The sequence below is a fragment of the Mus musculus genome, chromosome 1 (assembly GCF_000001635.26).
Source record: "Mus musculus strain C57BL/6J chromosome 1, GRCm38.p6 C57BL/6J".
Classification (NCBI taxonomy): Eukaryota; Metazoa; Chordata; class Mammalia; order Rodentia; family Muridae; genus Mus; species Mus musculus.
The window spans coordinates 40,804,831-40,949,009 of NC_000067.6; the positions used below are offsets into that span (position 1 = coordinate 40,804,831).

The following is a 144,179-nucleotide window of genomic DNA, read 5'->3' on the forward strand; positions in this document are numbered from 1 at the left end:
GGGCAGAAGTAAGCACACAGTTGTTTCTGTTGCGTCGTCTGCATGGATAGCGGGCATGGTTTATGTTTCAGGAAAATCAGATGCTAAAGGTGAAGAAAAAAAATAAGGAAATCCAGAAAACAATATATCGGAAACGTAAATTCAGCTGTGGGATAGTTATTTAGAACAAACTGGTTTGTGAGCTACCAGAAAACAGACTTTTATGTCCCTATCGGCGGCTAAATAACATTAATTTTTGTTCTTTAAGGAATTGTATTGCCATGGCTATAAGTGATATTAGACCTCATTTGATTTTGAATATCAAGTGATTTTTACATATCATTTGAATGTATGAGTTATACACCTAGGCCAAGCCTAGATTTCCTCTTCCCCTGAATGTCCACAAGTAATTAAGAGGTGAATTACAAATTCTATTGTTTTGGAAAGCTCTCTTGGCTCTGGGTAGTGGCAATTTACATTGTCCAGAGCCTCAAAAATTTCTCCTGACTGTCATGCTCATTTTAGCTAAGAGGGACCTGTCCAGACGCTCAAGCAGGAGGGCAGAACAGAGCCCACTATTTTCTTGCAGTTCCTTCTCCACTTGTATGGATTACCCAACAGCAACAACGATAATCCGAGCCCGCTCCTGCCTGGTTCGTCTCTTTATAGTCAGGGGAAGGTCAGCTATTTTTTGATCCCCATGGGAGCAAGCAACTCCTCAATCAGTATCTTAAAATAGCCTGCCATTCTCAGCTGCTGGCTTGGAGCCCCTCCAGGGAGAGCAAAGGGACAGGGTGGAAATGAGAAGCCACCACAGCTCCAGCGAGGACCTGCTCCCCAGACCTAGCCGAGTCGAGAGTGGCTTTCTTTCTTCACTTGTTGTTATTGAGCAGTTGACTCTTTACAGCTTGCTCCTTCATTTGGAAGGCAACCAGTCGATTGGAAAATGAGACTAAACGTTGCCGTTTTCTTTGGGGCTCTCTTCGGAGCTTTGGGGGTTTTGTTGTTTTTGGTAGCCTTTGGATCGGATTATTGGCTTCTCGCGACTGAAGTGGGCAGGTGTTCAGGTGAACAGAATGTGCGTTTCTTCTTCAAAATACCGATCGATGTTCTTAGTCTCAACGAGGGCAGCCTCGTGCATTGTCTTGAAGAATAGCAGTGGGGCGTCTGTGTCTTCCAGGAGAGTTTCATGGGGAGCTAGCGGCCATCACTGGGGACCACAGGAAATAAGGTGTAGCAGGATTGATACCACTCTCGGGGAATGACAGCGGGTCATTTCTTCTGTGCAGATAGAGAACATCACTTTTCACCATGAAGGCTTTTTCTGGAGGTGCTGGTTCAGTGGCGTTGTGGAGGAGAACAACTCCAACATCTGGAAGTTCTGGTACAGTAAGTGCAGTTGGCCTTGTTCCTCTCCCTTTGTCTCAGGCAAAGACAAACAGGTTCAAGTGGATCGTATTCCTAATGGTGCAGTGTCTAGCGCTGGTTCCATGGCATCGAAACGGTCATGAACAGGTTCCTTCTTTACAGGAGAAGTGACTCTAGGGATAATTTCTAACCTCACATAAAAGTAGGGTTCTGGATATTTAGAATAAAACTCGAGTACCTGCTGTTTTTCTACCCATATTTAAAATAAACAGCCTCTAATTTAAAAAAGCAGGTTTTTGTCTAGGGTAGTCTCTTTTCAAGTGTCTATTATTGGTATGTTTCAAATAAGTGATTTGGAACTTCATTTGGCTATAAACTGAAATTTCAAATACAAAAGCCCAGAAATAGAGGTATTATTTTATATTCATAGCTTAAGAGTTTTTCTTTTAATCTTTTTTTTTTTTATTTTTTGTAATGAAACTTAATTACTAGTGGTAACAGATGAAAGCTGCCTTAGTTGGGCTTCACCCAAGTTTGTAGGCAGTATCAAGAAGCGTCTTCCGTTTGATGTTTGTATTCCTATAGGGAAATGCAAAGTTCTGTTTTTGAAGTTCAGAAACCTGAAGATTAGGATGAAATCCTTGAACTGTACTTCTTCTGCCTTGTTTATCTTTGAAAAAAAAATTAGTTCACTGAAAATATCTAGTAGTCATTTTATTATCTTCAACAATCAACAAACTAGTTATTAGCCTAATAACTAGTTCAGATTATAGTCTCATTTTCAAACTCTCCTGTCCCCCTTGCTCTTCTTCTTTCACTGTAACTTGTCACCAGATTGCCCAAATCCCTAGCGACTTTTCATGCTTCTTACAGATTCTGCCATCTTAACCGCAGTCAGAATGCAGACTTCGGTTTTGAAACCTAGTGCACATGGAACAAATTTTAAGTTTCCCATAAAAGTTATTCCTCTGGTTTCCTCCAACACTGGAATTCTGTTTGGCTTCCCACTTTTTAGTGTTCCCTCATTTGTGTCTTCTCCCGTGACGTTCAGATGGATGAAGAGGAAACGTTCTGTTAGTCTGAGCTAGTCAAGGTCAACCCCAACTCTACTAGATTTCTAAAATGAATATTAGGAATATCTCCTGTGTCAGGCATCCTGTTGGTAGGGAGATGATGTAAAGATAGGTGTAGCATTGAATCCTTGCTCTCCAGCCCTGTGGGAATGTGTGTTTCTCCCACCGAATTTCAGTTGTTTGAGAAAAACCCTCATTTCGATTTCCGGGTGTTTTCAGCAGAGATGTCCTCCTCGGGCAGGGTTCTGAGCATGCCAATTTGGCCATCGTTTTGTTTTACTGTCTCCCTGGTTCTTGGGTCCCCTTCTGTTAGGTATACATCACCCCTGAGCCTTCAGTAATGGACACCGTTACTTTGCTCTTCTTCCTAGCCAATCAGCCACCATCCAAGAACTGCACACACGCTTACCTGTCCCCGTACCCCTTCATGAGGGGAGAGCACAACTCCACCTCCTACGACTCCGCAATTAGTAAGTATTCCTGACCTCCAGGTGCCTCCTGGGACCAGCTAGCTGAAAAGTTTTGACAATTAAAGATAATTTAACATCTGCAATTATAATGCCTCATCTGATATTAACCCGCTAAATGTAAAGCATTAATATTTTAACACATCATTTATAAGTTTAATTAGAATTCATCTTGATCGAAAGTCGGAGCTATTGTGGTTCACTCTTGATGCAAATAACTTAAAAATGTAGTTTTGAAATGGCAGATAGTGGTGTTTATCAGGAAGAGCTGCTTGCTTCCTGCGTATAGCTAAAGTACTGTAGTCTGCATCCTGCTTAATTTGTTCCTGTAATTGTTACCAATGAAATGTGATTATACTACCCTGTTCAGAAAAAGTGACGTAACCCTGTTTACTATATGGACTATCATTAGAATTGACTAGAAATAATTGAATTGACTAGCACATTTTTTAATTAGCTAAATGAAGGATTGATACAAACTATCATTACTTTACAGCGAGTCAAATGTATTATTCTGAAAAAAATTCCCAATTTGTATAATGGTTTGATTAAAATTGTACTAGCCAAAGTTCTAGAGAGTTGAACCAACTGAATAAATATCTTTTCCTTGCTATGCTGTACCATTTATGGAATAATAATAATAATAATAGTAAGAAGAAGTGTAGGCAAGGTTGCTAGAGGCATGTTGCTTTTCTGAGTTTTCATAGCTCACAACTAGATGAAACCGTAGGTGTGGAAGTTGGGACTGAAAGAGGAGAGATATATAAAAAGTGTCTATCATCCACATATCTATGACTATCATCTGTCTGCCTTTCTGTCTGTCTGTCTATCTATTGACTTTAAGGATTTGACCCGGTAATTGTGGACCTGGGATGTCTGAAGTCTGTTGAGGAAGCTGGCAGGGTGGGCACTCTTATCAAACCTTTAGTTTGTGTGGCAAAAGCCTTTCTTCCTCAGGAGACCTGTCTTTGCTCTTAAGGCCTTCAAGTTATTGAATGAGGCCCACTCACTTATGGAGAGTGATCTGCTAGACTCAAACCAAAGTCAGTGGTAATGAGATCTCAAAAATGAATCTTTCACAGGAACCTCCAACCTCCATGTGACCCAGACACCATAGTCTGACACGTAGCACTAACCATCTCAAAACTTAAGAGCTCTCCATGTGACTCATAGCTCAGCTATTTTTCTTTTTTCTGTCAAAAAAGGCGTACATTATGTTTTTGTGTTTATGAATGGCAATAACATCTGTCTTTGTAACAGTCCCTTGACATTCTATGGAATATGTATCTAGTCTGATGGGAAGAAAGATGACGATGAGATGCCCCAAGGCTGTGCTTGTCCAAAAGATGGCATGGCCTTGGACAATGGCCACAGTGTGTGTTCCTTCCCACTGAAAACTGGGAAGGCATCTCCTCTGTTTCTGCCTCACGCTCCTGTGTCCTGCAGGGCATAGACACTCTCACTGATAGCAGAAGGCATAGGTGAGCCAGGTAAGAGCATAAAAAGTTACTTTTGTTACGGGAGAGTCACAAAGCTATTCCTTCGCCATGATTCTTAGTTTTATATAATGAATTAAGAGGTAATGTGGGGGGGATGGACTTCGAGAACTCAGGGTCATTTCCTTAATATCTAAGATCATCGTTATCACTCATACGTGTGATTCTTCTGTGAGAGAAGTATCCTAGATGCCATCCATTCAAAAACTTTGTTCCTTAAGAGGATAGTGGAGAAGTCTGAAAACGAAGTGTTGTCCTCCATGCATAGTAATTATGTCGGGAATGGAGAGTAAATGCATGTTGTGGAAATCCTGCTGCAATTATACTTACAATTATTATGCAGCACTGTGGGTAATGATTGTGCCAGTAATTTGGATCCAGTAACAAAATTGTATCCAATTAAAAAAAAATTACCAAACTCTTGTTTAGTGTTCATATGCAACTCCACATTCACTTCAAACAGTTTTATTGAAAACAGAGTAAAAAGGACAAAGTTGAACAAAGGTGTATTCTAGAAGAGAATTAAGACGTGCATTTCATGTCATCTCATAATGATGAACAACGCTGTCCTTTGTTTCCCGACCAGCAGCCCACCTGACTTTTGTGTTTGTGTTTCCTCCTTGATGAGGCTCATAGTCCCCAGACCCCAAAGCTATTTTGTAGGCAATTCTACGTAGCTTCGTAATTACCAAGTATTATAGCCATTCTCACTAAATTGGAGGTATTATTTGTAAAGTGTGAAATATCATGGCCTAGAAAATTGTTAATAAGGAGTTTGCACTCACCTGAGTTTTAGGATGACTGTTGGTCAGTATTGACTTCTGTGTGAAATCGTAGCAGCCCACTTTCACACAGCTGGTTATTGGTAGACCTCACACAAAGACTCATGTCTCTGGCTTCTGTTTTACCATAACTTGCAACCTACACTGCTGAGTGCACTGTGAAGAGCAGTGAAGCTGAGTTTGGTCATACATGACTGTATTCAGGAGGCAGCTGGGGGGAACTCAGGGCTAGCCTGGACTACACAGACATTCCCCTTCTCAGAGACACAACAAGGAAGTCAAGAGAGCAGCGGTAAGCGTGTGTTTTTTACATTTTCATCACAGTGAAACCCACGTACACACTTGGTTCTGATTCGGTGTTTCCTTTAAATATGTTTAACTCTCAAAGAATCTGAAAAAAATCATCACTCTCAAATTTACGCAAGAGAATGGGTGTCCATGCCTAGTGAAAGGTGGCTTAATTCTCAGTTTCTGAAGTGAGCCCACTGGAGATCTGCATGCAGGGTTTAGATTTCTCTCCATGTTTCATGTTTACAGTCATTATAGTTCACTCGTTTGCATTGGAGGTGACAGACTGGACATAGGTGAATTGTTAATTCTCAAGATCACTCAACTCTGATTGAATCGATATTCTCCTGTATCTCCAATGTCTGCGGCATCCCTCCCCACCCCTGGGTGTTCTTATGCTTAAGATGATCACTTCCTTCAGCCTCTAGCCCCTCAGTCAGACTAGTCTTCTTTGATTTTGATTTTGATTCATATTGGTGGTTCTAGAAATCAGCGTGGTGCTTGATAACAAGGGAATACGGTTCTGTGGGGAATGGCTTCATATCGAACTTCCTGTCAGACTCTGGGGACAGCTCAGCGGTAGAGCATTTGCCTAACATGTGCAACACCAACAGATCAATCCGATGCTTTCAGTGATAAATCACTTTGATTAATTTTAAGTGAAAAAGAACCTTAAACTTCCAGGCTTAGTTTCCTGCTTTCTTGGTTGATGAGTGCTGGAGATGGGACTCAAGGCCTTGTATATGTGAAACTTCCTCCTCCTCCCTCTCCCTCCCTCCCTTCATCCTTCTCTTCTTTCCCTCCCTTCATCCCTTCCCTGTCCCCTCCCTCCCCCTCCTTTACCCCTCCCCTCCTTCCCCTCCCTCTTCCTCCCTCCTCTTCTTCTTCCCTCTCCCTCCCCCTCTGTCCCCCCTTCTTCTTCCCCCTCCCTCCTCCTCTGACCCCTCTCTCTTCTTCTCCTTTTCCCCTCCCTCCCCCTCCCCCTCCCTCAAACTCTCCTCTCTCCCCCTCCCTCCCCCTCCCTCTGCTTCCCCCTCCCTCCCTCCTCTTCTCCCTTCCCCTCCCTATCTTTCCCCCTCCCTCCAACTTCCTCCCCTCTCTCCCCTTCGCCCTGCCCCTCCCTCCCCTTCTCTCTTCCCCTCCCTTCTCCCTGTCTCCCCTTCTCCTTCCCTCTCTCCTTCCCCCATTCTCCTCCTTCTCTCCCCTTCTCCCTCTCTCCTTCCTTCCCTCTCTTTGTCTCTCCCTCCCTCCCTTTCTACCTTGGTAAGTTAAATATGCACATGGCTTGAACTTTGGATTCTACAATCTGTCCTCTCTGCCCAGGGCACGACTGTTGATCTCTCCTTAACCCTCTCTCATCCCAAGCACATCTATGTGCACAAAGAGTAGGCCAGTTTTTTCCTCTTTTAACAACATCCTTAACTCTGTCCTTGAAAACACACATTTTCCTGTTTACTTGTGTACTTACTTCTTTTACATATTTCTATGAACTCTGTCCTAAGCTCTGTGGAATGAGGGAGGGTCTTGTCTGTTTGGCTCAGGACTATACAGTATCCACGCATCACTATTCCATCAAGCACATGAATGATGGGGCCTAAGCCTCTTTGGATTCTTGTGGGCTTTGCCTCTTTACTAAGCATTGCTTTTTTTTTTTCCCCTTTATGCTTTTCAGTCTCCAGCACTTTTAGCAGTGAGCCATCCTCTGCCCCATCTTCATATATATTTATATATTGGATATTTTATATATTGGATATTTTTTGTCTCCTCTGCCCTCGTGTAAATGTCATCATAAGTGTTTGCTGGGAAACCAGCAGCAGAAAGACAGGAGAGATCCACTCTAAAGCGATGCTGTAGAATGCAAGTGCCAGAGAACAAAGAAGATGGGGGTTGCTGCCATGATGGCTCTGTGGAAGCCATGATGATGCTGTGTGGGAGCCGTGATGATGCTGTGATGATGCTGTGTGAGAGCTGTGATGATGCTATGTGAGAGCTGTAATGATGCTGTGATGATGCTGTGTGGGAGCCGTGATGATGCTGTGATGATGCTGTGTGGGAGCTGTGATGATGCTGTGTGGGAGATGTGATGATGCTGTGTGGGAGCTGTGGGAACCATGGGAGCCATGATGATGCTGTGTGGGAGCCAGGCTTCCCCTTTCCTTCACAAGTGGACATTCATCTGTCAATGCATGTTTTATTAACATCAGCCAACTGTGGGTTCCTGTTAGTCCTTATTCATGAAGCTGTTGCATGTTCCAAAGTTGAGGACATAGAACTTTGGGTTTTTCTAGCCACTCTAACAGATGAGGAGAAGAGAAGAAGGAAGGAAGTGAGAACTTGAGAGAGATGAGTGAAGAAATCCACCCCAGGGGCTGGCATCCTGCTAAAATGTCACCAAGGCAGAATAAGCATGCAAGAGAACACTGAGAAGGAGTAAGAAACATGACTAAGTTGTAGACCTCGGTCACCAAATGAAGGAAAGCTGGAGGACTCTAGGGTGACACGAGCAGAAGGTGGGATCCAGTTTGAACAGCACACTCAGAAATGCACTGTGTGCTTGCCCCCTGCCAGTATGCCTTTTGAGCATTATCTTTTTTTCTTTCTTGTCCTTTTTACATGCCTATATGCTATGTAGTCTTATGCATTGCATGTACTAGGATGTAAAAGTCCCCCCTGTTTTATGATAGTTTACATTCCTCCAGCTTTTTTCTAATGATTTCTCAAAATTTTTAACATTTGCCATTGCCTGTCGATGAACATCTTTATATATGTTTTTATAATTTGATGAATTATTATTTTTATATATTACACTATAATAATATATGTATACTATACTATTATACTATATCATATTATATATAATATGTAATGGTATTATATATAATGTGTATTTATATACTTGATTATAACTATGTATTACAATATATTTTAATGTTTATTTATTTATTTATTTTAAATTTAATTTTATTAGATATTTTCTTTATTTACATTTCAAATGCTATCCCGAAAGTTCCCTATATCCTCCCCTCGCCCTGCTCCCTTACCCACCCACTCCCACTTCTTGGCCCTGGCGTTCCTGTTCCCCTGTACTGGGGCATATAAAGTTTGCAAGACCAAGGGGCCTCTCTACCCAATGATGGCTGACTAGAACATCTTCTGAGACAGGTAGCTAGAGACACAAGTTCTGGGGGTACTGGTTAGTTCATATTGTTGTTCTACCCTACAGGGTTTCAAACCCTTTCAGCTCCTTGGGTTCTTTCTCTAGCTCCTCCATTGGGGGCCCTGTGTTCCATCCTATAGATGACTGTGAGCATCCACTTCTGTATTTGCCAGGCACTGGCATAACCTCACAAGAGACAGCTATATCAGGGTCCCTTCAGCAAAATCTTTCTGGTGTATGCAATAGTTTCTGGTTTTGGTGGCTGATTATGGGATGGATCTCCTGGTGGGGTAGTCTCTGGATAGTCCATCCTTTCGTCTTAGCTCCAAACTAACTTCTTTCATGGGTATTTTGTTCCCTATTCTACGAAGGAATGAAGTATCCACACGTTGGTCTTCCTTCTTCTTGATTTTCTTGTGTTTTACAAATTGTATCTTGGGTATTCTAAGTTTCTGGGCTAATATCCACTTATCAGTGAGTGCATATCTAGTGACTTCTTTTGTGATTGGGTTACCTCACTAAGGATGATATCCTCCAGATACATCCATTTGCCCAAGAATTTCATAAATTCATTGTTTTTAATAGCTGAGTAGTACTCCATTGTGTAAATGTACCACATTTTCTGCATCCATTCCTCTGTTGAGGGGCATCTGGGTTCTTTCCAGCTTCTGGCTATTATAAATAAGGCTGCTATGAACATAGTGGAGCATGTGTCCTTATTATCAGTTGGAACATCTTTTGGGTATATGCCCAGGAGAGGTATTGCTGGATCCTCTGGTAATACTATGTCTAATTTTCTGAGGAACCACCAGACTAATTTCCAAAGGGGTTGTAACAGCTTGCAATACCACCAACAATGGAGGAGTGTTTCTCTTTCTCCACATCCTCACCAGCATCTGCTGTCACCTGAATTTTTGATCTTAGCCATTCTGACTGGTGTGAGGTGGAATCATCAGGGAAATGCAAATCAAAACAACCTTAAGGTTAATATATATTTATTATATACATAAAATGTAAAATATATTATAAATATTATAATTTACATACTATAATTATATAATATTTATATGATATATTCTAATCTATTTATATTTATTATATATAAAACATATACTATTTATATTTTATATATTATGTATAGTTATATAGTACATACTATATAAAATATATACTTATCATGCGTATAATTATAATATTATAATATGTTGCTATAACTATAATTATTATTAATTAATTTGATCCTTATATAATGTTTTTCATAATTCGATTAATTCTTTAGGTTACAGTTCTAGCTATGTGAGTGGAGAATAAAATATAGCACTATATTACTTTGTCCTGACTGAGATGTTTGAGACCAGGTGCCTGCCTACTAGGTTTGAGCACCAAATGGTTCTCAAGTAAGAAAATGTAATTAGGGCAGAAGTGTGCGGATGAAGAGGAAGAGGACGTGGTTAGAAGTGGAAGATGAGGCAACAGTCTGGGATCGGATGGATTTATTTAGCTGGATCTGATCGTGGAACCAGCTTGAAAATAAGTAGCTTGAAGCCCCAAACCTGCTTCTAAGAAGCATCCGTCAACACAGCAGTCAGCCGTGAGAAAGGGCAGGGGTGAGTTTTGATATCACATGCAATCTTTCAGAAAACAATCACAGGAACAAAGGTGGTAGTGCGTCTGGTACAAATAGGGCAAGAAGCAAGGATAAAAGCAGGTGCAGCATAGTTGGGGACATAGTCACCAGCGGTACAGGGCTTTGTCAGGAGAGCCATCAGAGGGAGAGCAAAAAGACAAGGTCTCTAATGACAGACGCAGAATGAGAAGGACCAAGAAGCACAGGACGGAACTGGACCACGAGCTAATGATGCAGTTGCTCAAATGACCAGGACAGCCTCACCTCACCAAGGGCTCTGCTGTAGATGCCCAACAAGGGTGCTATTTCTGAATCCTTCCTCTACCCCCCAAACCGCCTGCCCTGCTGGTTCCCCCCTGGAACTCCAGACCTCTGCTCTACAGCACATTCTGGCTCATTGCTTATTCTTACATTGAACTTGAGGCTCCTTTTTCTGGCAGTGCCCTTCTCACCCGCCCTGGGGAACTCATTTCCTGTTCCTGCACATTTTATGGCCTCCGAATCGGCCTGAGAGCCAAGTCCGAGTCTTGGCATCCTTTCTTTTTCCTTCTCCTAAGGGACAGATTAAGAAGCCTTGTCCCTCATAAAGGGGCGGGGCCACCGAGTGCTGGGAATGGAACCCTCTCTGGGACAAGAAAGGTGAGAGCCACCCATGCAGTTAGCCAACACCGGGGCTTGGAATAGCCACCATAAGGGCTCAGCATGACGGAGGGGCGGGGCCTCACACAAACAACCACACAAACTCATCGGACTGTGCTGCAGGAAGCAAAACAGCATTTTGAAATGCATGTCCTGGCATTTGACTCTTTGATCTAGCAGGGGCCTGAATTCAGTTTGAGTGGGGTTAAAGCAAATGCTTCGAGAATGTAGGAGACACAGTAGCAAATCCTTGGTATCTAATCTCACCAGATAGCTCTCCCATTCTCCACTTGTAGATCAACTTTCAGGTTATTATATTTATTAATTTTTGCTTGTCAATGGATGCCGATTCTGGACATGGTTCTAAATTTAACAAATACTTCGAACACTTCAAATTTACCTAATTAGAAAAAGGGATACACTTCAAGATTGAATAGAAAATATATCTAGTCATTTTCCCCAAAATGCCGAGTACCTAGAACTTGGAAATATGGTAACATCAACTTGATTTTTGGCTATTCTTTCAAACATTTGGCCCCACACAGCTATGACTACAGACTCATCATATATTACACAGTGTCCACAGTCCCTGCTTAACAGCTGATGTTCTGTGTGAGAGCCCCCAACACAGGCTACAAGTGGTTTTGGTGTGAGTAGCGGCCCCACAACCCAACACCGAGCTCCTGAAGAAAGAACTGGCTCTGCGTACCTAGGACCCAGAACCAAAGTTGCAGTTAAAAGCTGCCCTTTGAGAGGAAGCTGTTTTGTATTATCTGAAATTTATTCACGAATTCTTTGGATTGGGAAGTGATTGCTTTCTGAAAATACGACCGCGCCATCATGCTCAGCAGTGTGGCCTGGATTTCTTTAGAGAGGACAGGTTCTTATCTCCCTGTCCGCAAAAACGCCTGCTGCTCAAAAGTGGAATCCCTTCCCCAGAGGAACAGCAGAGCAAGGCTTCTCATCTTGGCATCCTTTCATGATGGGCTGGCCGATCTTGTGCTGTGGAGAAGATCTGGTGCATTGCTAGATGGTCTACAAGAAGCCTAGCTTTCACCCAGTATCCCATTAGTGACCCTTCACTTGTGACTATTAAAAATTGTCTCTAGATATTGACAGGTATCCTGGGCAGTGGAAGTGGGGTTGGCACATACACACAAAATGTCCTCTAACAAGACCACTGGGGACTTTCAGACATCCATCCTAAACACTATCGCTCCAAACCATATACTTTTTAGAATCATATTTGTTCCTCAATATTGTGGGACTAGAACCATTGGTTCCAGGACCTATCACACAAACACCAATATCATGGTGGCTCAAGTCCTTTATAAAATTGTGTCTTATTTTTATTATGCAAAGACACTCTGTACATCATTCCATGTCCTTTAGATGACTTCTCAGTGAATAATTTTGTTTTAAGATTTATTTATTTATGTATATGAGTGCACTGTACCTGTGTTCAGATACACTGGAAGAGAGCATCAGATTCCATTACATATGTGAGCCACCATGTGGTTGCTGGGAATTGAACTCAGGGCCTCTGGAAGAGCAGTCAGTGCTCTTAACCACTGAGCCATCCCTCCATTCCTTATGTTACAGGTCTACCAGTAATAACTATGCCCTGTCATTTGGAAAGTATGATTAGAAGTGTGTTATGTCTACACTGGGCATTTGTAATTGTGTTCCTAGTCACAGGGAGCCCACCTAGGCCTCTTGTCTGTAAATATAATTGCTTTGGCTCCAAGTTTGGGGCCTTTGCTCTGAAGACAGTATCAAAGTATCAACTGGGACAATTTTTAAAAAAAATTACCAAGTGCCTGCAGTATACCTGACTTTACACTAGTCTGAATGTTTCAGGATAAGTCTAGAATTCTTGCCCTCATAGAACTATCACAGTATATCTAAGGCAACACACATACACACACATACACACACACACACACACACACACACACACACACACATACATAGACACAACACACATACACATACATAGACACACACACATACATAGACACAAACACACATACACATACATAGACACACACACACATACATACACACACACACACACACACACACACACACACACACAGAACAGAACTTTCCAGCATAATACTTTGATGGAAATAAAAGATTGTAGGGTGGTGTAAGTTCTAACAATATAAAAGGGAAGGCCAAGCTGGAATGAATTTTTCCAAGCAGCTGAAATGTCTCCATGGCACCAAGTGCCTCCTTTGGGGACCAGATTCAGGCTGCACAGAGAAGGTGTCATAGGGACTGGCACTCGGCCAGCCTCTGTGAGGAGTTACAAACCAACCTTCTAGCTCATGCTCAGCCTCTGCCCCAGCACTTGAACCAAGAGCACTCACAATGGCTTCTCCAAACCGGTTTGTAAAACGGGCATAAAAATAGAAGCCACTTCATCCAGCTGTGAGTAAAACTGATAGAGATAACAGCATAAGTATGCAACAGAATAGTTGCCATATTGTTATTCAATAAGTGTCAGCCACTCCTATGATGCTCCCTTCATTCAGAATAGGACATCGTCAGCTCATAACCATTCATCATGGCTTCTCCCTTGTGGAATGTTTCCTGTCCTGGATGCGTGTGTATGTGCATGTGTGCATACATGCATGCAGGCGGGTCCACATCAGAGTTTGGTACAGTTTTCACACAGAATAACTTTTTATCATTGTCACTATAAATACCACTCTGTTAGTAACATTACCATTTAATAGCAAGCCATGTGAATTGATCAAAATTTGGCATTCTTTATCTTTATTCTTAATTTGTTCAACACAGGTCTGATTACTACATGGTATTATGTGCCAGACATTATTTTTGTGCAGGTTCTGGTGGTCAGGGTTAGCTGGAGCAGGGTTGACCTGTTTTATTTAGAAGCTCCTCTTTGTGTTTTTGAGCTGTTGTGATGGTGGCTGGTTTCACATTGTCTAGTCATTTGATGGCCTTGTGGTGTCTCTATCATTACTGGATGGTGTCCTCAGTCCCTGTATTGTGTCTGGAGCTTACACATGTTATTTGTCAAGGCTTGAAGAAGTGCCCAGTGCCCCTGACCCCCCTCACTGGTGTTATCATGTCTCTGTCTATGTGAAAAGTTATTCTTCATTGCTGTTTTGAGGATACTTCTCTTTGCCTGGTGCAAGAGACAGAAACCTGATACATTTGTCACTGTTGTTACCATTTTACTGTGAATTTCTTTGGCTTTTTGTTGTTTGGGCTTTACTCTGGTCTGCACATTTATAGCTTTTGGTGATTCTTTTTTTCTTCAGTCTGATGCTATTTTTTCCTACATATGAGATACAGAAGACACACCCCCTCCATATTTGGTCATAATTTCACAGCATCTCTAGTATCTGTTCACGTTTGTCTGTCAATATCTTCTTCAGATAGGAGAATTTCCACTATTCCTTCAAACCCCACCGGCTCTCTCCTACCATCTCTTCATCTGGAAATATAACACAATTATTGCTTGTTTTTATTTCCCTTATTTCAGATAACTCAATTTTCATTTTAAAACGCATATTGTTCTTCAGTTTTTGTTTGTTTCTAATATTTTCAGATATGTTCCTGAAGCATTTTCATAGAAACTACTTCAAAGGGCTCATCAGATAAAAAGTCTTTGCACCTTGGCCTTGGCATCCGAGGACCCTGGTCTTTGTTGATGTCACAATTTCTCTGATCTTGGCATTACTGATGATGTTTAAATTGGAATTGAATTAGTGAATAGGCTACTATATAATCACGGATGTTGTTTAAAACTGTGATTTAAGTCAACTTTTCTTGACACTATTCTAGAGAGGGAAAGGGTGGGAGTAGCTTTATGTACATTCGATGGAGGTGGTTTCTAAGCTTCTCCTTCCATAACTGGTGACACTTGTGTGTCTATGCTCCTCGTTTTGATGACATATAATGAGGGCCTTTTAGGCCAAATTTTTTTCCAACCTACTTTAATAAGGGTTCAACCTCTCCTCTTGCCCACCATCCAGCAAAAGTAGTGGAAGAGAAAAGTTTTTAGGATATGGGGGTAGAGGACCTGTTTATCAATAGTTCTTTGAAGTCAAGCTTGACCTTTGTTGTCAGCAGCAAACACCAAATATGACTCAGCAGCTACAGACCAATCCTTTAGGTAGGCAGACACCAGGCATGAACCAGCAGCTTCAGTATAGTCCTCTCCGCAGATGGACAGCATGCACGAACCAGCAGCTGTAGTTCCATCCTGAAGAAACCTCAGGCTCTCAACCAGCCTGAGGCCACAGAAGCAGCAAGATGCCCTGGGAATCTCATGAACAGTTCTTTGGCAAGGTTTTCTCAATGGCAGTATTGCCACAAGTGCAGCTCAACGACACTATGTAAGGCAAACCAATATATGCATGTTGTTAGCAAAGAATAGCAAGGTAGAGCAAAACAAACCAATGTTTCTGCTCCCACTGTCTGTGGGGTCATATTTATACTCCTTCGTCACTGATCCTTTCATGTGTCTGCTGTAGCAAGACATCCCTTCACCTGTATCTGCTTAGGAAAACATTCTTTCACGTGTCTGCTTTAGCAAGACATCCTTTCACCTGTGTGCCCCAGCCGATCATCATTTGTCATAACTGACTTTCCAAACAAACCAGAAGTTTCCACTTAAGAGCCTTGGCTTACATATGCTTCCTCTGACTCTGGCCTGACTGGTTGAGGCCCCATTACAACTCACTCACGTGTAGCCTTCACTCAAAAGGTAGGGCTGGGGAGAAGTGCGCAGTAAGATGGTAAATGCCCTGACTCCCTGGTAGGCCTCCCATAACCCCATGCTGGTGGGAAAACTTCTGCTTTACCTCTGTCTCTGATGATTGGAAGTCCTAGTACACCACATGCTCTCCACTGTTATCATGGAGGATGGTCTCACTGCCACTCGAAGGTGATAAATGCCCAGATGGCTTGGATGTAGAGTGCATGAGCTGAGATGGCATCTCTGCCATGGTGTTCAGGGGAAGGGACTCTTGAACTTCTTTGCTTCTCCTTTAGCATTTGGTCAAAGTAGGAGGGCCGGTTTTGGACTAGCTGAATGGTTGCTTGTGTAGTCTTCTAAGCAGGGGATTTTAGTTTTCTTTTTAAGCTATCTGTGCACCTTCTTGATTCCAGTTCTGGGACATACAGGGCAACATGAACACCCTGGCTTTCACCACTGTGCTGTTTCTGAAGTCTCAAGGTCCCTAGCTTTGCCTGCTTTCTGCTATCCACCTTATGGGTATTTTAACCATTCATTATATGTGCTATCCAGGGTGTCTACTTGTGCTGGGAAGAGAGAATAGAAGCAAGTGTGTTTACCTCATCTTCCTGGAAGCATAAGTCCCCTTAGTCAGTTGTGCTGTGTAGGAACAGCTGGTAGGGTTTACTGATGTATTAGATGTAGGTGGTAACATAAGGAACACTGAGTAATAATTCTTTTTCACCCTTAGCAACTAGAAAAATGAAGCTGCAAATACTGGAGATTAGAAAGGCTGGGCAAGCTTTGCAAACATTTGAGCATGCTAAGTGAATATTATGTCAGCCCTGGGATTAGAGTCTCAGGTTGAAGGCAGGAAATGTACAGTTAGCCATCATTGTATGGCAGCGGTAGCTTTAAAGCTTTAAGACAAGAGGGAACTCTTTTCACAATGTGGGCAGATGGACAGGTCAGTGCAAGAACAGCCCTGGAGTGTTCTGCTAACACAGAGAGAAGAGCAGGGGCCAACCCAGGGAACTTCCAGTGGGAAGCTTAGAGCTTAGCACCAGGACAACAGAAAAGACTATTTAATAAAATGCTTCACTTCTTGTATTTCTTTATTTTTATTATTATTATTATTATTATTATTATCATTATTAGATATTTTCTTTATTTACATTTCAAATGTTATCCCCTTCCCTGGTTTCCCCTCTGAAAACCCCCTCCCCCTGCTCACTAACCCACTCGCTCCCACTTCCTGGCCCTGGCATTCCCCTACACTGGGGCATAGAACCTTCACAGGACCAAGGGCCTCTCCTCCCATTGATGACCAACTAGGCCATTCTTTGCTACATATGCAGCTAAAGCCATGAGTCCCACCATGTGTTTTCCTTGTTTGGTGGTTTAGTCCCAGGGAGCTCTGGGGTTACTGGTTAGTTCATATTGTTGTTCCTCCTATGGGGCTGCAAACACCTTGGGTCCTTTCTCTAGCTCCTTCATTGGGGATCCTGTGCTCTATCCAATGGATGGCTATGAGCATCCACTTCTGTGTTTGTCAGGTATTGGCAGAGCCTTTCAGGTTAAGCTCAACTAGACCAACTAGACTCTTAGGCCAGAGGCTCAATTCTGGGGGTTCCAATGAGTCAGGAAAAGCCACCTAGTTCCCAAAGGTCAGTTGAAAAGATGAAAAAAAAATTCTTCTCAGCACAGAAGAAAAGAAGTAGAATCATGACTGGAAGTCCATCCCTCTGGAAGACTAAGTAAACTCTACAGTGATGTCCTGAGTGTAGGGGTGGAGGATAGCTGGTGGTCTTGGTCAGGTGACAGTTTGATTGTGGTGCCGTGGTGGGTCAGGGAGTGGCTTGTCTTCGGTAAGAAAGTTGCTGCTACTTGGTGAAGAGTTTTGATTTGTCCATGGACATTTGCCCATCAGTTCTATTGTTGAATTTAAGTCACCACAGGACAGAGTGACAGAGCAAAGGGCCAGTGAGGAGGACAGGGTAGAGAGGGCTGGCCATCAGGGTTAAGGTGGTGATTGATCAGCAGGGAGGAGACGGCTGACCATTTGGTGATGAGTGATTAGTGGAGGAATCTGCTTGTTGTCCATGATCTGGAGCAGAATATCATAAGGCTGGCAATTGAAGTTCTGTTGACTATGATGTCCCTTCGAATCTTGAAAATAATTTATCCTCATCTTGATATCTGTGGCCTTGAAGAGAGAGGCTTATCGTCTTTAATGCTAGATTGAAGAGTCAGTGCTTTTCACAAAGAGCAGTGATTCTCATCCTTGCTAATGTTGAGACCCTTTAATACAGTCCCTCACGTTGTGGTGACCCCCCCCAACCATAAAATTATTTTGTTGCTATGTCATAATTGTAATGTTGCTGCTGTAATGTAAATATCTTATATATAGAATTGTAATGTAAATATTTGATATATAGGACATCTGATATGTGACCCACAAAGGAGTCAACACCCACAGGTTGAGATCCACTGCTCCGAGCTGAGCCTAAGTTCTTATTGTAGTTTCATAAATTATCATGAACATGAGCACTTTTGGAATTCCAGGGCCAACCTTAGGAATGTGGCCTTGTGAAATCAGCAATAATTGGAGTCCAAAATGTCGAAGTGATGCCATCTGACCTTCCTAGAGATTAGTTACGTACATCCTTTTTTGTCTCATCTGTTGTAGAAACCTACTACCACCATTAACGTATAATAAAAAGTTTACAACAGGATTTTTATTTTTTTAATTTTAAAACTAACTAATAGCACTATGAAGTGATTTAATTTCCTTTCTTATTACAAGTCTAAAGAGCAAAGGAAACTTGCATGAAAGAAACTAACATTACATGCGATGCTTATGTCTGGTGTGTTACATGAGAATCTTAGTTGGCCCAATGCAGCATTTGAAACAGCTACTTAGAAGCCAAAGAAATGAGATTTGGGTTTTTCCACCCAATGATACTGCCTCTATGCCCATTTCTTAAGTCATGATTACTCTTTCTGTAATATCAATACTAACAAGATCTCCTTCCAAAAGAAATAAGTGCTATCTCATTCTGCTCCACGAATCAGTGAAAGTGGCCTAAGAACATGGATTTAGCTTGCTGAACACTGTCTTCCTCCTTAGAAAGGGATTACCTGATCATTTGTAGCAATAGAACAAAGAAAGTAAAACAGGGCACTTACAAATAGATCGGTGGGACATCGGGTAATAAAGTAGAAAACAGGTTTCAGATACGGATATTGACATTTTTTTTGCTTTTGGACTTGTGAAAGCTAGTGATCTTCCAAGGGAACATATCAAAATAGTTTTACATAATTGTAGAGTGTTCGATAAAGAACCAGGTAATATAAAACTTCTAAGGATAACCTATGAAGTTTTTGGCTACCCATCTGCAATAGTCTTAACTCCCCACAGTCTGAAGTATCTGTAGAGATTTCAGTGTGGGTGTGGCTTCAAAGAAAAGCTAGGCACTTTTATTCTCTTTAATATTGTAATGGTATGGTGGTTTGAATATGCTTGGCCCAGGGAGTGGCACTATTTGGACATCTGGTCTTGTAGGAGTAGGTGTGGCCTTGTTGGAGGAAGTGTATCACTATGGATATGGGCTTTAAGACCCTTATCCTAGTTTCCTGGAAGCCAGTCTTCTTCTGTTTGCATTTGGAACTAGAGGTGATACTCTCAGCATCTCCTGCACCATACTTGCCTGGATGCTGCCATGTTCCTGCCTTGGTAATAATGGATTGAACCTCTGAACCTGTAAGCCAGACTCAATTAAATGCCACCCTTATAAGAGTTGCCTTGCTCATGGTATCTGTGCACAGCAGTAAAACCCTAACTAAGACAAATGGGAACCTTTGTGTTTGTTTTCCTCACAATAATTTAAGACAAAACATGCTGATCAATTTAGAAGAGTTGAACTTTCCTTCTTAGTTTAGGTAGAATGAATGAATGCCACCTTTTCGTTGCTGCATTTCTTCTCTTCAAGAGTTAGTTTGGGGCCCTGAGATAATAATGAAGCTGAGTGGTCAAGACAAGTATTTAAAAATGTGCTTGCCCCATCTAACATGGGGTTTCTTGTATTTTAAGCCTCCTGTCAGCCCATGGCCAATGCTCTGCTTACATCCATGGTCCTTTGCTTTAGTGTGGTTAATGTCACGTGGAGTGAGGTGTTTATGAAAGTGAACTGGTTAATTTGTTTCCAGAGCAACAACAGTTGTCCCACAATCAGGGGATGTTTGCTCTAACAGCTCCCTGTGTCCAGTAGCTAGGCAGGGATGTCTTCCAAAAATGTGTTGGCTCACAGAGTTAAGTGCATAAAGCAAGTTCCCCTACAAAAGCAGGGAGTAGCTATGGGAGCACAGGGGGTTTTCTCCTTATCAGCGAGCAGCTCGAAGGAGCTGCTTCTTTCCAGCAGGGATGTGGAAGTTCAGTATGCACAGGTCGTCACATATTGACAGTGTGTTTTCTGGAAGAGGACAGATCCCAGCCAGGTGCTTCTGATTGTACATTTCGGATGCTGGGACTCTATAGAGAAGAGCAGAGGTGACCTGTGAGGCTCATGAGAATAAACAGAAAGCCACGGTTGATGATTCTAAAGAGCACATGGCAATTAGTGCCAGGACAGTCCGTGGGGAAGAGGAGAATGAGCCAAAGCTGTGAGTTTCCACTGCATTCCTTAGGCTAAACCCCGGAGAGGGCAGATTCCTGCCAGGTGCTTCTGATTATAGCCTTTGAATGCTGACTTGAAGGTCCAGGCCCATGCCTCTTGCTTAGTGTGATGCTGTGAGTTCACTGTGGGGATCACAGGAAAGCCGTCCTTTGGCCCCGTGAAGGTTTGCTGACAGAGATAGACCAACGAGGTAGCAGAAGAAAAGACTTACAAATTGAGTTCGTGGATAAAGGGGAATGAGATCTGCAATTACTCACCAGCCAAGCATGATTCGGAACTTTCCGTATGCTTTTTATGAGGATGAGTAAGAATGGGGGGGGGGGTTCAGGTGAATTCTGGGGAAGGGGATCTGAATAAATGGTTTTTAGACAAATTCTGTGGGCTTGGAGAAACACCACGAATCTGGGCACAAAAGTTGGCTGAGCCTGCACAATAGGCACTGAATTACAAGTAATTGTCTTTAGGATGTCTCAAATACAAGACAACTTCCTGTGAAGAACTTCCATTCAAGTGCACTGACAGTACACTGGCCAATTTGTGGTTTCTTTTTTTGCGAAGAGCTTAGAGAAATGAAAATTCTGGGATGGAACCAGAAGAAAGAGTCTTGGTCCTTGGAGGCTCCCCACATTTGACAGACAAGGAGTTGTGTCTGGCGTTCCCTGCAGTGGCGTGTACTGCTTCTTTAGTGCCTTTAATGTAAAATTATCAACTTACCAAACAGTACACACTATGATGACAGACTGCAGACTTGCTAACTGCATATACACAACCTAAGAAAGATTGTCACAGAGTAAATGTGAGTGTCACAGATGCCCCAACTGTTTTGCTCATCCTCAGGAGTCACTTATCTTGCTTGTCCTTTCCGAAGACTCCCTCCTGGCACCCGTGACTCATGTCTGAACTCACCCAGTTCCTGCTTCTGCACTGGCTGAGCCTCTTTCAGGGACATGGGCTGATGGGCTCAAAACACGGGTCCTGGCAGGACACCCCCAGCAGGCGTGGGACTTTTCTGTGTGTGATTTTACTTTCGGAAACTCTGTGAATTTTCTTTTTAGCTTCAGTGCCTTGGGAACAGCTTCCAGCTCATTCACTTTCTCCACGAGACAATTCCATTTCCGTGAAGTATTGTCATGTTTCCAGGGATTTATCTCAAGATATTTAACCTCCAAGGGAATATCAAGTTCTATGAATAGCCATGGAGGTGTGAGATTTTCGCCTTTTTCCTATTAGTAGCCCTCATTCAAAACCAAATTATTTCCTTCATTGTTTTGACACCAATATATTATGCGGTTCTATAGCCAAGATTTAAAGAGTTAATCAGTGATATTTTTTATGAGTGATTTTTTAAAAGAGAACTTCTGGGGTAAAGCCATAAAACATGAGGGGCAGAACTGTTACTTAAAAACCGACTACCTCACAAGGAGCATAATTAAATATATCTTGTTTCCTCCCGGGTTCCTTCTCTAGCATCAAGCCTACCGTTGTCTTGCATCTTTATACTAAGTCACTGGCAGGTCCTGCTGTATTCCCCGATTCCATTTCCTCTTCCATGTTTGTGCTGTCTCAGGACTGACTGCCTTCCCTGTTTTCTTCCTGCTTGCTCCTCCTCTCAAAATCTCGTTTAGCAATAAACTTTAAGCAATGTGTTAAAATGGAGCCTGGGATCCTTCCTATATTCTGTATAAAGTACCATCAATCCGTTGTCCTCACAGACTGTCACGTTTCTCTACGTTTTACGCATTTTTGATTTGACAGTGCAACACTAGCAATTGATTACCTTCCACAGCACCTGACATGAGGCAGAATTTCAATTTGGTATCTGCAAGAATGGTGTTCAATTTACTTGTTGATCACCTTTTTTTGTTGTTGTGTATCTTATGATGCACATAGAGAGAAATGGCAAGGCAAATCAACACTGTAATTCTTAAACAATTTTCTCCTTGGTAGGATGGTAGAAATATCTCGAGTTACATTTGAAGAAGGCTCTGTATTTATAATAATGTTCCATAATGAAAGGCCTCAATATTTTGAAGAGATATGGTTTTCAGGATGTGAGGGATTTGCAGAATCAAGTCATGTGAAACAGAAAAATAAAGATGCCAAGTACGCAGAGTAGAATCCTTGCCAGATCCCAGGACACTCAGAATAGAATTCTTGCTAGTGAGATTTTGCTCATGATTTCCTGTGATCTTCTCTGCTCAACAATTTTGGGCAAGGAGATTACAATTTTGTATTTTAAAATGTGTGAATAAAACAGTTTCATAAACATTGCCTTTTGTGGCTTGCTGTTAAAGCCAGTGGAACTTCCTTTCAGATGTCAATAAGATTTTTCTGTTTCATGAAGAGGACATCAGTGGGCAGGGAACTTGGCTGCCTTAGGTGTTCAGAGTGGGGCCGGAGTCCAGGCAGGAGATCCTAGAAACGCCCATACTCTTGCTTCATAGGTATGCATACCTGTGTGAGGAGACCAGGAAACTCAGGGATGGAAGACACAGCTCCGGGGAACCCAGGTGTTAGAATAGCCAGCTTCTGTTTGACTGGCTCTTCAGCTCTCCCTTCACAGGAGACTGTTTTTTCCAAATGCAGATTCAGCCACTGAGGCCAAGAGGTCTAGACAGTAAATTTATTTCCTTTTTTAACTAATTAGCCTCACTTTGTTCCCATGAGCGCTCCATAGCCCATTAATCTTGAGACTCCAATGAAGATTAACTGGAGGGTTAATGACCACACACTCATCCATATTTTATTGAGCATCTATTTCATGTCAAGCAAGTTTCCACTCAAGTCAGAAAGACTAGTGAGTCTTAGTCTGCCCCAGAGGGAGTTTATGTTCCAGGGGTGAGAGTGGCTGTACACACAGAGAGACTGCAGTAGAAAGTATTCATTCTGGAGTCTGGCATGGGTCAAGAACATGAGTCCTTGGGTCAGGTGTTGTGCTTCAAGATTATAGCACCGGAAAATAGGTAACATTACTGTCACAAATTAAGGAAGGAAACTGGGGCTTGGAGAAGCCAAGAAACAGGCCTAAGGTCATATGACTGATGGCAGGCATCTATCTCATCATCTGTCTATCGTCAAATAGGCATTCCATCTCTCATGTCTGTCTCCTTTACTACTTGGCCTATCCATCAGCTTTGTGGACAGGCAAGGACATAACTTGCTATGAGCCTTCAAAGAGAGAAGGGTGGTGATCAGGTCCTAGACAGCAAGCAGTGCCTTCTGTTGGACTGCTGTCATAAACACTTCGGTGTGGGTGGCTTAAGAACAGGGGTTTGTTTGCTACTGTTGAGGAGGGAGGGAGTCAGGGTGAGGTGGGGCTGGGTTCTAGAGAGGACCTCTGTTGCCTGTCTTCTTATACCTTTCTTGCTTGGCAGAGAGGGACCAGCTCTGTTTTCCTCATCTTATGAAGTCACTAATTCCACTGTAGGACTCCAACCTTATGACCACAACCAAACTCATTTTCTTCCCCCAAAGCCTCTGACTTGCCAGTGATCTCACACTAGGTCTGAGATTGACTTTCCCATGATCTCTCACTGGGTCTGAGGTTGGACCATTAGCATCTGGATGCGGGGCAGGAAAGAGAGGAACATCATAAGGAGGAAGGCTGATTAGAAGGAGCTTTGCGAAGCCCTTGAACCCTGATGAGAATACGAATGCTTCTTTCAGCTGAAGGGTAAGCCCAGGTCACTCATGTGCTCTCTTGGATCATCGAACATCACAGGACTCTGTACACACTGTCTCCTTCACTCCCCGGGACAACAACCTTCTGGATGCTGCTGTTATCAAGATTTACTGTACTGTCTCAGATATCCTTGACTTACAGAGATGTGTCCTGGTGAAACATGGTGTGTTGAAAATGCTTGCTGTTCTATTTCAGAAACATGGCCAGCTGTAGATCCTGGTTGAGTTCCTTCTGTGATGACAGACTCTAATGGAACCTGTACCTGGCTCATGCTGCAGACTATCAGGAGAGATGATTCAGGCCACTAGCCTAGGGAAAGATCAGGTCAGATTACCAGATCTACTGACTGTAGACCTGGTTAAAGTGGGGAACTTTCAAGTGGGACCATTGTATATCGGTGACCAGACATAGTCCTATAACCACAGCTACTTCCATTACCACCTCCAGCACTGCAAACCCCTCTGTCTCAGAGTTGAAGAAGGCTCCATTTCCACCTCCAGTCTCCCGACGAGGCATTAATGGGATCATAGGCATGAATGCAGTTACGCCTGAATACTCTCCTCTCTTCTGGAAGAAGCACAGGCTTCCACAACCCAGAGTGAAGGCAGGGGTGAGGGAGGGAGCCCTCTCTCTCCTGCCCAACATGCTTCCTCCTTGACACCGTGGCTAGTTTTACAGCAGGGAGATTAATAGTCACGGAGTCTCTCACTGCGCCTTTGGCCCTGTTGATGGTGGTAAGTGGCTGCCTGAGCTGGGTCAGGCCACAGATGTGGACACATTGTACAGACTGTCCTCCTGCCTTGGGGCAGACGGTACAGTATTTTTAGTTCTGTTTGTCACTGCCAAGATGAGCAGCTCAAGGACATGAGGTATTACTGCCCTACATGACAAGCATCTCTGCCTCAGGCTGCAGCAACATACACAGGAGGAACTTGTTTGTGCTGGAGGGAGGCCGAGCTGTGGCTTTGCTTTAGCCTCCTTGGCAGCAGGTGAAGCTCTTATCTTAAAGTTGTACTAGACATGTTTTATTGAATGAACTAGCTCTGTGTCCATCTGTGTCTCCCGCGCATGCACACACACACACACAAAGGCATATGTGTATATATTCCCACATGCATACACACACATACATACACACAGAGGCACACACACACACACATACACAGAGGTACATGTGTATATATTCACACATAAACACAGAGGCATGTGTGTATAGACTCCCACATGCACACACACACACGCACATACACACACACACACACACACACACACACACAGGCACACACACACACAGAGACACGTGTGTATATATTCCCACATGCACACACACACACAGGCATACATACACACAGAGGCATGTGTGTATATATTCCCACATGCACACACACACGCACACACACACGCACACACACACACACACACACACACACACACACACACACACAGAGGCACATGTGTATAGACTCCCACATACACAATACCGCTGCACAGAATTCATTGTCCAGGTTGTTTAATGATCTTCCCTGTTTGTTCCTCAGAATTTCTTATCCAATGTTTCTCAGGCTTCCTTCTTATGCCAGTTTGGAATGTATTTCTTTGCTTCTACTCAAGGCATGGGCACCTCAGTGTCCGTTGAGATTTGAGGATGCAGCTCCTGTTGCTGTTTGTGGTATTGTACATGTTAGGATCACCAGACATAATGAACAGCCTTCCATCTTGCTGCACTCTTGTTAATGAGCTAGATGCTCTCTAATAAGGTGGTGACTCTCTTTCTCTGTGAGGAACAGTGGAGCGATCTGGAAATGAAAGCTAAAGACAAAGATGATGCAAAAAAGGAGAGCATACAGAAACAAATATGAGATGCTGCATAGAGCATCAGGTGCATTCAGGGTTGACGATTTCTAATCCATGTCTTCTAGAATAAAACTACTAAGTAAACATGTAGTGAAAGCAATTGCAATGTTAAAACCTTATTTTGCTCAGGAAAACCCCAGATGAACTATGTCTCTAGCACATCTTTAGACTCTCCCCTGACCCTCCTGCATCACAACGCCTGTCCAAAGGGCACTGGTATGCCGAACCACCTCTTCACTTGTATGTATACCTCAAAGATTAGAGACTGATACAGGTTTAGATGTGATTGTAGGCATACACACACCAAGCATCTGGAAGCAATATAACAGGTGTGTTAGAACTGATAAGCTGGCTCCATTATTTGCCCAGGACAAATATGTTAGTTAGTGTCCACCATGTTATTGGCAAGAGCATCTTACTACAAGGTATAATAAATAATTATAACCACAGCATGATAGTTAAAGATTTAAGTTTATGCAGCCACTCCTCCCAAATGTTCCTACTGTATGTCAAGGCTTAGGGAAAATGTTAAGGCCTAGGTAATTGTTACCTGGTTAACCTGCCGTTAGTAGCAAACTTTCTCATGCCCAAGTTGATTACATAGTCTGTTATGCTCTGTGCCCTTGCAAACCAATCACGATAGAAGTCAGTGGAACTGTGTTTTATAGTTACCCACAGTAAGCTTGGACCTGGATCAGCTTCCCAGCAGTACTTCCTGCACAGGTGAATGAGCTTTTATGGTATTTGCTTTTATAAACTGCCCCTGGAATGGACCCCAGCTGCACAAATACAAGAAATTACTTGGAATCAGACTTCCATTTTGAGTAGTGGTCAAGTAAAGTTTTAGTTCCCAAGACCTTCCTGGGGAACTGATATCCTACTCGGCAGAAAGAGGCATGTTCGTGGGTAACTGGCATCCCGGTTAAGACATGAATGTGACAAGGCAAGTCCCCTGCCACAGTTGAATACCTCAACCAATAGGAGGAGGGTAAGTCTACAGCAAACACATGTTCCTAAGGAAATCCCTTGTCCTTAAATACTGATTGGTGGAATAACTTGGCACAGATATTTGTATATTTCAGGCTTGAAAAGTCTTGTAGGACCTCAGGGTTACAGTTTAGTTCCTGAATACAGATGGTAGACCTGGTTGACCAGTCCTGGGGTGCAATAAGCTATCACTGTCTGACTGAGATTTGTGTTCATGTGATTTGTGAGAAAATCCTTGGACCTCCAACAGCGCATCCTCTCTTTGAACATATGTAGACAATACTTCTTCATATGCTACCAAAGTAGTCATGAGAATTATACCATTATTGTATTAGTGAGGGTTCTCTAGAGTCACAGAACCTATAGGTAGTCTCAATATAGTAAGGGGATTGTTGATGACTTACAGTCTGTAGTCCAACTCCCAATAATGGTCAGAAGCATCTGTGAATGGAAGTCCAAGGATTTAGCAGATGCTCAGTCCCACAAGGCAAGCAGGCGAGGAAGAGAGAGAGAGAGAGAGAGTAAATCTTCCTTCTTCCAATGTCCTCATGTATGTCTTCAGCGAAGATGTGGCCCGGATTAAAGGTGTGGGCCACCATGTCTTTAATCCCAGATGACCTTGAACTCAGAGATCTCCAAGTCTTAATCTTCTGGAATTCATAGCCACTATGTCTCAAGATCTCCATGCCAAGATCCAAGTCAGAAACGTCTATCTCCCAACCTCCAGGTTAGAATCACTGGGGAGCCTTCCAATTCTGGATTGTAGTTCATTCCAGATATAGACAGGTTGACAACCAGGAATAGCCACACAATTATTAAGCAGAGGAGACTCTGTACAGTATTGGATGCATAGAGCTCATGTACTCAGCTCGCTTTCTGTTGATGGTCCTTTATTATCTTAGATTTACTTTAGAGAGCAATCAGTGGTCACTCTCTTCCCAATTCCACATAGCAAGTTATTATTATGAAGGATCATTCGAATTCAGGATTAGAGAATGGAATGTGTACAAACAACATAATATAATGTGTCAAAGAATCAGGAAGGTGTCAAAGAGATCGGAAGTTCCAGAGAAAATTTCCGGATGCTTGAAGGCATGCGCTTCAGCATTTTAGGAGCACAGCAGAAAGTTAAGTACATGACAGGGTCACCCAGGATTCTTCCTGGAGACTATTTTTTTTTTTTTCTGCTTGGTTAAAGTCCCAGACAGGCAGTGTCTCTAACTTATTCTTAATGTGAACTAACCAAATTCCACATTAGTTCATAATGGGCCCACAGTGTTTGTGGCTGCGTTCACCATGGTAGCATCACATAACTCCACTGAAGCCTTAGTTCTCAGCACACGCATGCGTGTCACTGTGTGGCATGCTGTCATGCCAGGAAATGCCAGCCAGCACTACCTGAAGTACCTCAGCTTGGGGTCGAAGCTCTTAGCCATCATGAATCATGGTGATTTAGTTCTGTTGTTTTTGCTGCTATTTGTTTGACTCTACACACAAAGATTTCTGTTCTCACAGAAGCATAATAGTTTAGTATTTTCCTCCCACATCAGTGTCAAGACAGCGTGCCTTTGGAGTGTGTTCCATCAGAAAATTACCTGAATTTCATTTAAAGGGATGGATGTTAAATGAATTTTAGGTTGAGATTATGTGACAGAATTTTCTCTGTTCAGTCACACTAAAATATTAGGGCAGCAGGAGGCCTGTGATTGGATAGGGAAAAGGGAGGCGGAGCTAAAAGTTTCAGAGACAGAGAACTGTCAGGGAGAAGGAAAAGGCGCAGATGGAGGAGGACGGTCAGGAAGAAGAACCTCGTTCTGCGTGGCTTTAGACAGCCACAGGTAGTTATGGTAGCATAGGGTTAGAATAATTGTGACAAAGCTTTTATCATTCTCAATTGGTTCTGAAATTATTGTATTGGCATCTTGGTTTATTATAAGCATCAAGAGTTTTGTTTCTACCAGGTTGATGTGGTGGTTGGCCACGGGTGAACAGTTGTTCTGTGGGTTTGGCGTGGTAGAGAAGAGAACTCCGGAGCTCTGGCCCAACTGGAGAATTGTTGGGCAGAGACAGTGGCCCAGCCCTGCCAGAGAGACCCCCCCACCCCCAGCCTGAGTTGAGATCACCCGGCTGGAGCCATGTGGCCAGCCAGTACACGGCAGTAGCATGGGAACATGGTGGTTTCATTTTTTAATATTTCCCACAAGATTGGGAAAAAATTCTAAACAATTTTTGAAGTGGCCACAAACATACTTCTTTTTAGTTTTACTACATTTTTCTTTGGCGTAATGTGGTATCCTTGGCTTTGACAACTCTAAAATCAAAATATTGATCAACTCTGAAAAGCACCGAAGACTCTCTAATACTGGAATATCAAATATCCGGTCAAGATTTAATTTTTTATTCAAAAAGTAAACAGGCACGCCTGTCTCATTAGCATGAAAACTTGTTTTCATCTTTAATAAATGGTAAAGTTAATTAGTATACCATTTTTTTATTATTTCATTAATGCAGTTTTTTGAGATGGGTTTCATGTAGCCAAGACTATGTGCTTGAACTTGCTATTTTGCCATGTTTGATCTTGAACTTAAGATTTTACTGTTTCTGCCTCCCAATTGCTAGGAAGAAAAGATGCTGTCATGCCCAGTTTATGTCACATTGGGATTCAAACCCAGTAATTGGTACGTGGTAGGCAAGAGCTCTACCAATTAAGCCATATCATCCTAAAGGACTTTATTAAAACAAACCTCTTAGTAATCTATCATCAGTAAATATCTGGTTTGTATATTTATTTTACACACTATGGTTGCATAAAGCTTCTTTGGATAAAAGGAACAGGGTAGGAACCTTTGAGAAGCCATCTGTCCTTTGAGAGGATTTACCCAGCACCTGACTCAGACGGTGGCAGACACCCACAGCCAAACAGTGGATGGAGCTTGGGGAGTCTTATGGAAGAATAGGAGGAAGGATTGCAGGCTCTGAAGGGGTAGGAACTCTACAGAAAGACCCACAGAGCCCACTAACCTCAACCCTTGGGGCTCTCAGAGTCTGAACCACAAAACAAAGAACATACGTGGACTGGACCTAGGCCTCCCACACACATGTAGCAGATGTGCAGCTTGGTCTTCATGTGGGTCCTGAACAAGAGGAGCAGAGGCTATTCTAAAAGCTGTTGCCTGTATGTGGGCTATGTTCTTCTAGCTGGACTGCCTTGTGTGGTCTCAGAGGGAGAGGATGCACCTAGCCCTGCAGAGGCTTGATGTCTTTGGTGTGGGGGATACTCAAGAGGGGCTTCCAATCTCACAGAGAAGGGGAGGAAGATGGAAGAAGGGATTTAGGGAGGACCAGGAGGGGTACAGCAATTTGGATGTAACATGAGTAAATAAAATAAAATAAAATAAAAAGCCTTTGCAGTGTAAGCTTCCAGTAGCTCTCATATGTGGATACAGACATTTTTCTTTTGCAGGAGAGGTAGAGGCTCAGAAAGACCCATTGAGGCAGGGATAAACACACAGGACACCAATTCAATACCTATAGTTTTCTACTACATTATGTTGGCCACAGTCTAAAATTTGTTTTGGTGTGTGTGTGTGTGTGTGTGTGTGTGTGTGTGTGTGTGTGTGTGTGTGAATGTATCTGCCTGTCTGTCCATCTATCGGTCTGTATATATGCCTAAGTGTACAGGTACCTAAGGAACCTAGAAGGTATTTTTGGATATGTGGAACCACTTGACTTGGGTTGACTTGGGTGCTGGGAAGTGAACTCAGGTCCTCTGGGAGTGCAGCCAGTGTTCCTAACTGCTGAGCATCTTCTGACTATAGCTTTAAATCTTAATACTTAAATTTATTTTAAGGAACTTAGAGAGGAAGGTGATGGTTCACTATATTCACAGATACTAATGATTTTTTTCCTTTCATATTTTGATTTTTTTTTTCAAGCATGGTCTTGTGTTGAATCCTGCTGACCTTGTCAAGAACTCCTCCCTTCAGTTCAGTAGTTTGGGGGATGAGCCCGATGAGGCCAATGCTTCATCCCTGAGTCACAAATGACCTCACTTACCACCTGTTTTTCCAAGTTGTCCTTCGATGCAAAGTTGCAGCCTAAAGAATCTTTCCTCCTGGCACTTTAAAGTGTGTTATTCTACTGTGTGTGTGTGTGTGTGTGTGTGTGTGTGTGTGTGTGTGTTTTCAAAAAAATAACGTCTCCTATTTCTAGATTATATTTTTAATCCTTTGTTCTTCCGGATAAAGAATCTCCCTGTCTATGACACAGCACACTTTTCTCACATTGGATGTGTTCAAGATTGCTATAGGGTTTTGTTCCGGTTGTGGTTGTTGTTGTTAGCTGTCTAAGATCATTTCTTTGACCTTATAAACTTGGGAGTTTCTTGTGTGTCTTTCCCTTCTGCTCCTGGGCTGTTGATTAGTTTTGCTTTACGAATAACTTTGTTTCTACATGAAAATCTCTTGTCTCTGCTTTAACGGTTTCTATGGATACAAACCTGAGAGGCTTTGATTCCATCACAGGGGTGTGTCTAGAACTCCATTTGTTTGTCTCAGGGTCTGTCCCTGGTTGTTTCACTCATATTAAACAGTTTAATCCGCTTCATCACAAAAAGCCTTTCACCCTGCCTTGCTGATTGATCTCCTCTGTGATGCTGAGCCTCTGTCAGGATTTTATGTTTTCAGGAACTGTTACTGTGAATCCAGAAACTCGGCCTAGTTTGTATCCACTTCAAGAGCAGTTACCGCAGTTCACAGAGCTCCTGATACCAGCTTGGGATCTGTCCCAGAACTTAGATCTGAGTTAGTGCCTTCCTGTTTGCTGACTCCTTGACTGTTTCCTAAAGCACTGGTCAGAGTTTCATGGTCCTGTTGTACCAAAGAGCTTTAAGATGTAGCCTAGAGAGGTTTGGATATTATATTTTCTGATTTTTGATTTAAAACTATCCAGAAAACATTAACCTATTGTTTCAACAGGAAATAAGTCTTTTCATCCTGTCCTTTATGATTATGGTAGCAGTTTTGATGTCAACCAAACTGTCAGAAGCCCTGGGTCCTGCACTCAATGCATCCTGCCTGGGGCTGGTGCTGGGGTGCAGGAGACTTCACAACTTAATTTTGCTCTCAAAGACCATTGCGCTCCCTTGGGCATCTATGGGTACGGAATGTGGGGGTGGGCTTGATGCTAGTGTAGGCTCCAGCATAGACCTGCAGTCTTTCCTTCATCTCCTCTTACTTCTAGATTGAGTTCTATTCCAATTTAGGCCTCCAGTTCTATAGGATAGCTCTCTGTGATTGTGTTATGTGGGAAAACAACAAGAAACAAAAGAAAATATTTAACAAGGATTTCTCCACTGTTGGGACAACAAAGATCCCCTTCCCAGGCTCCTCCATGCAAAGCATGGATCATCTTCTGGATCTTGGGTACTGTGCTTCTCTGGGGTACTTAGAGACAGGTTTGGGGACCAAATTGTGTTTCTTTACTCTTGAATGTTTTGTCAATCTGCCTACAGCTACAAGATATGTATTGCATCAGGCCTGGGAGCTATGGCCAAGTGTCAGCATTGAAAAGTAAGATGAAAGCTAACCTTGCCACTCCTGCTATCAAGGGTTGGCCACCTACAACCTATAGCAGCAGCCTTTCTTCCCACTAAACCGTGATGGCCGTCTTCTCAGCTTTCTATAACCCTGCCCTTCTTTTTATAAGATTACAGGTGATTGACTTATTTATTCCTTGAAGGCAGGATTGAGAAAAAAATACATTTTATTTCCCAATAAAGATTCTATATGTTCCATAAGAATATGATAATTTGACTAATAGTCCTCATTGAGCACACTGGCTTACACAAACGAGAACTCATTTTAGCGTTTTTGCCTTAGGGAAATGATGAATTTGTTTAATAGATTGGTAATTATCCAGCTCAAAAGTGATCATTAGCATGCCTTTTTTGTTTGATTACTATAAATCACCAGACCCACAATCCATTAATCACCAGCTGCATGGAGTACCTCTGCCCTGTCTGTCCTTGAGTAAGAGACTTTCAAACAACACCATGCTGACACTTCCTTCCTGTAATACAAATATTTAACAAAAGCCACATTCCATACACGTCTGTCTTATTTGTTATTTTTAATATTCTTTTTCTTATACAAACCTTTCTTAATGCTGTAGTTTTTATTATCTTAAGAATAGTTTCCCTGAGAGCCATGGTCTATATAGAAATCAGCCCTTTGTCTAGGGTTATGAGAGGATCACCATTGAACAGATATCATCCTAGTGAGATGAGTCCATTGTCTATAAACTACAAGGTTGCCTTTGTGTGGCCCTTGGATAGCTGATGCAAATTGCTGATCTGAGGGCACACCAGGCAGACCCTTAAGCGTTCCTCTTTCCAAAGAGAAAAATGTGGTCAGAGAAATGAATTCCCCATGGCACATTTGGATTGTACGTGTTGCAAATGCTGAGCGGGAAGCATTAGTGAAGTGGCTCAAGATGGGCGTGGCTGAGCCTGGTGGCCTGCTAAGGATTCCTGTTCAAGACCATCCCTGGTCCACGGTGTGAGATTCTGTCCGATGCCATCCCTGGATGAAATAAATGGTAAGGAACAAACTCTCCGTGTGACATCCTACTACAACCAGAGCTAATGTGTTTCTTTCTTTGTTCTTGGGTTTCTAGTTTACCGTGGCTTCTGGGCAGTCCTGCTGCTCCTGGGGGTAGTGGCCGCCTTGACTGCAAGCTTTCTGATCATCTGTGCAGCCCCCTTTTCCAGTCACTTCCTTTATAAAGCTGGAGGAGGCTCATACATTGCCTCAGGTAGGTATAGCCTCCAAGGCGTGATTTCTAGCCATGTTCCCTATAGTTTTGTTTTAGACATACATCTAGAGTTTGGACTTTTATTAATAGTAATACCATGATGCTAAGATACTGAAATTCTTGTGTGCTCATTATATGCCTGGTAATTTCTCCAAACTTCACATTTTATGTGAGCTGGCAGCCTTTGTCTAGTGAATGTCAACATTGTGTAGACAAAAGTTGACATGTAGACCAATGTAAACACTGAGGCTAGTGATTCACCCTGATGTCTGTAAGGGATAATTGTAATTTTTCATCTGTGATGTGTCTTCTATACCATATCATAATATATAAGAGGGAGGCTGATATTGACAACATTTCTACAGTGGTAGATGTCTCTGTTAGGATTCCTATTGCAGTGATGAAACACTGTGACCAAAGTCACCTTGGGAAGGAAATAAGATGATTTCACTTACACTTTCAAGGCAAAGTTCATCACCGAACGAAGTCGGGGCAGGAACTGAAGTAGATACCATGGCAGGATGCTGCTTACTGACTTGTTCCCCATAGCTTGCTCAGCCTGCTTTTCTATATAACCTGGGACTGCTGGTCCATGAGTTACTATTACTCAGAATGGGCCAAGTCCTCCATTATCAAATACTAATTAAAAAGATGCCCCACAGACAGACTTGCCTGTAGGCCGATCCTGTAGAGGCATCTTTTCAATTGTGAGTTCTTCTTGTCGAGTAACTCTAGCTGTGTCAAGCAGACAAAGAACAAAAACACAACAACAACAACAATAACATCAGCAAAAACCAACAGGACATAGGGACTTGAGCATGCATGACCAAACTCGCCATGGTAGTGCTATATTCTGCCCTCATGAGAACTTAGTGTTTCTAAGTGAAGTCATAATGAAGGCTATGGGGAAAGAACTGATGGGTAGCTCTGCTGTCTTTAGAATCATTGTATGGCAGTCCACGATGCTGTCCTTCAACAAAATCAGTGATCAGTCATCAGTATCCTGTTTATATAACCCTGTGCTTAGCTTGCCATAGTAGAGACAACTGTCACAAAGGGCTCCTTGGCTGACACAGCATCATCCATCATCCTGGGGAACAGTTAGGAGCAGCCTGTTTAACTGCCTCTGTCCCCTTACCCTGTCTTCTGTCCCCTTTACCCTGTCTTCTAATGCTTTTCTTTAATGCCTGCTGGAGCTCATGGCTGTTTAATCTTTTCCCAGCTTTACTAAGAACTCACAGACCATTCAATCCACCATTTTTAAGTATGTAATTCAGTGGAATTTTTAGTACACTCATGGACTCGTACAAACATCGCCACTATGTGATTTCTGAATATTTTAATCATACTGCAAAGGAACCTCATCTCCCTCTACATGAAACTACTAACCTACCTGTTTCTGTGTATTCGCTAATTTGGAATGATTTGTGTAAAGGATATTCCGTGTGTTTTGGAAGAGATTTTCCTTTAAAATGCCATTTCCCTCTAATCTGGGACAGTGACTATCCTGAAAGCTACCGAAGTAGATGATTATGAGAATAGATTCTCTTGTTTTTTTATTTTCTTGATGGATGGCACAGTTACAAAATGTGTGCATGATTTTGCAAGAATATAAAGAAAACTAACATGACCTGAAACAAAACATTAAAGTTCATTGTGTGGTTTGGGGCTGGAAAAGTCATGTGTTCGGAGTTGATCAAAGTTAGCATTCCACTACAAATTTTTACCATAAATACAGACTTTAAGCAACAGTGATGTCAACAACTGGACTTAAAATTGAACACTATGAACAGAAGAACTTTAAAATATCTGCCTATTACCCATGATGTAACAATTTTATCCTTTCAAAGTTATATGATACATTATGGAGAGCCTTGGGGAACACGGCTGCTTTTCTTGCCCTAGATTCATCATCCAGGAATGATTTCCTTGTGCCATGTGGAATGCAGAGTTGCACTGAATTGAACGTCAAATACTTCATTTAGTTAGGTTTCATAAATTTCAAAATGAGGACATTTCAGGCTACGGGCCAAGAGTTCCAAACTCCCGTCCCTCCTGGGGCTTGTCAGACCATCGCTTTCTTGACTCTGTCAGACCACCTTGCTTTCTCTATGGTGCTCTGCCAGGCACTTAGAAACAGGTGCGGTTCAGTCTCAGGGTAGTCTGGCCAATTTCCCCACGCCACAAACAGGACGGAGTAGTTATTGGCCAGATGAGTCTTAGGGAAGGGCACAACTGACTTCCACACGGCCATTCCGGGCGTGTACACACACATACAGAGGCTCTTTGTCATCAGCAGAGGCCTGTGCAGGTCATTCCATGCTTGGCAGAGGGACACTGAAGTTGCAGCTGTTGGGTGGGAGCAAAAGTTTGGTCCATGATATCTCCATGCTGTGCCAACTCAGGGCAGGGCCCGGAGAGCAGTGTGGCCTCACCCTGTACTTGACACTCACCCCCCCCCCCACACACACACACACACCGGGGCAAAAAGACACTGTTTTGGAAGACTATAGAGTCTGTGGCGTCTTTTTGTTTGTTTGTTTGTTTGTTTGGGTTTTTTATCAGAAGCTCAAGGGTTCAGCAAAAGTTGCCTGTGTTTTCTTCCTTAGAAACCATTATTTGTGCATGCGATGGGAACACCCACAGCAACCACATACTGGAGATGCCCTGTGTACAGGAAGAAGTGGTCATCACAGAAAGCCAATGTCAGTGGGCTTAGCAGAAGAGGCCCCTTTCCCTCTGGTTGAGACTGTACATGAGGTTCACAGGAGGGTACTGGGCAAATCTTGTCCAGCCTCACTCTTCCATATAAGGAACAGGAGGAAGTAAGTGGAGAGGCCCCAGTCAGAGCAGAAGGTGACTGGAGACCAAAGTAGGAAGGGATTAGGAAGGAACCTGCTGACAGGCAAGGCTCACAGGTCTCCAGCTGTACTGGCTGCCCAAGTGCCTGTACTATGAAGGTCTGCGGACAGTGGCTATGCCTGTCAAACAGTCTGTGTGGAGACAGACTGGGAATAGATACATGTAAAGCTATGGTGGCTCTGCTGAAGTCTCTTTCAGACATGACTTTCCTACTGAGTAGGCTTCCGAAGTCACCCAGAAGCTGAACTCCCTAACAGGAAATGACGTATTTCCCAAAGCCCAGGGCTCTGTTTTCACTCTGAGCACTATGGGGCTGGAGGTGGTTGAGGAAAGAGTGCTTCATAGAACTGTGTCCTGACCTGTGCCTGCCTCATGGCCTTGGAGCAGACAAAGCCCCCCAGCTGATCATCTGCAGAGCTGCAGTTTGGATGTCCTCAGAGAAGCCCTGTTAGGGGAACGTGAAGACCTCACCACTCTCTTGCTCCTTCGAGTGATGCCTTCATGGTACCCTCGGGTGCTTTATGTGGGACCGTGCCTACACAGGTGTTCTAAGTGCTACAGGGAAAAGCTTTCCAAAATTGCACTTCCTGCTATCCTGGGTCTGATATTTCAGACAATTGCCACATAGGAGCTAAAGGAAGTCAGCCTCACCCAGTCCTACACAGGAAAGATCAGCCAAGATTTATATATATATTTAAAAGTAATTAGTGTATTTACTTTATATCCCAATGACAGCCTCCCCTCCCTCCTCTCCTCCTGCTCTCTCCCTCCCCAACCCTCCTTCCCTTTCTCCTCAGAAAAGAATAGGCCTCCCGTGGATATTAATCCTCTTTGGCATATCAAGTTGAAGCAGGACTAGGAGCATCTTCTCCTGTTGGGGCTAGACAAGGCTGCCCAGTTTAGGGAAAGGGATCCAAAAGCAGGCAATAACGTCAGAGACAGCCCCTGCTCCTGCCGTAAGAGGCCCCACATAAAAGCCAAGCTGCTCATGTGTTATACATGTGCAGAGGGCCTAGGTCCATCCTACACATGCTCCCTGGTTGGTGGTTCAGTCTCTGTGAGCTTCTATGGGCCCAGGTTAGTTGATTCTGTGGGATTTCTTATGGTGTCCTTGACCTCCCTGGCTCCTACACTCCTTCCTTCTCCTTTTCCAAAAGCTTCACCAAGCTCAGCTCCACCTAATGTTTGGCTGTGGGTCTCTGCATCTGTTTCCATCTGTTGCTGGGAGAAGCTTCTCTGATGACAGTTATGTTAGGCTCCTGTCCCCACACATCTTGTAGGCAGGACAAATTGTGGGTCAAAGGTTTTGTGGCTGAGTTGGTGTCCCCATCCCTCCACTGGAATTCTTGCCTGGTTATAAGAGCTAGCCATTTCTGGTTCCATACTTCTCATTGCTAGGAGTCTTAGTCATAGACTCTTGCGAGTTTCTATTGTCCTAGCTTTCTAGCTTATCCCAGAGACGACCCCCTCCAACCTGATTCCAGTTCTCTCTCCCTCTGTCCTCCCCATGCCTGATCTCTCCTGCACCTCTCCCTACTCCTTCTCCCATCCAGATTCCTCCCTTCCTCTACCCCAGATGTCTATTTTATTCCCTCTTAATGAGATTCAAACATCCTCCCTTGGGCCCTCCTTGTTGTTGCTTCGGTCTATGGATTGTAGCATGACTATCCTGTTTTCTATGGCTAATATCCACTAATCAGTACATACCATGTTTGTCTTTCTGGGTCTGAGTTACCCCACTCATAATGATCCTTTCTCGTTCCATCCATTTGCTTGCCAATTTCATGGCATCCTGGTGTTAATAGCTGAGTAGTACTCCATTGTGTAAATGAATGCCATTTTCTTTATCCATTCTTCATTTGACAGTCATCTGAGTTGTTTTTAGTTTCTGGCTATTACGAGTAAAGCTGCTATGAACATAGTTGAGCAAGTGTCCGTATGGTATGATGGAGCATCTTTTGAGTATCTACCCAGGAGTAGGGTAGTTGGGTCTTGAGTAGAATTATTTCCACTTTTCTGAAAAACTGCCAAATTGATTTCCATAGCATCTATACAAGTTTGCACTGCGACCAGCAATGAAGGAGTGGTTCCTTTTGCTCCACATCCTCAGCAGCATGAGCTGTTGCTTGAGGTTTTGATCCTAGCCATTCCGATGGGTATCAGGTAGAATCTCAGAGTTCTTTAGATTTCAATTTCCCTGATGAGTAAGGATGTTGAACATTTCTTTAGGTGCCTCTCAACCATGGGAGATTTCTCTGTTGAGAATTCTCTGTTTATATCTATATCCCAGTTTTAAATTGGGTTATTTGGTTTGTTGATGTCTAATTTCTTGAGTTCTTTATATGTTTTGGATATCAGCCCTCTGTTGGATGTAGGGTTGGTGAAGATCTTTGCCCAGTCTGTAGGCTGTGGTTTTGGTCTTTGGACAGTGCCATCTGCAAAGATTTTTTATTTTAAAAATATTTAAAAGTTACAACCTTCCCCCAGGTGCTTCTCTCTCTCTCTCTCTCTCTCTCTCTCTCTCTCTCTCTCTCTCTCTCTCTCTCTCTCTCTGTATGTGTTTAGTGTGGCTAACTTGCTTTTTGAGGCCCTTTTTGATGGGGTGCCATATGACATAAGTGATGGCACTCTGGGAACAGGGAGCCGAAGCCCCACAGAAGGATTTCTGAGAGGATTCTTTGAAACTTCTCGAATCAGAGTCATCCAAGAATCAGGAACAGGTGTGGAGATGAGATCCTGTGAGTGTACCAGACACCTGCACTCCCACCTACCACAGAACACAGAATGTGTGTCCTTGTTGAGGACAGTCTGGGTCATGGCTTGGTTTCAGTTCAGGCATACCTAACACTCAAGAGGCTAGTATTAACTTGGGGAATCTTTTATGGAAAACCTTGAACTTCAGGTTGGAAGGATGTTTCTTATAGCTTCAACATCCCTCTGGAAACTGTCACTGTTCTGAGAACTATAGCTATGGCTTTACCATTTATTGCAGTATTATTATGTTGTATAACTAGGCATTTGCAGCAGGGGCTTCAGATGTGTGAAACAGCAAGGTTTTTTTGCTGGTCTTTATGCATTGTGGCTAGTCTAGAGCTGGGCTTGCCTTATCCTTTCCACAGGTTGTGTATCCCTTATCTACTTACTCTGAATGGGAAGGGATCACGTGTTTCTGCAAATACTATTTATCATCCCAGATTTCCCCCTGAACAGTCACTTTGCTGAGAAACAATGAGTAATAAGTCACTGAGAAATACCAAATTTCTGCTAACTTTTATAACTTCTTACACTTTCCTATCTGGTTAAGTTCTGCTTGGTCGGAGCATATTTTAGTATGGATTCATTGATACAGCAATATTGATCTCCTCTAAGAAGCTGCTCTACAAATAATTTTTACTTCTTGTAATGAGAGGTCTGTTGGGTTGGGGGAGGGGACTTGATTAACTGGAAAGTCAAAGCAGATGGTTACATCCAACTCTGGATTAGTTTGTGTTTTTCCAAAGTCTATGGTGATGAGACTGTGGGGGGACTGGTGCCATCTGGTGGACACAAGTGGGAAAACATGGGAGGCAAACTGTCAAGCTTTCAAGGCAGTGTGGTTCTCAACCTGGGGGTTGAACAACCCTTCCACAGGGGTTGCCTAAGACAGTTAGAAAACACAGATATTTACATTACAGATAATAACAGTAGCAAAATTACTATTATGAGGTAGCAAGGAAAATGATTTTATGGTTGGGGGATCACCACAACATGAGGAACTGTATTAGGAAACATTAGGAAGACTGAGAACCACTGCCCCTAAGGTCTCAGAGCCCGAAGGAGCCAGGATGAGCTGATTGTTTTTCTTCCAGACAACAGCAGGGTCACATGAAATTCTCTGGTGCTGTAGAACACTGCAGATATCATTCCCTAGCTGTCAGAACTAACTCATGTCAACTCCTGATGATGATGATGGTGATGATGGTGGTGGTGGTGGTGATGATGGTGATAGTGGTGATGGTGATGATGATGTTAGCTGATGCTTCTGAGGGAGAACATGTTCCCAGCACAGTGCTGGCTGCTGTGCGTCGTCATCTCATTCCCCATGACCTCTTTCTTATATGAGATCTCATAAGGAAGTGATCACCACTTACCAATGAAGTAACAGATGAAGAAGCAAGGACCATGCATAGAGTTACTTCAAAGTGGAAATCTTTGCAGCCAGGAACGTGAGATGAAAGTTAGAGTTGTCAAAATCCAGACTAGTACCTTTTAAACACATCCTGAAACTCGGTGGTTGTGAGTAAAATCACCCTTGGAGTGAGTCACCCTTGCAACTTGAATGCTTGTGGAGAATTCTCTGTTAATTCCTATTTTTCAATGCAGTTCATTGTATTCAGCACAGGAATGTTTAATGCTGAAAATTATCATATGTGTTTGGGAAGCCCTGTATGTAGTTGATAGACAGGGTCGACTGACAAGATAAAAATCATGACTCCAGAGAATGATAGGAGGAGGGCACAGTGTGCCAGGTGAATATCAGCTAGGGAGATTGGTAAACGGATTATAAATGCAAGAGCAGTTAGGACTAACTCAAAAGGCTGCAGAAACACCAGAAGTGAAGTGTCAGAAGAATGAATGCAGAAGAATCAAGATCAAGAGTGTTGGACACAATGTATCAGTTGTTTTAAACTTCCAAAATAGGATACATTAAACAGAGCATCATTTGATCCTAATAGAAAGCAATAACCCATTAGTGTAAAAAAGAAACAACAAATTATTATAAAACACAATTTAACATATTTTAAAGGACACTTAGCTTGTTTGCCCAGAAAAGCAGTCTTAGTTTTAATGAATGCAATTTTTATGAAATTACTTGGAAAATGCATTAGAATATAATGAGAAGTATTATCATCTAGCCAATGTGCAGTTGGCAGACTTCCCCTTTCTCTTTTTATAACATATAAAGGATTGAACTTGGCAGTAGAACTAGCTGTGGGAGGGGGGTCAGCTTGTATGAGTCCCCGTTGGTAGGGCACACACATCTTGTGGAAGTGCACAGAGGCCTCAAACACTGACGTGTTTTAGGTAGTCAGGATGTCGTTAAACCACGTGACAACAGGCTTGTAAATGTGGTGGTATCCTAAGATGATTATATGTAGTATGTTAATTTAAATTTTAACCTGCTATAGTAAGGGACTTTGAGATTTCATCTGAATCACTGCCTGTTCTCAGGCAGCCATCCCTGTGCCACCTAGTTCTTTCTTTTACCTGTAAATATTAATATTTTCAATGAAATGCTAGAAATGGTCCTTAAATATTGGAGGAACATATCTCCTTCCAAAGGAATCACAGCCAAATGGACACAAGCATGAGTAATGTTCTGGTTTCTAGGTCAGAGGCTAGTTCACAGGTGTTTTATAATTACACCTGCATGTATTTCATACTGATTCATATGTTACTTTATGTTCTCTGAATGAGAAAAATTGAATTATTTTCAAATGAAGGACCCCAAAACAACTGATCACAAAATGACCCCCCCCCCAAGCTAATTGTTCAATAGCAACCATCAAGAGCTCTGATTAAAGGTCAGGGTTAGTGTAGAATTTAGGTTGTATTCTGTTGCTTTTCAAGAACTGTGTCTTCAGTTGGGCTGAGCAGGGCAGCTAAGGTGTTGGGGTTGGTTATTCAGCTCCTGCCAAGTATCAACTCAAACCTGGGTCATTTTGTTAAAAGAGTTTATTAGTATCCTTGCCCACACAACCGTTTGGCCTAAGCAAATGCTATTTCAAAACTCTATGCATACAGTAAGGTAGCACAAGACATAACAATCCACACCTAGAATTCCTCAAATGTTCACATGCAGGTGAATGGATAAACAAGCTGGAAAAAAGCTGCTATTTATGTCTAATATAAACTATGGGGGTGGGGCTGGGGGTGGCAGGAGTTGTATTTGCCTGGGGAGGGATGCCAGGGGAACCCATGGGTTATAGTGCCTTCAATTGCAAGGTCTTCTAAAGTCTAACTCACAGTGAGACAGACTTGGTAGAGGGGAACTGGGATACTGAAAAGGCTTGGCAGATTTCCACAAGTGATAAATATATTGTGGCTTCCTGATATTTATGTTTCTTTTTTTTCCCAAAACTCATCTATTCACACTTTAAAAGACTGAGAAAAAGAAAGCACACCAAATTAGAAAACACACCAAAATACCAGAGTTTAACATGAGGTGTGAGCTAAGTTACTAAATGTTTGTATGAAGACAGTTTGCATGTCTGCAAAAACCCTGTTGCAAAAAAAAAAAAAAAAGAAAAGAAAAGAAAAAAAAAAAAAAAAAAGAAAGGCATTCAGTGATTCAGTGTCCCCTTACAGACCTAAGAAAGGCACTTGTAACACAGCCTCATGGTGAATTCATCTCATGATAAGTCACTGTTTCCACTACAAAATGACAGTGGGGTGAGTCACTTTTCATCTTTCTTCTGTGACTCACTTTCCTTTCTCCGTCTGGGTGTACTGGTCTCCACTGCTGTTCTCCCTAACAGCCTCATGAGCCCAGGTTATTGTTTCTTTTTGTTCATAGTGGAACTTTCTGCCAGCCTTTCAGACAGCTCTGCTTTGCGAGTCACTGTATCTCTCTGGAGATTCTGGGAATGTTTTCCAGACTTAAGTGATCGTGTTTGGTATTGACGGACATCTAGCTACTGTAGATCTCCTTTCCCCTCCTTTTCTCTCTCTCTCCCTCCCTTTTTTCCTTTCTCTCCTTTTCACTTTCTCTCCCTTCTCTCTCCCTCCCATTCTCTCTCCTTCATCTTCTCCCTCCTCTTCATTATTTGGGAGTTGTAGGTATTGCTGTATATCTTTGACTGGTCTGGTGACTCACTACATAACCAAATTTGAATTTGCAACAAAGCCTCCTGTCTCAACCTCCTATGCAGGTGACAGACAGCGATCATCCTACATTCTTAAATCTCATTTCCATCCTCTGAAAGGAGCCATAAGATAACCTAGGCAAATCATCCCAGGCTTTGCTATGCTAACCTCCTGGTTTTTGGGAGAGGTCCCTGCTGGATTTTGCCTATCTCTAGAGCCTGTGAATCTCCAAGTAGAGATAAAACCATTTGCCATGGTTCTAATTTTCTTTTTACCTTAACTTCCTTGGAAAGGCACTTTTAAAATTATGATATTGCATAGTCTTTCCTAAGTCCATTTAAAATTGAAGCTATTTGTCAATGAACTTGTCTATCGGTAAGCAAAGAACTACCTTAGATTCGTAATTCTTAGGAAGTGAGCCATCACCATCTTTCATTTAAATAACGAAGCCACAGGAAATGTAGTTTTACATGAACAGTTGAATATCAAGTTTATCATTTCAAGTTGCTCCCAAAAAATCTTTTGTAAAGAGTCATGTATACTGTATCAGTTACCTTTGGGCTACTACAGTAAAATATCATGACAGATTCAATTAATGAAAGAAAAGGTTATTTTTGCTTACATGCCCAGAGAGATTTAAGCCTATCATATTATAGGGGCATAGTAGCAGGTGTGGTACCAGGAACTGAGAGAGCACATCTTCAAATGCACATGGAATGGGGAAGGAAGAGAGAGGGAGTAGAGGGAGAGGGAGGAGAGGGAGAAACAGAGGGAGGAGGAGAGGTAGAGGGAGAGGGAGGGGGAGGGGAGGGAGGAGAGGGAGAGGGAGAGGGAAGAGAGGGAGGAGAGGGAGGAGAGGGAGGAGAGGGAGGAGAGGGAGGAGAGGGAGGAGAGGGAGGAGAGGGAGGAGAGGGAGGAGAGGGAGGAGAGGGAGGAGAGGGAAGAGAGGGAGAGGGAGGGGGAGAGGAAGAGAGGGAGAGCAAAATGGAAGTAGGAGAGATGTTTTACTTTCTAGTCCCATTCTTAGTGACACTCCTCCTCCAACAAAATCAGACTTTCTAAACCTCCCCTCAAATGCCACCAACAGGGACAAAGTATTCAAATGCCTGTTACTATGAGGAACATTCTCTTTCAGTTCACCACACATACACATACTGTGAGATGCAAGCATAGATCTTTGACAATTTGCCTTCTTTAAAAGAAAAAAAGCCTTCATTTCTTTGCCTCAATTTCCTGCATACAAATGTGCTTCTAAATCTTTTTTTCTAGTACATTGAGAGGTTTTATAGTAAATCCTTCTTCTGCTCTTGTTTCTGTGTATGTGTGACACAGGGCTGGCTTCCTTGTTATGTGGAGAATACCTTGGCCTTGAGGCCTTGGGGGAGTCCCCAGGATACTTATTCTCTCTCTGATTGTCCCCAACATCGATGACTATGCTCAATGTCCATCTGTAACTGAATGTTACTCCTCTTGTTTCTAGCAAGTGGGGGAACAGGCTTTCAAACTGTGTTTAGGCATATAAAAAATAACTTTGTGAGATGATTCATTGAAAATGTATAGGTTAACTTCAGCACTGATTTCTGTTCTAAAGTCAGTGTGGCAGGTGGGCTTGAAAGGTAGCCCCTTTGTCACCCTAGCCTATTAGTGTTCACATTCTGTAACAAAGTCCTAGACTGTAAAGAGAAAATAGAGAGTTCATGTAAACAGTGATGTCACATGGACAGACTCTATCTGCCAACTCACTGTGTGATTGCTTATGAGGAGTCAGAATGTCCTACCAAAGGGACAAGAGACAGGGACATTTTTCCAATGGATACACATGCTGCCTTCCTTCCTCTCCACCATGTTCCTTCCAGCACATGTGTGACCACAGGTATGCTTCCCTCTCTTACCCCGACATCATCATCATCATCATCATCATCATCATCATCATCATTATTATTATTATTATTTATTATTATTTGGTTTGGGACTGTCTTCAACTTTACACCAAAGATGCAAGTGCTTTCATCCATCTTCCTCCATTATCCTTTCTGTAACCATTCTATTAATTTCTTTTCTAACAAATGATGTGACCCTGGATTATAGATCATGTTTACTTGTGCCACACAAGTCTCCATCAAACCAGATTTACTTCTGCTTTGACTTTCAGGAATTTGGAATTTTTGAAGAGCACAGGCTTAAGGGTTCTTGAAATGGTGTTGGATTTGGGTTTAATGCCTTCTCAGGGCTGGATTAGGCTCTGCATTTTGCTGTAGCACCTGCTCCATTCAGTGACATCACCTCCCAGCCCCATCACTGTGACATAGTTAATACTGGTGATGTTAACTGTGATTACTTTGAAAATCATGCCACTTGACAGGTTTCTTCAGGACAAGTTATCCTTTGCTCCTTTACAGTGAGGTGTGTGGAAGGTCTGAGTCTGTGGAGGCACATTTGTTACATTGTTTCATCATGCTCAGCGCCACACTGTTTCTCTGCTCTGGCTACATTGTTTGATCTCACTCCTTGTGACATTGTTTCGCTGTACTCATTGTTACATTGTTTCATTATCTAGGTTTCTCATTTCTATCGCCTACTATCTGCTACTGTGAATTTGCTCGAACATGAGAGGGACCATCCTGGTTTGTTTTCTTTTCACATTTTTAGTAGTGAGATATGTAGCTCCAATTCAAACTGATGATTTGTTTGATTAGTCTAGCTACATGTAACAGCTACCTCACACCCTTCTTGCTCACAGACTTGTACAGGTTCTCCTGATTAAATCTTACAGCATTAGTAGTTAAAATAGTTCACCCCCATCTCCCACCCCTACTTATCATCTATAATTTAATTGGTAGTGAGGTAGTGACTGTTTTGCCCCATGGGTAAGATAGAATCACAAACTGATTTCATATATATTAAATGGACTGTGTTAATTTGTGTCAATTAAAGAACAGATTAAAAATTAAATAAATGAGCATTTTTAGTGCTTTCATAATGCAATTCTTCTCCAAATAGCAGCATTGTTTAAGTACAAGTTATTTCTTATTAATAATCATCGTCATTATTGCCCGCTATGTGCTTTTTAACATTCTAAATCTAATCACGGCTTTTGAAAAGATGCATACAGGTGACTGATTCTTCACAGAGGCAATTTAATTTTTTTAGTAAGAATATCTGAAAAGATGGTGCTTTTGTGATGGAAGGGGGATCAACACCATAGCAACAAATAACATGAAGAGCTGTCCAGTGTTTGCAGGAGCCAAAGGGTGTTGTGTAAGTGCCCAAACCTTTCTGCTAACAGATACTACTGTGCATGCAGTTGCTGTAAAATGGAGTCTCTGTTTGACCCCTGGCATAGTCACTACATGACTCATGTTACAGCCACATTTTTGCCAAAATCTCAAGTAAGGCCTTGTTAAAAGTTTGCTCTCTACATTTGTTACATAGGTGTGAGGAGGCCTAGGTCTAGTCCATGTATGTTTTTTGGTTGGTGGTTCAGACTCTGAGAGCCACATGGGACCAGGTTAGTTGACTCTGTTGGTCCTCTTGTGTGGTTTCTAGCCCTTACAGGGCTGTAATCCTTCTTCCCATTCTTCCATAAGAGTCCCCAAGCTCTATCCACTGTTTGGCTGTGGGTATCTGCATTTGCCTGCATCAGCTGCTGGGTGGAGCCTCTCAGAGGACAACACACTCCTTTCTGCAAGCACAACAGAGTATCACTGATTGTTCTTCATGTGGGTTTCCAATAACTGGATTAGGAGCTACCCCAAAAGCTACTGCGTGTATATGAGATACGGTCTCCTTAGCTGGGCTGCCTTGTCTGGCTTCAATGGGAGAGGTTGCACAGTGCCCGGGTGGAAGGATACCTGGGGCAAGGGGGTCTCACTTGCTCAGAGGAGAAGGAATGGAGTGGGGGAAAGGATTGTGGGAGGGGTTGACTGGGGGGAGGGCAGTGAGCAGGATATAAAGTGAATAAGTAAGAAGTTTGCTCTCTAGCTACATCTCTGCTGTTTCTCAGATACAGTTGTTACTCAGTGGTGGTTGCTCCATCCTGTGGGCCAGCATATTCACTTACAATATTAATCACAACTTGAAGAGCATACCTTCTCTGGGAGACATCTTGGTTAATACCACATTGATCTGTAGCTGGAATGGTCATTATGAGAAGGTGTAAGCTCAAATATGGGCACATCTCCGCAGAGTTACAAACCTTTCTTTTGTATTGAATCCTTAAGCTTCTCTCTGGTGGTGCCTTACCCCTTGGCGTAGCAAGACAACCAAGAATGTGCTGAGCAAGTTGGATGGCTGAGCTCTTAAAAGCCATTCTCTTCCATTGACCTGCTGTCACTTCTGCTTTATCAATGGAAATACAGTTAGCTTTCAGATACATAGCAATCAAAATATGAACATTTTGTACTTGTTACCATTTGGATATGAAGTCATCTCCAATGGATACATGTTAAAGGCTTGGACGCCAATCTGTGGCTCTATTGTGGTAGAACCTTTGGGAGACAGGGCCCAGTGGAAGAGAGCTAGGTCATTAAGGACATGCTCTTGAAGGGATGTTGGAACCCTGGCCTCTTAGTGCTTTATTGCTCTTCTTAAATAAACAGTGTAAGCAGCCCAGTGCTTCCACTATGATGTCTTAATTTGTGATAGGCCCTAGAGCCACAGGGACAAGATGCCACCAGAACAAGTCTCTGAAACTGTGAGTCAAAATAAGCAATTTCTTATGACATCATGGCATCAGGAGCCAATGATGAGCTACTGTCTGGTAATTACAGTAGCAGCCACATCTGATGAGTATGCCCCCAAAGCTGCTCTCAAATGTCACTGTTCACTGGCTTCTGTCATGTCAATGGCTGGGCTCAAGGTCTCATCAAGGTGATATGCTCTCCATTCTTAGTATGCTAATAGTGTTTTGAACTGATGGGTTATGTGGAGGTGTTGATACACTGTGTGATGTTGCCTCTTCCCTCTGCCTCTTTGTGTACACTCTCACTCTCTCCTTCCTCTCCCTGTCTATATCCTCTCCCACTCTTCTACCTCTCTACTTCCTTTCCCTCTTTTCTTCCTCTCCTCTTCTTCCTCTCCCTCTCTGCTTCCTCTCCCTCTCTACTTCCTCTCCCTCTCTGATTCTTCTCCCTTTATCCTTCCTCTCCTCCCTTTCCCACTTTCTCTCTTCTTTTTACCCCATCATGTCTTCTTTTCCTGCCTGTTCCTTCTTTCTTCCCTCTTATCTCCCTCTCTTATTCTGTTCTCTTTATTTCTGCCATCTCCTTCCTTTTCCTTCCTGTCTTCTTTTCTTCCATCCTCCTCTTCCTCTGTCTTTTTTCTTCCCTCCATGTCATATTTTCTCTTTTTCCTTACCTCTCTCTTTTTCCTTTTACCTCTCTCCCTCCCTCCTTCTTTTTCTTTTCCTTTCTCCTCCCTTCTTCTTCTTCCCACTTCCTTTCATTTACATAAAGCCTGTGATCTCAAATTTATGGGTTTATTTTTCTCAAGCTCTTCTGTCATCAATATTCTTTCTTGGTTCTTTCAAGACAATGATTTTATCTGACATGTACCTTTAATGGATATAGATACATATTACTCAATATATATTTAGTATTTAGTATTTAATGTATAGTATCATGAGTGGACAGGTGAGGGGTTGCTAGAGAGATGTCTCAGGGGTTCAGAGCACTGGCTGCTCTTCTGATTCTCAGAACTGACCTGTCTGTAGCTCCAGTCCTAGGAGATTAAACCCTCTTCTGGCCTCCTCTGGCACTCAGTGTATACACATGGTACATAGTTTATATAGACAGGCGGAACACCTATACATAAAAAATAAAAATGGAAGTTAAAACATTCAACATTTGTTTGCCATTGCACATTTTGAACATGCAAGTGGTCATGTACAAAATGTGTGGTGCTCATGTAGACATTGGTTTCATGGCTGTATCTGGTTGCAGCTATATAGTTAGGTGGTATTGCAAGAGTTTCAACAACCTGGGCTGAAAACTGCTAGTTGTGTCTGTACACACTTAATGCTGTGGGACTGATGGTACAATTTCCACTGATCCCCTGCATTTTTTGAAAGAAGTAATAATGGACTATACTGCTTGCTTCAAACCTTGCATCAGTTAAAGTGTACACATGTCAATATAAATATTCATAGACTTAGCACAGTACTTGGCAAACAGTTAGCAACCGATAAGTACATATCAACTATGGTTGTTGTCTCTCATGCTGATACAGTGGTCCACAGAATGCTTTAAAATATGAAAATCAACATCATGTCTACTTTGCCCAGTGGTTCTCAGCCTTCCTAATGCTGCAACCCTTCAATACAATCTCCCCCCATGTTGTTTAGAGTTGGTGACCCCAACTCTAAAATTATTTCATTGCTAATTCACAACTGTAATTTTGCTACTGTTATGAATTATGATGTAAATACCTGTTTTCTGAAGGTCTTAGGTGAGTCCTGTGAAAAAGTCATTTGAAGCCCCAAAGAGGTCACTACCCACAGGTTGAGAACTGTTGATTTAGCTGATAAAGAATAGCACAGACAGTGTCTGATTTAGCTCGGAATGGAGGTTACACTTCAACAAATGAATACTTTAGGGTGTTTTGGGAGGAGGGTGTGATACCTCCAGAAAAGCTAATGGTCTTCTCCTCTCCTCAGGTGTCCTGTTTTCCCTGGTGGTGATACTGTATGTCATCTGGGTCCAGGCAGTGGCTGACATGGAAAGCTACAGAGCCTTGAGGATGAGAGACTGCTGGGAATTCACCCCTTCCATCCTGTACGGCTGGTCGTTTTTTCTGGCCCCCGCTGGCGTATTCTTCTCTCTGCTCGCTGGGCTGCTCTTTCTAGTTGTTGGACGGCATATCCAGATACATCACTAACTTTTGCCTCTAGAGTTTTCAGGAGAGATTTCGAAGCACCACACTCCCCCGTCTGTTTTGTGTTAGCAATGGTATTGGCATAAAATTAGTGGATGTACATTGGAGTTATTTCTTAATGAGTCATTTAATTGTGATTTCTCCTCACAAAGGAGATCTTTTGACTTTTCAAGAACCCAAAGCTGTCTGGGCTGGCAATGAACTAGTTCTCCAGGGAGCAGGTAGTGGATCTATCATACATTTTGAAGTAAACGCAGGGTGCTTATGTGATCGCCCACAGCAAACCAAGCCTATGTTGATTGTCTCCTTGACATTCACTTCTGCTTCTTTTTAAAAACAGGGAGAATAATTAATGGAAAACAAATGCCTGACAACTGGCTTTGTTTCTTCTCCACCTACATGCCCACACATAGCCAGACACTCATCCCCCTGACTTCTGTGAGCCAATGATTCACTAATTTAAAAATAGATAGCAGTTGTTCTTGTTATTGGAGCTCTGAACTCCTGAGTTCAAAAGGGCCATGACAACAATACCAAATGTGGTTACTCTAATGTATTACCAACTGCATCATCTGAGATTTTTCTTAGTGATGTATGCTAACAGAAACCTAACACTGTTGGAACTCAGGAAATCCACACAGCAAAGTGCATATAATGCAGATTAGAACTGTGTGAAGTTAAAGGGGGGACCCCTGAATTGTAATAAGGTTTAAAATTTGTAAAAGCCAACAGCCTCAGCTTAGCACATAATTCCATTTGATATTTTAAAATTCCCATTTAAAACTTAAATTGCTAAGATGTTCAGCACATTTAAATTTATTGAGAGAACGTGCTTTTAATATTGTCCGGCTCTAACGTTTCCAGATACTTCCATGTGAGGATTATAATAGCCTTGCTTTATGAAGACCATGGCAAATTAACTCCCACCCCACACATTTTACAGGATCTAGTTCTTCTGGTCATTTGATTGCATATTATCCCTCAATTTCATCCTCTTTGGCGTACATGCCAGAACTCTGACAGACCCACAATCTCCTCTAACCTCCTGCAAGAAAAGGTTTTGTGGGGAAATATAATTCTTTATCATTCACTAGCACAGGCATTTTGTATATCAAAAAGGATCATTTGCCAGGACTCTTGATTGAAATCAAGGCCAGATACAAAAGGCTCCCCTCTACTGGTACTTGCATTCTGGAAGTTTCCATCAAGGAAGGGTTTGATGTCTGTGAGGCACTGAGAAACACACAGCACTCAGGCTTTGTTGGGGACCCCACAATGAATTCTCCAGTTGTAGCAAGAAGGAAAGACAACACTGAGGCAGGGGGATGACGACATGGAAGGTGCTCTGGGAAGGCTGGGTTGGCTCTTCTTATAGGTATAGTGATGATGCTGCCTCAGCTCTCCCTACAGCCTGCTTTATACACAGGGGGAGACTTGGAAAGGTAGCAGGAGCCTGAGCTACCTACTAAACCATGAGGGTGTTTTAATGACCAGGCTTGCCTGAAATAGTACCAGCTGTTTGTAACACTCCAGGGGTTTAGCTCAATTCACAATCACAAACCATTTCAAGGACATTGATATATCTTTGTGTTACTTTCACAATGTCATCTTCTGTTTCCTTTTGATATTGGCTCATTTGCTTTTTGGCTTTCTTTGGCTTGATTCTGTTATGCATATATCCTGTGATATTAAGCTATGGCGTGCCATTATGTTTTCCAGACAACGCTTAGATGTGTCTGGTTAGTTTGTGTCATCTGAACGTGCAATTCTTTTTTTTGTAGATCTTTGGGATGGAACCCTTTTCAGGACTGTATGCCATTTAAATTTCTCATGCAAGCTGTTTCTAGTAAAAGTTTGAATATTTATAAATTTCAGACGGTTGCCCTTATTTTTCATTCTCTTATGTGGCTACTGTGTGTTTATCACAAGTCGATTGGCCAGATAGCTGATGGACATAACAATTTATACAGAGCCACACGTTCAAAGTCTCTCTGAGTTGTCACGTGACACTCACACTGATGCTAAGTACAGTTCTCAACTGCTTATGAAGTGGATGGAGTGTGGGTGAGTTGTGTTTGCTGGGCTGATTGATATATAAACTGTTGCTTGGTAATGAATGCAGGAGCTTCATGTCTGAGGGGTGCTGCTTTCCAATTGTCCATGCTGTGTTTATTTCTGTTTGGGGTACACAGGCTTATCTTGGAAGTAGTCAAAGGGAAGGTTAAAATTTCTTTGAGTATTGATTTTGTACTCTAACTTTTCCATTTAACAAACAGGATAGCTCTTCAGCAATGCAATTAAAAGGAGTGAGTAAGGAAGGTGGTGAGGGATGGCTTGCAGTTTTGAAAGCTGTGACATCTCTGTGCATTGGGCTTTCTCACTAGGCTTAGGTCAGAGAGTGGCAGATGACACACAAATTAAAGCCAGCTGGAGAGACTACACAGAGCAACTTAATGATAGGGTTTGACTTATGTTTGATGGAAGGGGTGTCTGAAATAACAGACTATGTGGTGTGCTCTCTGTGGCCATCTTTACCAGGAATCTGTGAAATGCTGTGTTGAATTTGGAGGTTAAATTCATCTGTGAGGGAATAGAGTAGAGCAAAAAGCACCCTTTGGTAATTATCATTAAAATGTACATGTAGGGATGTGTGTGCATGTGTGTGTGTGTGTGTGTGTGTGTGTGTGAGAGAGAGAGAGAGAGAGAGAGAAAGAGAGAGACACAGAGAGAGAGACAGAGAGGGAGAGACAGAGAGGGAGAAACAGAGAGAGGAAGAGAGACAGACAGACAGAGTGTTGTAATTATAGGCATGTGCAGAAAGAAAGGTAAGCCGATAGGTGTAGTTAGTGCATGAGAGCCAGGCAAGCTTTACAGGTTGTTTTCTGTGGAGAACAGTGACATCATCAGGTCTGGATGACACCTAAATAGTGCCACTCAGTGGATGATGACTTATTCAACTCAGCCATAATGTGATTTGTATTTTCATGACAGTTACCAAGCTAGTCTTATAGAGGAGCTTAGAATGTGAGAGGAACACAGATGACTGGTCCAGAATTGGGCCGGAGGCTGCAGGTGTGGGGGGATTCTCGGGAAACACCCAGTAGTGTTGGGAAACACAGTAATGAGGAAAATCACAAGACTTGCTTTGGGTGGGTCTCCAGGGACGGTTGGAGGCTCATAAGCAGAAATGAATAGAAAGATGAATTCTCATTGATTGTCTGGAGGAATTAAATGTGTGGAGACTTCTCAGCAACTGTCAGTAAAATGTAGGGGGAAAATTACAGAAAGAACTTGGGAAGACACTGTCTTATATATTCAAAATCAAGGAGGATAGAGGAAGATTTTATGCCTTTCGTATTATCTTTTAATTAATTAATTATAAACTCGAGATTTTATTCCCTTCCTGGCCCAACCTCTGACTGTTCCACACCCCATACCTCCTCCCTGCTCCCCTGTCTTCACGAGGATGTCACCACTCCTCACCCTGCTCCACCAGATCTCTAAACACCCTGGGGCCTCCAGTCTCTTGAGGGTTAGGTGCATCTTCTCTGACTAAACCCAGACCTGGCAGTCCTCCGCCATATATGTGTTGAGGGGCCTAATATCAGCTGACATACCTGCCTGGTTTGTGGTCTAGTGCTTGAGAGATCTCAGGGGTCCAAGTTTATTGAGACTGCTGGTCCTCCTACAGGGCCGACCTCCTCCTTAGCTTCGTCCAGCTTTCCCCTAATTCAACCACAGGGGTCAGCAGCTTCTGTCCATTGTTTGGGTGAAACTATCTGCATCTGACTCTTTCAGCTGCTTGTTGATTCTTTTGAAGGGTAATCATGCTAGGTCCCTTTTTGTGAGTGCTTCATAGCCTCTGTAATAGTGTCTGGTCTTGGGGCCTCCCCATGAGCTTGACCCCATTTTGGGCCTGTCTCTGCTTTCATATTATAACACACACAAAAGCTAAGGAATGGATTCTTTAAACTAGATGGCCAGGGTCAGGATGGAGACAGAGGAAATACCTAGTCAAGGCTAGCTATACACAAGAGCATTGTTACTTGCAGTCACTCCAGCTTCTCAGAGCAGAGGCAAATGCATCTCAGTGTTCATGGCCTGATTGCATCACACAGTAAGTTCAAATCTAGACTGGGCATCATAGAAATATCCAATTTTAAATAAAAAAAGGAAAGGTAATGTACTGGCTGGTTTTGGGTGTCAACTTGACACAGGCTGGAGTTATCACAGAGAAAGAAGCTTCAGTTGGGGAAATGCCTCCATGAGATCCAACTGTAAGGCATTCTCTCAATTAGTGATCAAGGGGGAAAGGGACCTTGTGGGTGGTGCCATCTCTGGGCTGGTAGTCTTGGGTTCTATAAGAGAGCAGGCTGAGCAAGCCAGGGGAAGCAAGCCAGTAAGGAACATCCCTCCATGACCTCTGCATCAGCTCCTGCTTCCTGACCTGCTTGAGTTCCAGTCCTGACTTCCTTTGGTGATGAACAGCAGTATGGAAATGTAAGCCGAATAAACCCTTTCCTCCCCAACTTGCTTCTTGGTCATGATGTTTGTGCAGGAATAGAAAACCTGACTAAGACAGGTGGTGCTGGGGAATATAGCTTAGTGGTAGAGGTGTTGCCTAGTGTGTTCCAACGTCCTATTGAATCCCTAGATACTGGGAGACAAAGTTCAGTTTTTAACACTGGTTAACAAAAGCTGGTTTCTTCTTCAGCATTAAGTTCAGTGTGGAGCATGTGTGGGTGGTGAATGCTAGGTGTGGTGATTTGAATATGCTTGGCCCATGGAAAGTGGCACTATTAGGAGGTGTGGCCTTGTTGGAGGGAGTGTGTCACTGTGGGTATGATCTTTAAGAGCTTCTCCCTAGCTGCCTGGATGCTAGTCTTTTTCTGTTTGCCTTTGGATGAAGATGTAGAACTCTCAGCTCCTGGTGTACCATGCCTGCCTGGATGCTGCCATGTGCCCACCTTGATGATAATGGACTGAACCTCTGAACCTGTAAGCCAGCCCCAATTAAATGTTGTCCTTATAAGAGTTGCCTTTGTCATGGTGTCTGTTCACAACAGTAAAAAGCTAACTAAGACAAAAAGAAGCCATTTTTAAGACAAAACATGCTGATTAATTTGGAATTAATTCAAATTTTCTTTTTTAGTTTTGACATAGTGAATGAATATTACCTTTTCTTTGCTACATTTCTGCTCTGAATGAGTTAGTTTGGAGGTACAGAGATAAAAATGCAGCTGAGTTGTAAAGACAAATTGTTAAAAATGCCTTTGTCCCATCTAACATGGGCTTTAAGGTATCCTTTTGGCTTAAGCTACACCTAAGGCAGAACTGGTTCCCTGTGGAAGACAGTCTCCTCCTGACTTCCTTCAGATCTATATGTAGAACTCTTGGCCCCTCCAATACCATGTTCGCCTGCACAATATCTTGTTTCCCAACACGATGATAGTGGAGTGAACCTCTGAAACTGCAAGCTAGCATCAATTAAATGTTTGCCTCTATAAGATTTATCTGGGTCATGGTGTCTCTTTACAGCAATAAATCTCTAAAACATTAGGGGAAACTCTAAAATCATAGCAAAACACTGTGGCCAAACCCACTGTGGCTTTTAAGTTTTCCAGTCCCCTCTCCTAGGGCAGTATTAAGCCAGCTGGGTTCTGTGAACTCCATTTTTGGTCACTGTAGTTTGAATGGCACTTTTCAGAAAGCCTTGGAAGACTGAGTTTTGGAAAACATTTTATCTGTGGATAGAAGCATACAATAAATCCAAAAAGTCCATTATTTCCATCTATTTATGTGAATTATAATTTGAGTTATATACAATTTAGTTATAGTTGTATATCTATTTTTTGGTAACACTTTTATTGATTATTTGTGAATTTCACAACATGAACCCCACACATACTCACTTTCTAATCCTCTCAGGTCCACCCCTACTTGTATGACTCCCCCAAAAAAAGAAGACTAGAAAAGAAACAATTTGTATTACCCATATATTCACTAGAGCATAGTCAAACTCTGGGTGGCCAGCCTCTTAAAGAAAACTGAATCTTTCCCCACCCACACCCATGCCATTACTTGTGGAGAGCTACATTTCAGCTTGGTTATCACAATTTTTAAGAGTTCTCTTCAATGGCTTTCTGTCTAAGCTGTTACTTTATTTTGGTGTGTTGGGGGGTGTGGTATAGAGGTAGGGGTTATCACAGAAGCCTTCTATGACCTGTTTTTTCAACTGTGAGTCTGTAGCAATCAATACCATGGCAAATGTAGGTTTCTTACTCTTTAGTCAGTGGGAGCACAAATCATGGACTTATACATAGTTTCAGTGCGTATAACATATACATGGCTACAGGACCGACTGTGGACATCTTCGTGGTCTCTGGTGACACAGACCTCAGCATGATCTCCAGTGGCCAAATAGATCATGGTTGTCAACATCTTTCTGTCACTGCATGTACCACAGACACTGTCACAGTCCTTGGTGGCAACATGGACCATGGGACATCAATGTGGCTTCAGGCGACTGCCACCATCTTTTTTTTTCTCATGGGAGGTATTTATAAAGCATCTTTAGAAGTAGCAGGTTAGAATGGCTGTGCATCTTCCTGGATGGATGGGAATATGGCTGCTCTCCTGATTCACACATGTGACAACATAGTCCTAATTGGCTGTAGAGAGCAGGCAGGTGGAAGTACATCAGCCAGCAGAAATCCTAGTGTCACACCCTTCGTGGGAGAAGGGTAACTCTCTAGGATAAAATAAGAGCAAACACAGCAACAATATGAATACCCACCTGCATCTGTGAATCTAGAGTTATTGTGACTCAAATCAACAAGCACATAACATGACCTGTCTCCCTTCCATCCTCCCTCTGCCCCACCTCCCTCCCTCTTTTCCTCCCTTTCTTTCTCTATTCTTTCCCTTCTTTCTTTCTCCCTCTCTTTGAGATTTTTTTTTCATTGATTTTTAAACTGAGGCTGCCACTGCTGAAGCACTCTTGTCATCCCCCAGTGCCTCAGGTTGTCCAGTCATTAAACTTCCTAAGCACACAGGTGTTTAAACTGGGCAGCTTAAAGGGAGAGACATACAAGGGATCACTTCCACTGCCTTGTACGCTGGTGTGACCTATAGATTGTCAAGAAAAGAACTGCTGATATCATGCCTCACTTTCCAAAAAGACCAGAGAAGTTTACCTCAAAAAAAAAATTTGTAAGTGTCTTGGAGAGGGGTTAAGTATAAAGTTGGATTAATTTGTGTGTGTGTGTGTGTGTATGATTACATGTATGTATATATATTATATATGTGTGTGTGTGTATATATGTGTATATATATATATATATGGATTTGGATAGACCAAAGTATATAGGTGTGTTTGGCTTGCATTTTCAAATTGTAGTCTTATCATCTGAGGAAGTCAAGGCAGGAAGTCTAACAGGGCAGGAATCTGGAGGCAGGAGCTGATGCAGAGGCCATGGAGGAGTGCTGCTTACTGTCTTGCTCAATCTGCTTTTTAATAAAACCCAGGACCACTAGCCTAGGGATGGATCTACTCACAGTGTCCTGGGCCCTCCTCTATTAATCACTAATTAAGAAAATACTCTGCAAATTTAGTTATAGTTCAGTCTTATGGAGGCATTTTCTCAGTTGAGATTTTTTTCCTCTCAGATCATTACAGCTTCTGTTTAGTTGATACAAAACTTGCTAGTACAATGTGCACACCCATGTATATGGCTGAATACCAAGTTATATATGTAGAATGTGAATTTATATAAATATCTTGACTAGTAGAATATAAACATAAGAGATATTTACTAAAATATGTATGTGCATATATATGTGTGTATGAATTCAAATAAATATATACTACATTTGTATTTATATAGATATCTTATATATGGAACTATATTTGCATATAATAAGTATTTACACAGACATATACACATGTACATGTATGCATGTATACCAACATATATGCTGTATGTGTATTTATATAAATATTTTATCTAATGAAATGAATTTATATGTAAAAATGCACACACACTTATCTATAGGTATAAACACCTATATCTCTTACAGCTCTTAAATTTCACTAAAGTGGAGGGTATCTTACACTTTTGCTTGTCTGTCATGGTGGTAAGAGGCAGTTTGGGTGAATCCTAGCATCTCTCTGCTCCTTGGATTCAGGTGTTTGTGGTGTTATCTGTGCAATTTGTGGATAATGATTCCCTATAGATTCCCAGTGCAAACGATCACATTTTAAAACATCTTCTGGTACTAGCTAGCAACTGGTGGCTAATAAATATTAAGTTAATTCTTGTAACTCTTTGGACAAAAGAATTGCTTCCAGAACAGACTATCTGGCTCACTTGTTTTTTCCACTCTCTCTGCAGACAATCAGGGCAACGGGGTCCCTTTTGACCTGCCTATTTGTGTGCCTGTAAGGAGCCCTGCGTGGCATGCATGGGACAGACAGTAGTAAACCTTGATTAGAAGACCTGCTTCCCAACCCTGTTTTCTTCTTATTATTTATTTTGCATTCATAATCATACACTTCACTTTGCAATCCAATTCGACTTGTAGGGGAATGAGGAAAATATGGAACCCAGAGAACGTCCGTGAGAGCAGAGATTACAGGGCACTGTGGGCAGATGAAATGGGAGCTTCCTGAGCTACAGAAGGAATGGTCTGATGTGTAAGAGGCCTACAAGTCAGAATTATCAGAGTTGTTCACAGACAGAAATGAGAATCTTCTTGCTGGTCTTTATGCTTCTGTACCCAAAACATCCCATGGCTTCCATGATGCACATGGTTTCTCTCACCTTCCCAGAGACCATATGCTTGTCATCCAGCCACTCAGTCATGGCAGAAAAGATATAAAACTGGGAACCATTTGTGTTTTGTCGAGCATTTGCTATGGACAAGATGCCAGGACCTGAATGATTCAGGGTGAAGTTCTCCTCCTCAAACATCTCTCTGTAGATGAACCTGCAGCCATTGGCATTATGGCCTGTGACATCACCACCCTGACACCTGAACCCTGGAATAAGTCTGTGAAAGGAAGAACTCTTGTATTCAAGTCTGTTCTCCCCTGTGCTCAGAGCAGGGATGTTTTCTGCTCTCTTTGGAACTTTATTTGCAAACAACTCCAAGAAGACACAGCCCGAGGACTCACCATCGGCCACAATGCCAAAGAACGTTGTTGGCCATGGCTGCAGCAAGAGGCAACAGCATCGGCAAACCCCCAGTCCTGAGTTTTAAATGGATAATTCACAAGTGATTGCACCATACTTTGAATCAGTTTCCTTAACTAGTTCGTTCAACGATGTGAATCGTGAGCATGCCCTGTGTCACAAACAGTGGCGGGTGCTGCATATATAACACTAGCTAAACCAGACCTGGTCTCTCCCTTCTTCAGTGTAGGGTTCCTACAAGGACTAAAGACAACACCTGAAGAAAAGTAAATACAAAGTGTCACATTCCACATCACTCATTGGCAAAGCCCTTCAACAAGATCATTTTGACAGAGAAATCTGTTAAGATTTTGAGAAGAAGCAGAAGCTGACAGAAGACTCGGCATATCGCTACTGTGGCTAGAATATTCCATCTACCGTAGACACCAGGTGCTCCCTGACTCGCTTTCTCTAGAAGCGTTTTAGAAGAAGCTTGTGGTCTACTTTGGAAGCTTTGAGTTTCACTCCATTCGAAAAGAAATCACAGCAGCTCCTACCGGAGCTCTGAGATCTCAGCTTCCTATCGAGGACAATCAGAAGGCACAGCTGTAAGCCTTGTGGGGCTAGGCTGGGGGCATCTCAAGTTCAAGATCAGCCTGGGTCACCTGTCTCAAAAAGAAACGGGGAAAAAAAGAAAGCAAAAGCAAGAGAAAAATTTGAAGAGTTGCTACAGTGTTGCACTAGAACCTGAACCTGAGATTCTGCAATGTGCCTGTTTGTGATCCAGGAAGATGCTTGACACATAAGGAAAAATATATTATTAAAAGGGGGGTCAGAAAGTACAAGAACGTGAAGGAGGATTGTAAATAAGGGCTTTAGCTGCATTCACAAGACTTCTCATTGTCTTACTCTGCGGCTTACTCATTTTGAGCAGTACTGGAGTGGAACAGCGCCTCATGCCAGCCAGCAGGGCAGACATTCTACCACACCCCCAACTGTAACCTGTAACCACACCTACCCTCAGAGGCAATGCAGGGGAAATTTGTTCTTCTTCTCTGTGTGACTGTCCTTACTGGCCACTGGAGGGCTGCCCTCCTCCATGTTATAGCTTGTGGCTTATCTCCAGCAGTCACAGTCCCCGAACACTTCCCAGTCCACAGGTAGGTGGATATTCGGAGTGAATGTAGTTGCTTGATCGCTTTATTACAGTGCTGTTTCCATCATGAAATATTCAACTTTAAAGCCCGGATTTCACTACCTACCAAGCTCTCTCAAAAACAGTTTCCAAGGTGACTGCCTAATCCACATAATAGGACAGAGAGAAAAAAAATGTTAATGAAATATTTTAACTCTCTGAGCTGTTTTGCTGTACAAAAGTGATACATATTCATAGATATTCAGCAGGAATGGCAAGAGAGCAACAAATAATGCTGTCCTCCACCATTAGAAGCCAGGAGCTGTTCTATCAGGCAACCAGGAGGTTTTGCAGAGGAACATTTTGTAGACTTAGCATGTTGTGTGTATGTTTGGTGTATGTGTTTGTGTTATATGTGTATTTTATGTGTGTTCTTACGTGTGTGAATGTATATGTTTGTGTGTTATATGTTTATGTGTGTATTTTGTGTGTGTTATGTGTGTATATTATGTGTTTTACATGTGTGCATGTGTTATGTGTATGTGTGTATATGTATGTTTGTGTGTTATGTGTGTATTTTATTAGTGTGCATGTATATATATATACTTGTATGCTATGTGTGTATATGTGTGGATTTTGTGTATTATGTGTGTATTTTATTAATATGTTATCTGTGTATGTGTATGTTTGTGTGTTATATGTGTATATATGTATTCTCTGTGTGTGTTTTATATGGGTACATGTGTCATATGTGAGTTTGTATGTATATGTTTGTATGTTATGTGTGTGTTTAATAGTCATGTGTATTGTGGGTGTTATCTATGTTTTGTGTTTGAATAGGTATTTTGCCTGGATGTAAGCCTGTGTGGTTTGTATCCATGGAGGCCAAAAGAAGGCATCATATATGCTAGGAGTGGAGTTACAGATGACTATGTGTCACAGTTTAGGTGCTGTGAGATTGGTCGTTTTTCTTGGAGAGAGGAAACAGGAACAGAGATGGCGTGTAACTTGCCCAAAGCCACACTGGAAGGAAGGATAGAAAGTAAGCTTCTAGGTGTGTGAGGTTCCATGGTTTTTCTCTGTGTTCTCCGTAGTTGGGAAAGAAAACTGCTTTGAGCATGCCTACGTGAAACCAAAGCTCCTTGGGGTCACATTACATTAGTTGTATGAAGGAAAACAAAGTTGCACAAAGGCGAGTCCTCTTTAAATCCCTGATTCATGGTGAGTTAGCATCGGGATAGGAAACACTGGATGACACGGGGTGGTGAGACATCTCGGTCTGTCTGTGGCATCCCCAATGACCATGTGTGTGTGTCACTAATGGGAGGCAGAGGCAGAAGGGAGTCTTTTTTGTGTGTGTGTGGGGGGGGGTGTTGTTTGTTTTTTTCGAGACAGGGCTTCTCTGTGTAGTCCTGGCTGTCCTGGAACTCACTCTGTAGGCCAGGCTGACCTCGAACCCAGAAATCCGCCTGCCTCTGCCTCCCAAGTGCTGGGATTAAAGGCGTGTGCCACCATTGTGGGGTCAGAAGGGAGTCTTAACCACTTGAACAACATCTGCTACTCTGTAGCAAAATCTAGAAAGCCCTAGGTAGAAAGCGTACCTTGCCTGTAGCAAAATCAGCTGGAAACACAAGTGGGTAGATGGGAGCGGTTTTCAAGGGGTGTGGCTTTTCAGGGCGTGGCTTTTTAGTCCTGATCGCCTGTGCTCCTTCAAGTAAGGCGCTGAGCTGCTGCCTCTCAGTCCCTAGCAGTGCTACCTACCATTAAATCCCCCAGGGAGGTATCCAGCGTGGCTTTTAACAAGGTCCTACCTGCTGATGGTTAGGACAGCTGTGTGTAGGCACTAGCATCAGGCAACCTCTGAGAAAAGGAAGGTCTCATGTGGGAACCAGAATTCCATGCTTAGCTATGCTGCTGAACAGACTGTGTTCCAGACTCTTCATACATGCAACTGGACAGTGAATGACTCTCTCTAGGTATCTGGAACAGTGCCCACTACCAAGCAAGTCTTTCATAAAGGCTAGCAGCTATTACCATGGTTGCTGTAAATGACCCTGTTTCTGTAATGGCAGACCCTGTACTTTTCCTCCAGAGGTCAGCAGCTACATCCTTTCCCCAGACCATCCTCTGTCTCGTTCCCGTCATCATGGAAACATCTATATATTTCATGGCCTCTGCTGGCTCATAATCCCTAGAGAGGAGAACCCACTAGACTTCAAGACTTGGTGACTATAAACATTTGATGCCTACCCTGGAGAAACAGACCACCAAAGAAGAGAAATCCCCCCCCCCCCCCCGAGACATGATTTGGATAGGTTTGCCAAACACAATTCCAAATGGAATTATGACCATTAAAAATGGGGGCTCCATTTGAATGGGGAAACACAGGGAGATGATGGAAGCCAGATCTGCTGTCCATCAGCAGTGTTTGCAACCCTGTTATGAGTCTTCCTTCTGAAGCTGGTCCTCTCTGGCACTCACAGTAGGCTGACAGCTCCCGCAAGGGCTATTTGGCAGCTATTTCAGTAACATGATCATGTTACTTTGGCTGTGCCAGGCACCCATGTTGCAAATCAGTACATGGCTGGTCACTATGGAAAGTACCTCGCTGGGTCCTGGTCTCTGAAATAAAGGGCACAGTGATTCCCCTTTCTTCATGCAGAGCTTCTTTGGGGGAACAGCTCTTGCTCTCACCACAGGGGAAGTCTAGCTGGGCTGTCATTCTGAGGGACTGTAGTATCAGGGACATTAGCTTTTCCTCCCTCTGCATTTGCTTAAGAACTTATACATTGTAGCGAGCACGGAGTACTAAATAGAACGGAAAGAATGGAGTGACCTGCCAAGAGGAGACAGGGCGTCCTCAAATGACTTCAAACGCTTCTCCAGCCTCATGGCCCTTCTGGCTGAGTTTCTGTGCTCCCTCAAAGCTGGGCTTTGCATTTCTCCCCTGTCCCCACTTCCTTCCCAGAGGCCTTTGGATGTCATTGATGTTGGAAGATTATTGCTTTAAAAGAAACCACAATTGCCCCTGCTTAAGAAGCAGAAGATGAGAGCTTTGAAAGTAGGAGCGAGTGGTGAGCAAAGAAAGAGTGGATTTGAACCTCACCTTCATTATCACACATTATGGTGGAATAAATGCCCCAGAATTCCCAATAAAGACAGCATGCTGTAACCACAGCATGTAGGAGATTCAGGAGTGCAAAGTCATCTTTAGGTATATAGTTGAGTTCCAGGCCAGGCTGGGCTTTTACAAGAGACTTTGTCTCAAAAACAACCAAAGAAAAACCCAACCAAACAAAAATCAGTAACAACTAAAAAGAAAGAAGTGGCCTTCCACTAAATTTGGGTAACACCTATGCAGTGGTGTGTTGTGAAGTTGTGGTGTGTTAGGGAGTAAGATGTGTTAGCATGGCAGAGACACTGCTCAGCAGTTAAGAGTTAAGATAATACAGCTTTCCCAGAGGACCCAAGTTCTTCTTCCGGGTCATGTTGAAAGGGTTGCTTGCAGAGCTTCGACTTCGTGGTGGCAAGCAGCTCATGTCCCAGGTGGTTAGGTCTTGTCTTTACAAGAGCCACCAGGAAAATGGTTTGTGATTTCACCATCTTCTCTGGACCTGGGCCCGTCTTATTTATTAACTTTCATGTTATGGTCAAGTTGCAGCTATTCAGGTGACAGTTACAATGTGGTAGGTCACACTTCCTGGTGATCATCCGGGCCATGGAAATGCCACTGGCAATTTAGAGCATCAATCACCCACCCGGCTTCCCTATAAACCTCCTCTGGCTGTGTCTCAACAGGTGCTCAATAAGGGCTGGTGAAATGAGTGTCATTGTGAGGACAATAGGCTGTGCTGCTGTGAATGCCTGACACAGAGCAAAGTCCTCTACCCACAGCCTAGAACAGGGGGGAGAAGAACACCTATGTTTGAAAAGATTAAAACAGATCAGAAGGTCTTAAATGTGAGTTCACCCTCACTCTGTGAGACAGGGTCTCGGGTGGATCAGGCTGTTCTAAACTCTCACCCGCAGCCTCTCAGGTGTGGAGACGAAAGCCCTGTACTATTTATTATGCCCACAGAACTGAGCTTCCCTTTGGCCCGCTAAGTCTCAGTAACGGAAGCATTTAAGGATGGACTCCAAAGGAATCCCAATGACGGTTAATGAGAGTTTACGAGAAAAACAGTTCTGGTTAAGTGAAGCTACCATCTGTAGCCAGGAGGAATGGGGAAAAAGTGAGAGCTTTCAAGTTAGGCTTGGACTGGAAACAGGAAGCTTACTAAGAAGGCGGATGTGCTTTCAAGAGTGGAAGTGGTCTGCTCTGCAGAGGAAAGAGCCAAAGGCATTGGGCTGTGTGGGACGAGGGCCTTTTATCCACACTCCTTTTGTAGTCCCAGAGCTTTGTTTCTGACTATATTAGTCAGGATTCTCTAGAGCAACAGAATTGATAAAATGGACACACACACACACTCATACACATGCACACTCTAACATGTACACACAATGCAGACACATTCACACACACACATGCATACTCACACATGAACACACACATGCACACAAACTCAAACACACACACACATATCCACATACTCGTGCTCACACACACTTACACACACATATGCACGCACTTGTGCACACACTCACATGCACACACCCACACACACTCTCTCTCACACACACACACATGTATACACACTCACGCATACACACACACATGAAGGGGTTTATTAGAGTGGCTTCCAGGTGATCGTCCAGCTAGTCTAACAATGGCTGCCTGTGAATGGAAATTCCAAGAATCCAATTCAGCTTGAGGCTTGACGTCTTCAGTATACACTGGAATCCAGAGTTAGACTAGTGCCAGTGAGGGAATGGACTTACCAGCCAGAGTGACGGCATGCAAGCAAAGAGCATCCCCCGCAGCTGTGGCCCAGGTTAAAGGTGGATCCTCCCACTTCAAACAATCTAATCGAGAAACATCTCTCACAGGTGGACCCAGCCGTTTAGGGTTTTAGTTAATTCCAGATGTAGTCAGGTTGACACCCTGACTATTCATTACACTGAGCATGCTCTGTTCACTAAACAGTGCCATGGGCAGGAAGGGCTTCCAATTTCCCTCTGCAAACTGGTTTCATTCACATAGTAATCTTCACGTAGCCTTCTTAGTTTCCACCCTTCCATTGCCTCTGACACAGCTGATTTTCCCCTGCGAAGTCCCCTGTATCTCCGCAGCTTTTTTATTTTAATCAATCAAATTTTGGTTTTTTTTTTTTTAAACATAGTCTTTAATTTTTTATTCTATACAAATGTCATGTGTATAGGAACTGAATCTTGGTCATATCCCTTGGTCATCCATCCCTCACTGCTAATCTCCCCTATCCCCAATCACACTTCTCTTCCAACTTTAGGTCATTTGTTATTTATTTATTTAACTCACCGAATTCAATTCCTGTTGTCCTTATGAACACAGGCAAGGGGCCATCCACTGGCACAAGGACAGTCTCCCTTTGGCCACATTCCTAAAGAAAAGCGACTGACTCTCCCTCCCGCTGCAGCCTTAGCCTGGAGGAGAACCTGGGAAGCCCCTCCCCCCCCCCCACACTGTTATTGTTAACTGGCTTGATCATGGGCAGGAAGATGCTACTTGGGGACCTATGATCTGGCATTCCAAGCAGAAAATACAAAAGCGGAAAGAACATTTAAAGATTTAAAGAGTAGAGGGAGAATCCTGGGAGCTAATTGTCTTTGCTAGAATGGGGGAGAAGATGGGGGAGAAGAGGTAAAAGTGGGGCTCACCAAAATGCAGAAAATATAGAGTATAGAAGCCTTATGAATCCACACTCTTTTGTAAGCTGATTTAAAATATCATTTTTTAAAAGTAGTTTGAACAGAAGCACCCCCATACTGGTGACTATTTGGGTCCTATAAGACCTGGGTTAGCAAATGATAATCTTAGTGACAGGCATGCGGTACCTCCCTAAGAGTCCTTGGTCACAGAGGCCCGAGGGGTTGCTCTTGGCTGCCCTCAGCATGAGGAGCCTCATGCAGAAAGCTGTGCTGAGGAGCAAATGGGGCTCTGACCCTGAGGTACTTACTGCTCAGTGTGTACGGCCAATTACTGGATCTCATTTACGTGGAACCCTGTTTTTGAAATGTACTTCCCAGGAAAGTGTGCTGATAATGTCTCAGAGCTGAACAGAAACATTTTCTAGGGCCCATTGCCCCCCTTTTAGCTGCTACCACCTTGCCCTCCACACCCCCTCTATCCTGATGCTACAGAGCCAATGCACTAATTATACCAGGGTTCCCCATTCAAGGACAATGAGAACAAAAAGGAGTTACACAGGTTCTTTTCCCTCTCTTGGCTTCCTCCCTTCTTCATCTTCTTCCCTGGCACCACTATAAACTGGGGACAAATCCAAAGGTGTCAGAGGTAATGACAAAAGCCAGAAAGATGTGTGCACAGCAGCCACCACGGAAGGGATGCGGGGCATGCTTGGACAGGCAGTGCTTAGAAAAGAGCAGAAGCCCCCCTCCCCCATGTGTATGTGTGTGTGTGTGTGTGTGTGTGTGTGTGTGAGAGAGAGAGAGAGAGAGAGAGAGAGAGAGACCCAGGGGTGGTCTTGAGTCCTCTTGGGTTTCTTTGCCTGTGAGTTCTATGGTTCCCACGTCCAGGTTCTAGGCACCCTACGCGGTTATCGTTCTTGCTCTTTTCTTTTTGTGACTCCAATTTCAATTCATAAATTGTGTCTGATTAACTGTGCCTCCATCCAACTGTATGGAACCTGTCCCTGTACTTGGCAACTCCAAGAGTCAGAACAGAGAGGGACAAAGAACAGCAGGACTAGGGTCAGGAGGCTGCAGTGCAGGCAAGCTTGGCTGCAAGCACGGATGCTCACTGTGCAACGCTCCTCTGAGGTAACCCAGAAACTCGGGATTCACACTGTTCTATCTAAAGGCTTATGTGTCTTGAGGCAGATTTGCCTTCTAATCTTTTCTTGTTCCTCATCATAGCCCTCGAGATGCCTTAACCCCGGTTGCTAGTTTCACGTAAACCTTTACCTATTACTCTCAATACCATAATCCTCAGACTTAATGACCAATCAATTTTGGACAAACATTTCATTCAGTGGGCCAGTTTTGCTCAAAGGAGTCATACCTCAGTATTCAGATGTGTGCGAAATCACAGGGGTATTTTTTTTAGTATATGGGTTTTAAGCATTCATATATGGCTGTGGTCAAGCTGTGGCACCAGAGCCAATCCTGGATTTGGGAGCTAACATGGCAAGTAAGCTTTGCTAACAACGCAGAGCTTTGGGAAAGCCCATGCTGAGGGCTACCCAGCTGACAGATGACATTTCCACTTAGAAACAGGGTTCAGGCCACGCACCTGGTGCATGTGGTTCTGTAACAAGCAACGAAGAGAGCCCAGTGTAAAACCGACTTCTTGGGACCTGCTGCTCCGTGGGGGTTCCCAACCTGACCTTTAGTAAACATAACGTATTCTGCTGGGAAAAGCTGGAGGTAGCTCTTGCCACACTGTCGCTCTCCCAATAGGATGGGACATACTTTTTCTGAAGTATTATATAAAGGTTAATTGTGTATGCTAAATAGAGAATCCTCTAGACAAAACTGAGACAGACTGCCAGGGTGAGGTGAGGCTCCTGGGTAGAGCGCACCATCTGGGATTCAGAACTCACCACCCTATAAACAAACACAGAAACATAAACCACAATAATGAACATAACTGAATGGTTTGACTTAACTTCTGTCACCCCAGACCTGTTCCCCTGTGCCCAGTGTGACAGTGACAGATGAGCTTCCAGTCTGATGAAGTGACCACATGCTTCAGGACACTTTGTCTGTGCCCTTAGCTCTATTTGCACTTAGCCCACAAACCAAACTTACACCAGACATGTCGGGGGCTAGACCAGACATAACTTTCATCTGAAAGATTCTCTTGGTGTTCTCCCAAGCTCTACGCCCCCCAAAGACATCCAATTTTTGGTGTCTTTGGCCTATTCTGCTGAAATCACACATTGGGAAAGGAAGAGGAGGAAAAGAAGGAAAAAGAAGAGGAAGTGGAAGAATAAGAGGAGGAGGAGGGGGAAAGGAGAGGGGGGGAAGAGAGTAGAGAGGAAAAAAGAGAAGGAGGAAAAAGAAAGAAGAGGAGGAAGAAAAAGGGAGGAGGAAGGAGGAAAAGGAGGAGAGAGAGGAGGAGGGAGGAAAAGGAAGAGGAGGAGGGAAGGTAAGGATGAGTAGAAAGAAGAGAAGGAGGGAAAGGAAGAGGATGAAGGGGAGGAGGGAAAGGGGAGGTGGGAAAGGAGGAGGAAGAGAAGGAAAAGGAGGAGGAGGAGGAAGAAGAAAAGGAGGAGGAAGAGAAGGAGGGAGGAAAAGGAGGAGGAGGAAGAGAAGGAAGGAGGAAAAGGAGGAGGAGGAAGGGAAGAAAAAGGAAGAGGAAGAGGAAGAGGAAGGAAGAGAGGGAGGTGGATAAGGATGTGGAGGAGGAAGAGGAGGAGGGGGCGGAGATGATGATTCTGCATCTAGGATGCCCAACCCAAAGGCAGTAAAATATCAACTGTGCTCAAGCCCAGCCCTTTAGGAAAAGGCGGAAGAAGCTGGGAGCGCTGGGAGCTGTGTTTATGATATCATTTGAGGGACAGCTGGGGTCAGTGCTAAACTTTAAACCATCAGATGCAGAGCAGCAGCTCTTGCATAACAATAAGCACTGGCTGTCACATTGAAAGGAAAATAACCACATTTTCACCTTGGAAAAATCTATTCTAAATAGAGCAGTAATTGTTTTTAGAAAGCTATTCAGTGACCCCCCCCCCCCCCGAGAGTAGCCCTGGAATAAGGTAAACTTTTTATTATAATTTATACAATGTGGTAATTTTTTGAATAGTTTAGAATTTTTATAGTCTGATAACAGATCCGCCAAATTGCGAACAGCCTCCTGCACTGGCAGAGAGACAAGCTCGGATGACCTGCTGGGCTTCTCATCTCTAATGTCTGAGATTCTTTGAAATACGTCCCAGAGCTTAATTATGACAGCAATCTTTACTATTCTGAGCTCCTAACAGCACACTTCATGGGAACAATGTGAAAAGCAGAGTGGGTGCCGGGGCAGCGTTTTTTTTTCACGCAGAACGGGGAGCATGTGAGGACTTGAAGGGGCACTCCCCTTTTAGGGGAATGGAAGGTTCAGGGAGGTGCAAGGTGGACTGAGGAGAAGGCAGCTAGCGGGGCTCTCAGGTTCTCAGTTACTCTCTCACAGTCGGACAGCGAGAATCACGCACTTCCTGTTGGAAGAACAGCTGTGCTATTTTTGAACCTCACATTGAGGGAGACAGCTACTAGATCGAGCTTCACGGCCGGCCATAGACAGTCATGCTCTAACTGCTCCCTAGGACAGCTGCGTGTGCGAATTGAGAATCAGACTAAGCCCTGTGTGTTTTTAAGGTGTCTATGGCTGGGGTGGGGGTGGGACTCGGTGTTCGCAGTCTCTTCTCCAACATCCTGTAGAGAGCAGATTCAGAACTGCGTTGTCCTGAGTGGCAGTGTCCCTCAGTCTCCTCTAACTCTGGCGATTCACCCTCTTGCACGTCTTCCATGACCTTGGCAGTTTCAGCGTGACCGTGTCAGGGACGCATGTCAGCGTGTACAGGTCAGAGACTTATGCTAGTGTGCACACGTCAGGGACGTATCAAATAATCTGTGTTTCTGCTCCATCTGATGTCTATGTAGGTTGGATCGAGGAACTTAGGGAAGGAGTGTGTGGTTGAATCATGTCAGAGGATCTGGAGGGAAGATATGATGTATCAGCCATGATGACACTGGCCTAAGATGACAGGGGAACCTGCCAAGTGAGTGACACACAGGCAAATGACACAGTGTGAATGTGATACATAGTGAATGACACAAGGGAATGACTCACAAGTGACACACAAATGAGTGACACACAGTGAGCGACACACAGTGAGTGACATACAAGTGAATGACACGGGACTCATCCCATTCATGGGAATGTACTAGAGTCAGAGAAGGAAACGGGTGCTGCTTGGTTAGTGTGTACATAAGTTCACTTGCCGGCGTGCTCACTAAACACCAGACTTTGAGTCATTGATTGTGCTTTGCATTTTCCACGTTTTCTCCTCCATGACTGTGGCTCATCATGGCATACATGGGTCTACACAGGTATGTGAACATCACACACCTATGGACAGCACTCAGCAAATTTTCCGCCCCACTTTTTCCTGACACCATCTGTAAAATGGGAATACCTACCCATCCATGTGCTTCCTGCCCATCATTCACTTACACACAGAATCTGTGTCAAGTCGCTGTGCTCCGGTTGGACTGTTCCTTAATGTCAGCTTGGATGAGGAGCATGGGCACAAGTGTGCAGTGTCATAGTACCTGCCTGTGCTCCCTGCTCTCACACCCACCCCAGCTGCATTCTCTCATCTGATTGGGCACAGACAGGTTTGGGGAGGAGGGTAATTCAGGAAGGTTATAATCTCTGCTCCTTAAGTATGTGAAAAAAAAATAAAAAGAAAGAAGGAAAGAAAAGGAAGAATGGGAGAAAAAGAAAAGGAAGGGAAGAGGGGAGGGGAGGGGAGGGGAGGAGAGGGGAGGAGAGGGGAGGGGAGAAGTAAAGAAGACCAGGCTGGATCTAACCACTCGGGATGCTGAGGGAGGAAACAAGAATCACTTCACTCAGTAGTTGCCAACCAGCACAGCACAGAGTCTGGGGAGACTCCATGTCCACAAGCAAACAACGTAACAGTAAAAAACAACACTAGTGAAGGGCTCCTGCAGGCCTGTGCCCTGCAAACACACCCTTCCCCCATGCCTTCTTCACTGCTAACCTATCACATTACATTCCTACAGTTTGCCCCCAAGTTCTGTTCCCTTCCTTGTCCACTTCCTCCTCCTGAGCTGACCACCAAGGCCCAGCTGTCAAAGTGCTGAAGCCCAGCAATCAGCAGCCCCGATTGGCTCACGAAGTTAACATGCCCAACTAAAATTAACACCGGATACCCTGTGTACCTTTATAAACTGCCATTTTCCCATGGGTGGCATCTGCCTTCTCTCTATTCAGAGGCAGTGCTTTGTCCCTGTGGGGCAAATGCCCCTCCCCCACTTTCTCATCCCCTGCCCTTCTCCCTCATCCTTGATTTCTTTGTCTCTTATTCCCGCCCCTTTGTTTCTCTGGGGCAAATAAATCAATTTTGTGCTGAGAATTGGGACTTGTGGTGTTGTGCCAACTTTGAGGTCTTCGAGGGTGGATAGAGACATGGTTCTGCAGTTAAGAGTAAATTCTGCTTTTCCAGAGGACCTGGCTTTGATCCCCCTCATCTACAACGAAGCTTACAATTAATTGTAATTCCAGTTCCAATGGATCCCCTGTCCCATTCTGGTCTGCATGTGCTGTGCTTACATATGTACAGGCAAAACAGTCATAAAGACAAGTGCTTACATGTGTGCAAAACACTCAGAAAGAAAATAAGAAATAAGTCTTAAAGAAACAATAATAATTAATAAATAATAATAATGCCAATAGTGACACTGAAAATGATGAAACCACTCAAATAAACAAGAGCCGAGGAAGGTTCAGTGACTCGCCCAGGTTAAAGGGCACAGAGGCACTGGAATACTCAGTTCCCCGCTGTCTCTGTAAGTACGCACAGACAAGAGAAGCTCGGGCTCTTGAGAAAGAAAATGGTCCGTATGTGAGCAGATGGCTTGAACTCTGAATTTATCACCAGGTTGTGAGAAAAACCGAGGATCCTCCGTGAGTTTCTCTTGCTTCCACTTGGCGGTTGTTCTCTCTGCAGTAAAAGGCTCCCGGGGTCTACTTCTAATTTAATGCAGAGATGAAAATCTGCCAACACTAGTTGCACCTGAGATGTTACATCCTCAATGACAGCATTCTCCTCACCTCACTCTCTGGAAACTCAGGGTGATGAGCACCGTCAGACAGTGGTGCACACAGCAGTGTTGGAGGCTGGTGTAGGAAATGCCCGCTAATTGTAACAACGCACAGAAAAGCCGAAGAAAACCACAGAGAAAAGCCTCATGGAAATGCTACACACTGGTCACCATCACCACCACCACCGCCACCACCATCATCACCATCACCACCATCATCATCATCATCGCCATTGCCATCGCAACGTCTTTATGTTTCCCAGAATCTTACGTGGTTTGTGTCCTTTGGTGATTGCTTTATCTCACTTAACATAAAGTGGTTTCCTGATTCTTTCACCTCCTTTTCTGCCTTTTGGTGGCAAAGCATCAAAATAACGACTTGGATTTGTTATGTAAGTTTTCTTTCTGAATCTTTCGTGGTCCGATTGTAACTTATCACTAGCCATGAATAGTATTCTATTTTCTGGATGATCCAAAGTTCCTTCTTTCCAGTGACATATTGAAAGACATCTTGGTTATCGGTAAATGAGCAGTGGGTGCTGAACGCCCTCTCCCCTCCTCCCCGAGTGACTGATCAGGATCTAAGGAGACTTCGGAGCATTCTAAGCAGAAGTATGGATTTCTGATGTTCTCTTAAATGCCAGGAAGACTAGAAAATACAACTACTCGCACTGTTGAGTCATCTGGATCAGAACTGACCTCCCCACCTGTCGTGTCTTCATGTGGTCCTGGTTCTGAAGGCTTCGGTTAAGTTATCTTTTCCCTCTTTAGTTGACAAGCAATGATTTCATACACACACACACACACACACACACACACACAAACACATATGACACGGTGGGAAGGATTGTGGAATGATTAAATCAAGCTGTCTTAAATGTCTATGACGTTTTTTTACTGTTCCTGGGGACCTGTAATACATTTCCAAAATTCATTTGCACAACGGTTCTTTTATTGGAGAGCCATGAGAACATAGGTATAGACATGACTCACACAGGAAGTGGCAGGCCTCGGTGTGAATACTACAAGGAGAACTCCGTCCAGTCTCTAACCTGTCCTAGGAGGAGGGCATAGCTGCTCACGTTAGAGAGCTATGTGAGCCTACTTGACAGATTGCAAGGGCAGGCTTATCTCAGCATGGACTTCTGAAGCTGACTGAAGTCACAACACAGACGCACAAGACACTGGAGACTTGCTGATGCCTTTCTGGCAACAAACCAGGAAGAGAGAGGTGTCTGGGCCAAAGAAAGATCCACAAGGAACTTGCAAACCGGAACTGTTGTGCCAGGAAGTACTTCTTTCGTGAACCCAAAAGACCACCAAGGAGCCTTTTCCGATGTAATCACATTAGGGTCTCCTTATTGGAAACCTGAGTTTGGGCTTACACACTGCTGACCCACTGGATAGTTTGATGAAGCAGCCACGGGCTCTCATCAGGACAAAGTTTTATAGGGAAATGGGAGCAAGTGAGGGGGTGGAGGTGGGGTCCATCCTGGCAAGTATTTAATAGCATGACTATTATAAGGTGGGTGGTCTAAAGCAAGACCATGAACAATCAGTCTGATAGTACATCTGAAACAATCAGACTGATCTTTTATTAACTGTTGCTAGGAAGTAGCTAGGGAGTGACTCTGGCCAAGAACAAGATGTGGAGTCCTTCCTGGTACTTGGGTGCAGCTTGGGTTCATCTGGGGGTCAAGTTCTCAGGCTCTTTTTCTTTTTCCTTTTTCTTTTTCTTTTTCTTTTAAGATGGAGGCCAGTTCCAAGATAGAGTAGGTTTTGGCCTCTCAGAACAAGTCAAAACAAATTTATTTTGATGAAAATCAGTCATGGCGCTGGGATTGGTATCAGTCCACGGTGACAGCTAGCTATTGATGAGCCTTGTAGCTATTGACGAGCCTTGTAGCTATTGATGAGCCATGAGAAGAAAGCTATGGACCTATAGCTTTAAAAATTATAAACTCGGGCTGCAACTTTTAAAATTGCCACAAGGCGGCGCGATGTACCCATGAGGAAATCATTCCTTTGGAAAACCAGGGACATTTCAAGTCTTTTGAGCCCATTTCTAAAGATGATTGAGGTCTGGCCGAACAGGAAATAGGGCAGAAGGGAGTGTGAGGAAGAGGAGGCCAGAGAAAGAGATTTATATCCTTGGAAAGCTTCGGAAAGGTGGATGCCTCAGTGTTTACAGGGCTGTTAGGGTCTGTTTTCCCGACTGCACTAAAAGCTCAGCTTCATCCTGAGGAGAACTGAGAGGGTAGTTGTTCCTATGTGACTCTCCATGTAGCAATCCAGGCTTGGGAAAGTCTCGCCGGTTCTCCAAAGGCTCCCTTCGGAGAAGTAGAGCAGGAACTCAGGTTAGCACAGGATTAGTGAGTCTGATAAATGTTTTTCAGGTGCAGTTTTGGAGAGATCCTGAGTCTCAAGCTGTCCCTACACCAGAATGTCTGCTAAAACAAAAAACAAGACAGCCAAGAAGGAAAAAGGAGAAGTGGCGGGACACTGGCTTAAGAGAGTTCATAGGCTGCCCAGATTCTTTCCCTCAGAAACAAGATCGCTCTAAACAACAGAAAGTTCCCGGAAACATGGGGAGTTAGGACTCAAATAAGAGCTGATTTGGGGCACACACACACACACACACACACACACACACACACACACATGCTTCTCACTGGCACACTCACACACACACATGCTTCTCACTGGCCCCCACACACAAACATACACACTTCTTACTGGCCCACACACATTTCTCACTGGTGTGTGTGTGCATGTGTGCGCATGTGTGTGTGTGCGCGTGTGTGCACATGTGTGTGTGTGCGCGTGTGTGCACATGTGTGTGTGTGCGCGTGTATGTGCTCGTGTGTGCGTGTGTGTGTGTGTGTGTGTGTGTGTGCACGTGCACACACGCACCTCTCTATTTGCCACAGCATGAACTGCAGAGCTGACAATCTCCAGTTCACATTATAGTTAAGTGGTTTCTCCATCAATCTCCACAGTTAAAAATACATCACACAAATTACTATGCTGCCTGGTGAAAATCCGTGAGACTCTTGTTTTCTGCCATTTATTTCTAAAACATTTTGGCACTTTCTGCAGAAGTCGTCGCCTTCTCGGTCATGCTGGGGGCCTCTCCGTTTTAGGTTGTTATTAAGCCAAGAATCCTGGAGATCCACAGAGAAACAAACGGGGTATCAGGAAGGCCGTGCCGGGGACACAATTAACTACAGCAGGCAGACCAGGGCTCAGAGCCTGAGAGTCCTGGCCACTGGACCATGGGCTTCCTTTGAGGACTTTCTGTCTGGAATGTGGGTAGAGCCTGTGCCCAGCCCCTAAGGACCCAAAGTCCGGGTGCTTATCATCTGAGAACTCAGCTTTCAATGTGCCCTGTCACTGACCAACTAAGGAAGGACTGTGGTGACCACCTCACATGTCCCCTGCATAATCTGCAGCAGCAGGAGTGTCCTGCAGGGGACAGGATCTGAGCTGCTCTAGTTTCCAGCAGATGTCACCGTGGAACTGTTAAAATGGGGAAGAAAGACTGAAGCTTTAGGGAGCTGGGCCCCAAACAAAGGACCATGAACCCAAAAGGCACAGGGGTCATGTAGCAATAACATGTGGATTTTAAACCTGCTGGGTGTTGTGGCAGAAGCCCATAATCCCAGCAACTGGGAGTTTGAGCTCAGCCTGGGCTACATAGTGAATACAGGTTACCCAAAGTCTCAGGACAAGAACCTGTCTCAAAAATGAAATAGCAAAGCGAAGTAACTGAGCAAGAGTTTCCGTTCAGAGCCCCAGGGCTCTGCGCACACCGCATCTGTCTTATATTTGAACTGTTGGTGTCTTTCCATCTTACCAGGTCTAAAAAGGCAGCCAGGAGCTAACTGAACAATTACTTATAAGATGTTGTTGGTGTTATTCATTTGTACAAAGTAACGATTTTAGGACACTTTGACACAGTTAAACAACATACTCTGACCACAGCTACCACTCTAGACCCTTCCTAGCCAACAAAAAAGATAGTGATCTGTATTTCAAAGTGGCAATGGCCATGTAACAATATTTTTCCCTTGGAAAGAAATTTTTTTGGGGGGGGGAGGATTATTTTTAGTTAGTGGAAGTCAGTAGCTGTCATGCAAGGTCTGGGGAATCCAGAAGGGTACAATCAGGTCCTGCCTCTGCCTTCCCTCTGTATATGTGGCCTTGGAGAATTTGCATAATTTTGAGCTTTGAGACTCCGTTCTGTGACAGGGTAATTGGGAAGGTTAAAATGCAGTAACGGTTATGTGAGAAGCCCATATGGTTAGCAAGTTCTGAGCATAGACACAGCCATGGATTGTGGTTTTCGCATCATCGTGATTTTAATATTTTTACTACATTTTAAGTAAATTATGCACACTCAGTATTATCATGTGTCCAATATGGTTGATGCCAACAGTGGCTGGCCCATGTCACCTTGGACTCTGCTTTCTATTGTACCATCAGTGTGGTCCAGTCATCTTTGCCACACTGGACCCTAAGACTCATTCCAGCACCTTCTGTTTCCCTCCTTCCCTGTGACGGTGTTGGTCCTCTTTCTGGATCCTTCATTACAATTCACCATATTCAGACAGATCCCTGGCCTGGCCATGCAGTCCCTGGCATCCATTTCTGTCATGACTGATAGTCCGGTGTCCTACCTCAGACACCCTGAGTGTCCTGAGGAGTTTTCCCCAAATGCCTATCTTAGGTTCCCCTCAGTCCCAAAGGTGTAAGGGGGCCTTGACAATGCAGCTTTAACACACATTCTGGATTCTGTAAGGAAATGCTGTTGCCTCTATCTTTCAAATCTGAAGTAGCTTTTATTGACATAATTCTTTCTTTCTTTCTTTCTTTCTTTCTTTCTTTCTTTCTTTCTTTCTTTCTTTCTTTCTTTCTTCTTCTTCTTCTTCTTCTTCTTCTTCTTCTTCTTCTTCTTCTCCTTCTCCTTCTCCTTCTCCTTCTCCTTCTCCTTCTCCTTCTCCTTCTCCTTCTCCTTCTCCTTCTCCTTCTCCTTCTCCTTCTCCTTCTCCTTCTCCTTCTCCTTCTCCTTCTCCTTCTCCTTCTCCTCCTCCTCCTCCTCCTTCTCCTTCTCCTTCTCCTTCTCCTTCTCCTCCTCCTCCTCCTCCTCCTCCTCCTCCTCCTCCTCCTTCTCCTCCTTCTCCTCCTTCTCCTCCTTCTCCCCCTTCTCCTCTTCTCCTTCTCCTTCTCCTTCTCCTTCTCCTTCTTTCTTCCTTCTTCCTTCTTCTTCTTTCTTCCTTCAAATGTGGTTGCTGGCATTTGATCTCAGGACCTTCTGAAGAGCACTCAGTGCTCTTACCCACTGAGCCATAAAGCACTAATTGAACCTCTCCACTATGCACCCCATGTTTCTACTTCCTGGACAATGGATTTCATTTCACAGGTAATGTCGTCATTCGATTCTAGATTCAATGCAGGCTAGGACACTGTGCATCTTACCACGTGGGAAAGTGCCTGGCCCTTGTCAGGCATCTCCGTACTTTAGCAACCTACTGATGGTTGCTCTGGTACAGCCTTTTCCCTCCTCCTTGGACTTTGTTGACAACGAGCCCCTGAGCTACAGCTCTTGGTATAGAACGCAGAATCTAATAGAGAGATGCTTGGACCAGGAGTTATAGGTGTGTTGGTTGTGAACTTATGATTTCTCCCTGGTGCAGCTCCTAAGACACATCTGCAGGGCCCCCATCTCAAGCTCAGTCTGCTTGTGCACTCCGATATCAGATACTCAGCCACCACCAGCAAATAGGTCCTGGTCACCCATTAAGCCTCAAAACCAGTAGTCATTCCTGTTAGCCAGCGGAATCCAGAGTCGACTCTGATACATAGTTGAGGATCTTCTCTGCTGACAGTGTACTTGTGGTCTACCCAGTACTTGTTATTCAAAGTTCTCTTCTAGTTTCTTAGAAATCAAGCAACTCTCTCAATAGATTGCACTCTTTCCTACATGGAATTTCTTCTTTGTCACTCAATTGTCTTAAAGGTTTCAGATCCCAGCCTCTCCTTTGGCCTTCACTGAGGTCTCCTTCTAAACTGAGGACCAACCGTTCACCAACATTTCCCAAATACTGCCTGATAGTCTGACTTCTTTTACACCTGTACCCAATATTTCTGCCCAGTTGGTTATGAGCCACTTAGAAACAGACACTAAGGTTCGTATTTGTTTTTAATCACCACCCCCCACCCCAGCTTAATTGCTTAGTGCTTGAATGGTCCATGTAGTCTTTCCTTTTGAATGCTTATTGTTTAAGGAGTCCTCTCCTCCCGCACTGGGTCTTACACATACTGATGAAGTGAATGTATGAATCTCAGGCTGGTTTGTATTTCTAAGGAAGGATGCTGGGAAGTGGAATATTAGTTCTTACACACACACACACACACACACACACACACACACACACACACACAAATGCTAAAATGCTTCCAATTATCTTTCCTCCCTCCAGTTCCCAAGCAGTGTGGCCATGCAGTGCTCTCTTTGCACAATGTATGCTTTGTAACTCCTTCTGTCAGGGTGATTAATGGATAGTGGTTGGTGACCAGGAGCCTCCATGGTGACCTAGTGGTCAGCTGAGGCCACCTTGTCTCAGATATTTCTATCCCCACATGAGATTAAAAAAAAAAAGATGGCTTTGCAAAGGAACTAAGGTTGCATTATGGGCATCTTTGCATATGGAGTCCTGGAGGCTGTCAATAGCTAATTGCATCCAGGCGGGAAGCCCAATTTGCCTGCCAATCCCTCATGGCTGGGGATGGGATGGTCACTCCAGGCCAGAGCTTAGGGCCAAATGTGATTTCTTCCTTGATGCTGTCTGCCTTCTGCTTGGGCCTGCTGTAACCTCTCCTGACATCCTGGCCTGAGAATCTCTATGCTGAGTGAGCAGGGGCAACAACAAGAAGCAGTGTCTACCCTCACAGTGACTCATGGGCCGACTCAGGTAAACAGAGCTCATCTTCACCATAACATGCATTCTTTGTGACTCTGTGGTATGTGTTCTGCCTTTCTCCCTACCCCTCAAAGCCCTCAAGCCACTGTTTTATGTCTTCTCTCATCCCTTGGAAAACAGCAATGGCTGGAGCCAAGAGTTGCTAGGAAGCTTATCCATGTATGGGGATAAATGACCTTGATCTGTACCAGGGGAAGCTTCTCTTGCTATCCTGGTACTGTCTTCCCAGACATTGTCCCTGGTCCTTAAGAGTCAGAGCAGAGATGGCGTACTAGAAATGCTGTGATATAGTAGTTGGTTTTGTGCGTCATAAACGAGAGTCAACAGAGAGGAAGGGGTTTCAGCTGAGGAAATGCCTCCATGAGATCCAACTGTAAGGCATTTTCTCAGTTAGTGATCAGTGGGGGAGGGCCCTGGTTGTTGTATGTGGTGCCATCCCTGGGCTGGTGGTCCTGGATTCTGTAAAAAAAAAAAAAAAAAAAAAAAAAAAAAAGCAGGCTGAGCGAGCCAGGGGCACCCACCATGACCTCTCCATCAGCTTCCAGCCCTGCTTGAGTTCCAGTCCTGCCTTCCTCCAGTGATTGACTAAGCCTAATAAATCTTTTCCTCCCCAACTTGCACAAGTTAATACTGGTGAGCCAGTACAGTATACCAGTGCACATGGATGAGAGTGTTATCCACGGATTTTCTCACACCACACCCCCATGTACCCTTAAAGAGTAAAAGAAAGGGTCCTGGATGTATGTCTCTAATCAGTCATTCTGAAGTAATGGAACAAACCATACCTGTCAGGATCCAGCTCACCACTATGTTAGGTTTCAGACCTTTACTTGGTCTCTAACTGTAGGGACACATAGGCGCAGGACAGTGGATAAATGGACAATGAGATGACACAGGAGGGCGCCCCCTAATGGTTGGTCTCAGTCGATGCTCATACCTCTTATTTCTGTTTTGAAGGTGCAGAACTGCACAAATCTTATCCTTATTGGTCTGACTGACTATAGTTTTTAAAACGAGAAATTGAGAAGTGGAATTAATTTCGCTAGTCGACAATTCAGTAATGACTGAGCTGGGATTTGTGCCCAGGTTGTAGAGCAGAGTCCTCCCTCTCCCTCTCCCTCTCCCTCTCCCTCTCCCTCTCCCTCTCCCTCTCCCTCTCCCTCTCCCTCTCCCTCTCCCTCTCCCTCTCCCTCTCCCTCTCCCTCTCCCTCTCCCTCTCCCTCTCCCTCTCCCTCTCCCTCTCCTTCTCCCTCTTCTTGGAGATATATATATATATATATATATATATATATATATATATATATATATATATATCCAATATTCTTCCAGCAGAACCCATGGAGTAATCTTGATTCAGAGACATAAAATGTTCAGTTTATAGGGGTGGCAACAGGGGTAGTACTACCTAGCAGAGACAGCCAGGCCTCAGCCTTGGCAGGAGTCAGCAGGAGGGACCTGGAGAGACCCCAGAAGTTCTCAGCTGTGCCTCTCTCAGGTAAGGAAAGATCAACAAGGACTGGAGACCGACAGTCATTGCACAGCCAACTATATAAGCAAGCCTAGCTCAGTCTCCATCACTGTCGGTCGCGTTCTATTTATACTCTCTAAACATCACGTGTCCTCCACGGGTCTTGCCTCAGCACATGCATCTGTTCCCAGCTGACATCACTCTGCCAATCAGAGTCTGAGTTGGTTGCCAGAAATTGCAGCACACCCCCAGGAATATTTTGGTGTGTCTCTCTCTTTGGAGTCCTGGCAAACGCAGTTCAACTATGCAACGTAAGGTGGACGTGAGTGTCGTTAACAAAGGATCCTTTATCGCATGTCCTTTCACACGCTTACTTTAGCAGAACATCCTTTCATCTGTGTCTGCTTCAGTGAAAAGTTCCTTCAGGAGTCTGCCTTAGCCTTTCTCCTGTGTCCACTTCAGGAAAACACTCCTTCATGTGTTTGCACCAGCAAAACACCACACAACACAACTGACTTTCCAAAGAACCCTTACGTTTCCATTTATTGGGAGTGATTTTTTTTTTTTAAAGGGAAAGAGACTTCTCACTCACATGTCTGTTTTCTATCTTTCTGAAAGAGGGTATTAACCAAAAATAAAATCAGTGTAGGCAGAATGAAGAGTTTTACATTTGCTTGGGAATGGAGTCAAAGTCTGTCCAGCCTTGCAAATGTGTCTTAGGGTTTTACAAAAGGCTGTCTATGCTTATAACTTAAAAACAAAGATATTAGTGAGACCACCACATTTCAGGAAGTGTGTGCAAGTAGATAGGTGACTCAGCCAATCAGAGTTCTCTCTGCTCTGCTCAGCCAATCAGTTCATCTGCCCTGCTCAGGCAATCAGTGTTCTCTCTGCCCTGCTCAACCAACCAGAATGCTCACTGTCCTTGAAGAGTCCTTCTTCCAGTATCCGTGTGAGACATCTCACAACTGCCTGTAACTCCAGCAAGTGTCTGATGTCCCCTTCTGGACTCCCAGGGACCTGCACTTACTCGCACACAACCCCACACTGACATGCATTCACACACATGATTTAATATATATATATATATATATATATATATATATATATTTAAGTAAAGAAAGGATGGGGTACTTTGTAAGGATGGGACAAAGTACCATCTCATTTTCTGTGTAGTTTGGGAGAAATGGCACCTTGTGCAGAGGTGAAGAGAGGCCAGCCACGCTTTGGGGAACCTGTGGTTTGGCCTGTGGGAAGGTCAGTTTGCGTTGGGGAAGAAGAGCATGTGTGTAGCCCAGCTCATCAAACAGATGTTTCTATTAAAAAAAGAGAGATTGCATGCTTTTTTCTCTTGTACATGTGAAGATTAAATATTCGTGTAGCATCTATGTTTGTGTCTATTTGTCTATAACTGTAAATGATTAGACCTGAGAAGGGCCTATTTGGGGCAATGATATAGATTATTGGCAGAAGGGGTAAAATATGATGCATGTAAGATCACACCATAAAAGGAACCCTTTTGCTTTTTACATTTACAATAATATACATACATACATACATACATACATATATATATATATCACATACATATATCTCATATGTATACACATATACATACATGTATATGTGTATATATACACACACAGAACAATGCTACCTGTGTTGATTTTCTTACTGTCCAAGGAAAAGCCCCTAATCAGAGAAGACAAAATAGAATCTTAATATTATTAGGCTTTTAAAGTGGAGTTGTGGATAGCTCTGTTGACTGGATTACTATTCTTCCAAAACCAATTTTCTTTTTTATGACTTGATACTTGATGGACACACAAAGGGCAACACGGTCACCAGCAGCCAATATGGTGCACACATGACTCTGTGTGTGTCGAGATATGAGTGACCCAGAAGATGTCCACTATCCAGGTGGAAATATATTTAGAGAATGTCTGGTTGTTAGAGGATCGGCATCCCAGTCTCTTTTCACCTCTTTACCCCACCCCTTCTAGAATGCTTTAAAGCAGGCCAGGGAGCTGATTCTTAGTCAGGTAACCTCGCAGGTTTCTGCTTTGTACTTGGGAAATCTCTTCCAGGAATGACCACCTGGTGGCGGTGCTGGGCACATCTTCTTCTCTGGAGTCTGTGTTAGGAACGACCTTGCCTTTCTTTCCCATGAAGCGCTCAGCCTGCCAAACTTAGAGGTACCACACATGCAAAAGAACGGGCTTCCAGCCAGCCTGTGGATCGGGCTGCGCAGGGTCCTTCTCCAAGGCTTTGCTCTATTCACGTGGGCATAGAAGATGAACGAGTAGTGTGCGCGGCTCCTAGTTCACTTCCCCTGTGAAATTCGCCTCCCACCTTTCTGACTAATTGGTTTAAAAATACCAGAGAGCTGACTTTCTTGTTATTGTTTTGTTTTGTTTTTATATAAGACTTGGGGTTTTCAGTTTGTATCGAAACGATCACTAAGGTTTCGTTCAGGCAGCAGACAATCGTACAGAACTTCATAAGGACAGCAACACACACATGCTCGTCGCTGCCCTGCTTGTCCCCACTAAACATGAACTATGACCTTGTCTTTTAAAATACTTCTAAGGCACAAAACAGCGTACGTTCTTTATTTGATTTGATTTTTTAAAAAAGTTTTTGTGAATATTAGACGATGCCTGGACCAGTTGGCTTCATGTTCCCAAAATGGCTGTAAAGGAAGGAAAACCTGCTGCAGGTACCTACATTGTACAGGAAGTGCGTACAGATCTGGTGGGGGCTCTGGCACCAAGTCACCAAATCTTACTTAGGTTTATCTGCCAGTAGAAGGCACACAATAAGCACTAGGCCTTGTGTCAAAGACTGAATGACCCGGTCAGGGTTCCTGTCTTTTGGGTGTTAGAATGTGCCAGCAAAAAACTGATCAGGTCAGCTGGGTCCTCCCACCCAGGAACATGTGACTTTCAGATCTTTTTAAAGCCCAGGCTGTAGACTGCACTAGAGGCCAGAGAGACTGCATGGGAAGCACGGAGCACAGCAGAGGTGTTTGTATGCGGTGGGGAGGGGCACTAATCCATAAGCTCCAAACTTGGTATCTTCGATGTATTTGTTAGCTAAATTATGTAAGAACTACTGGCGCACTTGGCCCATATTCTCCCTCTTGTAATTGAAAATTAAACCTTCAGCCCAGGAAAGTAACTGTCATTTGAATGAAGTTCAAACTCCACTTTCAAAGCTCTGAGCCCTCTGGACGACTTCCTAACCGGATGGTGTTGTTCCTTACAGTGTCTTCCCTGACAAGGTCCCTTTGCTGGTGACTTATATTCTTAACAGCTTAGAATATGGTATTTAGATGGTTGAAACTGTGTTTAGTGAACTTACTGACAGTCATCTTTCAGTTCAGAGCCAGGTCAGTGGGAAGATGTAAAACTAATAATTATTAATATAATAATAATAATAATAATAATAATATACTTTTGGTCATCAATATCCACATACTCCTCTATAAAATTTTAGGATGGTAAGCCAGAATAAGTTGTATAAAATCATTCAAAACACCTCCTGAAAGTTAAAAAAAAAAAATCAATCATATGTTTCTCTCTGTCACATTTTGGGTCTGAACTAATTTATTTGATGATACATCAATGATGAGAAGAAAACAGGAATATTTAAGAAATTAATGATATGGTGCCATGGATCTTCTGCCAACCACTTACAAAAAGAAGCCAAAATATTAATGGTATAAAATATGTTTCTATACATTTGGAATCTTAATGAGAGTCTTCTGATGTGTTGCGGGTCGGGTGCCAAATCCGCCTATACTCCAGTAGAGCTCAGGTATGGAGGAGAACCATGTGCAACTCGGATGAAGGTGAACTGAAAAGTTAATATTCATAGGATTTTAGTCAGAGCACATTCGTTAGAGGAAAAGGTAGAGAGAGACCTAAGGGATTATTCAGTTTGTGTTTGGTGAAACACAAAAGACGTCTCATAGTTTGCTGAGGAAAACTGTGGCGCTTCTTTCACTGGGTCCTCTCTCCCTTAATTTAGACTCTTGCTGGGTGATTCTTGCTTCTACACTGTAATTTCCAGTTTCCCCTAAATATAGACTCTGGATCCAAGCCATCCTAATTAAACAGCGAGGTTCTTTCGTAGCGAGCTCGGATGCTTCCGAAATCAATTTCAAGCTTTACGCGGTAGGCATGTGACCTGCCTCTTTGCCTATCCCTTTATCTGTTTATCTTGAAATGGTCAATTTCGAGTAATATTTTAACGGCAGGTTTGCACGACTTGCGGGGGGGGGGGCGTCTGGTTGATTACATTTCCTATATTACATGTACATGTAATTATTAACCTTGCTATGTTCGGGGAGGAGGTTCGAGGCAATCTTCACACTTTTCCCATCCTGAAGTAGACATCCATCCCTTTCAGTAGGAAGTTAAGTCTTTGTATTATAAATGAAGAAAGTGAGATAAAATGTTTTTTAGCCTAAGGCTACCCGGAGAAACACGCATCAGATCCTTTTGTTGTGGCACAGAATTCATGTCTTTTCTTGACACACAGCTGTTGGAGATAATGGGATTTTCACTAAGGGAATAGAAGGTGAGAGCGACTCAAACACCAGAAACTCCCGCACATGCCAACTGCAGGAGCAAGCTGGAGGCTGGGAGGCAGCGCTTGGGGGCTGGCTCAGGAGCCCTTGTTCCTTTGTGCCATTCTCAGAGCTGGCTCAAGTCTCCCAGAGGGCATCCAGCCTGGGAGTTCAGGACCTGAGCATGCGCTCAGCATTCCCTGCTGCCATGCACCTCAGAGAACACCACACAGCTCTCTTTGGGCTCTGGTTATTGCAGACAGCCGTTTGCTCTGACTACAGCTGGGGATGGGGAAGAAGGAGGCGATCCAAATTCTACAGGAAGGCTGCAAATCATTTTCTCTGTAACCCGAAGTCCCCGTATCTGTTGCGGGAGCCATTTGAGAGTACCTTTAAATAGACTTGGATTTGTCCTTTGACTTTGGCTTCCAGAATGTAATTTTACTCTCTTTCTCTCTGATTGTGGTGAGGTGGTGAGCACCGCGGCTGTCTTTTTAAATTGCCTTTGAAAGGCAACGACTTCTGAAGCAGCTCTTGCTTGCCCTGAGGCTTAGGAGGTCAAGGAGCAAAATTCAGACACATGGTGAGCCAGAGTTCTCCTCAAAGTGTTTGTGGTCCCCGGCCACGCATTAGAATACCACTTCAGGGATTCTGAAATAGCTAATACTGGGAAACCTTCTTCCCACAGGCTAAATCAATTTCTTCAGGATGGGCTAAGGGCACGGGTGAATTTCTAAAAGTTCCACTAGTGACTTGAACTTGCAGTCGGGTCTGCAGATGGCTGTGCTCATGGAAAACCTTGGTGATTTCAGGGGCCCCGGTGAGAGTCACGGCCTCCAGCTGAATTGCTGACATCTAAAATTAATTTCGGAATGCCTTACTAAAAACAAAATAACCCCATCTAAGAAAGCAACCTGGAAATGTGGAATGAACAGGCAGGACAAAGATGAATCCTAAACCTGTCCTTAACTGTTCAATAGCTCAGTCAGTACTCTACACGCTCTGCAGTCTATAGGCTTGGGTGTCCTCTGTGTGGGTTAAAGTTAAGAAGAAATAGCAGGAGAGAAAGAGATGTTTTAAGAAATGAGAGGAAAAGGGTATGGGCTCAGACGGAAGGGTTGGTGGGGAGCAACTGGCAGAAGGTAGGGACAGAAAATATAATTGGAATATATTGTATGAAAAAAAATCCATTGTCAATAAAATACTACTACAAAATGATTATGCTAAGCCTGTTGGTACAGGTCTGGGATGCTAGGTACCCAGGAGGAGGAGCAGAAGGCTTGCCAATTCAAGGTCTTCTGGTTAGAGAGTGAATTCAAGGCCAGCCTTTGGAATTTAGGGATACATGTCTCGAAGTATTAAAATACACACACACACACACACACACACACACACACACACACAGGAGGCCAGGAGAGGGATGACTCCATGGAGGAGATCCTGTGGTACAGCTGGGATGGTCAGAGGTTCAATCCCCAACATAAAAAACCAAAACACAGTTTTGAGGTGTTAATGGTTCTCAGAGTTATAAAACTAGACCCACCTAGAACTTGATAAGATCTAGATTGTTAGGTCCCATCCCCAGATAGGAACATATGATTATCAGAATCTGCAGATAATGCTCACACCCCCGGATGCCCGGGCATGGGTCTGTAGCATGAGAATTACTGTCTTCCCAGGGTCCGTGTCTTGCATCAGCTTCTCTAAAACAAAGCCTCGCTCCTAAAGACTTGGCTGAGGGGTAAGATCAAGGAAGTGGAAGTCAGGGCAAGCAGCAGACTGTGAGCACTGTGTCAGTGCACACGGGTGGGAGAGTCACAGAAATGCAGAGGTAACGCTTGCCCTGTATGAGCTCAGCTGATTCCTGAAGAAGACTTGTCTGCTAGCTCTTCCCAGTCTACCAGCTCCAATTCTCATACCTGGCCCTAGAGCAGGTCTCCCCACTTGTCCTTTTATGCCTAGAGGGGTCAGACCCCATGATCATGATCCTGCTCACAGGTAGATGCAGTGGTGGGCATGGTACACAAGCTAGGTGGAAGAGGGACTGTCCAAAACTCTGAAGAGAACCAATTGCCAGGATGGGTCTAGGGAGAAAGGAAAGCAGGGCCTCCAAACCAGAGCAGCCCCTCCCTTAACCTGCTATGTGATCTCTGCATTCCAAATGATTTGCTGTGTATAACAGATTCCCTTTATTCTTGTCCCCCTTGTCCTGTGTGTTGGTGTGTGTGGATAAATCTTCACTTATTGAAGTGGAAGATCCTCAGCCACCGATGGGGATGTCATGCATGTCAAAATGCCACAAAAGCCCTGGAGATTTCTCTCTCTCTCTCTCTCTTCTCTCCGTTTCAACAACCAGTAGGTCGCATGATCAGGTTGCTGGCAGAGCCCTCATTGGATAGCAGAAGTATAGATTATTTTGACCACATTTTACACTTATCACTTTGTCTTTTCCTTTATTCTAAGAACATAAAGATAATGCTATATAAAATGGAAATATCAGTTCATCAAAAGGCTCAGCAATTCAAAAGGTCCAGTCATGAAGAGGTGTTGTAACACGTGATCTTCCAACACAGGAGCTCTAAGACAAGTCAGCCCCAGAGTCCCAGTAAGCAGGGTCATTAATTTCTTATTTGCGTCTCACAAGCTCCAAGATCTATCTTTCCTCATGTCAACTGAAGCAAGCCCAAGGAAGTTCAGCACAAGATGGTGGAGAACTAACTTCGCAGACAGAAACACACTACAAACTCTGCTTCTGTTATTTGATAAACCTGATAACAGACATGATCTTAGTCCCTGGGAATTTCAGGCTTTCCATGTTTAAAACCAAAGACAGAAGAACTACCTTGCAAAGTACTATCAGTGGGGATGAATAGAGGAGGTGTCATTGAATAATCCCATGGTGTCTGTTAGTTGCTCGCAGTTGCTCACAAATTGTAGCTTCTGGCCGCCTTTTCCACTGTATGCTCTGAATGAAGCTCGTTAACACCTGGTTATGAGCTACTGCTGTGGTTTGAATGAGAAGCATTCTCTGGTTTCATCAGTTGGTCACCAATGGTGGTGCTATTTGAGAACTTTAGAAGGTGGAGCATTTCCAGTGTTCCCACTATGCGCTAGGTATTTACAGTTGCATAGCTGGGCCTCACATCCTATTATATTTCACATTCTACATCTGGATGAAAGATGACCTTCCAGGCTCCTTCTCCTACCACCATGCCTTCTCTGTCTGCTGCCATGTCTTCCCCTCCAAGGTGAGCTGTACTCGTCTGTCTGGAACTATGAGCCAAAGAAGCCCTTTCTCCCTTAGCTGCTTTCATCAGGGCATCTTGTCATAGTGAACCTGATTGTCACTCTTTTTTTGTTGTGACATCGGATGACAGAAGAGAACTCCAAAAGGTCTTTAGCTATAGTCTGGACTTTGTTCCTCACCAAGGCAGTTGCACTAAAGGCTTAGTTCCTAGTCTGTGGTATTAGGAGAAATGGAAACTAGAGTGGGCTTAGTGAAGGACATTTAGGTCTCTAGGTGCTGGCCCTGGAGGGGTAATGGATTTAACCCCTTTCTTTCTGGACACCTGAGGTGGGAAGATTCCATCCACCACTCTCTGTCACATGGCTCTGCTTCACTGTTGGCCCCCAAGCAGAATGGAAGGGAAGCCTCCGAGAACACAAATAAATGTTTCTTCTAGGTTGACTGTCTCAGACATTTTTACCCAGTGACTGACAGCTGACCAGCCCATTTTTTTTTCCTCCATAGGACAAAGGAGAGCTCACAAAGAAGATCACTGGCCTTGCTCTTGACAAACTTGGCACTTAGACACAGCACGGAAGGATAAAAGGTAGGGAAAACTATGTAAGGGATTATTAATTAGCACTTATACCGTGATGTCTGGAATTTGGAACTGGCACTTGACAATGGGAAGAGAAAATGGAAGACAAACGTGAGCTGATTCATGCGTGACAGTTTTGTAGGGATTAAAATAAAGCATCCAAGTGGCTGGAGAGACAGAGCTTAGTGGATGTGAGGGCTTTGCTGCTGGTTCTTCAGAGGACCCGAGGTCAGTTCTCAGCACCCACATCAGGAAGCTTACAAGTTCCTGTATATAACTCCAGTTCCAGGGGACCCAATGCAGTCTTCTGGCCTCTGAACACCTGCACATGTGAGACATATATTCACACAGACACAAATAAATGGAAATAAACCCTTCAAGTGCCATTCCATAACTAAAGAGCATTTGAGGTGTTTTTAACCATGTAAATGGCACATACAAAAATAAATATATTTGAGACATAAATTGATGCTATTAATTAATTTGGCTGAGAGTAGACATAAAGTCTACTGTTTTAGAACAAACTCTAAAACGTGTGGCTTTGCAGTATCCTCTTTCACTGGAATCAATGTGGAAAATATTTGGAAACCCCAAGAAGATGAGTCAAGTCACAGCCAGCACTGAACTTTCTATATACTATGGCTTTCTTCCCTATTTATACAAACATACATATATGCATACATACACAGATATATATATATATATATATATACATATACATATACATATACATATATGCATATGCACATAAGCATTTAATTTGTAAATTAGGTAAAAAATGATGTTAACAATAATCAGAAAGTAAAACAATTATAACAATTCACTGTCATAAAAGTTATGTGAATGTGCTATATGCCATCATTCACAAAGTACCTTACTGATCTGTATTTCTCTCTTCTTGTGATATGAGACAACATTTAAAGGGATCAAATAATAGCTTCCTTCTGGCACATAGGGATTCATGACGTCACCAATCATTATTGAATCACATACAGGCAACTGGCACACAGATACTGCAACACTACAGTAGTTTATCAGCTTGCTGATCAAGTTGAGTGATTAGGAATTTGTTAGATTATACCCCGGGGAGAGAGGAGGAGTCCCTGACCTCGGCTGAGTGATACATTCCGCTGTTCTACACAGAGCATTCCACACACACAATTAAAAGTGAGGAGCTATTTATTTTCTGAGTTTCCCATTTATTATGTTTGGACTGCCATTGACCATGAAGAACCAGAGCCACAGAAGGTCTGGCTGTTGTACAAACATCTGTCATCTGATGGTTTCTTGGGTCAAGTATAGCTTGATCCTCCGTACTGAAAGGAAACAACAGTTAAAAAAGAATAAGAGAAAAGTCTTGTCAGGTATCTGTGGTTTGAGGTCTTCACAAGGCTACAATTAAAGTCTGGACAGGACTGCAGTCCGTTTAAGAATTAAGATAAGGGGCTATTCAGGGTGACAGGCATCGTCACTTTGGAGATGTGTTTTTTTAAATTGATACCCCATGTACTCTGTAGATATCTACACAATGAAATAAACCACTATGGCCAGCCTGAACTCAGAGTCCTGGCTGATAGGATGCCGCCCGTAGCCTTCTCTCTGGCACACAATGGCTGTGCACTCTACCACATGCAAATACCTCCAGATCCACAAAACTATAACCTGGTGAAACCTCAGCTTATTGTTCAGGATGTAATTACATGAATCAGGCTCTAGTGTTATCATTTTGAAAGCTTGTTGCATGATTCGTCCAATCAATTGCAAATGGAGAGAGTTCAAGACTCCTAGTGTCTATCTGCACCCCAGACAGAGGCAGATCTGTTAATCTAACAGTGAACACATGCAGAAAAGGTCTCAGTCACCCATGGCATCATGTCACTAAATCATGGTCCAGTGTGGTGACACATGGTTGGACACCTCTCACTGATCTAGACCATCTTCTTCTCTTGTTCTTTTGGCATGTTCTCCTTTCTCTTCCCCTCCTCCTCTCCCCGCCTTTATATTTTCCTCCTCTTCTATTTGGCCCTCTGATAGAAAGCACAGTTTTGAGGGCCTCTGTCAGCTTTCTGATACTATAATACAGTATCTTGTGTCATTAACCTAAAAAGAAAAGAAGGGTTACTTGGAAACTCGAGTTTTTAGAGGGTTTAGTCCATAATAAGTTAAGCCTGTTGCCTTGGAATGACGGCAACTCAATGCATCCTGGCTTAACTCTGTGGCAGAGCGAGATAGCCCCAGAAAAGGGATTGGGAAAGCACAGAGCTAGGCTCCACCAGTCCCTCTGGTGGTTTATCCCTAATGACCTAGGACTCTCAACAGGCTCACTCTTAAGGGTTTAGCTAGCTCTCAACAGTGTGGATATATGGACGAAGCCCGAGTTCCCTTTGGTTTTAGCAACATAGCTCTTAGCATTTGCTTAGTAAGTGCTCTCCAAATGTAATCCCAGCCTCTATGGTGAGGTCACCGTTGCTGAGGCTTTCCAAGGAAGCAGCAAACTTTCTCAACCCTTGGGAGAAGGTTCCTGCTATGTTGCTGTAGTTTTGCAGCTTTCTAACCTGCAGCAATAGGAGATGAACAGGAGCAGAGATTCCCATGATGCTATCCAAGTCTTGCTCCCATTCTTTTTGCCTATTGCAACGCAACGACGAGATGCCATGAGCGAATGAGACCTTTACTGCGTGTGTTTACTGTTCATGAGTTAGATTAACAGGCCTCTGTCTGGGATAGGGATAGACAGTAAGAGTCTTGAACTCTCTCCATTTGCAATTGATTGGACAAACCATGTAACAAGTTTTCAAAATGATAATTATACTCAATTCTGCTGCAGAGGGAAGCAGTAAGCACAAAGAATGGGGCGTGTTTTGAACATTAATTCAGTCTTTCCCAGCAAGCTTTGGAGAGTTTATGACAGATGTCTTAATATATATGTGTGGATGTCTCTGTGTGTGCATATATATATATGTATATATATATATAATAAATTATATATAATTTATGGATGTAAATTAAATTTATAATTTATACATATAAATTATATTTACTATGATACAATTAAGCTAGAAAGCAATGCCAAAATATAATGCAAAGTTCCCATATGTCTGGAAGTTTAGAAAAAATATAGTTACGGATAACTCATATATCAAAGAAAAAAAGAATTCCAAAATTAGAAAATAAATAAGTACATTTCTATACGGGATGCAACTAAAGCCATACTTGGTAATTTATAGCATTAAGCCCCTGTGCAGTAGGTTTCCAAAAACTACAAACTAGACATTTCAGCTGAACACACAGAATCAGATAACGGTTTACACCCAAGTAATTTTGGATGGAGAAGCAATGAACATATAACTGGAGACATTTTTAAAAATTTAAAATATAGGCCAGGAGTGGTGGTGCATGTGTTTAATCTCAGGACTTGGGAAGAAGAGGCAAGTTGCAGGCTAACACAGTTTATAATGAATCTCTGGTTACCCAGGGCAGCAGAGAGGGACTGTCACAATAATTAAAGAAATTAGAACAGGGTAATAATTGACTAAACTATTATAGCTAATGATGAGGATTTCTTTTGAAAAGGATCTTTGTTGGCATCAACAGTTGTTGGAATGGAGGTAGAGAAAAAGATGAGAGCATGGGGAGATGGGGAGCACGGGGAGCAATCACATGAACCCCAAAGAGAGACCCCTGGTACTCGCCTGGAGCTTTTGAGATGCCAGGACAACACCACAAACAAGCTTACCTCTATTGATTGGGATTGCTTTGTGAAGTGGGGAGAAATGTAAGGGGAACAAACTGACTAAAGGAGATGTATAAAACCTTAATAACCCTCCATCTTTAGAAGAAGCTGAAAAGTAATTATGAACCTCCCCCAAATAAAGCTCCAGGTCCAGATGGCTGACTATGCTGGCAAGGCACTGGAAGAATAAATAAATATTGAGGGTATATATTGGGGGTAGAGCACTTGCTTAGCATACAAAAGATTTTCCCTAGAATCACCATCATCATTATCATCATCAACAACAACAACAGCAAAGCAACAGGTGCTGTTGTCTTCTCCCGAGTCTCATGAGTAAGGGGATGAGAGACACAGTTAAGAAACACCTCCAGGAACCCGTGACAACACAGTAAACTACCCTGAGGAAGGCGACACGCAGGCCATTCTCCAATCATAAATACAGTAGTAAAGTTTCCAAACAGGATAATACCCAATGTGCAATCCGACCTTGCAAATTAATGAAGAGAGAACCGGTTCTGGAGGTTGGAGGTTTTCCAGAAATGTAAACTTTGACTTAAGAGTAGAGAAAGCAAGCAGTGTGCTTCATTATATTAATAGACTAGAATAGAAAAACCGCAAGATCTTCTGCGTAGATGGAGACATTTTTAAAATCAAACCAATATGCACTTATAATTTTAGAAAAAAAAAAACTCAACAAACTTGGAATAGTAAAACTTCCTTAACTTGAAGAAGATCTATAAAAAGCCTGTGGCAAGTACTATATTTAGGAGTTGAGTGTAAAAGCTTTCCTCGGAGATGAGAAAATGACAAGAGTTTTACCGATTCTCTTTCAGTTCAGTATCGTGCTGGGTGTGCTCAGATAGTAGAGTGGGGGCGGGGTGGACAGGAAACGAGAGGTGTGGCAATGGAGAATGATATATAAAATGACTATAGAGTCACGTGATCAAATGGGACCACTGCTAGGAGGAATCTGTAGAGAAATTAATAAGGATCATTTTTGCTGCTACAGAAGGACACCACAGACTGGTAGTTTGAAGACCCAGTTCTAGAGTCTGGGAGTCCAAGATTGAAGTGCTGGTAGACATGGCTCTTGGCGAGCGCTGACTTAGCTTCCTGACCTGAAAACCGCCATTTCTCTTTGCACCCTGACATTTTTAGGGGGAATCTTTCTTTCTCTTTGTCAAAAGATGTTAATACCATAATAAGGATGTTCATGACTTACTCTAAAGAGAATTTCCAAGGATTGAACCTCAAGTACTCACATTGGACATTGGGGCTCAATATGTATGTAGATGTTGAGTTATTCAGCACATAAAAACATATGGATATGAGAACTGTACTTATGGTATATAAAACATTTATAAATGAATTACACCTTATCAACAGCATTTCATTAGAACATTAAAAAGAATTTTATCACCTTTTGACCCATGCCACTAACACCATTTGTGACAATACCTCCTAACAGTTCATCAGATAAGAGTTTCCCCAAATCTGTCACTATAGCATCATATACACAGCATCAAAGATTTCAGTGAATGAAGGGGTATGAAGTAGAAACTTAAGGGTTCTTTGGAAAGTCAGTTGGGTGGTGTTTTGCTGGGGCAAACATGTGAAGGAATGTTTCGTTAAAGTGGACACAGGTGAAAGACTAAGGCAGACTTGTGAATGAAAGTTTCGATGAAGCAGAGCATGTGAAAGGACACATGGTGAAGAATCCTTTGCTAATAACATGCATGTATATGTCCACTCTACATTGCATAGTTGAGCTGCATTTGTTGGGATGCCATAGAGAGAAACAGGCAGTGATACACCACACACACACACACACACACACACACACACACACACACACACAAACCAACCAAAAACAAACAAACAAACAAACAAATAAAAACTTCTGGTGGTATGCTGCAGCATCCAAGGACTCAGGCTGATTGGATGCATGTGATGAGGCTAGACCTGTGCTGAGCCAAGGCATTCGAAGGACTCGTAATGTTTCAAGGGTTTAAGTAAGACTCCATAGAGTGGTGGAGACAGAGCTTGGCTTGCTGGTACAGTTAGCTGTGCAATGCTTGCTGGCCTCAGGAATCTTCACTGTCCTTCACTTCCCTGAGAGAGGAGAGTGGAGAACTCCTGATGTTGCTGTTGGTCCCTCCTGCTGACTTGTGCAGAGGCCGAGGACTGGTTGTCTCCGCTAGGTAGTGCCACTGCTGCTGATGCGTGTTTGCTCTCCCGACTCTTACTGAACTGGACCGCTGGTGTATCTATGAGGTAGGTGTTTGTGAGTGGATCGAGCTGCTGCTGTCTGTTGACCTGTGAACTGAACTGCTGATTTCCAGACAACACAGATGGGAGTTGCTCCAAAGAACCTTTCTAAATAGGCCCACTTCCCCTGTATCCTTTCTTTTCTACTACCTCTTGTGGGTAGTGGGCTACAAGGAAGGTTAAAGCATTTAAGAACCATCATTAAAAATAAGATTTGAAAAAAAAATTCAAATTACAAGGGTATATAGAGTTTGGTTTTGAAGACACATCTATTTATTTTTCCAAACCGACCTAGAATATTCATTTTCTAAAGTTCAGAGCTGGGGACTAACTTCTCATTCCTTCTTAACATTTCAAACTCAAGAGACCGAGCAATAATAGTAATTACAAAGCGCACTGTCAAAATCCAGGCTGGTAACTTTATGTTCACTCCTACTTTTGTCTAAAGACCCAACCTTAGCTTAACTTATGTTCTTCAAATCCTCAGACACTATGAGTGAGGCCATTACCCACTGTAATAAGCAAGCGTGTGCTGTGAAGATGTCTGACTTACCCAGTCCTCTCAGCTCCAAACACCTTTTGTGCTGGCTGGCAGCTCCTCATCTGTTAAGGCAGAGATTGTACTAGGTCACTGGGCAAGCGCATAGCTTAGTCTATGTTCTCAGGAAACCCAGATCTAGATGCTGTGGTGGAGAGGAAGAGAAGATTTCTTCTACGCTGTCACGGTGTCCCCAGTCCTTGTTCAGGAACCAAGTTCAGAAGCATGTAGATCAGAGAAAACCTTTACATCCCTATCTGCAAGCTGTGACACTGTCTACCTTCACCCATGCTGATAGAGACCCCCAGGAAGTGATGATGTGAAAGGTGCTGGTGAGCTCCACCCTGGGGAGGGAGGGAGCTGTAAGCTCTCCCAGCAGAGGACCGCCACACCATGGCAGGGACTCTAGTATGGAGAATTTCCTGACTCCAACAACTCTGTTAGGGGGAAGTTGTTTTGAACGATAGCCTGTCTATGACACCTTCATTTATGTAGTGCAAATAAATGAACTTAGTCTGCACGGATGAGCTCCCAGCATTAATGCCCCTGAAGCTGGTTAAACCCAGGATTTCAAGTCGCTCCTGTGACAGGTGCTGTGAGCTCTCACACCTTTTTGTCACGGTACTCTAATAGACTAACGTGATATCGCACCAATGTGATGGGAGATGACAGAGAGTGTGGGATGCAGCGCACTGGTCCTCTGTCTCTGCCTGATGCAAATGAGTGATGATACTGGCTGCCAGGTGGTAGACATGCAGGCTCTCCTGGGGACCACATCCAGAAGGCAGGCTTAAGAAGGCTAGTGTGGAGATAGATGCCTTTAGTTTCCCTCCCTGTGTTGCCTGTGCCCTGGACTACTTGCCTCCTGCCCCTACCTGCCCTTGGGGGTTGGAGGTGAGGTGGTGTAGAGTCAATGAAGCAGACATCACCGCAAGCTCATATGAACATTGTTGCAAGCTCCCTTTAATACCTTCCACCAGGCCCCATTGGTCCCAAGAAAGCAGCTCTTCTAACCAGCAGTTCCTGACTGGTTGGTATTCTCTGTGCCAGCAATTTTGATCTCTCAGGCAGTCCTCAATTAGGTCCTCCTGCAAGAGATGCTTTTGCAGCTGCGCAGCCCCCTGCCCGCCCCCCCCCCCGCCCCGTGTTTACATAGAGGTGGCCCCTGTCGCTGCCATTCCTGTTCCATCCCTGGAGTTCAAGTGCAGGGTGAGATGCCCAGAATAGGAACTGGGGGCTGCAAGGATGCAGACAAAATGTTCTCTCTCCTCATTGTGCCTAAAGAATAGAAAGAGACTTCGTCTAAGTGCCAGTAACAAATACTATGGTTTGTATTTTTTCTTTTCCATCTATTTTTCTGGAACTCTACTGAATAGCATAGCATAGGGGGTGTTCATGAAGAGGCTGCTCGCTTCATGGTAGGCAGACAAGAAGTGTAAAGGTGGACAGAAAGGGGCTAGAATAAGACATGGTCTCCAAAAGCATGCCTCAAGTTAGAGCTCTCAAAACCCAGTCTCTTCCAAAGCCCCACTCTATGAACCCTGGTGAATTGGAAAGTTAGCCTGCCGCACAGGAGACTTTGGGGAGCAGCTACATTTCTGAGCTGCCACAGTCAGGAAGAGTTCTAAATCTTAACCTTTAATGCTGTAGCTTGGAATTATTCAGGAATGGCATTGCTTTCTCCCAGGACTAACAGCCCGATGGTAAATATACGAAATGCAGATTCCAGTGCCAGGGGGGTGTTTTAATTCCCTTTCTTGCTTTCAGTGTGTAGTCTTAGAGAGGAAACCCCAGGAGTTGTAAGGAGCTGAATCTGATTGATGTTTAATGATGAAAATCTATGAACATTCATATGCTACAAGAGTGATTTACGTATTTTAAAATGATTAGTGTGCATACCCGTGTGCTTGCGTAAGTTTAACTACACCACATCTATGCACATCCCTGAGGAGGCCAGAAGAGGTCCTCAGTTCTCCTGGAAGCAGAGTTACAGGTGGCTATAAGCTCTGAGTGCTAGGAACTAACTCAGGGCCCTCTGCAAGCATTTACCTGCAGAGTCATTTCTGCAGCCCCCATTAGGAAGTTTCCTCGCAGGTTTGTGTGGTAGATGCTTCCAATGCTGTGATTTCCTGACAATGGGGTGACTATATCAACGCATTCATCTATTGATGAGTTAGAGCTCTCATTCCAATCCCTTTTCAATGTCCCAGCTATGAACACTGCTGCACTGGGAAGTTAGTGTGCCACATAGGAGACTTTGGGGGACACACTTCATATCTGAGCTGTTATAGCCAGGGAGAATTCTCAATCTTAGTCTTTGAAGCTATGCCTGGAAAATATCTGAGAATGATATTACTACTCCTTGGAATGTCTCCATGATGATAATATATGACATATATATTCCAGTGTCAGGGACTTCCTACATTCCCTTCTATTTGTAAGTCCTCTGGATTTAATCCTGCTTCATGATCTTGCGGGCTCATTTCTGATGAGCATTGAAACGGTGGAGGCTACTTTGGAGATTGTACCATTGAACAACAGTGGCCTTCCTGTTTTGGATTACTCTTCTTTCTTTTGGTATGCACAGCGCATGCATGTTTGTATTTACATGTGTGTGGCTGTATTTACATATGTGTTGAAGTAGAGGTCAAGGTCATCTGCCTTCCTCAATCACTTTCTTTCCTCTCTCTCTCTCTCTCTCTCTCTCTCTCTCTCTCTCTCTCTCATATTGAGCACAGCCTTTTGAATCAGCTAGGCTGGCTGGTCTACAAAGTCTAGGAATCTGTCTCTATCCCCTTGATGCTGAGGTCACAGATGAGCATTGTTTGGCCAGACCTTTGCTTGGGCCCTGGGGATCTGAACTAAGTTCTCCTGGCTGTTTGACAGACAATTTAAGAACACCAAGCTGTCTTCCTCCTTCCCTTCCTCCTCCTCTTCCTCCTCCTCCTTCTCCTCCTTCTCCTTCTCCTTCTCCTTCTCCTTCTCCTTCTCCTTCCCCTTCCCCTTACCCTTCCCCTTCCCCTTCCTCTCCCCCCCCCCTCTCTCTCTATATATATATATACTATTACTTTATGTCACATATATGGGAATATATAATATATTTGTATGTATGCCAATATATATACATATATGCATACATATATACATATACATATATATATTTTTTTTTATTTTTACATATCCTATTACTTGATCTGAGGGAGCCAGCTGTCCTGTCACAGGAAAGCCAGCTTGGAGACTCATGGGCATTACCTTGGGAACAGAGTGAGTCATCAGAGGAGTTTGGTAGCATCTGTAGCTCAGGAACTATTTCTACTGCTGTTTTACTAGCTCCCTGGTAGAGACAGTCCTGAGTTCTGAAACACAAGAAGTATACTACAATAAATATACATTCCTTCTGGCCAGGGCTGTGCATAGTTTGTTATGCAGCCATAGATAGCTAATACAATCTGTTTTAGTGTACCTGAATTTCATAGAAACAGCTGTACACATTCCAAGAGGACATAGATTTGGGGCTGTGGAATGCAGCTCAGTGCTAGAATGTTAGCCCTACATGCACAAATCATGTTAAACTCCCAGTACTCTCTAGCCTCATTCTCAAGAAAAAAAGATATGGGCTTGTTTTTCACAGCTAGTGTTTTTTATTTCTGTATTATAAATTGTTTCAAGGAATAGGGCGTGACTATGGAATTCTTGTGTAACAGCAGCAGCACTGAAAAAGTGACATGTAGCCTTTACTGAAGAAACTTACAAATTGGGGCAGGAGAGCTGGCTCAGGGGTGAGAGCATTTGCTGTTCTTGCAGAAGACCTGGGTTTGGTTCCCAGTAGCTGTATCCGATGGTTCAGCAACACCGGCAACTCCAGATGCAGGGCCTCTGACCCAAGCTTCTGACCTCCATGGACATCTGCCTGTGAGTGCACACACATAGACACAAAAGGAAACATTTCATTTATAAAGGTCAAGTAACAACATATTTAAAAAATCCCTTTTTGTATTATATTGTTGTTTGAGAAACCAACCCCCTCATACCTTAAAAAGACTTCTGCTTTTTGCAACTATCAAGAGGCCCAAGGATAGACAGAGCAGGCTTGACATAGAGCTCTGTAAGCCACTGGAGGCACAAGCAATCCTTTGCTTCCTACTGTCTGAATCTTGACGTCATCTTCCTGTGTCTGTTGCTAGCTTATGGTCCTCTGAATATTCACCACTATGGCCAACCCAGGAGGAGAAAACTTGGCCAAAGACACAGGCCAGCTGCAAAACCTTTTGTAGGAATCCAAACTGAGAAACTTCTTCCCCTTCCCATTCGTCAGAAGTGGATTTTGTGGTTATGGCCGACAGACGCCAGGAAGTGACCTTTTGGGACCACATTTTGGAAGCTATGGGATGGACTAGTCATTTTTTAAAGGAAGCCTCATGAGAAAACTGTGTGGACTACAGCACAGAGTGTATGACTCCACCTCAATCACTATGGGTTAAACACACACCAGGTGCCCTATTCTGTAAGGTAAGTCCTACTGGGCCCAGTTCACAGAAGAGGCAGCAGGAAGCAGAGGCCAAGGATTCACTGAGTATTAACAAGCAGAAGGCAGGCTGAGCGCTCATTTGGTTGACACCATGATAAATATTTTTTTCTACCCTTATACTCTGGAACCCATTTAAAAAGCAGTAGAAATTCACATAGCATCATATTCAAAGACAACTGATGTAGGGAAGGAATATATATATATATATATATATATATATATATATATATATATATACATATACATATATATATATACATATATATATATACACATATACATATTATATATGAAAGCTCAGTGCGAAGGTAGCAAATATAGGAAGTGTCAGATGTGAACTCTTCCACACCTTGCCATATTTACTCACATAAACGTTGACCCAAACATGACACTACAGTATGCTATGCTCCATTCTGTGAGCTTTGCACCACGTACTGAAACAGCATCCACGCCACCCCAGGACGCTTTATTTGACTCTGACTGTGACTGATACGATAAGTTAGTGCTTTATAGAAATGCCAGAGATGACCACATGGAAAGCTAAGGTTCTGACCTCTCTAGCAGGTCACACCTCGATTGCAGTATTAAATGGGTTTACACCATTACTCTCAGTGTAATGTGAATTCCTTAAAACTCACATAGATAGACGTAGTTTCTAAGAAGCCAGATGTACATTAAAACAGAAACAAAGTTTTTTTCTCAGGGCACAGTACCTAGAGACAGTAGGATCAGAGAATTCTATAAAGTAGTTTTAACACATGGATTTGCTGCATGGTGATTTCTGTTTTTCCTCATTAATGATGTTACAAAGAAAAGTGGTACCTTGCTTCTCTTTAAAGTTCAATTTTCTTATCAATCAAGAAAGCTCAAGTAATAGTATCATTGAAAGATCGGAGAGATATGAAATTAAATAAGGATGTCAATAAATGTGTGTGATGTGCAAGTAGCTTAGGATACTTTGTCTCAGAAAAGTAATTACCCATTGAGCACTTACATGGGCTCTTGAGATTTGAACTCAGGTCAGCACATTTACCTTCTGAGCCATCTTGCCACCCATCCCTGTTCCCATTTTGACACAGGAAGTACAATCTTTGTGGGAAACTGCTTACCATGTGACCTCTCTCTCTCTCTCTCCCTCTTCTCTCTCTTCTCTCTCTCCTCTCTCTTTTCTCTCTCTTCTCTCTCTCTTCTCTCTCTCTCTCTTCTCTCTTTCCTCTCTCTCCTCTTTCTCTCTCTCCTCTCTCTCTCTCTTAGTTTATCCACTTCCATAATTGAACAGTTACTTTTATTTGCATTGGCTCATTTGACTTTACTGACTTGTGATAATGGCTGATTTTCTTCTGAAGGTCATTATCACCAAATGTCTGAGTTTATATTATTTAACTTTGTTTTCAGAAGTCTAGGCTTCTGTCTTTCTAAAAGAAAGTGTCAGGTGGATAAGGAAAGAAGAAAAAAAAACCATTAATTAATCAAAATAGGAAGGATGGGGGATTGGAGGACAAATCTCCTATCTCACTCATGGACACAGACTTCTTACCTTGCAAGAGGCTCAGTTTTCTTTCCTGAAGTGAAATACTAGGTGGATTTCTGAAATGACCAAGATGTCAGTAAATGGGACTCAGAGTAGAACCAGCAACAGCAAAGACTGGAGGCATGCCACTCAGAAACCTATCCCAATATTTTCAGTTCATCATCCAGGTGTCTGTCAAGGAACAATACACAGTAAAAGTAACAGATTGTAGGAACTGTCTGAGAATGAGCTGGCTGCCTCGTGGAGTCAGAGGGGCTGGGGCGTGGAGACCTAGGGGCTGCTGCAGGGGCTGCTGTCTGCAGGCCGAGAGGCTTCTGTGTGGGAGGCTGAGGGGCTGTTCTCTGCCACCCATGCCCGGATGCCTCTCATTCTAATTCTATTTATTTAGTAGGAGACCTTGTGTGATGGTTTGTATATCCTTGGACCAGGGAGTGGCACCATCTGAAGGTGTGGCCTTGTTGGAATAGGTGTGACCTGGTTGGAATGGGTGTGTCACTGTAGGTGTGGGTATAAGATCCTCACCCTAGTTGCCTGGAAGTCAGTCTTCCACTAGCAGCCTTCGGATGAAGACATAGAACTCTCAGCTCCTCCTGCGCCATGCCTGCCTGGATACTGCCATGCTCCCACCTTGATGTTAATGGACTGAACCTCTGAACCTGTAAGCCAGCCCCAATTAAATGTTGTTTTTTATAAGGCTTGCCTTGGTCATGGTGTCTGTTCACAGCAGTAAAACCCTAACTAAGACACCTTGGTTCCATTTCCTTTCTGTTACAGAGGATCTCTGTTCTGCAGGTTGAGTCCTTAACCTGAAATTTCTGAATTTAATATACTCCAAAATCCTAAACTTTTTCGATATGAAGTCAGTGCAAGTAGAAAATATGACACCAGGTTTACATGCCAGGCTGCAGTCAAAATGCTCAGGCACTAAACACAGAATATCAACGTAAGGAACAAAACATAGTGAATTTCAGGTTTAGACTTGAGTTCCTCCTCCAAGATACATCCCCCTTTTTGCATATGAAATATTCCCAAATTTGAAAGAATCTGAAGTCAGAAGTGTGTCTGGTCCAAAGCATTCTGGTTAGTACTCTACTTGTATATAAACATTTTATGTGATGTACATAAAACCATTTGGGACCATACAATAGAACAAGTCTAACTTTTGGGAAATTACATAACTACAGCCAGGGTAGTGTTCAAACAACCTCTGGCTCTAAAGCTTGGTCCACAGCCACTTCTCCATCTCCACAGATGCCTCCTCTGAGGGGTGACACATTAAAAAAAAAAAAAAAAAAAAAAGGCTGTGGTCTCACAGCTGATTGGCTGACCTTTGAGAAACCTGATACCATCCTGCCTCAAGGTCACATGGGTGGCTCCTGAGTAGTTCTGAGTGCTATGAAGATGGTAAAGACCTAACATAGTTAGAAATTAGAATCAATGTCACTATGAAATCTTTTTTTCTTTTCTTTTTTCTTTTCCTTCTGAGACTTGGAAATAAAGAGAATTAAAGGTACAAAGTCTTGGGACTAACTGGAGAAGAGACCAAGAGAAAGGACCCCAGGGCTCCTCTAAAGTGGTCACCCCAAGCCATCTGTGTGTGTCTCAGCTTTGTTTATTCCAAGGCCTTCATCTTTCATCTGTCTGGACCTCTCTGTCCCTTCAATCACTATGCAGATGATCCCTAGCCGGGAATCTTTGCACCTCATTTCTCAGGATGCTGGTGGCTGCAGCAATCCTCTCTCCTAAGCATGAACAGTCAGTATGTATTATTCTCTTAGCCTTTTATCTGGGTATCTGTGAGACAGCCACATCCTGAGACTTCTGCAGGTCTCTCTAGTTCTAAAGTGACAGAAAACCAGGGCATTAAAACTGCTTTCTAACCCCAAATCCAGGAGAGTCTGACTCCTGTGCGTCACTGGAAGGTAGCTGCCCTGACTTGTAGTGCTGGCACATACCTGGAAGACCATTCTAAAGCCAACAGTTAATTTCCACTCCCATCAACGTTTCCCCGAGCCTTTCTTGCCCTTCTCCTTGTAGGGAAGAGCATGTAAAAGACTTCACATTAATGTTCTATTAACTAAAGCTTCATTTACAGAATAAATACTTCTGCTGACATTTGACTGATTATATCAATTTTGAAGTTCAAATTTTAATTAGGTATTACCAAGCCCAAGAACAAACAAGCTAATCAGGCCTGTCTCCTGTTTCCTTCTTTGTATTAAATGATAAGTGAACCTAAAGCTATGCTTTGTCTTATTAATATCTGCTAAATATGGATGGATTACTGAATATATATTTATTCTTAAACTCATTTGGAGGCAAATATTTACAAGGCTTTTCTGTTATAATCTGATTTTAATATCTCAACTGAAACTGATTTATAACACATGGCTTCAGACGAGGTATTAGTGAAAGAGGCCAGGAATTAATGAGCCGATCCTATCAAGGGTTTCTTGAAACTGACTTTGAAAGGGGGAAATATTTCTATTTTTTAATCAAATTTTAATTGTAGGAACTTTCACGGCAAACATAAGAGTCCCACATAAACAAATCTTTAATAATCTCATGTATGCGTGTGTTCTGCCGCCGCCTTGCACCGTTCACTGAGTTAGGAACCTGCTTGAATATTCCATGCTGTCAAGTGAGCGAACATCATTTTGGGCTTGAAGTTTGAACTTGCAGAGTTTGGAGTTTTGTTTTGTTTTGTTTTGTTTTTTTCCCTACCACCTTGAGAATGTCCCCTGCCTACCCATTTTATAGTAACAGCTCCTGACTGGTTGGAAACATAGGAGGCTGTGGAAGTGGTTACAGTTTCAGTGTAAAGAGGCCAAAAAAAAAAAAAAAAAAAAAAAAAAGAAAGAAAGAAACAGTTTGACTATAATGAAGCAAGAGACACGGCTGCTTGGTGAACTGCAGACACTCTAAACGGTCTCAGCGGTCTGGAGAGTGTGTCTCCTGAGTCCGAGTCCACGTCCTAGTCCTTAGGGTCCAACTACTGGAGCTGCAGATTGGTCAGTGGTGTAGTATCGTGAAACACTGGAGTAAATTAACTGCTTATCAAAGGATCAGCTGCATGTCTATGTTGGAAGAAAAGTATTTTGAATACTAGGCCCATATAGGCCATCAACTGCTCTCCTCTGTATTATTTGGAGTTATCCAGAGGAAAAGAACTGATGTGTGTGTGTGTGTGTGTGTGTGTGTGTGTGTGTGTGTGTATGAATGTGTGTGTGCGCATGTGTATGTGTGTGTGAGTATGTGCGGGAGGGGGAAGAGAGAGGGGGAAGGGAGAGACTTCAGGAACTTGTTAATGACCCTGTGTAGACTGCTGTGGTTGGTTGCTAGCTCAGACTAACCACTGGATAACCTCCTGTAGGATGTTCCTTCCTAAGTCTCCTTAAGAACCAGCGAAGATGTCGGAATTGATGATGAGATTCTTGACGGATATACTCGTACTCTGACAGAACTTCTGCACATTTGGGGGTTGTTATATTTTTAAAAGTTTAGAATAAATAAATGTTAAGGAACTATTGATAAAATGATTAGCAATTTTATACATTTAAATCAACTACACATGCTCCGTGACTTACAGTGGAGTTAAAATCAGCACATCCATCAAGTGGAAAGAACTTATCTACCCAACCTAGAGCCTTCCGAGTGTGGCCACATGGTGCCCTGTGAGAATCTGATGGATGACTGGAAGCTTCCTTAAGAATTATGTATGAAGTGTTGTGGGGAATTTAAAAAGATGAATACATTTATGGTCTGTGTTTGTAGGAACATAATCAGAAAGCAGAATGTAATGATGGCTGTAAGAAAAAAAAAACCCACAGTATTAGATGTGGAAGGAAACAGTGGGCAGCTCACAGCCTGCCTCCAGCAACAATGACAACAACACACAACAAAAACCACTTATGGAAAATATATTCTTTTGTTGGATCTCACAGTAAGTGTGAGAGAGTATTTGGGGCCAGCATCTGATGGGGGAAATTGATCAACAGAGAGCATACAGAAATCCATATACTGATCAGGGTTCTGTATACAAATGAAGGCGAGAGTCCCTTAAATCAAGCAAGAAAGGGACACCGAAACCAGAAAGGTCATCTGCAGCTTGCCGACTTGCCGGGTGCCTAATGGAGAAATTAGAAATTGATTCTAGAAGCAGAACTTGAAGAAATGATGAGGTTGTATGTTGCACACACTGGTCATCAATCTGTAACTCCTAACTAGGTCCTAATAGCCACCTGCTTCACCTTAGGAATGCTACAGGATCCATCATGACATGTTTATTTACACCGTGCTGGATAATCTGTATAGAACCCAAAGTTCATGGCGCAGTAAGTTCATATATTGGATTTTGTTGTCTGCGAATAAGCAATAAAACTGAGGTATAATGCTATTGTTGGGTTAGTGTGAATATAATGAACGGAACAGTATTTCTCTAAAAAGGTAAGGAAGGAGACAAGAAAGACTGACAATAAATAAAGAGAAAGAAAAAAATCACCCATTGCAGATAGATCTCACCAAAGAAATATTTGGCATGTGCATTCAGGCAAATGGTAGCAAAGGTGCCCAAGATGATTTAAAATAAATGGAAGGTTGGGGGTGAAGAGATGGCCCAGCAGTTGTGAACGATTGCTGTGCTGCCAGAGAACCAAGGTTCTGTTCCCAGTGTCACACTAGGAGGCTCACAACATCTGTAGTGTCAGTTCTTGGGGAATATGATGGTCTCTTCTCCCCTCTGTGAGCACTTCATGTATATGGTGCACATATTCACTCCAAGAAGGCACACACATACCTATAAATAAAAAGGAGTTAAAGCTAAAATAATCAAAAAGTTAAGAAAGCTTCACTCTAATGCATAGTCCATCTCTTACAGGCTCACCACCAAACTGATAAATGAACAGTGTCACAGGAAATCAGATATTATTATATAACATATGTATAGAGCAAATACTATGTGACTAAAGGAAACGCATAGTTTAAAAAATTACATTTTCAGAATGAAATCTTGAATAAAGAAACAAAACATTTTATACAGGTTTTGGTATTATTATTATTAAACTTTCAATTTGCTAGGTATTCATTTGTACTTTTTAAAAATTTGAAAATATTCAAGTACACAGGAGCATTGAAGGTGTATCACAGTGAACTCTGTCACCCCCTTAAACCAGATCCAGCCACGTGTAGCATAATTTCCCATTTGCTACTCTTCCTCTTTTTCCCACTATCTTTGAGATTTTTTATCGGATCATTGAGAGTACCTAGCTGATGCAATGCAAATCACTCACCACAACATAGTAAGATTCTGGCCCACAGTCACTACACCATGATCACATGGTAAATCTATGTTAAAAATCTGAGTAAATCTATGTTAAAAATGTGGTGTAGCATGCAGTCTGTCCACAAACTGCAAATGATCTCAAAATATCGTTTCCATTTGATTATTGTGGACACACAAAAATATGTACATATTTAATACATCTTACTTGGAAGCTCTGAGATAAGTGCTACAAATATTTTTATAATCTCCTACATAACCATTATCTTAGTTAGGGTTTCATTGATGTGGAGAGACACCAGGATCAAGGCCACTCTTATAAGGACATTTAATTGGGGCTGGCTTACAGGTTCAGAAGTTCAGTCCATTTTCATCTGGGGGGGGGGGGGGTCATGACAGCATGCAGGATGTGAGCCCGGAGAAAGAGCTGAAAGTTCTTGATCTTGATCTTGATCTTGATCTACAGGCAGTCGGGAGGAGGCTCTCTTTTGGATGGGGAGGAGCTTGAGCATACACATCTCAAAACCCAGCCCCATACTGACACACTTCCTCCAACAAGGTCACACCTATTCCAACAAGGCCACACCTCCTAATAGTACCACTTCCTATGGGCCAAACATATTCAAACCACCACACCCATCACTTTTCAAATACCCACCATCTCCTACATACATATTATGTCTCAAATTTGTTTCCACCTCCTTTTCTTGCTGTATTACTTTTTGGTGCTAAGAATGCTTAGCATAACTGATCCTCCTTTGTTTACTTGATAAGCCTATCTCCCTTACCTAACAGCATTGCAGTGGCTGTGGCTCTGCAGGTCCTACCCATCTCGAGCAGCTGAAGCGTGCTATCCCTTAACCAATGCCTCCCATTCTCCTTTACTCTGAGACCCTAAAAATCACCCTTCTTTCATGATTTTAGAGTTCTTCAATAAGTAGGAAACTTCAGTGGTACTGAGATAATGATTCTCGGTCCATCTGTGTGGTTAAATGTGATAAATATGATCTTTACTGTCATCTCTGATTTAATGTATTTATAATTCTTTTATTCATGCTGCCTTTTCACAACTTGACTTTCACCTACCACTTTCAATGGTTGGGAAATGCCTTCTCTCCCTTCACCAGGACATACCCCTTTCCCTACCCTGTGCTTTTCTAAACTAAGATCCAGAAGGCTTTGAGATACCTTGCAGGATGTAGAATAGTATTGATCGATGATTATTTCTTCATTGTCAGACACCGTCAATCCTCTCTGAGGAGGCCACTGTGCAGGTGCTGTGGGGATGGGACCACCATGTCAGAATGTGTAACACCTGAGATGCTTGCCCTCTTGTCCCAGTATGAGTACCACATGGCTCCATCATAGAGACCCATGTCCTCCTATCTAGTCTAAAGCTCTTCAGAGGGATAGTCATCTTTTACATACTAAGTTATTCAAAGGCATTCTCAGTCAGTGATTTATATATCAAAACATTCATTGAATAGAAACCTGATGTGATATTCCCAAGGAGAAGAGAGTCTCCCTTATCTGGCAGAAAAAGTTGCTCTGGAAATGGAAAAGCCTTCCTCTGATCCATGTGCAAGTGTTGAAAGAGTGTACAGAAAGCATCAACTCCTGCAGGTTTATAGCCTGAGACTGTTCCCTTACAGAACCTGACACTAGAACCAGCTGACCCCTCATTGGTGCTGTATATAACCAATGTGCTGAGGTTCTGGGTTGTTGTGTAGTAGTTGGTACTGTCCAATCACTGTGAACACAGACTACCCTACTCTACATTTACTGAACGCCTGTCTGTTCCTTCCTCATTATGTGACTCTAGTGACTGTGAAAAGATTATCTTTGGCCTCATTCCACCCAAGCTGTCAACTTCTCATTTTTCCTAGAGCTACAGAGCAAGCTACAGACTTGCTCGCACTCAGCTGGCAAGAATTGCTATTGCCACATTAGCAATAATGAAATAATTGTTCTGGTTAACAAAAAAGGTCAGAAAACGTAAAGATAAAGGCTGTGGAAGAAAGGGAAAGTTGATCTTCTGTTTTTGAACCAAGGTTTTATATTTTTAATTTCTTTTCCTGTGCTGGACTCTAGAAGTCGGTGAGGTGGTGGAACCTCTCTCCTTTTAACTGCCATTGCTGTCAGTTGCTTCATTGTGATGGAAATTGATGCTCCTTTGAAAACAATTGCAGAAAAGGTTATTTCTTTTCAATGAATGTAGTTTAGAAGGCAGATTGGATGAAAAGTGTGACTCCAGGGTTGAATTTGAAACACCCTTGTCCCACTGATAATGCAGAAACCTGGAACTTGGATATAGAAATGTTGAGAACCATTGATACTGATGTACTCTATAACAACTATATTAGGAAGCTATAGGGATGGCTCATCAGGTAAGAGTTCTGGATGCTCTTCCAGAGGAACTGGCTTGGGTGCTCAGGACCCACATGATGACTCCTAATGTGCTTTAAGTCCAATCCCATGTGATCCACCGTACTTTTTGTTCTCTGTGGGCACCAGGCATGCACAGAGAGGATAGATCTACATGAAGATGAAATACATACACACACACACACACACACACACACACAGAAAAAAATAAAATTAAGATTAAAACAGCTTTCTTACGACCGACAACAAAAGCTACAAACCAATGTGGGTGCTACTCTTATTACCAGCTATTTTAGTAAGGTTTTCAGTACTTTGGTTCTTGATGTGATAATCTGTAGGCAAAGATTAACTAAAATGCTCTGTTCTGTGAAAGTTAGCATTTTATATACACACAAGAATCTAGTGGTCTGAAGCATGAGCCAATATTTGAAGTTGTGATCAATAGGAAATAAATTTAAATAGTACGATACATTAATTAACAATATGATCTAAGAGAGGGGAAGGCGCAATTCATGGTGTGGACCAAATGTGACAAAACTCTGGTGGGAGCAATTTCAGGAGGACTAAAGCATATTTGTGGTCTGTAACAAATATGTATTTCCACAACACCAACAGTGTAGGAACAGAGGTGGATACAATGTAATGTGCAGTGTCTCTGCAGCACCAGCAACGGAACTCAGATGGATACACTGTAGCCCTGCTCTGCCTCTAACCTAACAAAGCTTCAGAAACCATCGGTTCCTAACAAGGATGGGGAACAGGTTACATTTCTATCGCCCACAGGGAGCACAGGCAGGGAAGTATGTGAATTTGGGTCTGTGCTATTCACATTACCTTTTGTCTTAGTCAGGGTTTCTATTCCTGCACAAACATCATGACCAAGAAGCAAGTTGGGGAGGAAAGGGTTTATTCAGCTTACACTTCCATGCTGCTGTTCATCTCCAAAGGAAGTCAGGGCTGGAACTCAAGCAGGTCAGGGAGCAGGAGCTGATGCAGAGGCCATGGAGGGATGTTCTTTACTGGCTTGCCTCACCTGGCTTGCTCAGCCTGCTTTCTTATAGAACCAAGACTACCAGCCCTGAGATGGTCCCACCCACAAGGGGCCTTTCCCCCTTGATCACTAATTGAGAAAATGCCTTAGAGTTGGATCTCATGGAGGCATTTCCTCAACTGAAGCTCCTTTCTCTGTGATAACTACAGCTGTGTCAAGTTGACAGAAAACTAGCCAGTACAATTGACCCCTTGTCAACTTGACACACAAAAACATCACTAGTAAGTCTCAACCCTTACATTCTTATTCATCCCCATTCTAAATAACTTTAAAAGTCCCACAGTCTTTACATATTCTTAAAATTTCAATCTCTTTAAAATATCCATCTCTTTTAAAATTCAAAGTCTTTTTACAATTAAAAGTCTCTTAACTGTGGGCTCCACTAAAACAGTTTCTTCCTTCAAGAGGGAAAATATCAGGGCACAGTCACAATCAAAAGCAAAAGTTAATCTCCAACCGTCCAATGTCTGGGATCCAACTCACGATCTTCTGGGCTCCTCCAAGGGCTTGGGTCACTTCTCCAGCCAGGCCCTTTGTAGCACACACGTCATCCTCTAGGCTCCAGATGCCTGTACTCCACTGCTGCTGCTGCTCTTCGTGGTCATCTCATGGTACTGGCATCTCCAAAACACTGCATGACCCCTTCAGTCCTGGGCCTTCAATTGCAACTGAGGCTGCACCTTCACCAATGGCCTTCCATGGCCTCTCACAGTGCCGAACCTCAGCTGCTTTGCGTGACCCCTTCATGCCTTCAAAACCAGTACCACCTGGGTGACCCTTACATATTACCAAGTCCTGCTGCAGCAGGAATACAACCTTGGCCATCTCTGGAACACAGCCTCTTTGTGCTTTCAGAAAACACTTCCCAGAAGATGTCACCTCAATGATGCTGGTCTCTTCTTAATCACCTCTAATTTCTTAGCTCCAGCTAACCAGCATCAATAGTCCCAGTAATGCAAAGTTTTTGCTTTGGTAGTTCTGGTATCTTGTTAATCACATCTGATTCTTCAGCCCCAGCTAACCAGAACCATAGAATCTTCACATTCAAAACAGCAATGGCCCTGAAAAGAGTCTTTAATTTTCCCTTTGAAATTTCACAAACCAGACCTCCATCTTCTGCAGTGTTCTCAACATTATCTTCCAAGCTCCTACACAACATCTGACAGAGCTCTTAACAATGGATGGATCTTCAAGCCCAAAGTTCCAAAGTCCTTCCACAGTCCTCCCCAAAACATGGTCAGGTTGTCACAGGAATACCCCACTCTGCTGGTACCAATTTGTCTTAGTCAGGGTTTCTATTCCTGCACAAACATCATGACCAAGAAGCAAGTTGGGGAGGAAAGGGTTTATTCAGCTTACACTTCCATGCTGCTGTTCATCTCCAAAGGAAGTCAGGGCTGGAACTCAAGCAGGTCAGGGAGCAGGAGCTGATGCAGAGGCCATGGAGGGATGTTCTTTACTGGCTTGCCTCACCTGGCTTACTCAGCCTGCTTTCTTATAGAACCAAGACTACCAGCCCTGAGATGGTCCCACCCACAAGGGGCCTTTCCCCCTTGATCACTAATTGAGAAAATGCCTTACAGTTGGATCTCATGGAGGCATTTCCTCAACTGAAGCTCCTTTCTCTGTGATAACTACAGCTGTGTCAAGTTGACACAAAACTAGCCAGTACACCTTTCTAAATCTTTGAGAAAGGAAAGCCACAATGAAGGGAGAACTCTGTGAATTTAAGATATGCCTGATATTTCACAAAAAAGAGTTCTAATTGGTTGTGTGTGTTTGTATGTTTATGTGTATGTTTGTGTGCGCATTTGTGTGTGTCTGTGTGGACTTTATGTGTCCCATTAGTTTTGGAATCTTGGAAACTTGAGGGATGGTGGGCTATCTGTTGGTTCCTCAGCCTCCATGAAGTAAGGTATAGTCTTTGTTCTTTGGCCAAGTCAATGTTCTTCCATGATGTCCTTATAATGCACACTCTTGAAAATCTAAGTAGTAAGTTGGTCTGTTTGTGAGGGGAGTATGAGTAAGCTTGGCAGATAGCTCTGAGGGTATTTTCCCACCAATTTTCATAACCTTTACATATCTGGTCTCTGTCTTCTTAAACACTTCTATTTATTTGGTATTAAAAATAAATTAGAAAGTTAAAATCTGCTCTTGTTTGGTAGATTGGAAAGGACCAGGTGATTTTGGACTGATCCAAAACTTAACTGAGACCTTCTAGTTTTGGGTTTCTGAGTGTGCTAGCTGTCTGTCACCCAGTCATCCAAAACTCCAGGATCTCTGATAGACACAATCCATTTTTAATTCCTTGTGTCAGGCATCCCTGCTACCCTCTAAGCATTCTTAATAATAAGACAAAAATGATATTTTAGGGTAACAGTTAATAAATAATGTGACTTATCCAATCATACCTTTCACTAAAATATTATTATCTTTTGGCAGATTCATTACTGTAGAGACATCAGGATCTGATGAAACATTCTCTAATTCTACCACTAGTACATTTTCTAGAGTTGTCTTTCTTTTAATTTAATTCTCCCACCTTGAAAGCATACTGTCCATTGCAATTACGGAATAAGCATTTAATCTCGCGTAACTAAGGCATTTTAATCTTGTCTATGGAAAGGCGATTAAAAGGCTCTAATATTGCAATGATATGGATACATTTCATCTCAGCCCAGTGAATCAAAGTTTCCTTTGTTCTTCTAAGCTTAAGTCAACGCAAACTGAGTCCCGGAGCTCTGCTCTGCCGTGCTCATCTTACAGTAAGATATGATGAATGTTTTAAACGACAGGTTATTGAACAGAGAGGTTCCCAGATGGTCCTTGAGCAAATGTAAACTTAAAGACAGAGAATCACAAGAGAATGTTCCAAGGGAAGCTTTGGTAGCTTGGTCTATACTCTCTTCTAGTTGTCTCAAGGCACAATCACTTTGGCATTTTTAGTTTTATTTATTTTTATTTTCAATACACCCTGACTGCATTTTCGCCTCCTTCCTCTCCTCTTATAACCCCCACCCTACCTCCTCTCTCCCTAAGATCTCCTCTTCCTACATTTCCATTCAGAAAAGAACAGGCCTCCTAGGAATATCCACCAAAAATGGTGTGTAATAAGACACAGACAGTAATACTAGGCTCGTTTTTAAATGCTGTGTCACTAGGAGAGATATTGAATTCCTTTGAAACTCCAAGGTTGATTTTGTGATCGCCTGTGACACTGATCATTTCAGTGAAACGTAGGAATTAAGATTTTGTTTTATACTTGCTCAGTTATTATTACCTTTCTCTGATCTCTGCATGTCTTGTTAAAAGGACTGCACACCCTGGGCATTTTCAATGCATGTAGACCATAGCCCCTGTTCTGCAATGTAAAACATATAACTGTAAACCTGCACAGTCCTGTTTATCCTGGAAAGTAATTTTTCTCTGGCCATTTGGCCTGGCTATCACTGACACAAGTGTGTGGGTTTTAGTTAGGTTGGTCACGGGTTCATCGGAAAGCACACCACTCTGTCTTCTGTACTTTCATACCTGGGGCTTTGTGGAGAAATGTTGCATCCTGTCTCATGAACCTGCAGAGTTCCTTCCTATTTGCCACTAGCTGAGCTCTCTTTCCTCTACTTTCCCCACCCCACCGCAGCTGTAGAAGTGCACACTGCTCGCATGCTGGTTAGCACGCTTGCCTTCAGGTCACACCATGAAGGACTGCATATTACATGTTTATTTTTCAAGGGTGGATTCAACTTCAACATCTTTACAGGTTGGTAAAACAACACCTTCTAGGCTGATAAGGATCTGTTAATCAATGTAAAATATACTCATAGAACAAATAGAAACACGTTGCTGTCTGCTGTGAAATCCTAGCAGCTGAAATAGTGATTTTCAGGGTTATTGCCTTTGAAGACAAGCTCCGAGAAAAGAAAGCCATATACTGTCATTCCCCTGCAAGGGCTGCTTTGCAACATTTTATTGTGGGGACTCTTTAAAAACACATGAACAGCTTATTGAATAAAATTTTGGATGGTAATAAAAATTGGCATAAAATATTATATAGGCATTTTTTGAGGTAATCAGAACTTCTTAGGACGAGTATTGGAGAACTTCTAGCAACCAGAACATCATGCGGCTATAAGATATATTTTGTTTGTGTAGTGTTTCTTTATTAGGTGGGAAATGCTTTGATTATTTGGGTTGAGGGGTTGACAGCCCAAGGTGCAGTCCTTGATTACAATATACATTAAACTGAATAGAGAGCTGAGATCCATGGAGGCTAAGTGCACTCAATTAGCGGCTGCTTAATCAAATGCTATAGTTTCTCTTTCTATGAATGAGCTTTCTCTCTCTCTCTCTCTCTCTCTCTCTCTCTCTCTCTCTGTGTGTGTGTGTGTGTGTGTGTGTGTGTGTGTTGGGAGTGGAGATTTGATGATATTAGTATAATTTTCTTTAGAAGAGTCCTGGAAGGAAAAAAAAAAAAAGCTTTACTTACAAAGATGCAAATAGTCCAATTTTTCCAAAAGAAACATAGTATTTAATTTTAGTCATTCTATGTATTTCAACCTCAATACTGTTAATTTGCATGTTCTCATTTGTACTGCATTAGCCTAAGAAGGGAAGAAAGTTTTATTTTAGTATGTTTCTATGACACTCCACTGGGTGTTTTAGAGAAAAACTGAGGATCACCCCTCTCATCATTTCTCTCTCTCTCTCTCTCTCTCTCTCTCTCTCTCTCTCTCTATCTCTCCCAATTTAAATCCAGAATGTTGACCCCTCCCTTTTGGTCTCTGCTCACAGAGTTCCTCCCTCCCATTTCCTCTCTGAGAGGGTGCGCCCTCTTGGTGGTACCTGAAAAGGGGATTCCCCCCACTCTGGTGCATAAAGTTTTTGCAGGATTAGGCATATTCTCTCCTACTGAGGCCAGATAAGGTAGCCCTCTGCTGCGTATATGCTGGGGGCCTCACAGCAGCCTGTGTGTGCTTTTTGGTTGGTGGCTCCATCTCTGGGAGCTCTCAGAGGTTAGTTGACACTGTTGGTCTTCCTATGGGGTTGCCATGGCCTTCAGCTCCTTCAATCCTTCCCCTAACTCTTCATAGGGGTCCCTGACCTCTGTCTAATGGTTGGCTGTGGGTTCCCGTATCTGTCTCAGTCAGCTCCTGGTAGAGCCTCTCAGGGGATAGTCATGCTAGCCTTCTGGTGGCAAGTACAACATAGTTTCAGTATTAATGTCATAGCATAATGCCTGCCCATGGGATAGGTCTCAGGTTGGGTTCCTCACCAGTCTGGGAGCTAGTCTCTGCTCCATCGTTGTCCCTGTGTTTCTTTTAGACAAACAATTTTGAATCAAAAGCTTTGAAGGTAGGTTGATGTCCCCATTCCTCCACTGGGGGGTCCTGCCTGCCTCCTGGAGGTGGTCTCTTTAGCTTCCATATCCCCACTGTTGGGTACTTCAGCTAAGGTCACCCACATTGTTCCCTAGGGACTTCCCTCATCCTGGGTGTCTGGGACTTCCTAGAGATTACCTCCCGCCTCCCCCCTAGCATCTGCAGATTTTTATTTATTCTCCTGGACCTTTGGGCCTCTCTCTCTCCTGTCTCTCCTCATACCTGATCTTGCCCTCCTATTACCCTCTCCCTCCTTTTTCCTACCCATGTTCCTCCTTTTCTTAAAAAGTGATTCAAAGTATAAACAGAAACATAATGAAAGTCGTATACAGCAAGTCAATAGCCAACATCAAGTTAAATGGAGAGAAACTTGAAGCCACCCCACTAAAGTCAGGGACAAGACAAGGCTGCCTACTCTCTCCCTATCTATTCAATATAGTACTCAAAGTTATAGCCAGAGCAATTAAACAACAAAAGGAGATCAATGGGATACAAATTGGAAAGGAAGAAGTCAAAGTATTACTACTTGTGGATGATATGATAGCATAGATAAGTGGCCCTAAAACCTCTTCCAGAGAACTCCTACAGCTGATAAACACCTTCAGCAAAGTGGCTGGTCACAAAGTTAATTTTAAAAACTCAGTAGCCTTCCTTTATACAAATGATAAATGGGCTGAGAAATAAATTAGGGAAACAACACCCTTCACAATAGCCACAAATAATATAAAATATCTTTGTGTAATTCTAACCAAGCAAGGAAAGGTCAGTATGACAAGTACTTCAAATCCAGGAAGAAAGAAGTTGAAGAAGATCTCAGAAGATTGAAAGATCTCCCATGCTCATGGATAGGTAAGATGAACATAGTGAAAATGGCCAGCTTACCAAAAGCAATCTACAGATTCAATGCAATCCCTGTTAAAATTCCAGCACAATTCTTTACAATCTTTGAAAGAGCAACTCTCACCTTAATATGGAAAAAAACAAAAAACAAAAACAAAAAACAAAAAAAAAAAAACCCAAAAAAACCCAGGATAGTCAAAACAGTACTGAACTCTAAAAGAACTTCTGGAGGAATCACTGTCCCAGACCTCAAGCTGTACTACAGAGCAATAGTGATAAAAACTGCATGGTATTGGTACATAAACAGATAGGTTGATGAATGGAATCTAATCAAAGACCCAGAAATAAATCCACACACCTATGGACACTTGATTTTCGACAAAGAAGCCAAAACCATACAATGGAAAACAGAGAGCATCTTCAGTGACAAATAGTTGCTGGCTAACTGAGCAGAGAAATCCGTATTTATTACTCTGCACAAAACTCAAGTTCAAGAGGCTTCAACATATAAAACCAGATAAACTAAATCTAATAGAAGAGCAATAGCCTTGAACACACTGGCACAGGAGAAAGTTCCTGAACAGAACACCAATGGCTGAGGCTCTAAGATCAACAATTGATAAACGGGACCTTGAGAAACAGAGAGGCTTCTGTAAGGCAAAGGACCCTCTCTTCCTTTATAAAGGGTGCCTTCAGGGCTGACTGAGGGCAGAACCAGGATGCAAATTGCCACAATAGACAAGGATATAATATACATCCTACTTCAGCATTTAAAATCCACCTTTGTTTGAGTATGATCCTAAGAGGAGGGACTCAAATAAGGTCTTGTTGTCTGACTCAATCCACCACAAGAATATACTTCAGTTGCAAAAGTTGACAGTAGTTAAGATTCAGAAATTTACCATCACGGCAGCCTGCATCTAAATCTCAGCTTTGCTGTTTTCTTTCGTTTTGAGACAGGATCTTGTTTCTTTTAGGCTAGTTCCAAACTCCGGATGCCCCCTGCCTCAGCCTCCCAAGTGCTGGGGTTAAAATATTCACCATTACACCAGCCTGTTTATCTCTGTTTTTAATCACTTGCTGACTTCAGTAAAGGTTTGTGAGATTTTTCTGACTTTAAGGAGAGAATAAATTAATATGAAAACGCCTGCTTTGTAAGTTTACTGTGAAAATAAAGATCATATAAGCTAAGATCATTTTTAGCATATGATAATACTTCACACCATGCAGCTTATAAAAGGACAAAACAATAAAATATTTAAGCAAAGGATTCTTGTCTCTATTTTTTTTTTTTGTAACTTGCTGTCTGTTCCAACTGTTGGAGTTTCCCTTAGAGCTATAAAGCTATTTCTCTTGTGCTCTCTTTTAAAAAAAATAGTCTAGAAAACATTTTAGAAATAAATGACCTGTTAAAAAGTACAGAACAGCCATGATATGACCTTGAGAAACAGTTTATGAATTCTGAAAGGGTGAAGAAAAACGTAATAATTAACTATATACTTGCCCAGCCACACAGTAATGGAGGAAGTCCTGGTCCATCTGTTTTTATATCAGCTATGCAGGCTTCACCAGGAGCTCTGTGTTCAGTTAGTCACTCAGGAACTGTCAGGGAGTAACTGGTGCCTCCTATAAAACTGAAGACTGCCACCAGTAGTATTTCTCCTTCTAACTTGGGGATTCAAGTATTTTTCTGGGCAAAGGGAATACAATTGAACTGAACTGCTACCTTCTTTCTATGGCAGGAGTCAATAAAGGCTGGTGGTCCAGGGACACCTCCTTCAACCATGACTTTGTTTGCAGCTCTAAGTTATTTTAGGATGAAAGTCATGCCAGCACAACCCTACAATGATTGGACCCAACAGCACCACATCAGTGGGCTGAATTGCTATGTGTTTCTGTCAACATCAAAAATGTGGGCATAATGGATGTTATTTTGCTTGGAAATACTTTAAGAAATCCACTGGATTCTGCCCTGTTAAAGTGGGGAACTTGCATAATTCCTTCTGCATTTACCATCTCAGGTGCATTTTAAATTTCTCATACGTAAGAGGTCAGCTATTCTCCAACTGGCATTCCTTTGCTGCCTTAGACTAATTTATATTAGGCCAGACTAGCTCTGCCTGCCTTGGAATATCTTAATCTACCATTATAAGTCCAGTTAAGAAGTGCTTTGCAAGGGTCTCTGATCTCCAAGGATTGCCTTTATAGAGACTTGGAATGGTTTGAGTTAACTGGCATTTGATTTTATAAGTAATTTCTCTGCCATTCTCATTTCCATAGAAGGATCTGTGATGGATGCTTTAAAAAATTTACTGATACCACTTTGAAATAGAGACCTTACATTTTGGATTATTTATATCTATAGACAAAATAATAAGCCCCGCCCCCCCCCCCAACATGGCTCTAGATTTTTTTCTTAGAGTCAGTGACTAGTGAGAGAATCTAAGTCTTTGAAGTCAGAACAGAGATACACTGACTCTTCATAGCATTCAGGAAACCATGTAACGCAATTGGAGAACATCCTTTTCCTTAGGCCGTATAGAAGTGGTCGGGAAGTCACTGTGGAGGAGGATACATTAACAGGAAGTGCAGTGGATTCTGCACACTGGCAGACATGGTAGTTCAGGCTTGCTGAGGGTTCAGTTAACACTGGATAACTATAGCTCTTTTGGGGTGAAACACCAAGGTCCAAGATCAAATTTTACAGGAAGGAGAGAATGGAACTATGGTCTGATGTAGTGCCCTCTGTTGACAAATGACTCCTTGGTATCCAGAACAATGCTCACGCTGAATTTGTGGGTTGTCCTGGTAGAGGTCGCTTGGCTTTCAGAAGCAGGGGATTGCAGTTGAGTCTGGATTTCAGTTTTTCTGGGCTGCACTTTGTGCTCAAGCTGTGAGGTTGCTGTTCAGTTTCATGTCTGAGGTTCTTCACAGCCATCCCTTCCTGCATTCCTCTGGGCTTGTGATTCCTTCCCAAATAATCTTACTGTTTTGTGCTCATTACGAGGATATTGCTGGAGCCCAGAAAAATCAGGGAGCTGGGTCCTTCTGCCTCATCTACCTCCTTTCCCATCCCTCCATTTCCCCTCACTCCATCCTCTTTCCCCATCAAGAAAGAAACAAAACCAAAACCCAATTAAAGCAACTTTTCCTGAACCACTGGCCCATAAGTGTTCTTTATAAGAAAGCTGAAATTCAATCCCCGTTGAAGAAAAACAGAGTCCTTTCTCTATACAAACAGGATCTGGCTGGCTGCAGGTGTTCCGGGAGAGAGCAAGTACTCGGGGTACTTGCAAAATTGTCTATTAAAGATTGAACAATAACCACGAAAATGCAGGAGATTTCCTGGGGGGTTAATGAGTAGCTGTGAGGAACCAGTGACCTTCAGCTGGACTCCGGGCAGTTAACCTCAGCCACTTGCCACTGCCTAAGAAAAGCCTGCACCAAGGTGGTGATTGCTTTTGTAGGGCACAAACATGCAAAAACACTTTAGGGTGATTGGATTTCAGTGTGCCTTTTGCTTCTGAAACTCTGTATGGCGTCCCGTGGGGAATTTGGCAGCTAGTAGTCCAGCATTTGCACTGTTTAGCACAAGCCTTATCGCATTAACCAAACCGACTACAATAACATGGAAGAGGAAAAATTAATATTTTACTGTGCTAAAAAAAAAGCTCCTAAAAATTTGTAGCAATTCTTAACCCATAAGGAAAATTTACTGGGACTGCAAGACACATGGGAGTGACATCGTTTATTATTATTCCTATTTTAACAGTATTTTTAAAAATATTATTCATTTTTATTTGTAGTGCATTAGTGTTTTGCCTCCCTGTATGTCTGTATGAAGGTAGCATATCTCCTGGAACAGAAGTGACAGACTTTGGTGAGCTTCCATGTGCATGCTGGGAATTGAACCTGGGACCTTTGGAAGAGCAGCCAATGCTCTTACCCGCTGCCATGGGTCCTGCCCCCCTCACATTTCTCTTAAGGGTGAGAGTTGTCATTTTCATTTAGTTTCCCTGAGGGGGAAAAAATCCCCATTGTCCCTCTCTAAAAAGTAGTTCTATAAGTAAAATAGCTCCTTAGCTAGAAGTTTCACCTACTTTTCGTCTACAGAGGATGGTGAGGATGGTGTCAGCCACGGTGTGCTGGGCCTTCTTACATCAGTTAGCAATGAAAAAAAGTGTACATTAGATATGCACACAGGCTAATGTGATGGAGGCAATTTCTCCTTAGCTGAGGTTCCTTCTTCCCAGCTGACTCTAGTCTGAGGTGACAGACACTAAGCATCATAGCACTAATCACTATCCTTTCGATTTCAATGAAGACAATATCCTCTTTAGGCATCATAGCTGCGTTGGACTGTTGGTTGCCTTCCTCCTTTGGAAGCTTACATGGTGCCCTTCTGGTGCCATGAAAGCTAGTCCTCGGAGAACATTAGTCCAGGTCAGGGGCCTCTTGGTCCTGTGTCTGACGTGCATGGTGTCATCAACAAGAGACACTCACTTTCTACCTCTAGGATCAATCGAGGTTACCAACAATTCCAAAGAGGGCTTCTCAGACCCAGTGTTGGGGATTTTATTAGATGGCCATTGGCTCTTGGGGGTAGGGGGAGGAGCATTGTCAGCCCAAATGAGAAAAATTCATTTAAATTATATATGCATGTTTATACACAGACTTACAAATGTTATAGATTTTAAAACAATTTTGGTAGGTTGTTAGTAGTTTGGTTCATTATGGCTGTTTCAGACATCTGTACTCATTTTAATCTCCCCCTTGTGTATTAGAGCTCCCTCCCTTTCTCTTGTTGCCCCAGTTAGATCACTTGTCCTCTGCTGTCAGACATAACATTGGCCAACACGCCATAAGAGTGCAGTAGTGAATGTGCATACCCTGGCAGTACCCAACAGCTCTTTAACTGGACTCAAGACCCAACTCAACAATAGGAAAATTATGCCTGGTACTGGAAACCTAGCCAGTTATCTAGGGCTAGTGACGTCATGAATCTCAAAAGAAAACGCATAAGCACCACTGTGCTAGGTCACATGATCCCTTACCACACTCTAAATATTTATCTTATATCCATAGCTAAGTGTAATCTTCATCCCCGAAGAACCTTTTATTTACAACAGATGAAGACCATTACAGAAAAGAACAACCATTCAAAATGAAGAACTGTGACTCATAGACCCAATGGATGCATCTACAAAACCCTTCAGTGCCCCCAGGCTCAGGGGACATTGAGGAAGAGAGCTGGGAGGCTTGTAAGAGCCAGGGGATCAGGGCGTTTGCTGTCAGACTGGGTGTCAGAGAAAATATTATTTGAAAATTAAGAAAATTCATTTGACAATAAATGCTTTTGGGGGCTGCTATGGTTATGTCCCACATGTTGGTTGCCTCAGACAGTGGGACTTCACAGTGTCACTGTTCTTAAGCCCAGAAGTCTAAGCTCACAGCTTTAGCAGGGCCGATGCCCCCCATAGGCTTCCTCTTTGACTTCTTGCTGTCCTCTTTCTGCATGTCTATGTTCTCCTCTGCCCTTCCTGTAAGCACATTGCCATGCTGTACCAGTGACCTTTTTACCTAACTTTCTGACTTACTGGAGGCTGTTACTTAGACATAGAGTATTTGGGGGAGTGTGTTAGTCAACTTTGGTTTAACCAGTTTGTGAGTTGTTCTGTTGCTTTCGGCTTATAGAAACACAGAATGTCGTTGCAGAGGCAGGTGGTGGAGCAGATCTTCTCACCAGTGTCCAGGAAGTGAATGGCAGACAGGAAGAGACCCACAGCACCCTTCGAGGTCATGAGTCCACTGACCTGAAGACCTCACCAGAGGCTCTACCACAACCCCAGAGGCTCTACCACAACCCCAGAGGCTCTACCACAACCCCAGAGGCTCTACCACAACCCCAGAGGCTCTACCACAACCCTAGAGGCTCTACCACAACCCCAGAGGCTCTACCACAACCCCAGAGGCTCTACCACAACCCCAGAGGCTCTACTACAACACCAGAGGCTCTACCACAACACCAGAGGCTCTACCACAACACCAGAGGCTTTACCACAACAGCAGAGGCTCTACCAAAACACCAGCGATCAAGAGTGCCATTGGCTTTTCCTTTTCTAAATGACAGTAGAGATCTACAAGGCAGAACATCGCAAGGGGAGACAGTGAGATGCAGGCAAGAAGAGCAGAGTCAGGGCCTCCACCAAAGATGTAGCTGTGAGACCTGGGGCTCTAGCACTTAATTACAATCAACAACTTGATCTTCTTCAGACTTGAAATTGAACCACTGCTGAAATCTCCTTTCCTCCCACATGAGGAACACGATCCCTTGAAAAACTCCATATAAGATGGCACCGGTGTCCTCTTCATCGCCAGCAGCAGCAGCAGCAGCAGCAGCAGCAGCAGCAGCAGCAGCAGCAGCAGCAGCAGCAGCAGCAGCAGCAGCAGCAGCAGCAGCAGAGGGATACAACTTTCATTTCATCTCTGTGTCTACCAAGAAAGTGCTGTGCATTCTTAGGCAATTCTCATTATGAAATGGCTAAATCATTAAAGATGGTTGCTTCCTTTACCAGCCAACTAGCTTGGACCAGATTTCTGTTGCTGTCCTGTTTGTCAGAGATCTTGAACATAACCAGTTCTTTGGCACCCAGGACAAAGCTGGAGGTTTTAGATGATGCTCAGGGGGTTTGCAGATGCTCCTGCTACTGAGAGCACCTTACCTTAGAGGAGACCTTACCTCAGATGAGACCTTACCTCAGTAGAGACCTTACCTCAGAAGAGACCTTACCTCAGAAAAGACCTTTTACCTCAGAAGAGACCTTACCTCAGAAGAAGAGACATTACCTCAGAAGGTGGCTGGAGCAACAGGTGACGGGTGTGCTGGGAAGTCTGTGCAAAAGGCATGCCCTGTGAGAGTGTAGGGCAGGGAGATAGGATATTTCTGTTGCTGATGATACCCTCATGAGAATTCAGGTTTGGGCTTATCAGCTGCTAGTTTGACATTCATCAATTCTGTTCATTCCTGGTTTTGGACAGTATTCTTTTTGTTTTTAGGCTATCAAATTTGTACATAAGTTCATTGTTTAATCTGTTTTTTTCCCAATTCGGGGCATGGCACACTAATAAAATTCTAGAAATGGATAATGATTCTGAATTATCCACGTGTGGAATGGGCAGTGTTAAGTAGGGCTTCAGGGGACCTGAGTTCTGTTTTTTTACTGAAAAATCTATAAACAGGCTGAACACTAATGGTGATTTTTGAATTTTAAGTAGTTTCAATATTATGAGGACACATGCCTTAATTTGATCTTTTAGTGCAGTGATAAATGTTAATGTTGAACACATTGCTACTTTTATTGCGACACTGCATTATTTTCTTCAATACCATCCCTTCATTTCATAGATGTATGCAACAGAAACCTTCTGACTTATCCCCTCTCTGTGTTCCTCTTTCTAGTCCACAAGCATGAAGCTGATGAATACACACCAAACCACAGTTTAAAAAGTTCTCCAACCAGTAATCTCTTACATTTTAATATCTCTTTAGGCAGAGTGTGACTGGAAGACATTTTGTCTTAGTCAATGTTCTATTGCTTGGGAGAGACATCACTTATTGATAACTTACTCAATAAGTTGACTAAGGCAACTTATTTTTTAAAATAATTTAATTGGAGTTTTGCTTAGTTTCAGAGAGATAGTTCATTATCATCAGGGTGGGGAACATGCTGGCACTCAGGCAGACATAGTGTTGGAGCAATCAGGCTGAGAGCCACATCCTGTTCTTCACATAGCAGACAGAGAGATCCCTGGGCCTAGCAGGAGCTTTTGAAATCCCACAGCCCACCCCTAATGATACACCTGCTTCGACAGGGCCACACCTCCTAATCCTTCCATGACAACTCACCAACTCCTACTGGAGACTAGGCATGCAAATATATGAGCCTATGGGGGCCAATCTTATTCAAACTACCACACATCTATAACAAAAGCCAGGCCATTAGGGTGAGTTTTAATGTCTTGCCATGAATTAGAATCACTGGAGTAGGGGACCTCAAATGAAGAGCTATCCCAATGGCCTTAATTAATGCAGGAATACCCACTCAGACTGTGGGCGATACCTTTAGCTTTCCAGATAAAGAAAGTATGGCAGAAGAGCATCTGCCCTTTCCTACTCGAAGCTGTTTTAATTCAGTCTGTTTGTGTTTTCTTTTTGATATTGGAAACAATATTTTCAGACTTCTATAATGGACAAAGCACCAGCAGCTCTCCAGTACCCTATCAGGTTTTCTGTACCAGCCTACTAAACCCAGCCAAAGGCACAGGCAATGACACTTCTGCCATCTGAAAGTGACCTGTGACTGTCTCACTATGATACTGAAATTTAGGTGGAAATTGAAGACGTTAAAGAAGCATATGTGTGGAGTTTCTTAGAGAACTATATACAGCATGCATGAGAAAGCCCTCATTGGCACCACAGAAGCTCCAGCCCCTTGCAGAGCAGGATCTTTCAGGGAGTTATGAGCTGCCATGTGGGTGCTGGGAATTGAACCTGAGTCCTTTGGAAGAAAGGGCATGCTCTTAACCACTGAACCACCTCCAGCTCTGAGCAGGGTCTTTCAGTTGCTCAGCTTTCTCTCTGCTCTCTTAGCTTCCTCCCTTGGGACAGTCTTTTTTTCTATTAAACCGCCCTTATTTCTGCTTCTACCCATGTGTCCCTGTCCAGTCTTTGCTCCAGGACAAGAAGGACCTACCTAAAATCCCATCAGAGATGGCCTATGAAACCAACCCTGAAGTAGAAACTTCTAGTTTCTTTGGAAAGCCAGTTATGTCAAATGATGTTTTGCTGGGACAGACACAGGTAAAAGTATATTTTGATATAGCAGATACATGAAAGGATCTGGCATGGAAGAGTATAAATATGACCCCTCAGACAGTAGGAGATGAGCACTGAACATTGGTTTGGCTTGCTCCACATTGTTAGTTTTCACTAATGACACTCATATATAGGTTTGACTTATATAGAGGTGTTGAGCTCAAGTTGTGGTAATGCCACCATTGAGAACTGCTCACAAGGTTCCTGCAGCTTCTTGCTGCTTCTGAGGCTTCACCTCAGGCCTGTTGGCGAGCCTTGTGGTTTCTTTAGGATTAAACTACAGCTGCTGGTTCATGCCTGGTGTCTGCCTGCCTAGAGGACTGGACTGCAGCTGCTGAGTCGTATTTGGTGTTTGCTATGGATCTGAACTGCTGAGAAAGAAGATCACACTCACCCCCCCTCCAAAGAACTACTGCTGAATAGGTCCTCTTCTCCCATATCCTAATAACTTTTCTCTTCCAATATCTCTGCTGGGTGGTGAGCAAGAAGAGAGGCTGAACCCTTTTAAAAATAGGCTGCAAAAAATGCATGCCTATGCAGCCCTTTGTGCCTCTCACTGCCTTTATGTTTACTTGGTTATAAGAGGTCATGTGGCCAAAACTGGTATCCATTCTAAGTCACATGGCTAATACGACGTTACAGACTGAAGCTATGAATACTCTTCCCATGAAGACAGGAGCAAATATTTAGAACAGTAATACAAATTAGTGCAGTTAGCTAAGAAGCAATGATGTTGGGTCCATGACTAGCCATCTTCTTAGGGAGTAGCAAAAAAATAAGGAAACAAACTCAGCATCTGTTTAATTAGCAAACAGCCCTCTAGGCAAGGTACATGCCTTTTAATTTAGGAAAAGGTGGGAGGAAAGTCAATGAGCGTGGTGCTTTTAGAATGCCCCAAATGGAAGCTCTCCCGTGTGTCAGCTAAACAGAAAGGGGAGAAACAATTTTGCATAGAGAGACAGACCAGACCAGATATGACTGGAGCGTGAGCGGCTGTCTGACAGGCTTGAAACAAATGCTATGCATCTAGTATTACATGGATCTGAAATAAAACGGATGGAACTTAGCAGAGCAAGTTCATGGGAAGACAGTTTAATAGATGCCTGGGAAGCCTGCCAGAAGGGATCCTGCCCAGTGGCAGCCAGAAGAGCAAACTCAGACCATCCCTGTGGAGGAGCCATGGTTCTAACCAGGGGGTGACAAGTTGGGGAAAGTTTGAGGCTCAATTTATTTACAATCTATAGCACAGAGCTGTCTTTGTCCATATTTAGAACACCTTTTTGGGCTCTGTGTGGTCAATTTATTTATAATAGAGTTTGCTAACCAAATATAATCTAAGGGTATCTTAGTTAATGATCTATTAATGTGAAGAGACACCATGACCATGGCAACTTTCATAAGGAAATCATTTAATTGGAGCTGGCTTACAGTTCAGAGATTTAGCCCATTATCATCTTTGTGGGAAGCATGGTGGCACACAGGCAGACTTGGTGTTGGAGAGGTAGCTGAGAGTTCTACAACCAGATCTACAGAAAGCAGGGAGAGAGAGGGCGAGGGGTCCTGAGATGAATATTTGAAACCCCAAAGATCACCCCATTGACATACTTCCTCCAACAAAACTACATCTACTCTAAGAAGGCACCTACTGATAGGACCATTCCCTGGTGATCAAGTATTCAAATCTGTGAAACTATGGAGGGCATTCTTATTAAACCACCACAAAGGGAAAGAAAATAGATTTTTTTGTACAATATGTTATGATCACAGTTTCCCTTCTCTGACTGTTCCCAGTTACTTCCTTCCTGTTCCCCCAGTCCAGACCCTTTCCCCTTTTCTGTGGCAAGGATGCCTTGACACTATGAGACTGGTATACATGTGAACTCATAGGATCTGATGCTGCATGTGCAGGGCCTCAGTTTCTGCACACATCTGCATAGATGGGGTCCTGGAGCTAAGATGAGAAGTGGACACATACCCTGTCTCAAATCCAAAGTCTATCTCCAATTGAAAACCATTTGCAAGTGAAAAATTGATTTTCTACAAGGATGTCTTACCAGAAAACACACTATTCTTTTGTTGTTGTTGTTGTTTGTTTGTTTGTTTGTTTGTTTCAAGACAGGGTTTCTCTTTGCAGCCCAGGCTGTCTTGGAACTCACTCTGTAGACCAGGCTGTCCTCGAACTCAGAAATTGGCCTGCCTCTGCCTGACAAGTGCTGGGATTAAAGGCATGTGGCACAACTGCCTGTCTGAAACACATTATTCGTTTTTTTATTAGATATTTTCTTCATTTACATTTCAAATGCTATCCCCAAAGCCCCTATACCCTCCCCCTGCCCTGTTCCCCAACCCACCCACTCCTGCTTCCTGGCTCTGGCATTCCTGTACTGGGGCATTTGATCTTCGCAATACCAAGGGCCTCTCCTCCTATTGATGACCGACTAGGCTATCCTCTGCTACACATATGCAACTAGAGACAGAGCTCTGGGGGTACTGGTTAGTTCATATTGTTGTTCCTCCTATAGGGTTGCAGACCCCTTTAGCTCCTTGGGTACTTTCTCTAGCTCCTTCATTAAGGGCCCTGGAAACACACTATTCTTAAGAGTAGACCTCACATCCAACAGTAGATGGCTGACACAAAACAAACTCAACATCATCAGAGGTTCTTTGTCTTATAATGTTAAGTCAGGACATTTTTCTTTAAAAAGTTTACACGTCCTTTACGTATTTACAATGGATTCCTGCTTTGTGTTTTAAGAGGATTATTGTGTGTCCCAAAGTGTGTGTCTGTCTCTGTGTGTGTGTGTGGGGGGGGGTTGGCTTAGTGATTATCTATTTGTGAATTGAAATCATATACACACTTACATATGAAAATGGACACACCATACACTCTTCATCTTTTTCCCAAAATGAGCTTAATACTTATTTGTTTTCCTCTTCCTGATGAATCAGGTCCTAAGCTACAGTTTATATTGTCCTCACCTTCTCCTTCTAGCATCTAGAGCTTTGATAGAAGTTTGAAGAATTACTTAGCTTCTCAGCTCTCTGCTTTTCAGCCATTCACTAAGAATACATAAATGCGTTCCCAAGCAAAGCATCCATATGCAGTATTATTAGCTGCCGTTTCTGGAGTGCTCAGCCTATACACTGCTCAATCCTCCACATGGGCCATTTTATTCTGTGTAATCCTCATAGCATTTTTGTAAGCTCAGCATCGGTGCCCTTGTTCTATTGATTATAAATAACATCGAGGATGAGGGAAGGTGGGATTGGATTTAGGGAACTCTTGAGTCTGCAAATGCCGTTGTCTTTTGGAGTATCTTCAAAGAGAATGTGAAATTAAATGAATGGTGATGGTTTGTAGGAGCAGACCTTCTGTGGCTCCCTTCTTAAAAACACCCTACCCTGTGTGAATAATCGGTGTGCTCCAGCTAATATTGTTCAAGAGTTCCTTCTCAAACTTGAACAAAAAAAAACCCAATATAGCAGATGGTTATATAAATATTTATAAAAACGCACAAAGCAGTTAGAAGGGGAAATAATAGGATCTCTGTGTCATAAAGGTGATAGTGCCTTGGTTTCCAGAAGTCCGTCCCATTAAATAAACACGTATGGCATTCTACTGAAGGGCAGGGGCTTTTAGGTGATAACAGATGCTAGTGAGATTCTCTGGGCAGACTGAATGTCTGAATCTCTGGCACTGGTCACCTCTGGTAAGAATGATAGACGTGGTTTGTGAAGGGGTCCCTTGTGCTGGGTGGGCATTTAGAGAGCACCTTCCTTACTATTCTGGCAGTTTCAGATAGGGTCTTATTGATTCCCTTGGCTTAACCCCATTGACAGAATAAGAAGGTCCCACATCTCCTCTAGTCTCTGCCAGACAGAAGTTGTTCCTCAGTTATAAAGTACATTAGAAATATTAGCCAAAGAAACATAGAACACCCAAGATACAATTTGCAAAACACAAGAAAATCAAGAAGAGGGAAGATTAATGGGTGGATACATCATTCCTCCTTAGAATAGGGAACAAAATACCCATGTAAGGAGTTACAGAGACAAAGTTTGGAGCTAAGACGAAAAGATGGACTATCCAGAGTCTACCCCACCCTGGGATCCATCCCATAATCAGCCACCAAACCCAGACACTATTGCACAGTGCTAGAAAGATTTTGCTGAAGGGACCCTGTTATAGCTGTCTCATATGAGGCTATGCCAGTGCCTGGCAAATACAGAAGTTGATGCTCACAGTCATCTATAAGATGGAACACAGGGCCCCCAATGGAGAAGCTAGAGAAAGCACCCAAGAAGCTGAAGGGGTCTGCAACCCTATAGGTGGAACAACAATATGAACTAACCAGTACCCCCAGAGCTCGTGTCTCTAGCTGCATATGTAGCAGAAGATGGCTTAGTTGGCCATCACTGGGAAGAGAGGCCCCTTGGTATTGCAAACTTTATATGCCCCAGTACAGGGGAATGTCAGGGCCAAGAAGCGGGAGTGGGTGGGTAGGGGGGCAGGGTGGAGGGAGGGTATAGGGAACTTTCGGGATAGCATTTGAAATGTATATAAAGAAAATATTTAATAAATAAAAATATGCACACACATAAAAAAAAGAAATAATAGGGAAAATCTGCCTGCATATCAAGACCCGCACAGGTTTGAAGCTTCAGTGAGGAAGGAAGGTAGATTATTTTACCTGCAAAATTAAGCCCACTGGACCCAAATCACTCCTCCCTGTGGAATGGTCCTTTATGAGTAACTTTCTTTGAATGGGCTTTTGGGACTAAATCCTTGTATCATTTGTATGATAGGATCATGTTGCTGTTTTCTTGAGAGACACTTGTACAGGCTGCTGTGCGAGGAATTCTGATATTCCGTAGCCACCGGTATGGCTGGTATGTTTTTCATTGGTGCCAGCACCTTGCTCCCTCCCTGCTGTATGGTTTATCTTGACATCTATGGACAATTACTTATGATATGTGTAGCATTAAGAGTGATAGCACCTCTCACAACAGGGTCTCTTCAGATCTCCAAGGCTAAACAATGCTTCTGGCCTTCAGTGTTCTGGGGGTTTCTGTGATGCTCAAGTTCCAGGGACACAGGTCACATACCCTCCCCACCCCCCATTTCTTCCCATTCTTTAGACCAGTGTTGCTCTTTTCATGGCACATGATAGGATCAAACATCTCATGGCTTCCCACAAAGCAGGTGCGCATCAATTTGCATGTCTTCAGATCAACCTCTCTTTGATCAACTTCTGGTCACGAAGTGTGGCTGCTGGCTGGTCATTGGCAAATCAGTTTGGGGTCTGAGTGTGAAAGTAGTAAACTCAGTGCTCCAAGGTATGCTAATCATAAAACAGATAGCAACATTCCTCCACCCACCCACTTCCTGGGTTCAAGGAGTGTTCATTCAAAGAAAGTCACCCTGACCCACCCTGACCATTGCTGGAACCCGCTATGCAAAGGTGCTATTGTTAGGGGCTCTTAGAAACTGTCTTGAGAAATAACCCTCACAATTACCAGGTATTCCTTGTGACACCTGTGACTTTGTACTTCCTTGTGACTCTTAACTGGTATTTTTGGTATTTTCCAACAGCACCCTTCCCACCTCCTTGAGTTGTGGTTTCTTCCTTTAAATACCCCCTTATCCAGCTACTCGGGGCGCCACAGTCCTCTACCCCTGCGTGGTGTATGACCGTGGGCCTGAGAGCGCTCTTGAATAAAAATCCTCTTGCAGTTTGCAGCAAGACCGTTTCTCGTTGGTGATTTTGGGGTGTCGCCTCTCCTGAGTCAGAACGTGGGGGAGTCCTCACGTTGTGGGTCTTTCAAGTGCAAGATGTCATAGTTTTCATACATGACGAATGACCTCCCCACCAAAATACCATGCTGGGATTGCCAGATATAATAAATATTTTATGAGCTTATGGCAATGAGTCACTTGCCATTAAGGTGATGGCCCTTGGGCTAGGAGTGTAATACTGGATTCTTTCATTATCTCTAGTCTCAGCTGGAGTCCTAAGAAGGGTTCCAGCTCTGACCAGAATGAGGATAGACAACACAGGAAGATGATATGAGAGATGGGGACTATAAGACGATTCAACCTACTAGTGTCAGAGACAGGAGCCAAGGAAGACGTCTCACACGCCTGCGCATCTGAGCAGCAGAGCTATGAGATGCTGTGTTCTTTTTGCCTTCCATTAATAAATTGTTGATAATCTGTCAGGGCAGGATTAGAAACGAACACAGATGGTTTGGCTACCTCTCGAAAAGAAAGGAAGAGATTATCTCCACAGTGTTCCATTCTTTGGGGCCTCAGCCAGGACTATAAGAAAAACCATACTTAATACCAAGCTGCAAATTTCCATTTCTTAGTGAGTACATGGCCACCTGCTTCTGCTGCTTGGGCTCAAAGCATGTGATGATTCATGATGCACAACAGGTGGGGAGATGTTGGGCACACGGCAGAGATCAGGCAGGATATCATTAATATTCTCTCTACCTCTCTTCAAAGAAAACCCAATGTTAACTCTAATGCATAACACTATTTTATTGAGCTATATATAGAGGAAACCAAAAGCTTACATTTATGTTCAGGAATTATGTATCTTAAACTCATGGATTATAAATTCAACCTACTTAGCTTCACACAAGTTCTTAATGCCCTAAATATTTCTCATATGCCTATATTTTTTCATTTCTCTACAATAACACATACAAGGGTTAGTAAAATTATCTTCTATTAACTTCATTATAGTTATTTAGTTAGAATCTGATGTAGAAAGATGTTACCAAATGTAAGTTTTATATACTATTTTAGGATTATTGTTGGACAGTTTGCCATATGTTTTTGTGGGTGGACGGATGAACTGGAACTCAAAAAAGCATAATAGGAATATTAAAAGGAGCCGTAAAATAAACTTTCCAAATTAATATTTTGAGGACCACAACGTCTTTGCCCCAAGTATTCACTAACCAACTTGAGCAAGTCTACTGTGGAGAGATCCCACCAGCATTGCATTAAAAAATTAGATTCCCTTGTTTTTTTTGTTTTTTTTCTCTCGGACTTTGAGAGCCCATGTTGGTCCCCAGATGAATCAGTCAGGATCTGCAAAGGTGTGCTGTGGTAGCAAGTAACTCACATTTTAATAACTCAGCCCACTAAAGCCCTGATGTCATTCTCTCATCACTGTGAGTCTGCAGGGACCCTGAGCTCAGTGCAGTCAGTGAAGGAGCCAGCTGTCTTGTCTGCATTACTCCCAGCACTGACATAGCAATGGGCGAGGAGGTGCTGAATCAGGCTTGGAGTCTGTCTTAGTGAGGGTTTTACTGCTGTGAGGAGACACCATGACCCAGGCAACTCTTATAAGGAAAACATTTAATTGGGGCTCCTTTACAGGTTCAGAGGTTCAATCCACTATCATCAAGGTGGGAGCATGACAGCATCCATGCAAATGTGATGCAGGAGGAGCTGAGAGTTCTACATCTTCATCTGAAGGCTGCTAGCAGAATACTGGTTTCCAGGCAGCTAGGATGAGGGTCTTAAAGCCCATCCCCACAGTGACACACCTATTCCAACAAGGTCACTCCTTCTTATAGTGTCACTCCCTGGCCAAGCATACATAATCCATGACAAAGTCCAAGTAATTTGCTGGTTATATTCATTAAACAAAGCCCAACACTTCTATCATAATAAATAGGAAGTAAAATTTGACGATGTGCTTGGAAGTTAAAGTTAAAGGATATTATTTAGCTAGGCATTGATTACCACTATGATAGCCTAAGACATTCTTAAAACTTCTCTTGGTAAGGAGTAGGTTTGGTTGTTAAAGGGACTGAACTTTTCTTCCAAGGACATAAGCGAATTTTCACATACTAAGTCAACTGCTTTGTGCCTTTTTAATCTATCTGGTCACTAGATTTTTTTTGTCATGTTCTTGAGCATAACTTAAGACAGTGGCTAGGACTCTTGGCTCTACCGATATCTCAAAAGTACCTTACCTTTAGCCTATATCAGGTAAACTACTCATCCCTGACATATGTCTATGGTGACATGTGACATATGACAAGGTACATACTCAATGTCCTGTCTATTCAATCTTCACTTCAAAGAAGTCTGCAACACTTCAGGTTACTTCACTAAGTCCCCATTTGACACTGAATTCTCACTTAGAAAAGCGAATTCCAAAGCTTTAAACTAGGATGTCCAGAATGCAAGTTGCTTAGTGAAAGAACGAATCAGTGCAATCAGTAGCCTTATCCAGCTGTGATGCCTATAGATACTAAGACCAGCATCGCAAGATATCTCAGTGCAATCATGGTATACGCATGTTGGCAGTAACCAATAACTATCTAATTGGACTCAAGATCTCCTCAACATGAGGGATTTGTGCCTAATAATAGAAATACAGCCAATGACCTTAAAGTCATGGACCTTAAGAGAGAACTTACTACCACCATGTTACCAGACCAACCTAATTCCAATCTATATTCTAAACCATATCCTTACATCCACCCATAAGTATAGTTCTCACTCCTCATTAAAGAGGCTTCTCTCATGGCCAGGCATGGTGGCTAATGCCTCTAATTCCAGCACTTAGGAGGCAGACAATCTCAATGAGTTCAAGCAGCAGTGTGCTGGAGCAAAGGGGAATCACAGAAGACCCCAAACACACATCCTAGATACTACTCCAAGCTCTGTTTTCATAAAAAAATGAGAAACAAATTTTAAACAACACATACAGATGTGTGTGTAAAGTGTGTATGCACACGTAAGCCAGTGTGTATATATGTTTGTACAAAGAAAATGAAATCTGTTTATGTTTGCAGACACAGTGAACAGAGAGTATCACAAAGTAAGAGGAAGGAGTCTCAGCACTCCAAATGCTGGCATGGCTCAGAATTTAGTAGTTGAGTGATTCTCATAGTACAAGAAATGTTTATAAAAGGCCATGGCTAGGTCTGTGAATTTATTGCCTAAATGCAAAACAGAGAAATACACATTGTGTTGGCTGCAGGGGTAGGGTTCTTTAGAAGAGTTTGGCTCTTTTGGGTATGTGGAGCTCTCTGTGGGAAGGGAGCTCTGTGTCTGTATTTTGAGACTTTCAGATTCTTATCTATGACTGTTCTTGTTTTCTAAACATTAATACCAGTAGGCTTTAGTGGTTGAAGCAACTTATTATCAACTGTACCCTCTGTCTTTTCTTCAGAGGATCTCCTCTTTGGTGCTCAGTGGGTGAGGGGAACTGCAAGTTGTACCAAACATTATACGCAGTGTTTGTTTGTTTGTTTGCTTGTTTGCTACCATACATGTATTAAAGGCCAACTTATAAGCTAGGTAAATGATTGACAATACTAGTAATGGTGTCACGTAAATGCAGGCACTCTCAAAATAGAACAGGGTATATTTCTCCCTGCCTTCTGTGGCTGTGTGATGATGCTCATGTAATGAGATGAAGGGGAGAGAATAATTCAACACTTGACATACTCGGCAGCCACAGCTGCAGATTTGGACAAGGATACCCAAAGTGTGATACTTTTCCCTTTTCATAATGTCACAGATAGGAGAATTATTCTTATAACAACTGTCTTAGTTAGGGTTTTACTGCTGTGAAGAGACACCATGACCAAGACACGTCTTATAAAGGACATTTAATTGTGGCTGGCTCATAGGTTCAGAAGTTCAGTCCAGTATCATCAAGGTGGGAGCATGACAGTGTCCAGGCAGGCATGGCACAGGAGGAGCTGAGAGTTCTACATCCTGATCTGAAGGCAAATAGGATGAGGCTGAATCTCTCAGGCAGCCAGAGGAGAGGCTCAAAGTCCACCCTCACAGTAACACGCTTACTCCAACACAGCCACACTTCCTAATGGTACCACTTCCTGGACCAAGCATATTCAAACCATCACCTCTACCTCAACCTTTATTTTTCTTTGCTTACAAAGTTGAAAACTTCTACCTTATCATTTTTTAAAAAGCATTTTACAACTTATCTGTCATATCCCAATTGTTATTGTTAGTTCTTTGGAGATGTGATCATTAAATAAGATAAGGACTACTTGAATATAAGAATTTGATGCTACAACATTGATACAATGACCAAGATGTCAACCACAAAGGTGGCTATGTCATACAGAAATACAGAGAGAATGGGTTGCAGGAGATTTTATCAATCTAGACAAGATTGTAGAGTATTTACAACTGAAACATCATTTATTTCTAGAGTTTTCCATTTAATATTTTAAGAGCATGGTTGGCCATGGATGTGTGAAATCTCAAAAAGCAAAGCTACAGATAAGAGGATGTCCTGGATAGAAAGGACTTCCGATGGGCTTTCCATCCTGTACTGTCAACACTGGGAGAATTCACAACTCAGCATACATTTTGTCTTGGACATTTTTATTTTCTCTCAGAACAGGGAGAAATACAGACACAGTGAGCCACAGGTTTCAGTCAATGCTCTCATATAACGTTGGACCCATAAGATTATAATGGAGCTGAAAAGTCCCTATGTTCTGGTATTTCACTGTGCTTTCTCTATGTGTAGTCATGCAAGAGTAGTGGAGAGTGTGTCACAGTTACCTGTAGGATTCAGCGCAGTGCCACGTGGTTCAGTTGTATAGCTTAGCAACAATAGGCTGTCACAGAGGCTAAGCTATACAGTATTTGATAACATCTAGGTTTGTATAAGCATATTATGTGACTTTCACACAACTTAATTATGTGATGATGGGTGTCAGAATATAGCGCTGCTTTTATGCAATGAGGAACTGCAATGCATTTGGGGCTCATGCTATTAGATTATGGAGACTATTAAGTAACATGATAGACCAACAGTTAAAATGGTACAGAATTGCTTGTTTTCTCCCTATTCTTCATATCCCTCTTCTTTCTTGCCCAGTACTCCTCTCTCCCTTCAGCCTCCTGAATTCTCTGGTAGGGCCCCAACCCCCTGAGAGGAACCATTGCCAGTGCAACCTGACCCTGCTCTGATTCACTCTTACTGGACAGAGGGTAAATACACCAGATATTACTTAGATGGCTTGCCATTTTGCTCAAGGAACTACTTTATTTCCAAATGAATTCATGTGAAAATGGGGCTGCAAAGCTCATCTTTGAAAGAGTTGCTCATTTCTGAGTGGAAATACAAATAAAGGAGGTAGGGGTAGCATGCCCCAGTGCAGGATCTCTCTATGGATAGCCCTTGTACAGGATCACTGGAAGGTCATCAAGCTGTGCAGATAAATGTGTCAAGCAGAGGCCTTCTCCAATCCTCTTGTTCATATGGATTGACAAAGATGCAGATGTGAAAAGTCAGATGAGCTTAGAGGATAAAGGACATGCAAGTCTGCTTGTGTGACTTTGAGACCCTCAAGACTCCATGGTCGATGACTCCTTGGTCTGAACAACTTGTTCAGCCAGAAGCTATAGCATCAGTGAAATATTCAGTGTTTCTTCTTCAACTTCCTTAGCCTCGCAAGAATACCCCCTCTCTTGTCTCATGCCCTTCTTTTTTGCAAAATGGCAGCATTACTGACATTAGTTCCACAACCCTAAACCCTGGGACCTGGGCTGTTTTCTTTTAAGCAAATGAAGATTTCAACAGAAGCCAAAGGCCAACTGAAAGAAGACTCTTCAAATTGGTATAGAAGGTGTGCTCAAATCTTTTCTGAGTCGCCATTATGTGCTGGAGGCTGAATTTAGGCCTTTGGGATAAATCAATGGATAAAGAGAAAAATGTACTAGTTTCCTAGAGCTAACATTCTACTAATGGGCAGGGGCATTTTGATGACTCGTGTGCTAGTGAGATGCCCCGAGCAGACTGGAACACCTTTATGAGTCTCAGACAGGGGCAAGAATGACAGACTTATTTGTGGAGGGTTTGCCAGTGCTGCGGTTTGAGGCATTTACTTTAATCCTTACAGCTAGCTACTTCATGATGTGTATCATTCTCATGGTATAAATCAAAACAGAATTTTACATAAGATGTTGTGGGGTTATTTATTCATTTATTTGTAAATGTAGAGGAGGTGGAATTCTACCTCCAAGTGCCCGGCCTTTCCTCAGTCTTCATTTCTTTGCTCAAAATGGCAGATGCCCTCTTTCAATGTCATACTGGAGTTTCACATCCGCAGAACACATGAACCACTCGAGGAAAACCATTTAGTCAGCGGACCCCATAAAAACCACCTTCTCCCAATTCTTATTCCTGGGCCCCAAAGGCACATGCACTCCTGGAAAGAGGATTTGTCTCTCACCTGCAACATTGTCTGGGAGCTATGGTCTCACCAACTGTCTTTGGTGCTAACTCAGTATGATTTTCGAAAGTCTCGAAAGTGAGCCATGTTTCATGCGCTGCATTGCTGTTCCAGCTGAAATGAATAAACCGTATTCCCAGGGGTAAATGAATTTGCGCGAACAGCATCTCTTCATCTTTCTGATGCTACAGCGGTCACCGGATCCAAAACTGAGCTCATCTTTGGCGGCTCTAATGCTGGCATAATATTTGGCGTCTCGAGCCGTGACTTCATTCTGCTTTGCCTGACTTTCTGTCTCATTGTTTGAGTTGAACATGAGGGGCTTTGCTTCTATAGCCCTCTGTGTTTATTGATCAGACCCTGTCATCTCCAAGATGGTCCGTCTACGCAATTGAACCCTCCACCTTCCGGGCCTCTTACTCAGCTCATGGCGACCCCCAGACAAGCCTTTCACCTGGCCTGTCAGAGTAACGAAGGCTTGATTTCAATACTTTCCCTCATTTCTCTGTTCACTGCACTGCGGGGTTAATGCAGATTCCGAACGTCAACAAGCAGCTGTTAAACATGTCATTAACACTGCTCTGGCTGTAAATGAGACTCTGCTACTGGGATTTCTCTGTGAGCTATAGTTTTGTGATGAGCTTTGTCAATCACAGCTGACCTGCTGTGTACCGAATGGAACTCAGATTATCTTTTTTTTTTCTTCCTCTGACTCTTGTCATTTTTTTCTCCCACAAAGAATTACTATTCTACTCCCCCAAAGATTGATTACTTGCACAAATAAGAGAGTCTGAGACATTAATACAAAATTCACAGGCTTTTCTTTATCTCCAACCTGCAACTCCCTCTACATTTCCTCCTGGTAATTATATTAGAATTGTATACACTAGGAATTGCCCATCTGATTATTATGAAACTAGTTTTTTTCATGACAAAAATGAGCTTAAGTCGTGAGGTTTTTTTTTCCCCCTTTCTGAAAATGATCAGCACCATGCACCGGATGAGAGAGAAGGAGATTAAATCCAACCTGCTTTCATCCATGAACGCTTTCATCTCTTTTTCAAACACAGGAAATGATTACCACGGCTATAAGCTGCCATACATAGTAGCAGAAATGGATAAGGGAATATTGAAAATTCTGTAAGCAACAGTAGGACATAATATAGGTCCCTGGCCCCCACTGAGAGGCATGTGCTTCAGTTTGCTATACTGCCAGTGTCAAGAGTTTCACGTTTCAAAGGAAGTCTTCCCTTGAGATGTGACATTATGGACTGGGGAATACACCAATCCCATCTTTCTTTGATTTGGGCCATGTTTAATAGATGATTAAGCCCAAAATAGTATTTACAAAGCCTAATAGCGAATGGTTCTAGTGAAACACTACCAAGTGTCTGGGGCAGAGTTGTCAGATCATGAAGTACCATCTTGCAATGTGTTACTAACAAGGAAGAGGGTTTTAAGGAAGGGTTTGGTTCATCTGTATGTCTCCAGCTGATTCACCTCCATGTCCTTGGTGCCAAGTATGCCATAGCTATTTGATAGGCAGTTGTCAAGGGAGCAAATGAATAAATTTCTGTGGGAAAGTTACCCAACAGTCAGATAAATGTATATAATCTTTAATTATCCATAGAGAAGAATACAAATTAGGTCTTTTTATTAGACATACACATGTGTGGACACACACACACACACACACACACACACACACACAGAGAGAGAGAGAGAGAGAGAGAGAGAGGGAGAGGGAGAGAGAGAGAGAGAGAGAGAGTAATGGAGCCCAGTGATGTCAATACTAGCTTACTTCCCAAATCATTTTCTTAAATGTGTCGTCTCTTCAGAGAGTATAGTTTAAGTACTGCTGTGCTGGTTAGGCACTGCCATTACAATGCTGTGTCATGGAACCACAGAACCCTTAGAATCCCTTGACAAGAAGTATTTGGTGTTTATGAGCCTAGCATCAACAGGGGCTTGACTAGGCGGTTCTGCTGGACTGGGTTTATCAGTTTAGGGATGGGGTCTTGTATGCTTCTACTTGGACAGACAGGGCAACATGGTTCTGCTCTGTGACTTGTTCTTTCTCTACAACCTAGTCTAAGGGCCTTCAACTGACAACAGGGATGTAATGCTGAAGTGTCAAACCCCTGCCTCCCAAAAGTATTGTCCTTTTGTGGTGAGAACTTCAAAGTCACATGGTGAAATACCCAGCAGTAGGGGAGACGTTTTTTTCAACCTTTTTATTTTTTCTTTGTTAGTTGTGGATTTGCTATTAAATGTCTTTAAAGGAGGACCAGTCACATTGAACTGGCTGCGTTTTCAGCTTAGCTTCCTTCTTTATGGCCTTGAATTACATGTGCACAAAATAAAATTGTGCCCAAATGAGATATAAGGAAGAAATGCATTTTCCTCATATTGAGAATTAAGGGGCAAGTTCAATTCCAGGCCACTGGAGAGTACAATCTTTTTCTACAGACTTCTGGCTTCTTTTCTTCTGTGTAGGCATGAAGACAGAGCTGCAGGGACAGATGGGGGAGGGGGACACTAATAGAGAAATATAAGAGGAAGTGACTGAGGCATAGGGAGACTGTATGCCAACAGAGGCAGTGTGGGGTTTCCTGCTCCAACCTGGAGCCTTTATCCCATCCCAATTCTGTCACGGACAGTGGAAGAGAGGAAAAGAAGAAAGTCGTCCTTCAATGGATCAATAAGGTGATCACTAAGCAGAGTGCGCGACCCAAGGTTATTTGAGAATTTCATATTTCGACTCATTTACATTTCACGAAGCTCAAATAGTTCTTCTTAGTATTCAATTTTTTTCTCCATTGATTTTAATTAAGCTCACCATAGGCTAGCAAGCCTGATGAACAAGGAGAGCGTTTTCTATCAAAAAGCTATCTCGCTTTGGAGGCAGGGACTCCGGGGCTCACCCACATCTTATTCAAAACGTTTCCACTTCCATCATATGGTGGGGTTCTTAGAATGTGAAATAAAGACACATTCAGCTGCTACACTACAAATATTTTCCACTCTGTAACTGTGAGAATTGCCATCTCATTCCTGATTCAGACATGCCATACGGAATCTGGGATGGGTGTTAAGTGCTGAGTGCTCACTGACTTTCCAGGGCGTGGTGCTAGGTGACTTCAGAATGGGGCATGCTTGCATAGCTCTGTCTAGATGCCCAATCAATCGCATGGTCTCCTGATTCCCCATCATTTCCTCCTTGTGGTCATATTCTAGTTGTTTGTCTCTCACTGGATCTTGAGTAAGGACCAGAAGACTCATTCAGTGTTTGGGGAATATAATCCACAGATTATATTTACTTGATACGAAATTAATGTTTCCCCCCTCCATGTCTCTCTCTCTATGATATATATGTATATAGTTATATATCAATATATGCTGATACATTATGTAATGTGCATATATATTATTGAATATAAAATTGTGTATAGTATAAATATATGTTATATATTTATATAATTATATATAATTTAATTAAATGTGTGTGTTTATTTTGTGGGTACAGGGTTTTTTGTAGCTCTGTCTGACTTTAAACTCATAGAGAACCTTCTTCAGCCTCTAAAATATTGGGGTTACAGCTGCATACTCCCACCAGGCTGCTGTCCCATCTTTATAATGAAGGATTTCAAGACAAAAATCTGCCCACAAAATTCTAACTCGCTCCAATGACACCTTCAAAGGTAGGGTGAGTTTTTATTGTGACAGTGCTAACTCTTCCAGAAGCACAAGCTCATATCTTGGCATGGACTCTGCTTGAAAACTACACGTGCATTGTAGATCTCGGCAAACATTTGTGGCAGGGAACGATAAATGTGAGCCTAATGCAAGCAGAAGGGGAAGACAAGGGATGTGCATATACTACTAGACAAGGCCACTGAGCCAAGACTCCTGACTTCCCGAGTAATTCTCTTCAGCTCCATGATTCTGACAAAAAAAAAAAAAAAAAAAAAAAGAAAAAAGAAAGGAGGGACCAGGGAAACAAGGAGAGACTAAAAAAATGAACTGACATTCTTTAGTGACTACAAACGTTTATTTTTAGTGGGGACAATTTGCTTTCTCTTGCACCATAACAACCCCACCCCCCGACACACACACCAATTCAATGTCATCAAATAGTGGTATTTATGTTTTCCTTCTTATTGGAAATAGATTTTTTTTCTCATTCTCTATTCTGAAGACAGTTTCCCTTGCCCTTAGTTCTCACAGCTCTTCCCTACCCCATTTTTTATCTGGATCCACACCCTTAGTATCTCTCATTATAAAACAAGCAGGCTTCTATGGGATAGCAACAAAATGAAAAATAATAAAGTACAATAAGATAAAAAAAAAAAACCCAAAGCTAACACTTTGGGATTGGATGAAATGAACAGAAGGTAGATGTAGAGACACTTGTTTGCACACTCAAAAATCCCACAGGATGGCTATGGTGGTTTGTGTATGCTTAGCCCAGCCGGAGGGTGGGGGTGGGGTGGGGGGGTGGGGGGGAGTGGCACTATTTGGAGGTGTGGCCTTGTTGCAGTAGATGTGGCCTTGTTGCAGTAGGTATGGCCTTGTTGGAGTAGGTGTGGCCTTGTTGGAGTAGGTGTGGCCTTGTTGGAGTAGATGTGGCTTTGTTGGAGTAGGTGTGGCCATGTTGGAGTAAGTGTGGTCTTGTTCAAGTAGGTGTGCCACTGCAAGCATGGGCTTTAAGACCCTCATCCTAGCTGCCTGGAAGCCAGTCTTCTCCTAGCAGCCTTCAGATGAAGATGTAGAACTCTCAGTTCCACCTGTACCATGCCTGCCTGCATGCTGCCATGCTCCTGCCTTGATGATAATGGACTGAACCTCTGCACCTATAAGCCAACTCCAATTAAGTGTTGTCCTTATAAGAGCTGCCTCATTCATAGTGTCTGTTCACAGCAGTAAAACCCTAAGACAACTGCTAAACCAGAAATCAAAATTTTACAGGACTTGTAGAAATAGAAAGGAGAAGACATATATAAATAAAATAAAATAAAAATAGTAACATGAGATTTTAAAAGTTAAGGAAGATCCCTGCCATGACATTATGAGACAAGGAACCTCCAAAGAGGCCATTGAGCTCATTTAGTCTTGGCTATCTACAGCTGGGGCATGAGCCTACCCTTAGTCTGTTTCTCCAGTAAGCTTCCCCTTGGAGGAAACTAAATTTCCCTTTGTAATGGCCTATCATGTAGAGGTAGCTTCTGGGTTAGGGGTGGGTGTGTGTCTGCTTCTACTTACAACTCTAGGGATCCACCTAGTGCTAAGCCCTGCAGGTCCTGTGCATGTTCCTTGGGTCTCTGTGAGTTTATATGTACATGAGTCATGTTGATTTAGAAGGCCTTGTTTCCACGGTGTGCCTTTATGCCCTCTGATTCTTACACTCCTTCACCTCCTCTTCTAAGGAGTTCCCTAATTCCCATCCCCAAGGGGAAATATCTGATGGAGAGACACAACTTAGGGCTAAGTCAGTGTTTCTTAACCTGTGGGTAACAACCTCCCTGGAGAATCACACAATAGCTACTTACATTACAATTTATAGCAGTAGCAACATTACAGTTATGAAATAGCAACAAAATAATTTTATGATTGGGGGTCACCACAATACGTGGAACTATATCAAAAGGTCACAGATTAGGAAGGTTGAGAACCCATGAGCCAAGTGTTTCAGGGCCTCTCACTCTCCACGTAATGTCTACCTCTTGGTCTCTGTACTTGCTGCTATCTGCTTCAGGAGGAAGCCTCTCTGATGGTAGATGACAGGTGTTGCTCTATGAGTACATCAGAATACCATCAGAAGTCATTTGATTGCTAAGTATTTTGTGTGTTTTTCTGAATAGGTCTCTAGGGTACCTACTTTCAGGTTCTGGTCACCCAAGTAGTATTGGATATGGGCTCCATCTTGCAAAGTCGGTTTTAAGTCAACCCAAAATTTGGTTGGTTACTCCCACAAGCTTGGTGTCACCATTGCCCTAGCATAGCATGCAGATGGGACACTGTTGGCATTTAGTCTAGGCTCCACCCCACAGTTACCTGGCAACAGCCAGGTATGTCTGACTCACTATAAAAGGGGCTGCTTGCCCCCTCCTCGCTCTCTTGCTCTCTTGCTTTCTTGCTCTCTTCTCTTCTCCTCTTGCTCCTGATACCCCCTCTCTCCCCATTTCCCCTCCCCCTCTCTGTTCACATGCTCATGGCTGGACTCTACTACTCTACTCTCTCTCTCTTTCAACT

At 43.0% G+C, this 144,179-nt stretch overlaps 1 protein-coding gene and 1 pseudogene across 3 annotated transcripts; one reads left to right on the forward strand and one right to left on the reverse strand.

The window, feature by feature from the left end:
* Positions 1 to 742: 742 nt before the first annotated feature.
* On the forward strand, positions 743 to 52,057 carry Tmem182 (transmembrane protein 182). 3 transcript variants are annotated; one of them, XM_017321461.1, is made up of 5 exons: positions 743 to 1,057; positions 1,269 to 1,363; positions 2,792 to 2,890; positions 33,468 to 33,605; positions 49,966 to 52,057. In XM_017321461.1, exons 2-5 carry the CDS (start codon positions 1,291 to 1,293, stop codon positions 50,184 to 50,186), a joined length of 531 nt encoding a protein of 176 aa, XP_017176950.1. In that variant the 5' UTR covers positions 743 to 1,057; positions 1,269 to 1,290; the 3' UTR covers positions 50,187 to 52,057. The 3 variants fall into 3 exon arrangements, with proteins under 3 accessions (XP_017176950.1, NP_001074667.1, XP_006496187.1); NM_001081198.1 differs by having other exon boundaries at positions 771 to 1,057; positions 1,269 to 1,368; positions 49,966 to 50,437; XM_006496124.1 differs by having other exon boundaries at positions 982 to 1,046.
* Gm5973 (predicted gene 5973) lies at positions 58,709 to 59,409 on the reverse strand (annotated as a pseudogene).

What these genes read in the sequence shown, in the direction of transcription:
- Tmem182 (NM_001081198.1), top strand. Translation starts at nt 926, where the DNA reads ATGAGACTAAACGTTGCCGTTTTCTTTGGGGCTCTCTTCGGAGCTTTG. An exon ending in CTCCTACGACTCCGCAATTA is followed by an intron (nt 2,891 to 33,467) that starts GTAAGTATTCCT and finishes TTGGGTTTCTAG; the next exon opens with TTTACCGTGGCTTCTGGGCA. An exon ending in AGGCTCATACATTGCCTCAG is followed by an intron (nt 33,606 to 49,965) that starts GTAGGTATAGCC and finishes TCCTCTCCTCAG; the next exon opens with GTGTCCTGTTTTCCCTGGTG.